At 43.6% G+C, this 135,312-nt stretch overlaps 2 protein-coding genes across 3 annotated transcripts in view; one reads left to right on the top strand and one right to left on the bottom strand.

The window, feature by feature from the left end:
- Positions 1-22,355: 22,355 nt before the first annotated feature.
- On the bottom strand, positions 22,356-104,009 carry LOC311140261 (uncharacterized protein). Of its 2 annotated transcripts, XR_014614130.1 has the most exons (13): positions 103,528-104,009; positions 102,826-103,010; positions 95,968-96,065; positions 92,964-93,053; positions 90,297-90,420; positions 86,222-86,349; positions 84,130-84,332; positions 83,600-83,709; positions 82,012-82,153; positions 81,310-81,744; positions 79,452-81,186; positions 50,521-50,676; positions 22,356-22,437 (listed from the first exon to the last, which is right to left on the bottom strand). XR_014614130.1 is itself a non-coding variant. In XM_084175232.1 (12 exons), exons 1-12 carry the CDS (start codon positions 103,575-103,577, stop codon positions 78,748-78,750), a joined length of 3,606 nt encoding a protein of 1,201 aa, XP_084031358.1. In that variant the 5' UTR covers positions 103,578-104,009; the 3' UTR covers positions 76,218-78,747. The 2 variants fall into 2 exon arrangements, 1 of the variants encoding a protein (XP_084031358.1); XM_084175232.1 differs by lacking the exons at positions 22,356-22,437; positions 50,521-50,676 and adding an exon at positions 76,218-79,053.
- An 8,119-nt stretch (positions 104,010-112,128) lies between these two features.
- The window catches only part of LOC311139132 (serine/threonine-protein phosphatase 6 regulatory ankyrin repeat subunit A-like), a 51,146-nt gene continuing 27,962 nt past the window's right edge, over positions 112,129-135,312 (top strand). The window contains exons 1-5 of the mRNA XM_084174021.1: positions 112,129-112,310; positions 127,860-127,943; positions 129,673-129,751; positions 130,381-130,451; positions 130,579-130,779. Coding sequence (XP_084030147.1) covers positions 112,284-112,310; positions 127,860-127,943; positions 129,673-129,751; positions 130,381-130,451; positions 130,579-130,779 — 462 coding nt within the window. The 5' untranslated portion in view covers positions 112,129-112,283. The remainder of the gene's footprint in view (positions 112,311-127,859; positions 127,944-129,672; positions 129,752-130,380; positions 130,452-130,578; positions 130,780-135,312) is intronic.

The raw sequence follows: 135,312 nt of genomic DNA, 5'->3' as shown, positions 1-135,312 counted from the left end.
TCCCCCTCTGTGTTCAAGTTCTACATTTAGCCTGGTCCACAGAGGAAATCAATAGCCCACTTCACACCATAGAGGAAAAGGCTAGTCCATCTCTCTGCCCCAGAGGAGAGGATGGTTAAACCCAGGTTACTGTATCACTGTATCTCTCTCCAACCTCTCATATGAGGTTATGGATAACAGCAAGCCTTTTCTTTTTAAAACAACCCATCTGTCATAATACCACAGATAGTAACTACTGTTCTCTGGTCACATGACATTTTGTTCACTGCTATTTTTTTGGAGAATATTCTAGTTCTATTCTTGTCACAGCATCACTCACATTGTGAGAAAAGTACAGACTGTACAGGCCTTATACATGTCTCTTCCATTTTTAGCCTGAAAGAAAATATTCAAACCTACTTAAAATGCCAAAGGCTGAGGAGAGATTTATCAGGTGCATTCACTGCCTTAATCTTCTCAATGGTCACATTTAGGAGAACAAATACAAGCAGTGTTTCAGGCAGCACCTGTTGTGAGAATCATGACAGCGTTCACTGTACCTGTTCACACTATGGGAACCGGTGGCCACTAGAAGTGTGAGTCCCAAATGGCACCCTATTCCCAATATAGTGCTCTGGTCAAAAGTAGTGCACTATACATAGAATAGGGTGCCATTTGGGACGCCTCCTAAGCTTTCCTCACTCGTGCGGCACATGTAAAACCCATAAAATGTCAAACCCAAGTCCCTTAAAATGCCTGGTCAGAGTTGAGCCCTACCAGAACAAGTCTCCATTAGCCCAGTTATCCATTAACAACATGCCTTCCCTGTTATAGTGTTCACTGATAATGTGAAACATATTGCCTTCCCTCCACTTGGTGGTGGCGGTGCAGCCAGTTTTTCATTGCCACCGTATATACACCATCCAACCAACCCATCTGTGTGGTGCGGAGGGCGGGCAGGCGGTGTCGTTCATGATTATAAATAGAAACATAAAAGCAAGTGCCGCAATCCTGGGCTCTGACAACCCCACACCCTCTCCACCACCACTACCACCCTCACTGGCTGCCATGGTAACGTTGGCAGGCGGGCGGCAGGCAGAACAGTATGTTGTCTCCTTGTCTCATCCTTCCTATCCTAGCTACAGTTGCTATGTGACACTGCGGCTGGGGTAGGCTACCATCATCCTATTTAGACTGTTACTGGTATGTAAGCCTAGAGTTGATACAAGGGGAGAAAAAAAAAACTTCAACACGTTCACACATCATGCCACAAACACCTATCTGGGGGAAAAAAAATAGAATTTATTGTATTGTAACCTGTATCTTGTCTTGAGAAAGGCTACATGGATGGAATCAAAGATACATTCACCATATTTCTTTACCCTGCCAGTTTCTGTTTTTTTTTTACTTGATACTAGGGGTTTTTCTCATTTCTTTGTCACATTCAGAGAGAAGAGAGCAAAGGGGACTCCCCCAAGGCTGTACTTCATCTCTCTCTCTCTCTCTCTCTCTCTCTCTCTCTCTCTCTCTCTCTCTCTCTCTCTCTCTCTCTCTCTCTCTTCTCTCTCTCTCTCTCCTCTCTCTCTCTCTCTCTCTCTCTCTCTCTCTCTCTCTCTCTCTCTCTCTCTCTCTCTCTCTCTCTCTCCCCCCTCCCCTCTCCCTCTCTCTCTCTCTCTCTCTCTCTCTCTCTCTCTCTCTCTCTCTCTCTTGTCTCTGTGTTCTAAAAACAGCTCATTTTAAATAACAGAGGAGCTCCTGTCGGAGACACAGCCTTCCTCTAGTGACAAGAACTATTCATCTTAGTTTGTAAGTACTTGACAAAAGTCTATTTTGTAGCTGCACCAGAGGCGCAGCGGTGAACCTGTGAACCAATGAAAGGGCTGCTTATGGCAGAGAGTAAGTCAGACAGACAGAGAGGGCCCTGGCGGTACGGCGCTGCTGCTTCTCTAATGGTATTAAATATAGCCTGAAAAACACCTGCTGGCTGGCTGAGGGAGAACCCAGCACTGTGATGTCTAATTCATTTAATATTTAATTCTCTACCCTCACTGTGACGGGCATTAAGACGCTCCACTTTGATCTGGAGGATCTAGCTGAGGCTCCATCAGAATCATACAGCACAGCTCTGTGACTCCATCAGAATCATACACACAGCGCTGTGACTCCATCAGAATCATACAGCACAGCTCTGTGACTCCATCAGAATCATACAGCACAGCGCTGTGACTCCACCAGAATCATACAGCACAGTGCTGTGACTCCACCAGAATCCTACAGTACAGCTCTGTGACTCCATCAAAATCATACAGCACAGCTCTGTCACTCCACCAGAATCATACAGCACAGCTCTGTGACTCCACCAGAATCATACAGCACAGCGCTGTGACTCCCAACCTAACGAGGCTCCATCAGAATCATAGAGCACAGCACAGCGATGTGACTCCCCTCCCTTACAGAAAAAAACATATGTTTTCACATTAACTTCACATAAGATCACATGTGATCACATGAAAACGTGTTTTTGGAACACTTCACATATGTTCACATGTGAAATTCATGTTGTTGTTTTTCTCAGAAGGGTCCGAGCTCTAAGAGGTGAGGAATAAGGACACCTTTGACAGCACCAGAGGAGTTGAAATGACCCCATTATTCCCTTTGTAGTGCACTACTTTTGACCAGAGTCATATGGACCCTGTTCAAAAGTAGTGCACTATATTCTGTATATAGATAATATGGTACCGTTTGGGACGGAGACACTCAGAAGAGCCTCCTGTTGGGCCTGTTTGTCTGTTCTCCATTTGGGACGGAGACACTCAGAAGAGCCTCCTGTTGGGCCTGTTTGTCTGTTCTCCATTTGGGACGGAGACACTCAGAAGAGCCTCCTGTTGGGCCTGTTTGTCTGTTCTCCATTTGGGACGGAGACACTCAGAAGAGCCTCCTGTTGGGCCTGTTTGTCTGTTCTCCATTTGGGACGGAGACACTCAGAAGAGCCTCCCGTTGGGCCTGTTTGTCTGTTCTCCATTTGGGACGGAGACACTCAGAAGAGTCTCCTGTTGGGCCTGTTTGTCTGTTCTCCATTTGGCTACGGTCTTATGACTCTGCGTGACAGAGAGCGCATGTATGGTTATGAAATATAATGTCACATCGCTCTGTCTGAAGGATGAGGATACAAGGTTTACTCTCCACTGCAGATTCTTCACTGTACAAAATTGTAGTTGTTTCAAATTGAAAAGGTAAGTAACCCCAGCCACCTTCAAAATGTAAGTAACGTCCATTTAGAAAGTTAACATGACCAAAGTTACAGTTATAGTTATATTATAAGACGCAACTTAACATTTTAAGTCTTTTATAAGTTGAAACACTCAAGGTTTTTTCAATCTAGGCCTTCAAACGTGGAAGTATGATTTATACTTCTTGTCAACATAAAGCCGTCTGTTGTTTAGGTCAAGTGCAGACACTGCACAGAGACACAGCACCCTGATAAACAGAACAGATAGCAAAGACGGCAGATCTTATCACCATGTCTGGTTTTAATTAACCAGCGTCATACACCCACATTAAAATAGACCAATGTCTATCTGATTATATCTGTGGCTACCCTTCTTATATCTGTGGCTACCTACGACTAAGTTTAGGATCCAGAAATGACTATGTCAAATGTTATACGTGCAACTGAAACTGAAATCTGCTGTTATTGCACTGCAAATACCAGTCAAGGCAAAGGAGGAGAACACGGAAGCAGCAGTAACTATGGCTAAATATAACATATTTTCTGAGCTGCCTGGGTCTTAATATAGACAATGTGTGAAAGACTGTCACGCTTGTCAGGCTGTCTGCTTAATTTAACACAGAGTTGTTTTTTTAAGCTAATCGCCCTGAAGGAGCACAGAATCAACCTCTTTGGCTTTTTGAAGAAGATACAATAAGCTGTTGCTGCTAGACATTCATTCACCTGCAGCTTCCTTGAGCGAAAGAAGCGATGGGGCCCTCCTCATTGGTGGAGAGGTGTCACTAGGCGCCGACGGCAGGGCGGGCGGGTAAACAAGAGATTTATGAATGACAGGACCCATTTGTTTTTAGCACCAGGGAGAGACAAGCAGCACCCTGCCTCATGCCCAAATTCTTCCCCTCCGAGGGCCCTGCCAACGGGGGATAGGGTGACTCATAACCAGTGGCTACACTCCCACTGCACCGGCCTCCTCTCTGACACCACAGGCCAACATCACCACCACACAGCTCTGTGACCGACTGTCCTCAACGTGTTTATTTCTATAACAGATCTGTCTCTCATTAGCCCCCATGGTGGTTAGAGTGACGATCACAGTCTTAATTTGAGACGTTGGGATGGCGATGGCAGGTGGCTGCTTCCCAAATGGCACCCCATTTCCTATATAGTGCACTACTTTTGACCAGAGTCCATAGGGAATAGAGTGCCATGTGGGACGCAGCCATGTGTCTGTTTTTACCTTGAGGAGTCACATTAGCAGGCTTCACCCACCACACAGCAGAGAGACTGGTGGAAGTGTTCCATGTTGTGACGTCTGTGATGTGAGATATGTTTTCTTGGATCTCTTCCCATCATCTATCTGTCTAATAATAATAATAATAGTCTGGAAGATGGTGCCCATGTTAGATCCTACAGCTACATACCATAGGAGGTGTCTTGCATAATTTGCAGTCAATGGATAGGCTATAAGGTCAGTTTCCCAGACACAGATGAAGCCTAGTCCTGGACTAAAAAACATTCTCAATGGAGACTCTTCATTGACATACACTACATGACCAAAAGTATGTGGACACGTGCTCCTCGAACATCTCATTCCAAAATCATGGGCATTAATATGGAGTTGGTCCCCCCTTTGCTGCTATAACAGCCTCCACTCTTCTGGGAAGTCTTTCCACTAGATGTTGGAACATTGCTGCGGGGACTCGCTTCCATTCAGCCACAAGAGTATTAGTGAAGTCGGGCACTGATGTTGGGCGATTAGGCCTAGCTCGCAGTCGGCCTTCCAATTCATCCCAAAGGCGTTAGATGGGGTTGAAGTCAGGGCTCTGTGCAGGCCAGTCAAGTTCTTCCACACCGATCTCGACAAACCATTTCTGTATGGACCTCACTTTGTGCACAGGGGCTGGTAGCGTTCTCCTGGCATCCGTCAAACCCAGATTCGTCCACCGGACTGCCAGATGGTGAAGCGTGATTCATCACTCCAGAGAACACGTTTCCACTGCTCCAGAGCCCAATGGCTGCAAGCTTTACACCACTCCAGCTGATGCTTGGCATTGCGCATGTTGATGAGCTTCATGAAAACCCATTTCATGAAGCTCCCGACGAACAGTTATTGTGCTGACGTTGCTTCCAGAGGCAGTTTGGAACTCGGTAATGAGTGTTGCAACCGGGGACAGATGATTTTTACGCGCTACGCGCTTCAGCACTCAGCGGACCCGTTCTGTGAGCTTGTGTGGCCTACCACTTCGCGGCTGAGCCGTTGTTGCTCCTAGACCTTTCCACTTCACAATAACAGCACTTACAGTTGACCAGGGCAGCTCTAGCAGGGCAGAAATTTGACAAACTGACTTGTTGGAAAGGTGGCATCCTATGACGGTGCCACGTTGAAAGTCACTGAGCTCTTTAGTAAGTCCATTCTACTGCCAATGTTTGTCTATGGAGATTGCATGGCTGTGTGCTCGATTTTATACACCTGTCAGCAACGGGTGTGGCTGAAATAGCCAAATCCACTAATTTGAAGGGGTATCCACATACTTTTGTATATATAGTGTAGTCTTAATTAGTCAGTGTCCGAGAAACTGGCCCATACTCTTTAATGTATCATTTTGAATGGAGATGAGACTGTGGCCAACACTATGACACTATCCCCACTAGGTTAATTAACAAGTATTGGGTTATTCATCTTTCCGATGGCACTTTGCTTGACTGCTTACTCATAGCAGCCCTTTGTGAAGACCATAATAATATTATAGAGCTCTGTGAAGACCATAATAATATTATAGAGCTCTGTGAAGACCATAATAATATTATAGAGCTCCGTGAAGACCATAATAATATTATAGAGCTCTGTGAAGACCATAATAATATTATAGAGCTCTGTGAAGACCATAATAATATTATAGAGCTCTGTGAAGACCATAATAATATTATAGAGCTCCTGTCCAAATAAATCCATGCCAGGAAAGGGTTAGTAAGTACTAAACTCTGTTCTCAGTCTAAATGATAATAAGCCAATGATTGCTTTTACAGCATTTTCCATTATCCTGTTGCCAGTCAAGGGAACCATATAAACTATGATATCACTTAAAATGATTAACTACAGATGTAGGATCTTAATTTGACCAGTATTGTCATAGTAAAATAATCCTGCAGCAACAGGATTTTAACGTTTTGTTGCTTGATCGGTGGTTAGGCTATTAGCTGGACAAAAGTAGGCTACATACAAAGTGCAATACTGTTAATATAACAGTGTGTTAGTGAGGGTTTTCAGTGAAATTATGTAAATGCTCATCTGCATTTCCTGCGGCGCAGGAAAATTCTCAGCAACAAAATAGTGATCAAATTAAAGATTCTACATCTGTTCTGACTCTGACAGACACATACGTTAAAAGACAGCAACAAACAACAGACCAATAATAATAATAATAATAATAATATAACACTTACAGTCAGTGAATCCAACAATCCAAAATTATCTGAATATAAGTGAAAAGACAGCAACAAACTAGAAATTAGATCACGACAACTGACACTTAACCATAAATACAGTGCAATATAGTCAATCTAACAATCCCAAATTATTTCAACAATACTTTTGCCTGCTTTCCAAAAACATTCTGACATTCAACCAAGCTTTTAGAGCCCTTTCAAACTGCATTTTGGCCTTGTATTATTAGAAACTGGGAGATGCAGAAGATGTTTCAGGGCAGAAATAGCCTGATGCTTGGGTCTGCTATGTGGTGCTGGATCTCTCATTAAGTGCCTTGTTATTTTGAGCAGCTGGCATGTCTAAAGCAGGAAACAGACCTTTATTTTTAAGTCTCAGGCAGTCAGGCTCGTCCTTGCAGCTCAACCAGAGCTGTGGCTTGCAGGCTATCTTCTATAGCTAACAAAGAGAGCCGAGCCGCTGCCATGCAGTGCCACAATCTGCACCACTCAAACCCCCGGCCATTCACCACAGAGTTTAATGTGTCTATGTCCTTAAAGGGATACTTCGGGATTTTGGCAATGAGGCCCTTTTTCTACTTCCCCGGAGTCATATGAACTCGGGATACCATTTTTATGTCTCTGTGTCCAGTATGAAGGAAGTTAGCGGTAGTCTCGCAAGCCAATGCTAACTAGCATTTGTACAATGACTGGAAGTCTATGGGTGTCTGCTAGCATACTAGTTAGCAATTGCGCTAGCGCTAGTTAGCAACTCCCTTCAAACCGCACGCAGAGACATAAAAATGGTATCCATGAGTTCATATGACTCTGGGGAAGTAGATAAAGGGCCTCATTGCCAAAATCCCGAAGTATCCCTTTAATGTACTGAAACTATCCAACCATGGGGCACTGCTTAATATGGTCTATAGGGCACTGCACCCTCCCAAAATCATTACCATTCTGTAATGTACAGTAACATGGCAACACAACAAAGATAATGAACATAACGGTGGCAGACAGAGAGATAACTGTACTTTTCACTTTACTACAGCCCCAGAATGCCATGCAAAGTCTGTCTTTTCCTTGTACAGGCCCAACCATCAACAGAGCTTCACATGCCTCCCGAGTGGCGCAGCGGTCTAAGTCCGTACGGGAGTTGCAGTGATGGGGGACAAGACTGTAACTACAAATTGGGGGAGAAAAACGGGTAAAAAGTACACAAACAAAAATAAAAATAAAAACAAAATAAAACAGAGCTTCACATGATTCAGAACCTCTGATAACCCATTGTGTATTAGAAATTACGCAACATCAAAAACACCTGTTCCTCTAATATTATGTTCCTCTAAATTTCATTAAATTTGTATCAAATTATTATTGTTATTAGGGTGAAGAAATAGCTGGCATATTGTACACAGTAATTGTTTGATACCAAGACTATCACTATTTCTAAAACAAGCCATATAAAGTTGGTTGCAATTTCAATTTAATCCTCCAGAAACGACAGAACAAATAATGCAACAAATATTGTGGTTAAACTCAAATATACTAATTGATAAAAAAAACATTATTTTTTTGAAAAAATGTTTAAAAAAGGTATAATCTTTGTAAATGATATCATAGGTAGGACTGGTGGAGTTATGTCGCACATGCAGCTAACAAAAACATTTGGAAATGTCTGCTCTACCCAAAATTACAACCAAATAATTGCAGCATTACCGCAAAAATGGAAGAGGAAAGTGGAAGGGGGAAAAAGTAAGGAACTTGTCTGTCGGCCCTGCATTAAATAACATAATTGGTTAAAGAAAATTGTGATAAATAAAAAAGTATATCAGTTTAATTTAAGGACCAAAGGATTGACAGCCGTCCCATATAGATTGCAAAATAGTTGGGAAGAGATTTTTGACGTACCGATTCCATGGCATAGTGTTTATGAACTGATACGCAAAACGGCGCCGGATTCAAAACTTAGAATTTTTCAATTTAGATTATTATACACAATTCTTGCTACCAGTAGAATGTTATTTATATGGGGGATACAATCTTCCCAGCTCTGCAGATTTTGCTGCGAAGAGACAGAATCATTAGATCATATGTTTTGGTACTGTCCATTTGTAGCTTGTTTTTGGTCACAGGTCGAGGAATGGCTGAAGGATTGCAATATTTACCTGGAGCTAACCCTGCAAATAGCACTACTGGGTGATCTGAAAAGTCATAGTCAATCTATCAATAATATAATAATACTTTTAGCAAAAATGTTTATTTTCAATTTACAATCTGTAGAAACAATGAGAATAGAAGGGTTCATAACTTTTGTAAAACATCACAGCACAGTTGAAAAATATATGGCAAATAGAAATCCAATATGGATGGTGTTAAGAGATAGATGGGTGGTGTTGAATGGAGTTGAAGGATGGGACTAATAACAACTAACACCAACTAATAACAACAAGATAACTAATGTAAAGCATACTGTGTCCATAATAAGTATATAGGTTATAGGTTGAGAGCTTTTGTGAAAGAGCAAAGTTAGAAAGATATGGCATATAGAAGCAAACTGGATAGACATCATGAAAATGATTGGAGAGGTTGAGGGTAGAGGAAGTTCAGGAGTAAAAACAAACAAAATATAATTATTGTAAAATTGACTGTGTCCATAACATGTACAGTTGAAGTCGGACGTTTACATACACTTAGGTTGGAGTCAATAAAACTCGTTTTTCAACCACTCCACAAATGTCTTGTTAACAAACTATAGTTTTGGCAAGTCAGTTAGGACATCTATTTTGTGCATGACACAAGTAATTATTCCAACAATTGTTTACAGACAGATTATTTCACTTATAATTCACTGTATCACAATTCCAGTGGGTCAGAAGTTTACATACACTAAGTTGACTGTGTCTTTAAACAATTTGGAAAATTCCAGAAAATGATGTCATGGCTTTAGAAGCTACTGATAGGCTAATTGACATCATTTGAGTCAATTGGAGGTGTACCTGTGGATGTATTTCAAGGCCTACCTTCAACCTCAGTGCCTCTTTGCTTGGCATCATGGGAAAATCTAAAGAAATCAGCCAAGACCTCAGAAAAATAATTGTAGACCTCCACAAGTCTGGTTCATTCTTGGGAGCAATTTCCAAATGCCTGAAGGTACCACGTTCATCGTACAAACAATAGTACGCGAGTATAAACACCATGGGACCACGCAGCCGTCATACCGCTCAGGAAGGAGACGTGTTCTGTCTCCTAGAGATGAACGTACTTTGGTGCGTATGAAAAATGTATGCACTCACTAACTGTAAGTCGCTCTGGATAAGAGTGTCTACTAAATGACTAAAATGTAAATGTAAAAATGAGTGAAAAGTGCAAATCAATCCCAGAACAGCAGCAAAGGACCTTGAGAAGATGCTGGGGGAAACAGGTACAAAAGTATCTATATCCACAGTAAAACGAGTCCTATATTGACATAACCTGAAAGGCCGCTAAGCAAGGAAGAAGCCACTGCTCCAAAACCGCCATAAAAAAGCCAGAATACGGTGTGCAACTGCACATGGGGACAAAGATTGTACTTTTCTGAGAAATGTCCTCTGGTCTGATGAAACAAAAATAGAACTGTTTGGCCATAATGACCATCGTTATGTTTGGAGGAAAAAGGGGGACCTTGCAAGCCGAAGAACACCATCCCAACCGTGAAGCACGGGGGTGGCAGCATCATGCTGTGGGGGTGCTTTGCTGCTGGAGGGACTGGTGCACTTCACAAAATAGATGGCATCATGAGGAAGGAAAATTATGTGGATATATTGAAGCAACATCTCAAAACATCAGTCAGGAAGTTAAAGCTTGGTCGCAAATGGGTCTTCCAAATGGACAATGACCCCAAGCATACTTCCAAAGCTGTGGCAAAATGGCTTAAGGACAACAAAGTCAAGGTATTGGAGTGGCCATCACAAAGCCCTGACCTCAATCCTATGGAAAATATGTGGGCAGAACTGAATAAGCGTGTGCGAGCAATGAGGCCTACAAACCTGACTCAGTTACACCAGCTCTGTCAGGAGGAGTGGGCCAAAATTCACCCAACTTATTGTGGGAAGCTTGTGGAAGGCTACCCAAAACGTTTGACCCAAGTTAAACAATTTAAAGGCAATGCTACCAAATACTAATTGAGTGTATGTAAACTTCTGACACACTGGGAATGTGATGAAAGAAATAAAAGCTGAAATAAATCATTCTCTCTACAATTATTCTGACATTTCACATTCTTAAAATAAAGTGGTGATCCTAACTGACCTAAAACAGGGAATTTTTACTAGGATTAAATGTCAGGAATTGTGAAAAACTGAGTTTAAATGTATTCGGCTAACGTGTATGTAAACTTCCGACTTCAACTGTACATTCATTTGCTTAGCCTGAGAGTACACATGGTAGACATAACATCTGAAACCATCTAAAATGGTGTGTTATGAGTGGGTTAATAATCACAGTCAATGGTGATGAAGCTGTCCTTGCCACTATCTGGAGGACCTACATTCATAAAGGTTTCTGTCCAACAGAGCTCTTCATAAATTCACACTTAACTTAATAACTCTCTCATCTCTCCGGCTTTCATGTTGAAGAAGCTCAATTAATACTGAGGGAGGAAGACAACATCTCTTTGTGATTTTAATGAGATGACGCAGGTAGCAGTGACATCAAAGCATTCTAAAGTGACCAAAACAAAGTGCTCAGACACAAAGGCTCTTTGAAAAAGAGAAAATGACTAATTAGTTAACACAACGTAATGTCAGGAAGTGGGATTGTTGAGAATAACAAAAGACAAACAGTGTTTTTATACAGTCCTCCTGTGACCATGGCCTCCGGTTTGTCTGCTACTCTCTCTACCGTTATATTCATTTGAATCACACAGTGCTCAACAAAGATGTTTAGATGTTTATATTGCATTACAGTTACTTTGTATCTCTTCTGCATTACAAATACTGTATGTAACAGTGTGTTTCTCTTCAACTGTTAATCAATAGTTAAACGTTCCAAATATGCGGTTTGAAAGTAAATCATCTATAAGCGTAGTCTTTTTTTTTTTTTTAGGGGGTAGATCAGCTTTAATTAAATTTACATTTGAGTCATTTAGCAGACGCTCTTATCCAGAGCGACTTACAGTTAGTGAATACATCTTTTTTTTTTTATACTGGCCCCCCGTGGGAATCGAACCCACAACCCTGGCGTTGCAAACGCCATGCTCTATCAACTGAGCTACATCCCTGCCGGCCATTCCCTCCCCTACCCTGGACGACGCTGGGCCAATTGTGCGCCGCCCATGAGTCTCCCGGTCGCGGCCGGCTGCGACAGAGCCTGGATTCGAAACAGGATCTCTAGTGGCACAGTTAGCACTGCGATGCAGTGCCTTAGACCACTGCGCCACTCAGGAGCACAATTTAATATTGCAGATAGATTGTAACTTCCATCAATGTAATCTCTGCATCACTTCCAATCCCCCATATGTTTTTTTTCTTGCAAATATATATATACAGTTGAAGTCGGAAGTTTCAATACACCTTAACCAAATACATTTAAACTCAGTTTTTCACAATTCCTGACATTTAATCCTAGTAAAAATTCCCTGTTTTAGGTCAGTTAGGATCACCACTTTATTTTAAGAATGTGAAATGTCAGAATAATTGTAGAGAGAATGATTTATTTCAGCTTTTATTTCTTTCATCACATTCCCAGTGTGTCAGAAGTTTACATACACTCAATTAGTATTTGGTAGCATTGCCTTTAAATTGTTTAACTTGGGTCAAACGTTTTGGGTAGCCTTCCACAAGCTTCCCACAATAAGTTGGGTGAATTTTGGCCCACTCCTCCTGACAGAGCTGGTGTAACTGAGTCAGGTTTGTAGGCCTCATTGCTCGCACACGCTTATTCAGTTCTGCCCACATATTTTCCATAGGATTGAGGTCAGGGCTTTGTGATGGCCACTCCAATACCTTGACTTTGTTGTCCTTAAGCCATTTTGCCACAACTTTGGAAGTATGCTTGGGGTCATTGTCCATTTGGAAGACCCATTTGCGACCAAGCTTTAACTTCCTGACTGATGTCTTGAGATGTTGCTTCAATATATCCACATAATTTTCCTTCCTCATGATGCCATCTATTTTGTGAAGTGCACCAGTCCCTCCTGCAGCAAAGCACCCCCACAGCATGATGCTGCCACCCCCGTGCTTCACGGTTTGGATGGTGTTCTTCGGCTTGCAAGCCTTCCCCTTTTTCCTCCAAACATAACGATGGTCATTATGGCCAAACAGTTCTATTTTTGCTTCATCAGACCAGAGGACATTTCTCAGAAAAGTACGATCTTTGTCCCCATGTGCAGTTGCACACCGTAGTCTGGCTTTTCTATGGCGGTTTTGGAGCAGTGGCTTCTTCCTTGCTGAGCGGCCTTTCAGGTTATGTCGATATAGGACTCGTTTTACTGTGGATATAGATACTTTTGTAGCTGTTTCCTCCAGCATCTTCACAAGGTCCTTTGCTGTTGTTCTGGGATTGATTTGCACTTTCCGCACCAAAGTACGTTCATCTCTAGGAGACAGAACGTGTCTCCTTCCTGAGCGGTATGATGGCTGCGTGGTCCCATGGTGTTTATACTTGCATACTATTGTTTGTACAGATGAACATGGTACCTTCAGGTGTTTGGAAATTGCTCCCAAGGATGAACCAGACTTGTGGAGGTCTACAATTGTTTTTCTGAGGTCTTGGCTGATTTTCCCATGATGTCAAGCAAAGAGGCACTGCATTTGAAGGTAGGCCTTGAAATACATCCACAGGTACACCTCCAATTGACTAAAATGATGTCAATTAGCCTATCAGAAGCTTCTAATGCCATGACATCATTTTCTGGAATTTTCCAAGCTGTTTAAAGGCACAGTCAACTTAGTGTTTGTAAACTTCTGACCCACTGGAATTGTGATACAGTGAATTATAAGTGAAATAATCTGTCTGTAAACAATTGTTGGAAAAATTACTTGTGTCATGCACAAAGTAGATGTCCTAACCAACCTGCCAAAACTATAGTTTGTTAACAAGAAATTTGTGGAGTGGTTGAAAAACAAGTTTTAATGACTCCAACCTAAGTGTATGTAAACTTCCGACTTCAACTGTATGTGTATGTGTATGTGTATCTTCCTGCTTTTAATGAGCTTCACTAGGTCAAATTCCTAACAACTTCGGTTGGTACAGTATGGCAATAAAGTATTAAATCTTAAATGCTAAACTGTTTACCCTGTCTCCATGGTCTTAGTCCAACAGAACAGACCTGTGTGCTGTGCAGCAGTCACCATGGTGCCTCCCGCCTCCCATGCAGCCCTCATAAAAGGCATGTGACAAGGGTATTTTTAGAACCCAAAATAGAATCGTCAACAAGTGATACCAGAATAAGAGACAGACACAAACACACACACTAAATAGGTAAATTACAGAATCTTCTAAATATATCTCTCCTTCCAAAGCAGTGTTATATCAGGGGCGTGCTGCTGGCTGCTGAGATGGACTGATAACGACGGCAAGGTGCCTAGTCTTAGCTGGCTAATGCCATAAGCCCAAAATAACACACCTAAGAATAGCTGACCCACAGAATAAGAAGCAAGAAGCCTGAATTTCAGGCACTTAAAATATCTTGTTGTTTGGCAGATAATGTTCTGGGAGAAGAAGAAGAAGAAGAAGAAGAAGAAGAAGAAGAAGAAGAAGAAGAAGAAGAAGAAGAAGAAGAAGAAGAAGAAGAAGAAGAAGAAGAAGAAGAAGAAGAAGAAGAAGTGAAATGCATGGCTTGAAGGAAAGAGAAAAGCTGTTGTTCGGATTGACCTGGTGGTCTATTGACAGAGCAGAGGAGCTAGAATGTGTCATGCTACAGCCTTATTCACACTTCTCCTCTTGTTCTGCTGACTACCATGGATCATGTACTACACTACCTTTCAGCTTGTCTACAGGACAGAATAGAACAGAATAGAACAGAATAGAACAGAATAGAATAGAACAGAATAGAACAGAACAGAACAGAACAGAACAGAATAGAATAGAATAGAACAGAATAGAACAGAACAGAACAGAATAGAATAGAATAGAACAGAATAGAACAGAATAGAACAGAATAGAACAGAATAGAATAGAACAGAATAGAATAGAATAGAACAGAATAGAACAGAATAGAACAGAACAGAATAGAACAGAATAGAATAGAACAGAACAGAACAGAATAGAATAGAATAGAACAGAATAGAACAGAATAGAACAGAATAGAACAGAATATAACAGAATAGAATAGAACAGAATAGAACAGAATAGAATAGAATAGAATAGAATAGAATAGAACAGAATAGAATAGAACAGAATAGAACAGAATAGAACAGAATAGAATAGAATAGAACACAGCAGAATAGAACAGAACAGAATAGAACAGAATAGAACAGAATAGAACAGAACAGAATATAATAGAATAGAATAGAACACAGCAGAATAGAACAGAATAGAATAGAACAGAATAGAATAGAACAGAATAGAACAGAATAGAACGGAATAGAATAGAATAGAATAGAATAGAACAGAACACAGCAGAATATAACAGAATAGAACAGAGCAGAATAGAACAGAATAGAACAGAACAGAATGAATAGAACATAATATAATAGAGTAGAATAACAATTCAGTTGTGGCAAATGTGCTTAATGAGTAGAGATGTGTTTGTCCTGTAGTTAATGAGTAGAGATGTGTTTGTCCTGTAGTTAATGAAGTAGAGATGTGTTTGTTCTGTGGTTAATGAAGTAGAGATGTGTTTGTTCTGTGGTTAATGAAGTAGAGATGTGTTTGTCCTGTAGTTAATGAAGTAGAGATGTGTTTGTTCTGTGATTAATGAGTAGAGATGTGTTTGTTCTGTGGTTAATGAAGTAGAGATGTGTTTGTTCTGTGGTTAATGAAGTATATTTGTTTGTTCTGTGGTTAATGAAGTAGAGATGTGTTTGTTCTGTGGTTAATGAAGTAGAGATTTGTTTGTTCTCTGGTTAATTAAGTAGAGATGTGTTTGTTCTGTGGTTAATGAAGTAGAGATGTGTTTGTTCTGTGGATAATGAAGTAAAGATGTTTGTTCTGTGGTTAATGAAGTCGAGATGTTTGTTCTTTAGTTAATGAAGTATAGATGTGTTTGTTCTGTAGTTAATGAAGTAGAGATGTGTTTGTCCTGTGGTTAATGAAGTAGAGATGTTTGTTATGTAGTTAATGAAGTAGAGATGTGTTTGTCCTGTAGTTAATGAAGTAGAGATGTGTTTGTTCTGTGGTTAATGAAGTAGAGATGTTTGTTCTGTGGTTAATGAAGTAGAGATGTGTTTGTTCTGTGGTTAATGAAGTAGAGATGTGTTTGTTCTGTGGTTAATGAAGTAGAGATGTGTTTGTTCTGTGGTTAATGAAGTAGAGATGTGTTTGTCTTGTAGTTAATGAAGTAGATATGTGTTTGTTCTGTGGTTAATGAAGTAGAGATGTGTTTGTTCTGTGGTTAATGAAGTAGATATGTGTTTGTTCTGTAGTTAATGAAGTAGAGATGTGTTTGTCCTGTAGTTAATGAAGTAGAGATGTGTTTGTCCTGTAGTTAATGAAGTAGAGATGTGTTTGTTCTGTGGTTAATGAAGTAGAGATGTGTTTGTTCTGTGGTTAATGAAGTAGAGATGTGTTTGTTCTGTAGTTAATTAAGTAGATATGTTTGTTCTGTAGTTAATTAAGTAGATATGTTTGTTCTGTGGTTAATGAAGTAGAGATGTGTTTGTTCTGTAGTTAATGAAGTAGAGATGTGTTTGTTCTGTGGTTAATGAAGTAGAGATGTGTTTGTTCTGTGGTTAATGAGTAGATATGTGTTTGTTCTGTGGTTAATGAGTAGAGATGTGTTTGTTCTGTGGTTAATGAAGTAGAGATGTGTTTGTTCTGTGGTTAATGAAGTAAATATGTTTGTTCTGTGGTTAATGAAGTAGATATGTGTTTGTCCTGTAGTTAATGAAGTAGAGATGTGTTTGTTCTGTAGTTAATGAAGTATAGATGTGTTTGTTCTGTAGTTAATGAAGTAGAGATGTGTTTGTCCTGTGGTTAATGAAGTAGAGATGTTTGTTCTGTAGTTAATGAAGTAGAGATGTGTTTGTCCTGTAGTTAATGAAGTAGAGATGTGTTTGTTCTGTGGTTAATGAAGTATATATGTTTGTTCTGTAGTTAATGAAGTAGAGATATGTTTATCCTGTAGTTAATGAAGTAGAGATGTGTTTGTTCTGTGGTTAATGAAGTAGAGATGTGTTTGTTCTGTGGTTAATGAAGTAGAGATGTGTTTGTTCTGTGGTTAATGAAGTCCAGGCTCTGTCGTAGCCGGCCGCGACCGGGAGCCCCATGGGGCGGCACACAATTGGCCCAGCGTCGTCCAGGGTAGGGGAGGGAATGGCCGGCAGGGATGTAGCTCAGTTGGTTGTGGGTTTGATTCCCACGGGGGGCCAGAATGAAAAATAAAAATAAAATAATGTATGCACTCACTAACTGTAAGTCGCTCTGGATAAGAGCGTCTGCTAAATTACTCAAATGTAAATGTAAATGTAAGTAGAGATGTTTGTTCTGTAGTTAATGAAGTAGAGATGTGTTTGTCCTGTAGTTAATGAAGTAGAGATGTGTTTGTTCTCTGGTTAATGAAGTAGATATGTGTTTGTTCTGTGGTTAATGAGGTAGAGATGTTTGTTCTGTAGTTAATGAAGTAGAGATATGTTTGTCCTGTGGTTAATGAGGTAGAGATGTTTGTTCTGTAGTTAATGAAGTAGAGATGTGTTTGTTCTGTGGTTAATTAAGTAGATATATGTTTGTTCTGTGGTTAATGAAGTAGAGATGTGTTTGTTCTGTGGTTAATGAAGTAGAGATGTGTTTTTTTACATTTTACATTTTTACATTTTAGTCATTTAGCAGACGCTCTTATCCAGAGCGACTTACAGTTAGTGAGTGCATAATTTTTTTTAATTGGCCCCCCGTGGGAATCGAACCCACAACCCTGGCGTTGCAAACGCCATGCTCTGCCAACTGAGCTACATCCCTGCCGGCCATTCCCTCCACTACCCTGGACGACGCTGGGCCAATTGTGCGCCGCCCCATGGGTCTCCCGGTCGAGGCCGGCTACGACAGAGCATGGATTCTAACCAGGATCTCTAGTGGCACAGCTAGCACTGCGATGCAGTGCCTTAGACCGCTGCGTCACTCGGTTAATGAAGTAGAGATGTGTTTTTTTCTGTGGTTAATGTAATATACTGGTGGTTGAATATAGTTATGCACCAGTATAATGGTATGAGGAGAAAAACACTGAGTTTACAGAAACAAACTATAAGAGTCAATGCATGTCCACAGAGCATGTGGTATCCTTGGTGATCAATGTGAGGATGTGTGAAATTAATCATTCAAGCATTTATCTCTGATATTCACAAGTTATTGAGAAATCAATAGCCATAATAATAATTTCCTGTATACCACTCTCTGCCTACAATACGCAGTACATGACTCAATCTGTGTATTGTCATAACAATGCTGCCCACCAAAACTCCTGACATTTACTGTATGTGTGTGTGCTTTCCCATAATACAATGCTGGTCCAACAGCCCTAGATCCATTAGATGACAAGAGCCAAGTGAATTTTCTGAACTACCACAAGTCCAAAAGGCAGAGAATAGCAGAGTGACTCACACTGAGTGAATACCATAAACCGACATTACTCAGAATGATGTCAGATTCGTTTGAACCCTGAGATTCATTTCTCAGGTCAGAAATAGAATGTAATTGTGTTTGGTAAACATCCACAGAGATAACCTTTTGATGTTCATTCCCCTTTGCCTTGTACTGTTTGTATTTTTACCATGGTATTTCCTGTTACTGTTATACCTCAAAAGTGAAGACTGACGTGGAAGCCTCCCTATCCAAACACAACATCCCTTTCATGTTGTTATGCCATTTCATTGTGGTGACAATGACTTTAAAAAGCACAGTGCTATTAATATGCACCAGAGCACAGTTAAAAATCCAAACAGTTCATTCAGTCCATATCCACACAATGATAAAACTATGAGTATTTACAAACACTCACTATACAGACAGTTTTATACATGTTTCTTTTACTCCACTCAGACACAAGCAAACTGAGAAACAATGACAGTAAACGAATACAAGGAGGAACTGCCCATCCATAAGCACTGCACATTGTAAAACCATGCAGTATAATATCACACATGTAAATACCTGGATACAGAAAGCAGTGCCTGATCATAACGCGTTGCTGTGCTGGGAAGTTTGGAGCCCTCCTTTCACAGAGGCAGATAGATAGAGACCGACTGGGAGAGACCAGAGAGTTGAGAGAATGAAACAGAGGGAGAGGGAGGTAGGAGAGAGAGAGAGAGAGAGAGAGAGAGAGAGAGAGAGAGAGAGAGAGAGAGAGAGAGAGAGAGAGGGGAAAAGAGTGCAAAAGAAATCTAGAGGAAACTGAGAAAGACAGGCTATCCCTTTAGGAGCAGAGAGAGAGCATGGTGGGTCTGGTCACCTGAGTTGACGTTGTGCATCTTGTGCTGGTCCAAGAGTCGCTGGTGGCCAACGAGCCTGTCTGTTGTGGTGGAGAAATTTGACTCGCTCTCGTAAATCGTCTGCAGCATACTCCACTCAGCGCTCAGGTCACATCGCTAGCCCTGCTCTTCCTGTCCCCAAAGAGCCAACCCTCTCGCAGCCGCGCACTCAGGGGAACGACCACGACAGCGTACAGCAACAGAAACAGCTCTCCTCCTTTTCCTCTGAGGAAACTCTCTCTCTCGCTGTGCTGAAACGCAATATAATAACCACACCACACACTCCCTCTGTGAGGCTTTCCCCACTATACTGTGACTACACAGCACAATAAAACACAGAGCTTCAGTCAAGAAGTCCCTGTTCAGACAGAGAGAAGATGACTGCCAGTCTGATTATCTTCTCTTGCTGTAACACTGAGCTACTACCCTGCTCTTATTTCCTCTGATCTCTCTCTCTCTCTCCCTCTCCCTCTCCCTCTCCCTCTCCCTCTCTCTCTCTCTCTCTCTCTCGTTTCTCTCTCTCGTCTGTCTTTCTCCTGCTCTCTGTACCTCTCTTAGTAATGTCTGAGCGGTGAGAGTGAACCTGAATGTGGGATTCAACCTTCCAGTTGGGGAGTGTACTAGTCAGAGCTGAGCTAAGCCGTGTGCTGTTTACCTGTCAACCTCTCACAGAAAAGTAATGCTTAAGCCGGAGAGGGTGCAAGCTTAAATTGCTTGTGAATTAACAACAGCGTGGCCCATAGGTGACAGAAATAGAACAATGGCCGGCCCTGGCTATATATAGGAGGGCCGAGGAGAGGGGATTGGAGCAGCATTGATGCGTTTAAAAATACCTCCACCAAACACAGCTGTCTCTTCTACAGCTCTACAGCTAGATTCCTGCCAGAAGGCATGTCTCCTGACTGACTCCCTCCCTCCCTCTCTCCCAGAGCAGAGCCCAGCCGAGCTGCAGATGGAGGCTCACTCTGCTTGATTCCTCTCTCTTCCCCCTCTCTCTCTCACTTGCTCTTTTCTCTCACTATCTCTCACTCTTTCTCTCATTTCAACTCTATTTCTCACTCTCTCACTCTCTCCTTTCTCTCTCCCTCTATTTATCTCTCTCTCTCTCTCTCTCTCTCTCTCTCTCTCTATCTCTCCACCCTCTCTCAACTGGGATTCATTCTTTCTCTCTTACAAGATTCATCCTTATATCCCTTTCTCCACAATATACTGTCCAAATCAAATATATTTCCTCATCCGTACAAGGTCTTGTATCTGTTGTTTTTCTTTTATGGTAGTTTATGGTGCCTGTGATATTCTATCTTGTGAGAACATAATTTATATTCTTATTGGCAGCCCGTTGGTTATTAGATCACGCTCAAGATGATTTGGTAGTCATTGAGAGTAACAAAACAGCACCATTTTCTGAATGTTAAACAAACACATGTATTATATAACTAACTGTGTCAACCCTCCCAGACCACCCTGACCCAACCACCTGACCAAGTGGAATAGTAACTATTATCTCAGAGTGTAGGAGAGAGAGAGAGCAGGGTTCAGCGTGCATCCAGGACACTACAGATGTAGGATCTTCATTTGAGGCAGTTTGCTACAGCGGGAAAATAATCCTGCAGCAACAAGAAATGTGAATTATTATGTGGATTGTAATGAATGGAAATTTTTTGTAGGTGTTGATACATTTTTCATTAAGGCAAATCAAATCTTACATTTTGAAGTGGAAATTACAAACTTTAGAAGCCTTTTTAAACCTTGAATACACTACAAGTTTGCATTTCCTGCTGTGCAGGAAAAATCTCAGTAAGAAAATAGTAATCAAATTAAGATCCTACGTCTGTACTGCTCTTGAGGAAGCATGTCCTAAGCCAGCCAATTGTGTGAAGAAGCATGCCCTGAGCCAGCCAATCGTGTGAGGAAGCATGCCCTGAGCCAGCCAATCATGTGAGGTAGCATGCCCTGAACCAGCCAATCGTGTGAGGAAGAATGCCCTGAGCCAGCCAATCGTGAGGAAGCATGCCCTGAGCCAGCCAATCGTGTTTAAGATGCATTAACAGCTTGGAAATCTCAACTTACCTATTTGCTTCCGTTTGTCCTTGTCAAAAACACTGTTCATGTCCCTTTCATAGTCTTTCATGTGACACAACCGGTTTTTAAAAAGCACAAACTACTGCATCAGAACTAGGTCACTAGAGAGTGCTGTGCATTGATAGCATTACAGAGCACAGGAGGTTGGTGGCACCTTAATTGGGGAGGACGGGCTCGTGGTAATGGCTGGAGCGGAATAAGTGGAATGGTATCAAATACATCAAACACATCGTTCCCATGTGTTTGATGCCATTTCATTCGCTCTGTTCCAGCCATTATTATGAGCCGTCCTCCCCTCAGCAGCCTCCACTGGTGCAGAGGAAAAAAAGAGTGCATTGTTTGATAATACATCCACATGATCTGTTGAGCGGGAAGGGAAGGAGGCTCTAAAAACAGAACAGCGTATTATTCCATCAGAGCACCAGTAGAGACCCCATAACATGATAATTAGACTCATAACATACACAGGCCTGAGTTATTCGCTAAGCAGGCCTGAGTTACTAGCTAAGTAGGCCTGAGTTCCTGGCTTAGCAGGCCTGAGTTACTGACTAAGCAGTCCTGAGTTACTGGCTAAGCAGGCCTGAGTTACTGACTAAGCAGGCCTGAGTTACTGGCTAAGCAGGCCTGAGTTACTGGCTAAGCAGGCCTGAGTTACTGGCTAAGCAGGCCTGAGTTACTGACTAAGCAGGCCTGAGTTACTGGCTAAGCAGGCCTGAGTTACTGGCTTAGCAGGCCTGAGTTACTGGCTTAGCAGGCCTGAGTTACTGGCTAAATTAGCGGGCCTGAGTTACTGGCTAAACTAGATAGGCCTGAGTTACTGGCTTAGCAGGCCTGAGTTACTGGCTAAATTAGCGGGCCTGAGTTACTGGCTAAACTAGATAGGCCTGAGTTACTGGCTAAACTAGCAGGCCTGTGTTACTGGCTAAACTAGCAGGCCTGTGTTACTGGCTAAACTAGCGGGCCTGAGTTACTGGCTAAACTAGCAGGACTGTGTTACTGGCTAAAGCGGGCTGTGCCTTTAAAATTGTCATCTTCTTTTCCTTCATAATTTGACCTGTCCTCCAGCCAGGGGCATGAAGCCAGCACAGTGCTATTTATAGAGTCCTGCTCAGCGCTTTTATGACTCTACAGGCAGGGGAGAGAGAGAGGGAGAGAGAGAGAGAGAGAGAGAGAGAGAGAGAGAGAGAGAGAGAGAGAGAGAGAGAGAGAGAGAGAGAGAGAGAGAGAGAGAGAGAGAGAGAGAGAGAGAGAGAGAGAGAGAGAGAGAGAGAGAGAGAGAAAGAGAGAGAGAGAGAGAGAGAGAGAGAGAGAGAGAGAGAGAGAGAGAGAGAGAGAGAGAGAGAGAGAGACAGAGAGAAAGGAGGTGGACTGTGTTATTTCAGCTGGCCAAACAGTTAAACCCTCAATCCTTTTATTACAGCACAACAAGAGAAACATACAGAAGAGGAAATGCATAGCTCACAGGCTAGGCTACACCAAGTGGTAATAAAACCAACGTGATGTTGGTTTTTGTTATATTAAACAGCTTGATACTGTTTTTCTTAATAAAGATCATTAATAAATAAATGAGCATTTGGACAGCCTTATGATTTACCGGCTACCTAATAGATTTAGATTAATTCTAAGAGTTTACTACGTTGGGTTTGCAGAGACATCATGCATACTGTACGTCATTCTATCTATTCTAGTGAGAGTTAAATATATCTATTCTAGTAAGACTTGATCTGCCCGGCTAACCTAAAGTGCGTACATCATGGAAAACACGGTCTACAATTAGTGATTGTTTTTATCTCCACAGGCGTCATAATCCCCAGTAAATGAGGGTAATTAGTTAGGAAACTCCTGATCCATCCATCTCTATGTAGTCTATCTAAAGGGGGATTTGGCTGCCGTGCCGGGAGGGATGGGGGGGGGGGGGGGGGATTAAAGATCTGTCAGTCTTGCAATGTAAATCGTGAAGTTCTATGTCTTCAATATCTTTTTGTTGTGTTTTTTTTAAGAACAGCCCCATCTGTCACAGTGACAGACCAGCTCTGATCCTAAAGCCTAGAGACCTGGAGCTGTCACAGGTCACAGGGTCACAGGTGAGGTCAGGGTAAACAGAGGAAGTGAAGGGATTGGGATTGGGATTATGACAATGCACTTTCTATTCTGAAAAATGTCAACTCTATTGGGTAACTGTACACATGGAAAGTCCTGACCACAGAAAGCTAGTTAACCAGGCTAGGAAAGTCCTGACCACAGAAAGCTAGTTAACCAGGCTAAGAAAGTCCTGAACGACTAGTCTTATAATGATACCATTACCATTTCACAATGAGTTCCAGGAATACTGTGTTACAATATTGTAAATTAATATTGAACACTGTGCTGAAATTCAAAAAATAATTATCTTTTTCAACTCTGACCTAAAAGATCTAATAAGAACTAAACATATTTGCACTGCATATAAACAACAGTATATTATACAATGCATGTCTTGGAATGTTGCACTAACCAATCAGTCATATCTAACAAAATCACCCCACTTTCTCCACAGATAAGCTTTCATTGGAAGCTAACAGAGACAATTCATTGGAGGCCGTTAGCAGGGATTAACCTAGACTTTGTATTTATACCCGGCTCTCCTCTTCCTGAGTCTGATGAGGTGTGGGTGTGGCCAGTAGATGGTTAACGTCATGGCCTGTGGCCCGTTATAACTCACTATGCTGCGTCACCAGAGCCCAGTGTCTGATTTAGTCAGATTAAAGCATTTAAGTGTGAACGTCAGCGCGGCGGCTGGAGAGTCACTCCACTCCGGTCCCGGAGAGACTAAGTGCAAGTGTAGGGGGACTGGGCTTCTATCACCTCCCTCACATCAACCTCCCCACACCGTGTGTGTATGTGCGTTCGTGCGTGCGTGCGGGAAGCTGTGGTCTCTCTCTCTCTCTGTGTGTGTGTGTGTGTGTGTGTGTGTGTGTGTGTGTGTGTGTGTGTGTGTGTGTGTGTGTGTGTGTGTGTGTGTGTGTGTGTGTGTGTGTGTGAGTGTGTGTGTGTGTGTGTGTGTGTGTGTGGAGGGGTGGGGGCATGACAACGGATGGAGGAACAAGTGGGCCAGAGTGTATTCCAATAAAGGCCCTTATATCTCTACTCAGAGAGAACAGGGTGTCAACAGAGAAAGGACACTACACACAAACACACACACACTCACTCACACTTACACTCTCTCACACACACACAAGCACACACACAAGCACACACACACATACACACACATACAAAACACACACACTCACACATACACAACACACACACTCACACACACACAAAAACACTCTCACACACACACACACACACAAAAGGACACACACTAGAACAGGTTTTCTGCCACATAAAACATCCAGTTGTTTTCTAGGATGTCCTGTGCTGTTTCCCTCTACATGGTGATGTCCTGTGCTGTTCTACATGGTGATGTCCTGTGCTGTTCCCCTCTACATGGTGATGTCCTCTGCTGTTCTACATGGTGATGTCCTGTGCTGTTCCCCTCTACATGGTGATGTCATGTGCTGTTTCCCTGTACATGGTGATGTCCTGTGCTGTTCTACATGGTGATGTCATGTGCTGTTCCCCTGTACATCACCAACATCACCATCACCAACGAACCTACCAGGTACAACCCTAAATCCGTAAACATGGGTACCCTCATAGATATCATCCTGACTAACATACCCTCTAAATACACCTCCGCTGTCTTCAACCAGGATCTCAGAGATCACTGCCTTATTGCCTGCGTCCGTAACGGGTCCGCGGTCAAACGACCACCCCTCATCACTGTCAAACGCTCCCAAAAACACTTCAGCGAGCAGGCCTTCCTAATCGACCTGGCCCAGGTATCCTGGATGGATATAGATCTCATTCCGTCAGTAGAGGATGCCTGGTTGTTCTTTAAAAGTAATTTCCTCTCAATCTTAAATAGACATGCCCCATTCAAAAAATATAGAACTAAGAACAGATATAGCCCCTGGTTCTCCTCAGACTTGACTGCCCTTGACCAGCACAAAAACATCCTGTGGCGTACTGCATTAGCATCAAATAGCCCCCGCGATATGCAACTTTTCAGGGAAGTTAGGAACCAATATACACAAGCAGTTAGGAAAGCAAAGGCTAACTTTTTCAAACAGAAATTTGCATCCTGTAGCACTAACTCCAAAAAGTTTTGGGACACTGTAAAGTCCATGGAAAATAAGAGCACTTCCTCCCAGCTGCCCACTGCACTGAGGCTAGGAAACACTATCACCACCGATAAATCTACAATAATCGAGAATTTCAACAAGCATTTTGCTACGGCTGGCCATGCTTTCCACCTGGCTACCACTACCCCGGCCACCAGCTCTGCACCCTCCGCTGCAACTTGCCCATGCCCCCCCGCTTCTCCTTCACACAAATCCAGACAGCTGATGTTCTAAAAGAGCTGCAAAATCTGGACCCCTACAAATCATCTGGGCTAGACAATCTGGACCCTTTCTTTCTAAAACTAGCCGCCGAAATTGTCGCAACCCCTATTACTAGCCTGTTCAACCTCTCTTTCGTAATGTCTGAGATCCCCAGAGATTGGAAAGCTGCTGCGGTCATCCCCCTCTTCAAAGGGGGTGACACTCTAGATCCAAACTGTTACAGACCCATATCCATCCTGCCCTGCCTTTCAAAAGTTTTTGAAAGCCAAGTCAACAAACAGATCACCGACCATTTCGAATCCCACCGTACCTTCTCCGCTATGCAATCCGGTTTCCGAGCTGGTCATGGGTGCACTTCAGCCACGCTCAAGGTCCTAAACGATATTATAACCGCGATCGATAATAGACAGTACTGTGCAGCCGTTTTCATTGACCTGGCCAAGGCTTTCGACTCTGTCAACCACCGCATTCTTATTGGCAGACTAAATAGCCTTGGTTTCTCAAATGACTGCCTCGCCTGGTTCACCAACTACTTCTCAGATAGAGTTCCATGTGTCAAATCGGAGGGCCTGTTGTCTGGACCTATGGCAGTCTCTATGGGGGTGCCACAGGGTTCAATTCTTGGGCCGACTCTTTTCTCTGTGTATATCAATGACGTCGCTCTTGCTGCTGGTGACTCTCAGATCCACCTCTACGCAGACGACACCATTTTGTATACATCTGGCCCTTCATTGGACACTGTGTTAACAAACCTCCAAACGAGCTTCAATTCCATACAACACTCCTTCAGTAGCCTCCAACTGCTCTTAAACACTAGTAAAACTAAATGCATGCTTTCAACCGAACGCTGCTTGCACCCGCCCACCCGACTAGAATCACTACTCTCGACGGGTCTGACCTAGAGTATGTGGACAACTACAAATATCTAGGTGTCTGGTTAGACTGTAAACTCTCCTTCCAGACTCACATTAAGAATCTCCAATCCAAAGTTAAATCTAGAATCGGTTTCCTATTTCGCAACAAAGCCTCCTTCACTCATGCTGCCAAACATGCCCTCGTAAAACTGACTATCCTACCGATCCTTGACTTCGGCGATGTCATTTACAAAATAGCCTCCAACACTCTACTCAGCAAATTGGATGTAGTCTATCACAGTGCCATCCGTTTTGTCTCCAAAGCCCCATATAATACCCACCACTGTGACCTGTACGCTCTTGTTGGCTGGTCCTCACTACATATTCGTCGCCAAACCCACTGGCTCCAGGCCATCTATAAATCACTGCTAGGCAAATCCCCGCCTTATCTTAGCTCATTGGTCACCATAGCAACACCCACCCGTAGTCTGCGCTCCAGCGGGTATATCTCACTGGTCATCCCCAAAGCCAACACCTCCTTTGGCCGCAATTCCTTCCAGTTCTCTGCTGCCAATGACTGGAACAAATTGCAAAAATCTCTGAAGCTGGAGACACTTATCTCCCTCACTAACTTTAAGCATCAGTTGTCAGAGCACCTTACCGATCACTGCACCTGTACACAGCCTATCTGAAATTAGCCCGCCCAACTACCTCATCCCTATATTGTTATTTATTTTGCTCATTTGTACCCCAGTATCTCTATTTGCACATCATCTCTTGCACATCTATCATTCCAGTGTTAATACTAATTGTAATTATTTTGCACTATAGCCTATTTTATTGCCTTACCTCCATAACTTGCTAAATTTGCACACACTGTATATTATATGTATTTCTGTTGTATTTTTGACTTTGTTTTGTTTTACCCCATATGTAACTCTGTGTTGTTGTTTTTATCGCACTGCTTTGCTTTATCTTGGCCAGGTCGCAGTTGTAAATGAGAACTTGTTCTCAACTGGTTTACCTGGTTAAATAAAGGTGAAATAAATAAAAAATAAACATGGTGATGTCCTGTGCTGTTCCTCTCTACATGGTGATGTCCTGTGCTGTTCCCCTCTACATGGGGATGTCATGTGTTGTTCTACTTGGTGATGTCATGTGTTGTTCCACTCTACATTGTGATGCACTCTACTGGTCTAAATGGTGATGTCCTGTGCTGTTCCCCTCTACATGGTGATGTCCTGTGCTGTTCCTCTCTACATGGTGATGTCATGTGCTGTTCCCCTCTACATGGTGATGTCATGTTCTGTTTCCCTCTACATGGTGATGTCCTGTGCTGTTCCCCTCTACATGGTGATGTCATGTGCTGTTCCCCTCTACATGGTGATGCCCTGACCTGTTCTACATGGTGATGCCCTGTGCTGTTCCCCTCCACATGGTGATGTCCTGTGCTGTTCCTCTCTACATGGTGATGTCCTGTGCTGTTCCCCTCTACATGGGGATGTCATGTGTTGTTCTACTTGGTGATGTCATGTGTTGTTCCACTCTACATTGTGATGCACTCTACTGGTATAAATGGTGATGTCCTGTGCTGTTCCCCTCTACATGGTGATGTCCTGTGCTGTTCCCCTCTACATGGTGATGTCCTGTACTGTTCCACTCCACATGGTGATGTCCTGTGCTGTTCCACTCTACATGGTGATGTCCTGTACTGTTCCCCTCTACATGGTGATGTCCTGTGCTGTTCCCCTCTACATGGTGATGTCCTGTACTGTTCCACTCCACATGGTGATGTCCTGTACTGTTCCCCTCTACATGGTGATGTCCTGTGTTGTTCCCCTCCACATGGTGATGTCCTGTGCTGTTCCACTTCACATGGTGATGTCCTGTACTGTTCCACTCTACATGGTGATGTCCTGTGCTGTTCCCCTCCACATGGTGATGTCCTGTGCTGTTCCACTCCATATGGTGATGTCCTGTGCTGTTCCCCTCTACATGGTGATGCACTGTGCTGTTCCCCTCTACATGGTGATGCCCTGTACTGTTCCCCTCTACATTGTGATGTCCTCTGCTGTTCTACTTGGTGATGTCATCTGCTGTTTCCCTCTACATGGTGATGTCCTGTGCTGTTCCACTCTACATGGTGATGTCATGTTCTGTTTCCCTCTACATGGTGATGTCCTGTGCTGTTCCCCTCTACATGGTGATGTCATGTGCTGTTCCCCTCTACATGGTGATGCCCTGACCTGTTCTACATGGTGATGCCCTGTGCTGTTCCCCTCTACATGGTGATGTCCTGTGCTGTTCCCCTCCACATGGTTATGTCCTGTGCTGTTCCACTCTACATGGTGATGTCCTGTGCTGTTCCCCTCTACATGGTGATGTCCTGTGCTGTTCTACATGGTGATGTCCTGTGCTGTTCCCCTCTACATGGTGATGTCCTGTGCTGTTCCCCTCTACATGGTGATGTCCTGTGCTGTTCCCCTCTACATGGTGATGTCCTGTGCTGTTTCCCTCTACATGGTGATGTCCTGTGCTGTTCCACTCTACATTGTGATGTCCTGTGCTGTTCCCCACTACATGGTGTTGTCCTGTGCTGTTCCACTCTACGTGGTGATGTCCTGTGCTGTTCTACATGGTGATGTCCTGTGCTGTTCCACTCTACGTGGTGATGTCCTGTGCTGTTCTACATGGTGATGTCCTGTGCTGTTCCCCTCTACATGGTGATGTCCTGTGCTGTTCCCCTCTACATGGTGATGTCCTGTGCTGTTTCCCTCTACATGGTGATGTCCTGTGCTGTTCCACTCTACATTATGATGTCCTGTGCTGTTCCACTCTACGTGGTGATGTCATGTGCTGTTTCCCTCTACATGGTGATGTCTTGTGCTGTTCCCCTGTACATGGTGTTGTCCTGTGCTGTTCCCCTGTACATGGTGATGTCCTGTGCTGTTCTACTTGGTGATGTCCTGTGCTGTTCCCCTCTACATGGTGATGTCCTGTGCTGTTCCCCTCTACATGGTGATGTCCTGTGCTGTTCCACTCTACATGGTGATTTCCTGTGCTGTTCTACTTGGTGATGTCCTGTGCTGTTCCCCTCTACATGGTGATGTCCTGTGCTGTTTCCCTCCACCAAGATTTACATGCTAAAATCGCCACTGGGGATTACCAACACTGGACAATTGAGGAGTGGAAAAACATCGCCTGGTCCAACGAATCCCGGTTCCTGTTTCGTCCTGCTGATGGCAGTCAAGATTTGGAGTAAGCAGCATGAGTCCATGGCCCCACCCTGCCTGGTGTCAACGGTACAGGCTGGTGGCGGTGGTGTAATGGTGTGGGGAATGTTTTCCTGGCACACGTTAGGTCCCTTGATACCAATTGAGCAACATTTCCATGCCCCGAAGAATTCAGGCTGTTCTGGAGGAAAAGGGGGGGTATATCAGTGTACTTGTATTTGTGTCCATGCGTACGTGTGTGTCTCTCAAGACCTGTTTGATTAAGCATTTCCACATGTGAATGTATGTTTATCTACAGTGTGAACAGTTTCATCATGCTGCCCAGGGATGTTACAGTGTGAACAGTTTCATCATGCTACCCAGGGATGTTACAGTTTCATCATGCTGCCCAGGGATGTTACAGTTTCATCATGCTGCCCAGGGATGTTACAGTTTCATCATGCTGCCCAGGGATGTTACAGTGTGAACAGTTTCATCATGCTGCCCAGGGATGTTACAGTGTGAACAGTTTCATCATGCTGCCCAGGGATGTTACAGTGTGAACAGTTTCATCATGCTGCCCAGGGATGTTACAGTGTGAACAGTTTCATCATGCTGCCCAGGGATGTTACAGTTTGAACAGTTTCATCATGCTACCCAGGGATGTTACAGTTTCATCATGCTACCCAGGGATGTTACAGTTTCATCATGCTGCCCAGGGATGTTACAGTGTGAACAGTTTCATCATGCTGCCCAGGGATGTTACAGTTTGAACAGTTTCATCATGCTACCCAGGGATGTTACAGTTTCATCATGCTACCCAGGGATGTTACAGTTTCATCATGCTGCCCAGGGATGTTACAGTGTGAACAGTTTCATCATGCTGCCCAGGGATGTTACAGTTTGAACAGTTTCATCATGCTGCCCAGGGATGTTACAGTTTGAACAGTTTCATCATGCTACCCAGGGATGTTACAGTTTCATCATGCTGCCCAGGGATGTTACAGTTTGAACAGAGTTTCATCATGCTACCCAGGGATGTTACAGTTTGAACAGTTTCATCATGCTAGCCAGGGATGTTACAGTTTGAACAGTTTCATCATGCTGCCCAGGGATGTTACAGTTTGAACAGAGTTTCATCATGCTACCCAGGGATGTTACAGTTTGAACAGTTTCATCATGCTGCACAGGGATGTTACAGAGGATGTAAATATGACCAGGTGACAACCTCCCTAACCACTAGGGACCATCCCTAGGTGGAGGTGCCTGGTAACAGGGCTTTCTGACGTAACCGTCCCCCGTCCCTCCTGCTGGCCCTCCTCAGCCCTGAGAGGAGACACAGCCCCGCTGGGAAATTACCTCCACACACCAATTACCAGTGTAGCTGGGAGCCTCGGGAGCCTGCATCATTACATCAGCTCTCTGACGGTGACTCACCACGGCATGGAGAGACCAGGAAAAGCCCCCTAGCCTAGACTACCTGCTGAGGAGTATGGGTAAGAATGGATAAAATCACTTTAAAAAAGAAAGAAAGTCAATTTTGTCTGGCTGTAGCATACTTTTGCGTCCGGGCCTCATAAAAGCACAAGGGCATTAGAACTGTTGATTTGATGTCTATATCCAATTAGCTTACATCTGGACGCGTTATGGGGGTGAGTTTGCCCGGCTAATGATTGGGCACTCTCACTTTTATTAGGTTAGCCTGTCTGGAGTCCTGTGGTATTTCCTGTTGGACATTCTGGGTGATGCAGAGGGCACTTTACAGGTTGGATCAAATAACGCACAAAAAGCTTTTTAAAGGCAGTAATGTTTGGTTCCTCAATTTAAAACAATGTTTGGCGATGAAGCTGATTATAATGCAATAACGGAAGGGAACCCCTGGGAGTCTAGGACGCGCCTGTGGAAGTGAAATAACAGTTTGGGTTTTTGTGTGTGTTTAACTTTTTTAGCGTGTGTGTGTGTGTGTGTGTGTGTGTGTGAGTGTGTGTGTGTGTGTGTGCATGCATATATGCATGCACATAGATAGATCTACTGTATATATTACAAATGACAACACAGTAATGTACCCTTCTCCTGAGTGCTGCAGCTACTAGAAACATATTTTTGATCTAGCTATAAAACAGGCTATTCCCCTTATTTTTATCTTACTTTTAAATGACTACACTGAGTGTACAAAACATTAAGAACACCTGCTCTTTCCATGACATTGACTGACCAGGTGAATCCAGGTGAAAGCTATGATCCCTTATTGATGTCACCTGTTAATGAAGGGGAGGAGATAGGTTAAAGAATGATTTTTTAGCCTTGAGACAATTGAGACATGGATTGTGTATGTGTGCCATTCAGAGGGTGAATGGGCAAGACAAAGATTTAACTGCCTTTGAACGTGGTATGGTAGTAGGTGCCAGGCGCACCGATTTGTGTCAAGAACTGCAACTGCAATTTTCACACTCAACAGTTTCCTGTGTGTATCAAGAATGGTCCACCACCCAAAGGACATCCAGCCAACTTGACACAACTGTGGGAAGCATTGGAGTCAACATGGGCCAGCATCACTGTGGAATGCTATCGACACCTTGTAAAGTCCATGCCCCGACGAATTGAGGCTGTGCTGAGGGTAAAATGCAACTCAATATTAGTAATGTGTTCTTAATGTTTTGTACACTCAGTGTATACTCTCCAGTGTTGAATGTGAAACCACATTTTAAAAGCATCCTACCTGCATTGTATCCTGACCTACAGGTCAGCGTTCTATCTTTAGCCTGGTCCCTGATGCTGTGTGTTCAGCGGCTTTCTAAATATAGCAGCCAGAGGCAGAACACAAAGGACCACTGGAAACTGAGGATGCCGCTCCGCCTCTCAGGAATCATCTAACTGATCAATGTGTTCATCTCTGTAGGAATCCATTGATCCACTGTTTCTATCAGATTGACAGATCATGCTCTCTTTTATCATTTTTACAAAATGTTTGCTAGGTAGCGTCAGCTAGCGCTAGTCGGCTACCTGCGGCAAAAATCTGGTATTTTTCATCCTATTGGTTGTTCTCCATCTTCTTTTTAAATAGTGAACATGTTTTCAGCACTTTTCGTATCAAAACTCATTTTCTCATGATCTCTCTTGTCTCTCTGCAGCAGACATATGGTGAGTGATATGTTTGAAACATCAAATCGCAATAAAATCAAAGTATCGAATCACAAATCATATAGAACCGTGAGAATCGCAATAGGTACATATCGTATCGGTACCTACGTATCGTGATAATATTGTATCGTGAGGTCCCTGGCAATTCCCAGCCCTACTAATGACCACCCATGACCAGAATAAGAACCACAACAACAAGTTTGTGTTTACAGTCAATCAATCACATTTATTTATAAAGCCCTTTTTACATCAGCAGATGTCACAAAGGGCTATACAGAAACCCTGCCTAAAACCCCAAACAGCAAGCAATGCAGATGTAAAAGCACGGTGGCTAGGAAAAACTCCCTAGAAAGGCAGAAACCTAGGAAGAAACCTAGAGAGGAACCAGGCTCTGAGGGGTGGCCAGTCCCCCTCTGGCTGTGCCGGGTGGAGATTATAACAGTTCATGGCCATTAAGGCCAGATTTTTCTCCAAGATGTTCAAACGTTCATAGATAGCCTACAGAACATACCCTGGAAGTAACAGTAGTTAAGTTGACTTGACATTTCCCAATGACCTTTAAAGCAGCAAGAATTCCATTCATAGACTTTCAAAGGTCAACAGAAAAAGATTACCAGGAAATCAGATTGCCTATAGGAAGGGAAGGCTGTCGCTCATTGTCCCAGCCACTTCCACCTGCGCCACAGTTTCTTTTCTTGACCCCGGTGAGTGTGTCCTCTCCTGATGTGTTGTCTCAGAGGTCCCAGACACAACAATGCTGCTGAAAATAAACCTCTTCCTCTGACTATTAACTAAAACAGTGCAGTATTAGCTAGGGAATAGTCTACACAGACTTGGCTGCCACCACTGTTAAAATAGTTAATGTCTGCGTTCCAATTTCCAAATAGCACCCTATTCCCTATCTAGGGCTCTGGTCAAAAGTAGTGCACTAAATAGGGAATAGGGTGCCATTTGGGACTCATGTCTATATTAACATGTAAAAACCTGGAGGGCTAAAGATTGAGGGCCTTGCTTGCTACAGGTGACCTTATTGAGGTCCGGGATGTTATTGCAGTATCATATACTGTATACCATACTTACAAACTCACACAACCCTCATATTTTGGTTGAGCTACGGGCATTTACAAACCACTTGTGAATTGCTGTGCCCGGGATAATTTTTATTTTTTTGTAAAATAATCACTCATGAGAGAGCGTCTGACCTTGTATTTAAATTGCACCTAGAACTCCCAGCTTCCTGTGTTCCTCTCTTGAGAGGGATGAGGCAAGAGGTCAGGGGTCATCCCACTTGTTTGGTAGAAAAGCAATGGCAGACCTCTTACAGAACGTTCACTTCCACCACTGATGAGTCCCTGGTGTTCTTTCAGCCTCCATCCCTCCATCCCCACTGCCCATTTACTCGCTCTCATTCCCCCTCTCTCTCTCTCTCTCTCTTTCCATCTCTCTCTCACACTCTCCCAGTCTCCAGTCCCTGTCTCCATCAACCACCACCACCACCAGCATCTCCTCACAGCATAGACTTTCTCAAGCTGAATTGATATATTTTTCTATGACCAGTAGAGTAATTCAGTAGAGCTTGTCTATGGACTTCAGCCAAAACATTTCACTACACTAACCGTTTCCATCCACAGTTTTTATGCGAAGTCCATAGACATGATAAAATACTGTATAAAAACAAATCACGACAGCTGTGATGGAAACAGGAAGTTTCGGTACAATTTTATAAATGCAGACAGATCATTTGTTCGTTCGACATGGTGGGATCTTTTTGTGTCGGTAAAGTTAATTATGTGAGAAATGGTGGTGGAAACGCCTTTATGTGCAAATATTGATATAATAAACATCATATGGAAGTAAACTTGGAGTCACGCGATGATATGGTGTGTGGTCCTCCCACTGCGACTTGGGAAACCATGCAGTTTATTAGGCTACAGATTAAATAAGTTATGATTAACTTTCACAGGGTGGTGAAAGTGCACTGTGATCTTGATGCTCATTTCAAATAAATATGGAGGTTCTTATTCTGGTGACATGATGATCGATGCTTGACTGTCGTTTGACAAATATTCTCGCTTTTATCCATAATAATTAAATCATGTAGAGTCTAGACTATCCCCACACAGACTACCCTCACTGTATCTGCCAGCTGTTGGCTAGAGCGCACATGCCAAGACCAGAGTGGGCACATTTGCTATTTAACGCAACAGTTTTTGTGACAAAACTATCGGTACAGTTGAAAATGCGATGGAAAAATTACATTTACATTTTAGTCATTTAGCAGACGCTCTTATCCAGAGCGACTTACAGTTAGTGAGTGCATACATTTTTCAAACATATTTAACTTTAGATTTTAATTCTGTACATGAAAACTTAAGCGAAAAAGTACATTTTGTGTGCACTATGTCATCATGCACAGATTTTTATCCTCAAAAGGACAATTTGGTGGAAACACCACTGGTGGGAAAATTCACATATTTTCTTTATTTAGAGTATTCGCATGAAAATCTGTCCCCAATCGGATGGAAAACTAGCTACTGATTCTAAAAGATCCATTTTTGTGTGTTTGTCCCTTGTGGTGGACCAGAGTACAGTGAACTGAGACAGCAGGACTAAGTGTAACAAACGGTATGTAGGACTGTAGGTCCATTTGGGATAGAAACCGAAGGAGCCCTCTGCAACAGTGCCCCCTGGAGGTACACTGTGAACTGCAAACACAACACAGCAATGTATTACTAACCTGCAAAAAATGGCCCACCCTGCAGTAAAGACAACACACACATATGCACGCACGCACACACACACACACACACACACACACACACACACACACACACACACACACACACACACACACACACACACACACACACACACACACACACACACACACACACACACACACACACACACACACACACACACACACACACACACACACACACACACACACACACACACACACACACACACACACACACACACACACACACACACAATGCTGTGTTTGGGAGCGGCTGCAACGTTGCTGACCTCTCCTTTCATCTCAGATCCAGTAACAACCATGTTGACTTTTCAACCCAGCCCCAGCAATAACACTGGGACTAACAAGCTTTAGACTGATATCCCTAACATCCACAGACTGGGAACAACAAAAACCATTACATTAATCTCAGAGCTATGGGATCTGTTGAAGCTGAATGGGAGACTTTTCAGTTTTATGCCTCTACTGCCTAAAACATTTACATTTTAGTCATTTAGCAGATGCTCTTATCCAGAGCAACTTACAGTTAGTGAGTGCATACATTCTTTTTTTATAATTTTTTTCATACTGGCCCCCCGTGGTAATCGAACCCACAACCCTGGCGTTGCAAACGCCATGCTCTACCAACAGAGCTACATCCCTGCTGGCCATTCCCTACCCTACCCTGGACGATGCTGGGCCAATTGTGCGCCGCCCCATGGGTCTCCCGGTCGCGGCCAGCTACAACAGAGCCTGAATTCGAACCAGGATCTCTAGTGGCACAGCCTTAGACCACTACGCCACTCGGGCGCATGCAACATGTGACAAATCTGTTGAGCCACAGAACAACATTTCATCCAACCCTTGAACCCTGTTCCCTGTACTAAACAAGGCATGGCAGAATAAGCCAGTGTACCTTTAACATTCTTAAAATTGAAAAGAGAAATCAGAAACTGAGGAAACATGCTAAAGATCAAAAGAGCCTTTCATCTTATCGTGTTTCTGCTCTGCCTGCTGATGATGCTAACTGATGTTGAAACGCACCGCGTTCTTCCTGTTTATAGAACACCTTTCTTATTCTTTCCAATACCTTCAGAAGCCTATAAACACATTTCTCCCCTCTCTCGCCAACATACATGATTGATTGACATTTTCCTCTGCCTTTAATGTGAACACGATGGATCTTCCCCGTTGGGTTCTCCACCCCTTCTGGGAAAATTGTCGATTCTGTCAACGTCCTGGTGGAGAATATCAGACCGTCCGAACACACCCAGTTAAAGGAGAGAAAGCAGAGGATGATCCCAGGTTGTCACCTCAAAGGGAGGAGGATTTTGTTGAGGAAACAGATGGGCTGGTAACCTCTTTCACACCTATCTGGACAGAGGGTCTTTACGAGGGGTTGTGGGGGGACTCCTATGTTCTTGGATCTCTAGGGCCAGTCAGTGTGTCCAATCCCTGTGTAATTTCCCAGGCCCGTTTGTTCTGCACATTTCACGCCAGGTGGGGGGGGGACACATAACTCCCAGGCCCCATAACTCACAGGATGGTGGCAGATACCCCTGTCAGATGAAAGAAGACAACAGAGAGAGCCCCTTTGGACACGGAGCATGGCGGCCCAGGGGAAGGAGGGCACCCCAGTGGCTGATGGGACGAAATGGGACGGAGTGACACCTCATGACTCCGTGAAGTCTGTTGAGGGTCTGTTTCTGCCATCAGGATCAGTAGACGTCTCAGTGACAGCATCACATCAGTCTGAAGATACAAGTCATCATCAACCTGGGCTCGATGTTTTTACGATGGAGGACAGACAGGAGTGGCTGACTAACTGGGAGAAGAGGATATGGGGCAAGGGCATTCTGAATCTGTACAGGCCCTTGTTATGATATGGGGGGAAGGTTAGTGTTATAGACAAACACACTACCATGATACACTTCCACACTCCATCCCCAGGTGGCAGCACCAACAGGGTCTAGCTGCTGAGCCAAGCCTTTATTTGATTAAGATGATTTTCAGTCCGGGAGAGAGAGGAGGCCAGAAGCCTCTCAGAGGCATTTCTTTGTGTTAGTCAACCTCTTTAGTTGGGCACGCTTTTTTGTAGTTCATTTTTTGTACATATTTATATTGTCATCATGAATAATCTGCTTTGACTGGCCGACCATGGGAGTCATGACGGAGCTGGCCCTGGACCTAAGGTAAGGTGGCTGTCTCCTGGGCACATGTACATTCAACACCTGGTCGCATATACTTACTCCTCACATTTATGCACACATTCAATCTGAGCACTGCTGCGCTAGGAGAGAGGTTTGTGCTCTATTGCTGCAGCTGCGGAGGGGCCGGTGTTTGTTAGATGGAAGTGAGTAGATGGAGGGAGAGAGAGAGAGAGAGACGTTGTAGCCAAGGCAACTCGGCAACAGACAAGATTAGCTAACTTGTAGCAGCCACAATGTTATTTGAATCCTAACGTCCGTTGGAGTAACTGTGCACATGCCTAATCCAACCATCAACAAAACATGACCCAAGCTAAGAATACCCTATATGAAACTACAGTGACATAACACACATTGTTTATCAAATAAAGTTAAAGTCAATTTATAGTTTAAAGTTAAACGAACAAAACAAACACTTTCCTTTACCTTTGTTTTTATATTACAGAACAAGACAAAAAAAGACAAAAAACACACAACATTAATCTAACTTAAACACTTGCGACAGCCTCTTAAATGTATTCCATTTCCCATGCATACAGGATGAGACATGAATGATTCATGGTCCAGCATGCACTGGGACAGGAAATGGAAACAAATGGAGGGAGGCTCAGGCTGCGTCCCAAATGGCACCCAATTCCCTATATAGCACACTACTTTTGACCAGGCCCAGGGAATAGGGTGCCATTTGGGACCCAGGCTAAAACCCCAACCAGCCAGGTCCCCCAGCCCCAGTCCCCCAAGCACACCTCTCAGTTGCAGCCTGTCTGAGTGACTGAGAGAGCCCCTCTGTGGCACGAGGCTACTCCCCCGATAAGTGCAATGGGGAGTATCAACATTCCTCCAACTAGGCTATACAGCAGTACAACACTGCCCACTCATTTATAAAAGAGAAGCTGTTGTAGGAGAAATGTCGTGGTCGGTTTGTAAGGACTGCTCTGACCCCCTCTCCCCTCAGTGTGGCTCCAGCTGCAGGTGATGTTGAGTGGGGAACATTGGAGTAGAGGAGTGAGGAACAGGACTGGAAATGAGGGATGACTGACCCTACATACACGACTGTGTAGAATGTTCTCCACTAACATAACTGCAGTGTCAGAAATAGGTGTTTTCTAAGGTTGCATCCCACATCAGTAGTGCACTATATAGGGAATAGGGTGCCATTTGGGACACACCTAGATAATGTACGTATGTATGGCATATACCTAATGTATTTATAAACAGTGGGGGAAAAAAGTATTTAGTCAGCCACCAATTGCGCAAGTTCTCCCACTTAAAAAGATGAGAGAGGCCTGTAATTTTCATAATAGGTACACGTCAACTATGACAGACAAATTGAGAAGAAAAAAATCCAGAAAATCACATTGTAGGATTTTTTATGAATTTATTTGCAAATTATGGTGGAAAATAAGTATTTGGTCACCTACAAACAAGCAAGATTTCTGGCTCTCACAGACCTGTAACTTCTTCTTTAAGAGGCTCCTCTGTCCTCCACTCGTTACCTGTATTAATGACACCTGTTTGAACTTGTTATCAGTATAAAAGACACCTGTCCACAACCTCAAACAGTCACACTCCAAACTCCACTATGGCCAAGACCAAAGAGCTGTCAAAGGACACCAGAAACAAAATTGTAGACCTGCACCAGGCTGGGAAGACTGAATCTGCAATAGGTAAGCAGCTTGGTTTGAAGAAATCAACTGTGGGAGCAATTATTAGGAAATGGAAGACATACAAGACCACTGATAATCTCCCTCGATCTGGGGCTCCACGCAAGATCTCACCCCGTGGGGTCAAAATGATCACAAGAACGGTGAGCAAAAATCCCAGAACCACACGGGGGGACCTAGTGAATGACCTGCAGAGAGCTGGGACCAAAGTAACAAAGCCTACCATCAGTAACACACTACGCCGCCAGGGACTCAAATCCTGCAGTGCCAGACGTGTCCCCCTGCTTAAGCCAGTACATGTCCAGGCCCGTCTGAAGTTTGCTAGAGTTCATTTGGATGATCCAGAAGAGGATTGGGAGAATGTCATATGGTCAGATGAAAGCAAAATATAACTTTTTGGTAAAAACTCAACTCGTCGTGTTTGGAGGACAAAGAATGCTGAGTTGCATCCAAAGAACACCATACCTACTGTGAAGCATGGGGGTGGAAACATCATGCTTTGGGGCTGTTTTTCTGCAAAGGGACCAGGACGACTGATCCGTGTAAAGGAAAGAATGAATGGGGCCATGTATCGTGAGATTTTGAGTGAAACCTCCTTCCATCAGCAAGGGCATTGAAGATGAAATGTGGCTGGGTCTTTCAGCATGACAATGATCCCAAACACACCGCCCAGGCAACGAAGGAGTGGCTTCGTAAGAAGCATTTCAAGGTCCTGGAGTGGCCTAGCCAGTCTCCAGATCTCAACCCCATAGAAAATCTTTGGAGGGAGTTGAAAGTCCGTGTTGCCCAGCGACAGCCCCAAAACATCACTGCTCTAGAGGAGATCTGCATGGAGGAATGGGCCAAAATACCAGCAACAGTGTGTGAAAACCTTGTGAAGACTTACAGAAAACGTTTGACCTGTGTCATTGCCAACAAAGGGTATATAACAAAGTATTGGGAAACTTTTGTTATTGACCAAATACTTATTTTCCACCATAATTTGCAAATAAATTCATTAAAAATCCTACAATGTGATTTTCTGGATTTTTTTTCCTCATTTTGTCTGTCATAGTTGACATGTACATATGATGAAAATTACAGGCCTCTCTCATCTTTTTAAGTGGGAGAACTTGCACAATTGGTGGCTGACTAAATACTTTTCTCCCCCACTGTATATATATATTTTTAAGAATAAGAATGATTGGATAGAGACAGTGACAGAACGACAGGACAGTTAGGAGAGACTTTACATTAGAAAGGGTAGTGGGCCGGATTCAAATCCACTCCAACACAGTACTGTAGATGTGCTGTAGGTAGCAGCACTCTAACTGCTAGATCACATGACCCCAGGCTCTGTCTGAACAGTGAGGAGAGAGACAGTTCCTTTATAATGGAGCCAGCGGTCTCGCCGCTAGAAAACACTGAGTTGCAGTGGGAGTGAAGAAAGGCTTGTGTAAGTAACACAATGGTTTAGTGGCACCATGGTTTAGGTAGAGATTGACTGCGTCACAAATGGCACCCTGTTCCCCACATAGTACACTACTTTTGACTAAGCCCTGGTCAAAAGTAGTGCACTATATAAATCCCTTGTCAAAAGTAGTGCACTATATAGGGAATAGGGTGCCATTTGGGATGCACCCAGAGATTGTCTGTACAGTGTCTGCAGCTCTCTCCCTTCCAGATCGCCAGCCAAGAACAGCAGAATAAATAAAGGTGTGAACATGCCTCTGGTGTTCCTCTTCATGACAACACACTGAGATAGACTCCAGCGCTGCACGCAGCATGCTTCTGTTTAACCTCACACACACACATAATGCATACTCAAACACACACATACATGAATATACACAGGACCCTTCGCCCCCCTGAACCAGCTGCATTTTTCATGATGTGAAAACCACAGCCATTCATTCGTCTATTATCCCTTGCAAACATTATACTGTAGCAAGACAGGGGGGATGCTGACATCCCTCAGACAGTCTTCAGAGCACATCAGTGCATGAAAGCCAAATATAGACCGCCCCAGGAGGCAACATCCCAAATGGCACCCTGTTCCCGATATACTGCACTACTGTTGACCAGAACCGATTTCGGTAATGGTCAAGAATAGTACACTAAATAGGGTACAGTGTGCAATTTTGAATGCAGCCCCAAAGCTCTGAGGCCATGCACTATAAACCTGTCTCTCACCTCTCAGCCTCCCTCCTTTCTCTAAACCTCTGTCTGTCTTCACCTCTTCCCAATCTGGCACTACAGTACACATTTACAGTCCCAATCTAGCCCTGCCAAGCACTACATATCAACAGTCCCAATCTAGCCCTGCCAAGCACTACATATCAACAGTCCCAATCTAGCCCTGCCAAGCACTACATATCAACAGTCCGAATCCAGCCCTGGCAAGCACTACATATCAACAGTCCCAATCTGGCCCTGCCAAGCACTACATATCAACAGTCCCAATCTAGCCCTGGCAAGCACTACATATCAACAGTCCCAATCTAGCCCTGGCAAGCACTACATATCAACAGTCCCAATCTGGCCCTGCCAAGCATTACATATCAACAGTCCCAATCTAGCCCTGGCAAGCACTACATATCAACAGTCCCAATCTAGCCCTGGCAAGCACTACATATCAACAGTCCCAATCTGGCCCTGCCAAGCACTACATATCAACAGTCCCAATCTAGCCCTGGCAAGCACTACATATCAACAGTCCCAATCTGGCCCTGCCAAGCATTACATATCAACAGTCCGAATCCAGCCCTGGCAAGCACTACATATCAACAGTCCCAATCTAGCCCTGGCAAGCACTACATATCAACAGTCCCAATCTAGCCCTGGCAAGCACTACATATCAACAGTCCCAATCTAGCCCTGGCAAGCACTACATATCAACAGTCCCAATCTAGCCCTGGCAAGCACTACATATCAACAGTCCCAATCTGGCCCTGCCAAGCACTACATATCAACAGTCCCAATCTAGCCCTGGCAAGCACTACATATCAACAGTCCGAATCCAGCCCTGCCAAGCACTACATATCAACAGTCCCAATCTGGCCCTGCCAAGCACTACATATCAACAGTCCCAATCTAGCCCTGGCAAGCACTACATATCAACAGTCCGAATCCAGCCCTGCCAAGCACTACATATCAACAGTCCGAATCCAGCCCTGCCAAGCACTACATATCAACAGTCCCAATCTGGCCCTGCCAAGCACTACATATCAACAGTCCCAATCTAGCCCTGCCAAGCACTACATGTCAACAGTCTAAATCTGGCCCTGGCAAGCACTACATGTCAACAGTCCCAAATCCCTCCAAACACCATATATACCATAATGTATACATAGCTTACTCAATATAGGAAAGCTACCACTATCATGTATGGCATTGTTTTGCAGGTAAAGTAGGACAATTCTGAGCAACAAAGGAGCAATCCAAATAAGATCCTACATCTGGAATATGTACATGTAGATAGGTGAAAGAGTGTCTGTGTGTGTGTGTGTGTGTGTGTGTGGTGTGTGTGTGGTGTGTGTGTGTGTGTGTGTGTGTGTGTGTGTGTGTGTGTGTGTGTGTGTGTGTGTGTGTGTGTGTGTGTGTGTGTGTGTGTGTGTGTGTGTGTGTGTGTGTGTGTGTGTGTGTGTGTGTGTGTGTAACTATACTTGTGGGGACCATAAGTGCCCACAAGAATAGTAAACCAAGAAAAATTGACCAACTGGGGACATTTTGTTGGTACCCACAAGGTCAAATGCTATTTCTAGGGGGTTTAGGGTTTAGGTTAGAATTCGTGTTAGGGTTAAAATTAGGTTTAGGGTTAGGGTTAGGGTTAAGGTTAGGTTTTTGGGTTAAGGTTAGAGTTAGGGTAAAGGTTAGGGTTAGGGTAAGGGTACGAGTTAGGGTTAAGTTTGGGGTTAGGGAAAATAAGATTTTGAATGGGACTGAATTGTATGTCCCTACAAGATTGTCTGCGCAAGACTGTGTGTGTGTGTGTGTGTGTGTGTGTGTGTGTGTGTGTGTGTGTGTGTTGAAGTGTCAGTGTAGTATGTGTGAGTGTGTGGGTAGAGTCCTGTGAGCGTGCATAGAGCCGGTGTAAAAAAGGGGTCAATGAAAATAGTCTGGGTAGCCATTTGATTAACTGTTCAGCAGTCTTATTGCTTAGGGGTAGAAGCTGTTCAGGAGCCTTCTGGTCCCAGACTTGGCTCTCCGTTACTGCTTGCCGTGCGGTAGCAGAGAGAACAGTCTTTCACAATTTTTAGGGCCTTCTTCTGACAACACCTGGTATAGAGGTCCTGGATGGCAAGGAGTTCGGCCCCAGTGATGTACTGGGCCATACGCACTACCCTCTGTAGCGCCGTACGGTCGGATGCCGAGCAGTTGCCATACCAAGCGGTGATGCAGCAAGTCAAGATGCTGTCAATGGTGCAGCTGTAGAACTTTTTGAGGATCTAAGGGCCCATGCCAAATCTTTTCAGCCTCTTGCGGTGGAACAGGTGTTGTCGTGTCCTCTTCATGACTGTGTTGGTGTGTTTGGACCATGATAGGTCCTTAGTGATGTGGACACCGAGGAACTTGAAGCTCTCGACCCGCTCCACTACAGTCCCGTTGATGTGAATGTGGGCGTGCTCAGCCCTCTGTTTCCTGTAGTCCACGATCAGCTCCTTTGTCTTGCTGACGTTGAGGGAGAGGTTGTTGTCCTGGCACCACACTGCCAGGTCTCTGACCTCCTCCCTAGAGGCTGTCTCATCGTCGTCAGTGATCAGGCCTACCACCAGTGTTGTCGGCAAATGTAATGATGGTGTTGGAGTCGTGTGAGGCCACGCAGTTGTGGGTGAACAGTGAGTACAGGAGGGGACAAAGCACTCACCCCTGAGGGGCCCCCGTGTTGAGAGTCAGCGTGGTGGATGTGTTGTTGCCTATCCTCACCACCTGGGGGGCGTCCGTCAGGAAGTCCAGGATCCAGTTTCAGAGGGAGGTGTTCAGTCCCAGGGTCCTTAGCTTAGTGATGAGCTTGGAGGGCACTATGGTGTTGAATGCTGAGCTGTAGTCAATTAACAGCATTCTCACGTAGGTGTTCCTTTTGTCCAGGTGGGAAAGGGCAGTGTGGAGTGCAATAGAGATTGCGTCACCTGTGGATCTGTTGGGGCGGTATGCAAATTGGAGTGGGTCCAGGGTGTCTGGGATGATGGTGTTGATGTGAGTCATGATCAGCCTTTCAAAGCATTTCATGGTTATAGATGTGAGTGCTACGGGGTGATAGTCATTTAGACAGGTTACCTTGGCGTTCTTGGGCACAGGGACTATGGTGGTCTGCTTGAAACATGTAGGTATTACAGACTGGGTCAGGGATAGGTTGAAAATGTCAGTGAAGACACTTGCCAGCTGGTCAGACCATACTCTGAGTATGCGTCCTGTATCCTGTATCAAATTGTACTGCAAAGTAGGTGAAATGTGAAATGTGCAGTATAAAAGATGCATGTATGGAAAGTTATGGAGATATGTTTTCAGCCTCAATCATTTCTGAGGAGATACTGTATAAAGTACATAGCGTGGACGGAAAACTAAATTAAATGTTATCATAAGAGCATGACACAATTTATCAAGTGATGTAACTTGTTGTAATATAGCTAATATTCTTGTTTATTGCCAGATAGGCCTGTAACCATTTACTATCTGCCCTCATAACTAAATGCAAGGTAGGTAAATAAATCAATACAAGAAGCACTTGACAGAAGAGCACACTGTTGCCTGGTAACCTAATGGCATATTGAGGATTCATCTTGATAGTAAATGTAACAACAACCACAGCCTACAAGCCTCGGTTTATCCCCTATTCCCATATAACAACAATGTACTACAATATACAGTGTAATGTACACACATATAGCCTCCCTACTGTCTGAGGTATAGTAACTGTCTGAGGAATAGCAACTGTATGATGTATAGTAACTGTATGATGTATAGTAACTGTCTGAGGAATAGCAACTGTCTGAGGTATAGTAACTGTATGATGTATAGTAACTGTACTGTATGAGGTATAGTAACTGTATGATGTATAGTAACTGTCTGAGGAATAGCAACTGTCTGAGGTATAGTAACTGTCTGAGGTATAGTAACTGTCTGAGGTATAGTAACTGTCTGAGGAATAGCAACTGTATGATGTATAGTAACTGTATGATGTATAGTAACTGTCTGAGGAATAGCAACTGTCTGAGGTATAGTAACTGTATGATGTATAGTAACTGTACTGTATGAGGTATAGTAACTGTATGATGTATAGTAACTGTCTGAGGTATAGTAACTGTATGATGTATAGTAACTGTATGATGTATAGTAACTGTCTGAGGTATAGTAACTGTATGATGTATAGTAACTGTCTGAGGTATAGTAACTGTATTGTGTATAGTAACTGTCTGAGGTATAGTAACTGTATGATGTATAGTAACTGTCTGAGGTATAGTAACTGTATTGTGTATAGTAACTGTATGATGTATAGTAACTGTCTGAGGTATAGTAACTGTATTGTGTATAGTAACTGTCTGAGGTATAGTAACTGTATGATGTATAGTAACTGTATGAGATATAGTAACTGTATGATGTATAGTAACTGTATGCGTCCTGTATCCTGTATCAAATTGTACTGCAAAGTAGGTGAAATGTGAAATGTGCAGTATAAAAGATGCATGTATGGAAAGTTATGGAGATATGTTTTCAGCCTCATTGATGTAACTGTCTGAGGAATAGCAACTGTCTGAGGTATAGTAACTGTCTGAGGTATAGTAACTGTCTGAGGTATAGTAACTGTCTGAGGAATAGCAACTGTATGATGTATAGTAACTGTATGATGTATAGTAACTGTCTGAGGTATAGTAACTGTATGATGTATAGTAACTGTATGAGGTATAGTAACTGTATGATGTATAGTAACTGTATGATGTATAGTAACTGTACTGTCTGAGGTATAGTAACTGTATGATGTATAGTAACTGTATGATGTATAGTAACTGTATGATGTATAGTAACTGTATGATGTATAGTAACTGTATGATGTATAGTAACTGTATGAGGTATAGTAACTGTATGAGGTATAGTAACTGTATGATGTATAGTAACTGTATGATGTATAGTAACTGTCTGAGGTATAGTAACTGTATGATGTATAGTAACTGTATGATGTATAGTAACTGTATGATGTATAGTAACTGTCTGAGGTATAGTAACTGTCTGAGGTATAGTAACTGTATGATGTATAGTAACTGTATGATGTATAGTAACTGTATGATGTATAGTAACTGTCTGAGGTATAGTAACTGTATGATGTATAGTAACTGTATGATGTATAGTAACTGTCTGAGGTATAGTAACTGTATGATGTATAGTAACTGTATGATGTATAGTAACTGTCTGAGGTATAGTAACTGTATGATGTATAGTAACTGTCTGAGGTATAGTAACTGTATTGTGTATAGTAACTGTCTGAGGTATAGTAACTGTATGATGTATAGTAACTGTCTGAGGTATAGTAACTGTATTGTGTATAGTAACTGTATGATGTATAGTAACTGTCTGAGGTATAGTAACTGTATTGTGTATAGTAACTGTCTGAGGTATAGTAACTGTATGATGTATAGTAACTGTATGAGATATAGTAACTGTATGATGTATAGTAACTGTATGATGTATAGTAACTGTATGATGTATAGTAACTGTATGATGTATAGTAACTGTACTGTATGATGTATAGTAACTGTATGATGTATAGTAACTGTCTGAGGTATAGTAACTCTATGATGTATAGTAACTGTCTGAGGTATAGTAACTGTCTGATGTATAGTAACTGTATGATGTATAGTAACTGTATGATGTATAGTAACTGTACTGTATGATGTATAGTAATTGTGTGAGGTATAGTAACTGTATGATGTATAGTAACTGTCTGAGGTATAGTAACTGTATTGTGTATAGTAACTGTATGATGTATAGTAACTGTCTGAGGTATAGTAACTGTATTGTGTATAGTAACTGTCTGAGGTATAGTAACTGTATGATGTATAGTAACTGTATGAGATATAGTAACTGTATGATGTATAGTAACTGTATGATGTATAGTAACTGTATGATGTATAGTAACTGTATGATGTATAGTAACTGTACTGTATGATGTATAGTAACTGTATGATGTATAGTAACTGTCTGAGGTATAGTAACTGTATGATGTATAGTAACTGTCTGAGGTATAGTAAATGTCTGATGTATAGTAACTGTATGATGTATAGTAACTGTATGATGTATAGTAACTGTACTGTATGATGTATAGTAACTGTCTGAGGTATAGTAACTGTATGATGTATAGTAACTGTATGATGTATAGTAACTGTATGATGTATAGTAACTGTACTGTATGATGTATAGTAACTGTATGATGTATAGTAACTGTATGATGTATAGTAACTGTCTGAGGTATAGTAACTGTCTGATGTATAGTAACTGTATGATGTATAGTAACTGTACTGTATGATGTATAGTAACTGTATGATGTATAGTAACTGTATGATGTATAGTAACTGTATGATGTATAGTAACTGTATGATGTATAGTAACTGTATGATGTATAGTAACTGTCTGATGTATAGTAACTGTATGATGTATAGTAACTGTATGATGTATAGTAACTGTATGATGTATAGTAACTGTACTGTATGATGTATAGTAACTGTCTGAGGTATAGTAACTGTATGATGTATAGTAACTGTATGATGTATGATGTATAGTAACTGTATGATGTATAGTAACTGTATGATGTATTGTGGGATATTGATTGACCATAAACACATACTATTAGTCAATAATTGCCTTATTTTGATATTGTTACAGCCTATATATCTACTGTACTTATGAAACTTACAGTAATAAGGTTAACTGCTTTATGTTGTTGCAACTGGTGCTAAAATGCATTCATATTAGTCAAGTGTAAACTGATTAATGCTGGCTAAAATGCTGGTTAAATTGACAGAACACATTTTCAGTGTGTGAAGAATGACTAACGTCAGAGATTCTTATTTCGGTTCACATATGGGCAATAATTACATAGCAAAATATGATGTGTTTTTTTCCCCAAATGTTCACATTTTACCATTAGTAATGTAATTTTTTTACACAGTCATGTTATGCACATGACTGTTGGCTACTGTGCTGTATATCCTTCCTCTGACCAGTGTCCTCACACCTACTTCCTCTTCTTCCATCAAACTGGGCTATGTCACAAATGGCACCCTATTCCCTATATAGTGCACTACATTTAACCAGGGCCCTATAGGGAATAGGGTGCTATTTGGGACGCATCACTGGTGTGAAACTTAGTACTCCCAAACCCTCCACTCTCACATCACTTCAACTGTCGTTAATCTGGTGAAAAGGCAAATGGGGAGGCTCCCAAAGCCATTTCATATCAATAGGATTTCTGGGGAGAATAATACAATTAACAACATTTTCAGCATTTCCTCTTTCAGTTCCATTACATTTCCCTCTCTACATTACAGAAAAACATAGCCAGACATACTGTATAACAAGGCATCAAATCAATTCTGCTATGGAGACATCGACTATATCAAAGGAGTGTTTTTGGAACAGAAACCACGATGACCAAGTCATTCAACAACGGGCCTTTAGTTTCAATTCCCTCTAAATTACAAGGCAATGCACACTTCTATTTACAGTAATAAGTCCCATTTTAAATAATATCTATGTCCCAAATGGCACCCTATTCACTAGATAGTGCACTACTTTTGACCAGTGCCCATGCTCAACAAGTGCTGTTCTAACTGGTTGAATGAACACATTCAAAGGCATTATTCTTCTTAACAATATGTCAAAACAGTAAACAATTAACATCAAACTCAGTAAACACATTACATTCACTTTGCATTCATAGTGTTATCACAGAATTGGACCAACAAGTAAAATATCCAACTAGACATGAATGTCTTGTTAGTGTGTGTTGACTAGCAGCTGCTGCTGTGCCTCGTTGGATATGACTTGCTAATATGCTCAGTAATATAGTCACACCTCTACAGATCAACATTACCATAATCTAGAAGTGACTAACAATACCTGTCAAATCAATCTGTTTCTTCCCTCTGTATTTAATCAAATGTATTTTTTAAATCTAATTAACATTTTGTTACCATGAAACTGAGGCTGTATCCCAAATAGCAACCTATTCCTTATATAGTGACCAACTCTGTCAAATGCAGTGCACTATATAGGGAAAAGGGTGCCATTTAGGATGCACTGTGTCAAACCAACTGTGAGTACATGGAGCTGTTAAAATGACTCGGCCACTCCATGACACTGCTCAGATGGTACCTGCCCCCTCAAGCCATCTGAATAGCACAGAGTGGACATCTGTGAGCCCTCACACTGCCAAGAACAAGTCTGATGTAAAAATATAATCAGTATCCTGAGGTGGGGAAAAGACTGAAGGGTCATTTGCACGTGGTCTGAGAAGGGCTTTCATGTCAAAACACATGAGCATTTTTTCTTGTCACAGTTGAAATACTGGCAACCCCCCGCTTCCTGTGTTTTCTCATTACCATGCCGAAATAAGAGTTGGATTTTGTCAACATCTGACACCTCGAGACAGAACATTGGCAGAGACAAAAGCTTCATAAAACCTGAAATTTCCTCAAAAATCTAATAAAAGCAATCAAGCAGCATGTCTGTAATAGATTACCATAGAAAACAAGGCAACTCAAACACTGGGGTCAACAAGACAGTCAAATATGCCCTTTCACCAACATCACCACCATCTCAACACCCCTACGGCCAATGCTGATTGATCATTGATTGAGCTGGCCACTCTTGGATTTAGAGTGTAACCTGAAAAATTATATTAAAATGGCAAGGAATCAATGTTGACAACCTGTTTTTGTATCTTAAGATACCTTTTATTGTGTAGGGGGAATGGGGGGATATCACTTACCACGAGCTGGATCTGTTGGTCGTACCGTTGTCTGTGAGACGTAACGCTCGTAGACGATGAGCCAGGATGAGTGTTTTGGGTTTATAACTGTGATGTTTGTTTTTTCTGTGCTGTTGTCCTCTCTTTTCTCTTTGGCTGTTTGACTGGAGAAGCTGACTGTGGAACAAGAGATACACATATATTATGATGCTGATGAGAATGGATCATCCCTGTAAACAACAGGTGAAAAATCTAGATAAGGGTTAATACAGATATACTGATAGTGTGTATTGTAAAACCACATACACACATACACACACACACACACACACACACACACACACACACACACACACACACACACACACACATACACACACATACACACACACACACACACACATACATACACCACAGGAGGTGGGTGGCACCTTCATTGGGGAGAACGGGCTTGTGGTAATGACTGGAGCAGAATCAGTGGAATGGTATCAAATACATCAAACACATGGTTTCCAGGTGTTTAATGCCATTCCATTCGGTCTGTTCCAGCATGAAAATGCATTTAAACACTCACTTTTTAAGTCAGCTGCTTAACACCATGTCTATCTATCTGTGGAGATAATAGCAGAGATGATACTCTAGCAGGCAGCTTACTCATTGTTACTTCAGTCACGTCTGGTGGTGAGATCATACATGTGGGCATTGGTCTATTTATAGCCTGGCTGTGGTACTGCTTGGAGACAGAATCAATGCGCATGGCATTTTATCTGTCTACCAGCGTAAAGCAATAAGGAGGACAATATCGGGTTGTTTATGGCCATGCAGATCCATGTGACGTATGTGCAATATGAATACAGTTCTGTTATTATGAAGTACATTTTTTGTTGTTGTAATAAACAGCCTCTTACATAAAAAGGCAAGTGGCAGGATACAGGTGGGCTATGAATGAAAACATGGAATTCACTTTTGTGATAAAATACAATTAAGTTCAGACCAAGCTAGAGTTGACAGTAATAGGCTAAATAACAGTAATACATTCCGATTCAAATTAGTAAATTCACTACTAAAAACATGATAATGTTTGCTACTGTACCAACCTGATGCACTATTGTATCTCATTGCAAAGATTTGACACTATCTATCTTACCTTCTGTACAACAAAACCACGTTGAGTTGAGAAGAAACTCGGATCAATTTGGCAACGGTAAAGTGAATTTGGTACCCTGCTCGAAGGCAGATAGAGGGCTTCGGGTCAGGCGAGCGCTGTTTTAACGTTGAAGCGAATAGGAATGCTCAGTGTCTAAAAGCGGTATGACGAATGGGCTAAACATAGCTACGATGAAAGAGCAGGAGCAGTACAATCAAAATTGTAGCCTATGCGGTATAGAGGGATGGTAGACATAGCAACAGTGTTTATAAATATGTGTGGATATATGGTGATGTTCTATTTCAATCTCTACATGATTGCACTTGATAAAGAAGAACAAGTCTTAAAAATCATGCAGTGTTGCTGGTGCCGGTAAATAAGCCTCCTTGATATAACAGATGAGCCTACATACATCTAAATAGTACTAGACTACCTTATCATTGTGTTTTTACTTTGTCCCGCTCTTACTATAGATTGCATATCACAAAGGAATGTTATTAACGAGTGATAGGGTTTATATTGAAAAGTCATGTTTGTCTTTGTGAGAAAGTGCAGTGAGTTAGCTGCAGGTGAGCAGGCTGACTGCAGTAGGTCTACAGCCAGGCAGCAGCTATGCTCTGTTGGTTTGGGCTGTCTGAGGTGTCTGGGGTCCACTGTGGTGGGCGGGAATCTGTGGTCTCTCTCTCTCTCACTCTGTGTGTGTGTTTGTGTGTGTGTGTGTGTGTGTGTCCTCAGGGCCACTGAAAAAAACTTTCTCGGCATGGTGTCTTGTGGCAACCTGGTCTCAGAGCATTTCGTATTATTCTGTACGTAAATCAGGGACACCCATTTAGTATGATATGTTACGTTTCGTATGGTATGAATTAATTTGTGGATGTCAATCACCCATTTCGTATGATATGTTACAAATTACAATTAGTATTATATGTAACAAATTTGCAAAACGTACATGTTACGGATTTCTAAATGTATGATATGTTACGAATTCTAGCTAGGTGGCTAGGTGGCTAACGTTAGCTAGCTAGCGGTTGGGGTTATTGATTAGGGTTAAGGTTAGGGTTAAGTTTAGGAGTTAGGTTAAAGGGTTAATGTTAGGGTTAGGGGAACGGTTAGCTAAAAGGTTTAAGGTTAGGGTTAGGGTTAGGGTTAGGGGAAGGGTTAGCTAACGTGCTCCACAAGCACTTCGTATTATTCTGTAAGTAAATCGGAGACACTCCATTTAGTATGATATGTTACGTTTGGTATGGTTACATAAGACAGATGGCTACATAACACACGAAATGGGGTGTCTCGAATTTACATAAAGAATAATACGAAGTGCTCTGAGACCAGGTTTCTTGTGGAGGGTTTACTGCTGTGTTCCCCCTGTTAGAGGAGGGGAGCCACAATGAGGGATGAACTCTGATTTACTGAGGGATTTCAATGATTTATGGCTGGAGTGTATTTGTCAGAATCAATCGTCGTGGGAGTGTCATGACAAAAACTTACCTGAGGAGTTCAGTAATACTGCCTGTCTCCTAAATGGCACCCTATAGAGCTCTTGTCAAAAGTAGTGCACTATGTAGGGAATGGGGTGTCATTTGGGACACACCCAATGTGTTGAGGTATTTGTCAGAATCGTCATGGGAGTGTAATGTCAAAAGTGGATTTCAGTAATACTCTGTTTGCCTAATTTTGACCATAAAAATATACAACCTATATATTTTATACATGCCTATAAAATAAAGAAAATGATTTATCCACATGACCTAGAGGACATAGGCCCTATATCTAGGTAAAGTATGTCATCCAACACAAACATTCAGAATACACCTCAGAGAGTTGTGGGAGGAAGGAAGGGTTATACAGAGAAGCACTTGGACAAATAAACACTGTTGTTGTCCAGCAGCTGGGTGCAGCAGGAAGGAACAGATAAAACACTGGCGTTCACTCTTCATCTTCTAGGAAACAGCTTCCCCTGCTGCCTACATCTGAAGTTGCATGGAGGTCATACAACTGTCTTACAACAAGTCTGTACCACTTCCAACAGATGTTGCTATCTACCAACCAGGAATCTATCACCACCACTTAAGCCTATGCTGTAGCCCATTCTGCACTAGGGATACCCCTACCTATTTATGAGTCTGTGCTGTAGCCCATTCTGCACTAGGGATACCCCTACATATTTATGAGTGTGCTGTAGCCCATTCTGCACTAGGGATACCCCTACATATTTATGTGTCTGTGCTGTTTCCCATTCTGCACTAGGGATACCCCTACGTATTTATGAGTGTGCTGTAGCCCATTCTGCACTAGGGATACCCCTACATATTTATGATTCTGTGCTGTTTCCCATTCTGCACTAGGGATACCCCTACATATTTATGAGTCTGTGCTGTAGCCCATTCTGCACTAGGGATACCCCTACATATTTATATAGTCCAGTAAACATCATGAAGTCATGCAATAGCATATGTGGATGTGTTTTCCCTTCCCTAGTGTGTTTAGCGCCAGGTATCAGTGGTGAGGGGCTGAATCCCAAATGGCACCCTATTCCCTATGTAGTCCACTACTTTTGACCAGAGCCCTATTGGGGTGAAATTTGTGTATGTGGGCCCTGGTCAAAAGTAGTGCCCTATATAGGGAATAGGGTGTCATTTGGTACACAACCAGTGTCTTCTCTTGTTCCCCATGGGGGTATGGGGTAGGGTGGGTTGGGGTGGGGTGTGTCACGGTGTGTCATGGCAGCCGGTAGCACACTTCAAAGCCAGTCAGGGGAACCAGAAGCTGTGGGCCCTCGGACCCGACACTTTCCCACTCCTCTGGGTGACATCACCAGTCATCGCTGGGAATGTAGTGAGAAGAGAGATGCTTTTATCTTAACCAGGAGCAAAGGCATGCACGATTAGGGCAGATTATATGCAGATTTGTCATCGTCATAAATCCACAGCTGTCCAGGGCCTCACATGTTTATTTGTCACTTCAAAGGCATTCTTCATTGTCTCTCTTTGGTTTATTGTTTTGGGCACGGACCGCCAGTGGACAAAAGCATTTTCAGTCAGTCATTGTGAAAGTTGTTTTTCAACAATGTATATTGAAACAATGTTGTTGTGACATAAAAGTGGTGTTCTGGCCAATGATTCGGATGTCCAGGGTGGGTGGTGACTACAGAGCTGTCCATTAAATTCCCTCTGCTGAGTGACTGGCTGATGACCTGAAACTAAAGAGGAGAATGTAAGACGTTTCAAGACCACACTAACATGTCTCCAGAGACAACCTGAAACACCAGTGGCAGCCATGGCAAGACATTATCAGTCTTGATCATGCAGAAAGGTCTTGTGGCACATAACCATTAGACACCTGCAGCGATGGGAAAGGACTGGTGAGCTGATGCAACTCCTGTTCTTCTTCTTCCTCCTCATCCTCCTAATCTTCCTCCTGCTCCTCTGTCTCTCCTCCTCCTCCTCACCATGCAGCAGCAGCAGTAACAGCTGAATGACCTGGTGGGTGACACCTCTTTCATCCGAGGTTCTCCTCTCTCCACTGGCCAGCTGTTTGCTATTCCTCATTCTGACGGCCTGAGAGACAGAGGACCAATGCTTCCATGCAGAATCTCTCTCACACTCACAGTCACACTCACACACACACACACACACACACACACAAATAGCGCTGCGCGGGTCAGCAGTTTTTTCACCTGCAACCGCCTGCAATTGCTAATAACTATTAGCAACCTCCCGACTATAATGTGATAAAGTGAAAATCTGAGGCCAGCACCCGACCTATCCCGCTAATAAAGAAAATGCGCTGTAGGCTACAGTCAGAGACGGCAGAACTGTTTTTTGACAGGAGGTGCAGGATTTTTTTTTGGCCTGATCTACTTATCATTTTCGACATTTTGGTAGGCTATTTGTTAGTCAACTTGTCTATAATTAGATACATGCAGCTTCTCTTCTGTCATTATATGTTGCCCTAGAAGACTAATCTTGCTCACCAGAACAATGACATTCATCGATAGAATGAATGCTTCAATCTAGTTGACATTGGTAAAGTTTTCTCTGTGATCTCTGCTTCTTTCATGTAGAAAATATGTTTAGGGACCGGGGAGAAAGTCCAATAACAAACATTTCTGGCCAAAATGTCCAAATGAAATCAGTTTGACCGGTTGTAAAGAAATATAAAGCTGTGAAAGTGACCCAACATGTTTCTGATAAGATTTCAGTTCGGCTTGGATGCATATTTTATGTGGTTGAAATACTATCAGCTTTTATGATGCTGATAAAGATAGATACTGTTTGTAGAGGCGCCCGCTGCACATTCACATTCGCTCAAGATCAACATTTCTCTACTCCTGTTCCCGAGTAGAAATGTAGCCTATATTTGGTGTAGGCCTATCATTTTACTGCAAGAAATGCTTAATTGTGCAGGAGTTAATATTAAGGCTATGTGAGAGGTTATAGACCTACAGTGTCACGCTCTGGTTCCGGGACTTGGTATTTTAGCCAGAGTGTGTTAAGTATTGTTGTGTTTGGGTTGGTTGGGTGGTTATTGGTTGTTTCTGTGTTTGGTTGAGTGACTCCCAATCAGTGGTAACGAGTGTCAGCTGTCGGCTCGTTATCTCTGATTGGGAGCCATATTTAAACTGTCATTGTTCACCTTGGGGTGCGATGTTTCTATGTTCTATGTTCAGTCGGTGTACTGAGGACGTTACGGATCGTGTTTTGTTTTGTTGTGTTTCAACATTAAAATTCATCATGTTCACTCCCAACGCTGCGCTTTGGTCGTATTTCATTGGCGCCCTTGACAGAAAAACCCACCACAACGAGACCAAGCAGCGTTTCCAGGAGTTGGATGACGAGTGGTGGAGACAGAAGAGCGAAGGTTGGGAGAGGACTATAGGGGCCTGGTCCACCGAGAGGAGAGACCCCCAGAAAATTTTTAGGGGGGGGCTCACGACGTCGGGGCAGAAGGTGTACGGCCCGGAGGAGTGCAAGAGGTTGGCAGATATGGCCGCCAGTTTAAGGGGGCCACTGGTTACGAAGGGGATGGAAAGTGTGGAGGCACGGCGAGAGGTACTGGGGGGTGTTTCCAGTCCGGTCCGGCCCGTTCCTGATCCCCGTGTAGGGCCAGGGGTGTGTGTCCCCAGTGCGGTTCTGTCTGTTCCTGTTCCTCGCATTGAACCTACGGTGCGCGTCGCCAGCCCGACTCGGCCCGTTCCTGCTCCCCGCACCAAGTCTGTGGTGCGTTTCGCCAGCCCAGCCCGGCCTGTCCCTGCTCAACGCACCAAGCCAACGGGGTGCGTCGCCAGCCCAGCTCGGCCTGTTCCTGCGCCCCGCACCAAGCCTACGGGGTGCGTCGCCAGCCCAGCCCGGCCTGTCTCTGCTCTACGCACCAAGACTACGGTGTGCGTCGTCGGCCCAACTCGGACTGTTCCTGCCACTCGCACCAGGCTAAGGGGGCGAGTCGTCAACCTGGTTCAGCCTATTCCTGCTACTCGCACCAAGCCAGGGAGGCGAGTCGTCAACCTGAGGAGGTCCGTTCCGGCTCCACGTACCAAGCCGAGGGTGCGTATCGTCGGCCAGGTCCGGTCTATCCCTGTCTCACGCGCCAAGCTAGGGGTGCGCGTCATCAGTTTGGATCCAGCCAGCTGGGTTGGATTGGACCGGGGCCATTACGGGGGGAGTTATGTAGGGTGGTGGTCAAGCCCGGAGCCGGAGCCGCCTCCGAGGAGCAACACCCACCCAGCCCTCCCCTATTTGGGGTTTTGAGGCGCGGTCGCAGTCCGCGCCTTTAGGGGGGGGTACTGTCACGCTCTGGTTCCGGGACTTGGTATTTTAGCCAGAGTGTGTTAAGTATTGTTGTGTTTGGGTTGGTTGGGTGGTTATTGGTTGTTTCTGTGTTTGGTTGAGTGACTCCCAATCAGTGGTAACGAGTGTCAGCTGTCGGCTCGTTATCTCTGATTGGGAGCCATATTTAAACTGTCATTGTTCACCTTGGGGTGCGATGTTTCTATGTTCTATGTTCAGTCGGTGTACTGAGGACGTTACGGATCGTGTTTTGTTTTGTTGTGTTTCAACATTAAAATTCATCATGTTCACTCCCAACGCTGCGCTTTGGTCGTATTTCATTGGCGCCCTTGACATACAGTCAGTGTCGAGATTTCAGTTTCTATTGAACCCATCTGAACAGTAGGATACAGTTCCCTTGACGTGCCATAGGCCTGCCTATTTAAGTCACTGTCTTGTGACTGTGGAATTTGTATAGCACCTCACAATCATCACACATAACATAGTCGGCACTGCGATCATCCTCTTTTACCACTTCACCAAATCTTTCCTAAACGTTACTTTTCTGACCATCCCTTCTCTTTATTTTCAACTCTCCATTTCGCAGATTTTCTCTTATTGAATAAAAAACCGACACTGTCCTTTTTGCCTCCGTGGATCGACCCCTTTCCCAAAAAGGGCCACGGAGATTAGGTTTATGCACTAATACCCCTGATAAAATAATTAAAGAAAAACCTAAATGTAGCCTATAGATATAAATTGCATTTACAGGTATTGTTTTCTCTTTATTCAACCCGCCCGCCACCTAGCCGCCTTTCATCCACACAATATTTTATGATGACCCTAAACCCGCCGCCCTGCGAATATATCCACGGGAACTGCAGGTTATTAGTCAACCCGCGCATCACTAACACACCCAAACACACACAGACACACACAAGTCACTGTGGCCCACTGCAAAACAGGATACAACCACACCTGGACTGAATAGATCAGCCATCAGTTCAACGGCAATAATAAAAGCTGACGTATCAGATCCTAGTGCCACAGATCCCTGCATTAGCAGAATAAACAAGCCAGCCCGGGCTTCCTCAGTAGTCAGGGGATAGAGGGTAGAGCACAGGTGCTACAGGTCAGTGTACACACATTACAGAGTCCAGGGATGGGGGTGGAAGGGGATTAGGCTGCTGTTCAGGAGTAAGGAGGTGGGGCGGGGTGAGGGTAAGATCAGGGTGAGGCATGTGAGAGCCAAGGGCATCTGTTTTCTCCATCTCCCTGTGTGTGTTTACACCCCTTCTCCCTCTCACCCTCCTTTCTGCTCCTCTCTTAATTCAATTTGTGGGAACCCCCATCCCTTCGCTCTCCCCTCCTTCCCATCCAGCTGTCCCCAGTGAGAGTGCATTCCAGCTGGGGTTACTGGGGCCTTAGGGGGGCTTAGGGACAGATCCTGGAAGATTACCTCTGGCTAAAAGGGACCAACCCACCCAAAACCATCAGCACAGTGGTGAACTGCACACCATGGCTGCCATACACACCACCTTTCCTCGCTCTCATTTTCTTGAAATGTGAGACCGCCAGGCAAAGCTGGTGAGCATAACCCACATTCTTTCACAGGAGGGAGGCAGAGTAGTGGACTACAACACTACACCCTCCTTCCCTCCCTCCACCACTACCACTACCACTACCATCACCACCACCACCACCACTACCACTACCACTACCACTACCACTACCACCACCACCACCACTACCACCACTACCACCACCACCACTACTACCACCACCACCACCACCACCACTACCACTACTACTACTACTAGAACAGTAGGACATTCACCAGAGAGTGATAATGACTGTGTTCATTCTTCAGTCTTCCCAGACAGATGAGGGTTGACACCACATCCTGACCTGGCTGCTCATAGCTCAACTGTTAGTGGAAGGAAGAGGCTAGACTTGATCTGTAATGTAATGACCACCCAGTGGGACAACTATCTGTCTAAGGTAAGTTGACTGAGAACACATTCTCATTTACAGCAATGACCTGGGGAATAGTTACATGTGAGAGGGAGGGGGGATGAATGAGCTAATTGGAAGCTGGAGATTAGGTGGCCATGATGGTATGAGGGCCAGATTGGGAATTTAGCCAGGACACCGGGGTTAACACCCTTACTTTTACTATAAGTGCCATTGGATCTTTAGTGACGACAGAGTCAGGACACCCTTTTAATGTCCCATCAAAAAGATGACACTCTACACAGGGCAATGTCCCCAATCACTGCCTCTGTAGCTCAGCTGGTAGAGCACGGCGCTTGTAATGCCAAGGTAGTGGGTTCGATCCCCGGGACCACCCATACACAAAAATGTATGCACGCACGACTGTAAGTCGCTTTGGATATAAGCGTCTGCTAAATGGCATATTATTTTATTATTACTGCCCTGGGGCATTGGGATATTTTTTATGACCAGAGGAAAGAGTGCCTCCTACTGGCCCTCCAATACCACTTTTTTGTTAGGGCTGGTTTATACTTTGTGAATTAAAGTTGAGTGTGGTAGGTGAATTATAATACCATTAGTTATTTCAACTATTCTAATATTGCTTTTCAATGTCAAGGAATATGGGACATTTTTGTATCAAGCGATTTTTCATTCAAGGATTCATTACCACTCTTGAGAAAGCGAAAACGTGATATTTAAGTCAACAACATATCATCATGAGCACAGAGGAGTGTGAAACTCTCCTAACCTGGAATGTTAGCCACAGCAGCTGATGATGCAGGACAATAATCTCCTCTGGATGGACAGTGGAAATACCTCAGACAGGACTGGAGGGGAATGGAATGGAATGCCAGCGTGGCTTAGAGACAGACAGGACTGGCGGGGCATTGGCGGGGCATCAGCGTGGCACAGCGCCAGAGGTTTGGACACAAGACTGGCAGTGTGTGGAGTACAATAGACCAGTTCCCACAAACCAAATACATCCAGATTCCAATGGTTCCAATGGTCATGGCACATTCCTTGCATGGCCAAAATCCCTGTCATTGATAGCTTGGCATATTTGAATTTTGGGGGGAAAGAAATCTGCAGTTGTTCCCCTGTCTGGAAGGAGCTGCCTCCCTCTGTCAACCTGTTGTGTAATTTAGACCGATATATCACACATTCTCTCATGGCTCTGCTGCTGTAGCAGTCTTGGAGAGAGAAGACAGCAGGGGGCAGTGTTATACCACAGTTCAGAGAGATCAGCCCAAGAAATTACAAAACAATACTAAAACTTATTAAATCTGTCTAAAATGAGGCTGCTCTAAAATAACAAAAAATATATACAATATTGTTTATTGTCTACAAAAACAAATACTTTTCTATATCTTCAGATTTTCACAGAAAAACCTGTGAGAACAGAATGCCACCAAACTAGACTATTCACATTCCTCAATGATCAACCGAATTAGACATATCAGTTTAGCCACAAATAAAATACGTCACATTTTAATCTCCCATAAACAACAGGCCTCAGGGTATGTGTGTTTCAACATGACATAACACATAACCAATGGGATTAACAGGTTGTTATTACCCGGCAATAGAAACGTCTGGAACGGCTATCCTTTCTGTCTACCTACTTCACATATCGTGTTAGTGTAAAAACGCCCTCAGAACTGGGACATCTCTGGTCGACGTATTTTAAGTATCAACAAGAGATTCCAGGAGCCAAGTTGTAAACATTCCGTGAGGAATCATATTGGTGAGCTATATAGGTTAGTTACCATCATAGTGGTGAGCTATATAGGTTAGTTACCATCATAGTGGTGATCTATGTAGGTTAGTTACCATCATAGTGGTGATCTATGTAGGTTAGTTACCATCATAGTGGTGATCTATGTAGGTTAGTTACCATCATAGTGGTGATCTATGTAGGTTAGTTACCATCATAGTGGTGATCTATATAGGTTAGTTACCATCATAGTGGTGATCTATATAGGTTAGTTACCATCATAGTGGTGATCTATATAGGTTAGTTACCATCATAGTGGTGATCTATGTAGGTTAGTTACCATCATAGTGGTGATCTATATAGGTTAGTTACCATCATAGTGGTGATCTATATAGGTTAGTTACCATCATAGTGGTGATCTATGTAGGTTAGTTACCATCATAGTGGTGATCTATATAGGTTAGTTACCATCATAGTGGTGATCTATATAGGTTAGTTACCATCATAGTGGTGATCTATATAGGTTAGTTACCATCATAGTGGTGATCTATATAGGTTAGTTACCATCATAGTGGTGATCTATGTAGGTTAGTTACCATCATAGTGGTGATCTATGTAGGTTAGTTACCATCATAGTGGTGATCTATGTAGGTTAGTTACCATCATAGTGGTGATCTATATAGGTTAGTTACCATCATAGTGGTGATCTATATAGGTTAGTTACCATCATAGTGGTGATCTATATAGGTTAGTTACCATCATAGTGGTGATCTATATAGGTTAGTTACCATCAGTCTAATACTGACTATTTATTTTTATTTAACCTTTATTTAAGTCAGTTAAGAACAAATTCTTATTTACAATGAGGTCTACCCCGGCCAAACCCAGACAACACTGGGCCAATTGTGCACCGCCCTATGGAACTCCCAATCACGGCCGGTTGTGAGACAGCCTGGAATCAAACCAGGGTCTGTAGTGACGCCTCTAGCACTGAGATGCAGTGCCTTAGACCGCTGCGCCACTCTGGAGCCCAAACACCACATGCCATGTTGCTGGCCTCATCGCTCAGTCTAATACTGACTACATGTCATGTTGCTGGCCTCATCCCTCAGTCTAATACTGACTACATGCCATGTCGCTGGCCTCATCCATCAGTCTAATACTGACTACATGTCATGTTGCTGGCCTCATCCCACAGTCTAATACTGACTACATGCCATGTTGCTGACCTCATCCCTCAGTCTAATACTGACTACATGTCATGTTGCTGGCCTCATCCCTCAGTCTAATACTGACAACATGCCATGTTGCTGGCCTCATCGCTCAGTCTAATACTGACCACATGCCATGTTGCTGGCCTCATCCATCAGTCTAATACTGACTACATGTCATGTTGCTGGCCTCATCCCACAGTCTAATACTGACTACATGCCATGTTGCTGACCTCATCCCTCAGTCTAATACTGTCTACATGCCATGTTGCTGGCCTCATCCCTCACAGTCTAATACTGACTACATGCCATGTTGCTGACCTCATCCCTCAGTCTAATACTGACTACATGCCATGTTGCTGGCCTCATCCCTCACAGTCTAATACTGACTACATGCCATGTTGCTGACCTCATCCCTCAGTCTAATACTGACTACATGTCATGTTGCTGACCTCATCCCTCAGTTTAATACTGACTACATGCCATGTTGCTGGCCTCATCGCTCAGTCTAATACTGACTACATGACATGTTGCTGGCCTCATCCATCAGTCTAATACTGACTACATGACATGTTGCTGGCCTCATCCATCAGTCTAATACTGACTACATGCCATGTTGCTGACCTCATCCCTCAGTCTAATACTGACTACATGTCATGTTGCTGGCCTCATCGCTCAGTCTAATACTGACTACATGTCATGTTGCTGGCCTCATCGCTCAGTCTAATACTGACCACATGCCATGTTGCTGGCCTCATCCCTCAGTCTAATACTGACAACATGCCATGATGCTGGCCTCATCGCTCAGTCTAATACTGACCACATGCCATGTTGCTGGCCTCATCCCTCAGTCTAATACTGACTACATGTCATGTTGCTGGCCTCATCCCACAGTCTAATACTGACTACATGCCATGTTGCTGACCTCATCCCTCAGTCTAATACTGACTACATGTCGCTCAGTCTAATACTGACTACATGTCATGTTGCTGGCCTCATCCCTCAGTCTAATACTGACTACATGCCATGTTGCTGGCCTCATCCCACAGTCTAATACTGACTACATGCCATGTTGCTGACCTCATCCCTCAGTCTAATACTGACTACATGTCATGTTGCTGGCCTCATCCCTCAGTCTAATACTGACAACATGCCATGTTGCTGGCCTCATCGCTCAGTCTAATACTGACCACATGCCATGTTGCTGGCCTCATCCATCAGTCTAATACTGACTACATGTCATGTTGCTGGCCTCATCCCACAGTCTAATACTGACTACATGCCATGTTGCTGACCTCATCCCTCAGTCTAATACTGTCTACATGCCATGTTGCTGGCCTCATCCCTCACAGTCTAATACTGACTACATGCCATGTTGCTGACCTCATCCCACAGTCGAATACTGACTACATGCCATGTTGCTGACCTCATCCCTCAGTCTAATACTGTCTACATGCCATGTTGCTGGCCTCATCCCTCACAGTCTAATACTGACTACATGCCATGTTGCTGACCTCATCCCTCAGTCTAATACTGACTACATGTCATGTTGCTGGCCTCATCCCTCAGTCTAATACTGACTACATGCCATGTCGCTGGCCTCATCCATCAGTCTAATACTGACTACATGTCATGTTGCTGGCCTCATCCCACAGTCTAATACTGACTACATGCCATGTTGCTGACCTCATCCCTCAGTCTAATACTGACTACATGTCATGTTGCTGGCCTCATCCCTCAGTCTAATACTGACAACATGCCATGTTGCTGGCCTCATCGCTCGGTCTAATACTGACCACATGCCATGTTGCTGGCCTCATCCATCAGTCTAATACTGACTACATGTCATGTTGCTGGCCTCATCCCACAGTCTAATACTGACTACATGCCATGTTGCTGACCTCATCCCTCAGTCTAATACTGTCTACATGCCATGTTGCTGGCCTCATCCCTCACAGTCTAATACTGACTACATGCCATGTTGCTGACCTCATCCCTCAGTCTAATACTGACTACATGCCATGTTGCTGGCCTCATCCCTCACAGTCTAATACTGATTACATGCCATGTTGCTGACCTCATCCGTCAGTCTAATACTGACTACATGTCATGTTGCTGACCTCATCCCTCAGTCTAATACTGACTACATGCCATGTTGCTGGCCTCATCGCTCAGTCTAATACTGACTACATGACATGTTGCTGGCCTCATCCATCAGTCTAATACTGACTACATGACATGTTGCTGGCCTCATCCATCAGTCTAATACTGACTACATGCCATGTTGCTGACCTCATCCCTCAGTCTAATACTGACTACATGTCATGTTGCTGGCCTCATCGCTCAGTCTAATACTGACTACATGTCATGTTGCTGGCCTCATCGCTCAGTCTAATACTGACCACATGCCATGTTGCTGGCCTCATCCCTCAGTCTAATACTGACAACATGCCATGATGCTGGCCTCATCGCTCAGTCTAATACTGACCACATGCCATGTTGCTGGCCTCATCCATCAGTCTAATACTGACTACATGACATGTTGCTGGCCTCATCCATCAGTCTAATACTGACTACATGACATGTTGCTGGCCTCATCCATCAGTCTAATACTGACTACATGCCATGTTGCTGACCTCATCCCTCAGTCTAATACTGACTACATGTCATGTTGCTGGCCTCATCGCTCAGTCTAATACTGACTACATGTCATGTTGCTGGCCTCATCGCTCAGTCTAATACTGACCACATGCCATGTTGCTGGCCTCATCCCTCAGTCTAATACTGACAACATGCCATGATGCTGGCCTCATCGCTCAGTCTAATACTGACCACATGCCATGTTGCTGGCCTCATCCCTCAGTCTAATACTGACTACATGTCATGTTGCTGGCCTCATCCCACAGTCTAATACTGACTACATGCCATGTTGCTGACCTCATCCCTCAGTCGAATACTGACTACATGTCGCTCAGTCTAATACTGACTACATGTCATGTTGCTGGCCTCATCCCTCAGTCTAATACTGACTACATGCCATGTTGCTGGCCTCATCCCACAGTCTAATACTGACTACATGCCATGTTGCTGACCTCATCCCTCAGTCTAATACTGACTACATGTCATGTTGCTGGCCTCATCCCTCAGTCTAATACTGACAACATGCCATGTTGCTGGCCTCATCGCTCAGTCTAATACTGACCACATGCCATGTTGCTGGCCTCATCCATCAGTCTAATACTGACTACATGTCATGTTGCTGGCCTCATCCCACAGTCTAATACTGACTACATGCCATGTTGCTGACCTCATCCCTCAGTCTAATACTGTCTACATGCCATGTTGCTGGCCTCATCCCTCACAGTCTAATACTGACTACATGCCATGTTGCTGACCTCATCCCACAGTCGAATACTGACTACATGCCATGTTGCTGACCTCATCCCTCAGTCTAATACTGTCTACATGCCATGTTGCTGGCCTCATCCCTCACAGTCTAATACTGACTACATGCCATGTTGCTGACCTCATCCCTCAGTCTAATACTGACTACATGTCATGTTGCTGGCCTCATCCCTCAGTCTAATACTGACTACATGCCATGTCGCTGGCCTCATCCATCAGTCTAATACTGACTACATGTCATGTTGCTGGCCTCATCCCACAGTCTAATACTGACTACATGCCATGTTGCTGACCTCATCCCTCAGTCTAATACTGACTACATGTCATGTTGCTGGCCTCATCCCTCAGTCTAATACTGACAACATGCCATGTTGCTGGCCTCATCGCTCAGTCTAATACTGACCACATGCCATGTTGCTGGCCTCATCCATCAGTCTAATACTGACTACATGTCATGTTGCTGGCCTCATCCCACAGTCTAATACTGACTACATGCCATGTTGCTGACCTCATCCCTCAGTCTAATACTGTCTACATGCCATGTTGCTGGCCTCATCCCTCACAGTCTAATACTGACTACATGCCATGTTGCTGACCTCATCCCTCAGTCTAATACTGACTACATGCCATGTTGCTGGCCTCATCCCTCACAGTCTAATACTGACTACATGCCATGTTGCTGACCTCATCCGTCAGTCTAATACTGACTACATGTCATGTTGCTGACCTCATCCCTCAGTCTAATACTGACTACATGCCATGTTGCTGGCCTCATCGCTCAGTCTAATACTGACTACATGACATGTTGCTGGCCTCATCCATCAGTCTAATACTGACTACATGACATGTTGCTGGCCTCATCCATCAGTCTAATACTGACTACATGCCATGTTGCTGACCTCATCCCTCAGTCTAATACTGACTACATGTCATGTTGCTGGCCTCATCGCTCAGTCTAATACTGACTACATGTCATGTTGCTGGCCTCATCGCTCAGTCTAATACTGACCACATGCCATGTTGCTGGCCTCATCCCTCAGTCTAATACTGACAACATGCCATGATGCTGGCCTCATCGCTCAGTCTAATACTGACCACATGCCATGTTGCTGGCCTCATCCATCAGTCTAATACTGACTACATGTCATGTTGCTGGCCTCATCCCACAGTCTAATACTGACTACATGCCATGTTGCTGACCTCATCCCTCAGTCTAATACTGACTACATGTCGCTCAGTCTAATACTGACTACATGTCATGTTGCTGGCCTCATCCCTCAGTCTAATACTGACTACATGCCATGTTGCTGGCCTCATCCCTCAGTCTAATACTGTCTACATGCCATGTTGCTGGCCTCATCCCTCACAGTCTAATACTGACTACATGCCATGTTGCTGACCTCATCCCTCAGTCTAATACTGACTACATGCCATGTTGCTGGCCTCATCCCTCACAGTCTAATACTGACTACATGCCATGTTGCTGACCTCATCCCTCAGTCTAATACTGACTACATGTCATGTTGCTGACCTCATCCCTCAGTCTAATACTGACTACATGCCATGTTGCTGGCCTCATCGCTCAGTCTAATACTGACTACATGACATGTTGCTGGCCTCATCCATCAGTCTAATACTGACTACATGACATGTTGCTGGCCTCATCCATCAGTCTAATACTGACTACATGCCATGTTGCTGACCTCATCCCTCAGTCTAATACTGACTACATGTCATGTTGCTGGCCTCATCGCTCAGTCTAATACTGACTACATGTCATGTTGCTGGCCTCATCGCTCAGTCTAATACTGACCACATGCCATGTTGCTGGCCTCATCCCTCAGTCTAATACTGACAACATGCCATGATGCTGGCCTCATCGCTCAGTCTAATACTGACCACATGCCATGTTGCTGGCCTCATCCATCAGTCTAATACTGACTACATGTCATGTTGCTGGCCTCATCCCACAGTCTAATACTGACTACATGCCATGTTGCTGACCTCATCCCTCAGTCTAATACTGACTACATGTCGCTCAGTCTAATACTGACTACATGTCATGTTGCTGGCCTCATCCCTCAGTCTAATACTGACTACATGCCATGTTGCTGGCCTCATCCCTCACAGTCTAATACTGACTACATGCCATGTTGCTGACCTCATCCCTCAGTCTAATACTGACTACATGTCATGTTGCTGGCCTCATCCCTCAGTCTAATACTGACAACATGCCATGTTGCTGGCCTCATCGCTCAGTCTAATACTGACCACATGCCATGTTGCTGGCCTCATCCATCAGTCTAATACTGACTACATGTCATGTTGCTGGCCTCATCCCACAGTCTAATACTGACTACATGCCATGTTGCTGACCTCATCCCTCAGTCTAATACTGTCTACATGCCATGTTGCTGGTCTCATCCCTCACAGTCTAATACTGACTACATGCCATGTTGCTGACCTCATCCCTCAGTCTAATACTGACTACATGTCATGTTGCTGGCCTCATCCCTCAGTCTAATACTGACTACATGCCATGTCGCTGGCCTCATCCATCAGTCTAATACTGACTACATGTCATGTTGCTGGCCTCATCCCACAGTCTAATACTGACTACATGCCATGTTGCTGACCTCATCCCTCAGTCTAATACTGACTACATGTCATGTTGCTGGCCTCATCCCTCAGTCTAATACTGACAACATGCCATGTTGCTGGCCTCATCGCTCAGTCTAATACTGACCACATGCCATGTTGCTGGCCTCATCCATCAGTCTAATACTGACTACATGTCATGTTGCTGGCCTCATCCCACAGTCTAATACTGACTACATGCCATGTTGCTGACCTCATCCCTCAGTCTAATACTGTCTACATGCCATGTTGCTGGCCTCATCCCTCACAGTCTAATACTGACTACATGCCATGTTGCTGACCTCATCCCTCAGTCTAATACTGACTACATGCCATGTTGCTGGCCTCATCCCTCACAGTCTAATACTGACTACATGCCATGTTGCTGACCTCATCCGTCAGTCTAATACTGACTACATGTCATGTTGCTGACCTCATCCCTCAGTCTAATACTGACTACATGCCATGTTGCTGGCCTCATCGCTCAGTCTAATACTGACTACATGACATGTTGCTGGCCTCATCCATCAGTCTAATACTGACTACATGACATGTTGCTGGCCTCATCCATCAGTCTAATACTGACTACATGCCATGTTGCTGACCTCATCCCTCAGTCTAATACTGACTACATGTCATGTTGCTGGCCTCATCGCTCAGTCTAATACTGACTACATGTCATGTTGCTGGCCTCATCGCTCAGTCTAATACTGACCACATGCCATGTTGCTGGCCTCATCCCTCAGTCTAATACTGACAACATGCCATGATGCTGGCCTCATCGCTCAGTCTAATACTGACCACATGCCATGTTGCTGGCCTCATCCATCAGTCTAATACTGACTACATGACATGTTGCTGGCCTCATCCATCAGTCTAATACTGACTACATGACATGTTGCTGGCCTCATCCATCAGTCTAATACTGACTACATGCCATGTTGCTGACCTCATCCCTCAGTCTAATACTGACTACATGTCATGTTGCTGGCCTCATCGCTCAGTCTAATACTGACTACATGTCATGTTGCTGGCCTCATCGCTCAGTCTAATACTGACCACATGCCATGTTGCTGGCCTCATCCCTCAGTCTAATACTGACAACATGCCATGATGCTGGCCTCATCGCTCAGTCTAATACTGACCACATGCCATGTTGCTGGCCTCATCCCTCAGTCTAATACTGACTACATGTCATGTTGCTGGCCTCATCCCACAGTCTAATACTGACTACATGCCATGTTGCTGACCTCATCCCTCAGTCTAATACTGACTACATGTCGCTCAGTCTAATACTGACTACATGCCATGTTGCTGGCCTCATCCCTCAGTCTAATACTGACTACATGCCATGTTGCTGGCCTCATCCCACAGTCTAATACTGACTACATGCCATGTTGCTGACCTCATCCCTCAGTCTAATACTGACTACATGTCATGTTGCTGGCCTCATCCCTCAGTCTAATACTGACAACATGCCATGTTGCTGGCCTCATCGCTCAGTCTAATACTGACCACATGCCATGTTGCTGGCCTCATCCATCAGTCTAATACTGACTACATGTCATGTTGCTGGCCTCATCCCACAGTCTAATACTGACTACATGCCATGTTGCTGACCTCATCCCTCAGTCTAATACTGTCTACATGCCATGTTGCTGGCCTCATCCCTCACAGTCTAATACTGACTACATGCCATGTTGCTGACCTCATCCCACAGTCGAATACTGACTACATGCCATGTTGCTGACCTCATCCCTCAGTCTAATACTGTCTACAAGCCATGTTGCTGGCCTCATCCCTCACAGTCTAATACTGACTACATGCCATGTTGCTGACCTCATCCCTCAGTCTAATACTGACTACATGTCATGTTGCTGGCCTCATCCCTCAGTCTAATACTGACTACATGCCATGTCGCTGGCCTCATCCATCAGTCTAATACTGACTACATGTCATGTTGCTGGCCTCATCCCACAGTCTAATACTGACTACATGCCATGTTGCTGACCTCATCCCTCAGTCTAATACTGACTACATGTCATGTTGCTGGCCTCATCCCTCAGTCTAATACTGACAACATGCCATGTTGCTGGCCTCATCGCTCAGTCTAATACTGACCACATGCCATGTTGCTGGCCTCATCCATCAGTCTAATACTGACTACATGTCATGTTGCTGGCCTCATCCCACAGTCTAATACTGACTACATGCCATGTTGCTGACCTCATCCCTCAGTCTAATACTGTCTACATGCCATGTTGCTGGCCTCATCCCTCACAGTCTAATACTGACTACATGCCATGTTGCTGACCTCATCCCTCAGTCTAATACTGACTACATGCCATGTTGCTGGCCTCATCCCTCACAGTCTAATACTGACTACATGCCATGTTGCTGACCTCATCCGTCAGTCTAATACTGACTACATGTCATGTTGCTGACCTCATCCCTCAGTCTAATACTGACTACATGCCATGTTGCTGGCCTCATCGCTCAGTCTAATACTGACTACATGACATGTTGCTGGCCTCATCCATCAGTCTAATACTGACTACATGACATGTTGCTGGCCTCATCCATCAGTCTAATACTGACTACATGCCATGTTGCTGACCTCATCCCTCAGTCTAATACTGACTACATGTCATGTTGCTGGCCTCATCGCTCAGTCTAATACTGACTACATGTCATGTTGCTGGCCTCATCGCTCAGTCTAATACTGACCACATGCCATGTTGCTGGCCTCATCCCTCAGTCTAATACTGACAACATGCCATGATGCTGGCCTCATCCATCAGTCTAATACTGACTACATGTCATGTTGCTGGCCTCATCCATCAGTCTAATACTGACCACATGCCATGTTGCTGGCCTCATCCATCAGTCTAATACTGACTACATGTCATGTTGCTGGCCTCATCCCACAGTCTAATACTGACTACATGCCATGTTGCTGACCTCATCCCTCAGTCTAATACTGACTACATGTCGCTCAGTCTAATACTGACTACATGTCATGTTGCTGGCCTCATCCCTCAGTCTAATACTGACTACATGCCATGTTGCTGGCCTCATCCCTCAGTCTAATACTGTCTACATGCCATGTTGCTGGCCTCATCCCTCACAGTCTAATACTGACTACATGCCATGTTGCTGACCTCATCCCTCAGTCTAATACTGACTACATGCCATGTTGCTGGCCTCATCCCTCACAGTCTAATACTGACTACATGCCATGTTGCTGACCTCATCCCTCAGTCTAATACTGACTACATGTCATGTTGCTGACCTCATCCCTCAGTCTAATACTGACTACATGCCATGTTGCTGGCCTCATCGCTCAGTCTAATACTGACTACATGACATGTTGCTGGCCTCATCCATCAGTCTAATACTGACTACATGACATGTTGCTGGCCTCATCCATCAGTCTAATACTGACTACATGCCATGTTGCTGACCTCATCCCTCAGTCTAATACTGACTACATGTCATGTTGCTGGCCTCATCGCTCAGTCTAATACTGACTACATGTCATGTTGCTGGCCTCATCGCTCAGTCTAATACTGACCACATGCCATGTTGCTGGCCTCATCCCTCAGTCTAATACTGACAACATGCCATGATGCTGGCCTCATCGCTCAGTCTAATACTGACCACATGCCATGTTGCTGGCCTCATCCATCAGTCTAATACTGACTACATGCCATGTTGCTGGCCTCATCCCTCAGTCTAATACTGACTACATGTCGCTCAGTCTAATACTGACTACATGTCATGTTGCTGGCCTCATCCCTCAGTCTAATACTGACTACATGCCATGTTGCTGGCCTCATCCCTCACAGTCTAATACTGACTACATGTCATGTTGCTGACCTCATCCCTCAGTCTAATACTGACCACATGCCATGTTGCTGGCCTCATCCCTCAGTCTAATACTGACAACATGCCATGTTGCTGGCCTCATCCATCAGTCTAATACTGACTACATGTCATGTTGCTGGCCTCATCCCACAGTATAATACTGACTACATGCCATGTTGTTGACCTCATCCCTCAGTCTAATACTGACTACATGTCATGTTGCTGGCCTCATCCCTCAGTCTAATACTGACTACATGCCATGTTGCTGGCCTCATCCCTCACAGTCTAATACTGACTACATGTCATGTTGCTGACCTCATCCCTCAGTCTAATACTGACCACATGCCATGTTGCTGGCCTCATCCCTCAGTCTAAACTGACAACATGCCATGTTGCTGGCCTCATCGCTCAGTCTAATACTGACCACATGCCATGTTGCTGGCCTCATCCCTCACAGTCTAATACTGACTACATGCCATGTTGCTGGCCTCATCCCTCAGTCTAATACTGACTACATGTCATGTTGCTGGCCTCATCCCTCACAGTCTAATATTGACTACATGTCATGTTGCTGACCTCATCCCTCAGTCTAATACTGACTACATGTCATGTTGCTGGCCTCATCCCTCAGTCTAATACAGACTACATGCCATGTTGCTGGCCTCATCGCTCAGTCTAATACTGACCACATGCCATGTTGCTGGCCTCATCCATCAGTCTAATACTGACTACATGTCATGTTGCTGGCCTCATCCCACAGTCTAATACTGACTACAAGCCATGTTGCTGACCTCATCCCTCAGTCTAATACTGACTACATGTCGCTCAGTCTAATACTGACTACATGTCATGTTGCTGGCCTCATCCCTCAGTCTAATACTGACTACATGCCATGTTGCTGGCCTCATCCCTCACAGTCTAATACTGACTACATGTCATGTTGCTGACCTCATCCCTCAGTCTAATACTGACCACATGCCATGTTGCTGGCCTCATCCCTCAGTCTAATACTGACAACATGCCATGTTGCTGGCCTCATCCATCAGTCTAATACTGACTACATGTCATGTTGCTGGCCTCATCCCACAGTATAATACTGACTACATGCCATGTTGTTGACCTCATCCCTCAGTCTAATACTGACTACATGTCATGTTGCTGGCCTCATCCCTCAGTCTAATACTGACTACATGCCATGTTGCTGGCCTCATCCCTCACAGTCTAATACTGACTACATGTCATGTTGCTGACCTCATCCCTCAGTCTAATACTGACCACATGCCATGTTGCTGGCCTCATCCCTCAGTCTAAACTGACAACATGCCATGTTGCTGGCCTCATCCCTCACAGTCTAATATTGACTACATGTCATGTTGCTGACCTCATCCCTCAGTCTAATACTGACTACATGTCATGTTGCTGGCCTCATCCCTCAGTCTAATACTGACTACATGCCATGTTGCTGGCCTCATCCCTCAGTCTAATACTGACCACATGCCATGTTGCTGGCCTCATCCCTCACAGTCTAATACTGACTACATGCCATGTTGCTGGCCTCATCCCTCAGTCTAATACTGACTACATGTCATGTTGCTGGCCTCATCCCTCACAGTCTAATATTGACTACATGTCATGTTGCTGACCTCATCCCTCAGTCTAATACTGACTACATGTCATGTTGCTGGCCTCATCCCTCAGTCTAATACAGACTACATGCCATGTTGCTGGCCTCATCCCTCAGTCTAATACTGACTACATGCCATGTTGCTGGCCTCATCCCTCAGTCTAATACTGACTACATGTCATGTTGCTGGCCTCATCCCTCACAGTCTAATACTGACTACATGCCATGTTGCTGGCCTCATCCCTCAGTCTAATACTGACTACATGTCATGTTGCTGGCCTCATCCCTCACAGTCTAATACTGACTACATGTCATGTTGCTGACCTCATCCCTCACAGTCTAATATTGACTACATGTCATGTTGCTGACCTCATCCCTCACAGTCTAATACTGACTACATGTCATGTTACTGACCTCATCCCTCACAGTCTAATACCGAATGGCACCCAATTCCCTTCATTGTGCACTACCTTTGACCAGAGCCATAGGCACTATAAAGGAAATTGGGTGCCATTTAAGACACACAGCCAGAGACAGCAGTAAGGAGGAAATGGAGACCTGACAGGGCCAATGAAGAGAAGAGCCCTGGAGAATACATGTATAAAGCTGAGGATGAGTGGGCTTGAAGGAGGTTGCCTGCGAGGAGAGGACTCAACATGCTCTGCAGTGCAGTCTATGGGTACTGCTCTGACTGTCAAAGATACAGTACAAAGGAAGAAATGCCTTGGCTTGCAGTCCAATCAAGGTTCATTCATTGAGGATTTGGAGCAAGCTGGATGTGTGAGATAGTCACTCTAGGACAGTGGAAGTTGAATCAAAAATGTTTATTTCTTATTGAATTCTGCATTTCATCCTTCTTCAGGGTGTTATAAAGCTGCATCAACTCTACTGTGTATCTGTCTATCCAGAGTGTTGGGGTTTTAGGGGTACTCTAAAATGTTTTTTTAAATGTAATTTAAAAAAAGAACTCTTAACAATACCTGAGAGAGGTTAATTAAGAGAGTCACAACACCTGACCAACCAGCACCTGTTGGTCTACAGGGCTCTGCCCAGGATCAGTGAAAATCAAGGCCTGGAGGTTGTGATTTACTGGTCATTGATTCAGGCATCTCTAGCTGGCTGCCAGCAGTCTCATATGGTGGCTACCCTCTCATGGGCAAAGACCACCTGAAACCTGCGTGGACAACATCTGCCGAGACACTGGTCTCAGAACAGAGGACCTACCAGCTATCATGAACAACAGAGAGTCATTTACATTTTAGTCATTTAGCAGACGCTCTTATCCAGAGCGACTTACATGAGCAATTAGGGTTAAGTGCCTTGCTCAAGGGCACAGACAGATTTTTCACCTAGTCGGCTCGGGGATTAGAACCAGCGACCTTTCGGTTACTGGCACAACGGCCATCGTCCGGCACATTGCGCCACCATAAGCAAGTAACGATAAGCAACAATACCTGTCACTAGGGTTGCAAAGGAAGGGTATATTACTGGAAACTTTCAACGTTTACCAGTAAACTACCAGAATTGTTTTAACTTTTAAGAATTGTATGTAATTTATCACAAGACATCTAGTGGTATTTTGGGTACTTCAGATTATTACAGGTGTCTAATCATCTCTGGCCCACTGTGTGGCCTCATCACATGTAAAATATATGAAATAATTAAATAAGGTGACAAAGCTGTAAAACATTATCTTAAATATCAACCATAAAACATAGTAAATACCATTGGTGTTTAATTTGAGGGTTTCAGCTTAAAATATCCTTTATATATATTTTGCTACTATGTCAATATGTATTTGTTATCAATGTTTTGGAGTCAAACTGGTGGCAGTTGTGAAAAAAGTCAATAGTTGAAAGTGTTGCAGAGTTCATTGAAAATAATGTCATTGTTGATTAGATTATGTTTTCATTAGTTAGGCTATTTTCTCTTGAACCATATGGTCTATTCACTAGAAACTCATGGACAATACAGACACAGATTTTAAAATATATATATATATACTATATGAATACATTTTTTAAAAAGTATTCAAGTATAAATGACAAAAGTTAGCATAGATTGCCATAAATTCTGTTAATTACCAAAATTACAGAAGATTCCAGTAACTTTGGTAAATTACTGGTAGCTTTACAAGCCTACCTGTGACATCTTCTAACCAAGTAACTTTTTTATGAGACTGATACATACTTTAAATTGTGCAACAGAAAACCTACCCTGTACAGCAGTGTAAATAAAACCCTTCAACTGTATTTGCTCAAGCACTAGGTGTAAATAAAACTCTTCAACTGTTCTTGCTCAAGAGCTGTAACATTTATCAGCGTATGAAAGAACAGAATAACAGTAAACTTCCTCTTCCTGCAGTGTCATGATTTTTTATTATTTCATGTTAACTAAAACTTCTCATTACATAAATTGTACACAATTCATAAACAAATGCTAAACTGAACATTTTCAACAATTGAATTTGAACATATTCAAAAGTTTGATTTGTCTTTTGACAAAATAAATTAAATAAACCCTTACTTTCACTGGATTATTTTACATTTACATTTTAGTCATTTAGCAGACGCTCTTATCCAGAGCGACTTACAGTTAGTGAGTACATACATAATTTTTTTTATACTGGCCCCCCATGGGAATCGAACCCTGGCATTGCAAACGCCATGCTCTACCAATTGAGCTACATCCCTGCCGGTCATTCCCTCCCCTACCCTGGACGACGCTGAGCCAATTGTGCGCCGCCCCATGGGTCTCCCGGTCGCGGCCGGCTACGACAGAGCCTGGATTCGAACCAGGATCTCTAGTGGCACAGCTAGCACTGCGATGCAGTGCCTTAGACCACTGCGCCACTCGGGAGACACAATGATTATGTCAATGAAGTGAGAGATCTCCAAACAACAAGGGGTCTAACAGTCCACTGCACAATTCTGCATAGCAACATGAACATGATTGGCTCAGTTAAACAAGGTGCATTTAAAAAAAAGTGATATACAACAGATTGTCTTCTAATTTCACTAAGAGTGCAAAAGGTTATTTTGCCATAAATAAGTGCATACATTTTCTTCAAGTTCGATATGTAGATCAAACACAGTGATCTGCCACTTGAACTCAATGGTTATGACCCAGATGGCAGCCTATTCCCTATAGACTGCACCCTATTCCCTATAGACTGCACCCTATTCCCTATATAGTTCACTACTTTTGACAAGAGCCCTATGGGTCCTGGTCAAAAGCAGTGCACTACATAGGGCATAGAGTGCTATTTGAGACGCAAAATATGTCCATTGGTTCTTGGAGTACTAAGTAATCTATAAATGATGATTATTTTCCTGTCTTGCAATGCAAGCGAGTGGGCTGAAGAAAAGCTAGCCAGGATCCATAAAGCTGGTTGAAGTCCACTAAAGTGATCAATCGAATCGCTCATAAAATTACTAAATGATTTAGTAGGATTGTCAATGCATTTTGTACAAAAATATCAAGCACAGTGAAGACAGATACTCCATCTCATCTATCAAATAGGCTTATGGTTTGTTTCATTCAACTGCACCTTTAAATGCAAGTGATGAACAAGTGATTATTTATAAGCAAATAATAAATGCTGTCACAGTAAATGCTACAGTATGGGGACTTTAAAAGCCAGAATGCTACAGTATGGGGAATAAAAAGCCAGAATGCTACAGTATGGGGAATAAAAAGCCAGAATGCTACAGTATGGGGAATAAAAAGCCAGAATGCTACAGTATGGGGAATAAAAAGCCAGAATTCTACAGTATGGGGAATAAAAAGCCAGAATGCTACAGTATGGGGAATAAAAAGCCAGAATGCTACAGTATGGGGAATAAAAAGCCAGAATGCCACAGTATGGGGAATAAAAAGCCAGAATGCCACAGTATGGGGACTTTAAAAGCTAGAATGCTACAGTATGGGGACTTTAAAAGCTAGAATGCCACAGTATGGGGACTTTAAAAGCTAGAATGCTACAGTATGGGGACTTTAAAAGCTAGAATGCCACAGTATGGGGACTTTAAAAGCTAGAATGCTACAGTATGGGGACTTTAAAAGCTAGAATGCTACAGTATGGGGACTTTAAAAGCTAGAATGCTACAGTATGGGGACTTTAAAAGCAAGGGCCCGTATTCATAAAGTGTCTCAGAGTAGGAGTGCTGATCTAGGATCAGGTCCACCCCCCCCCACTCTCCATATAATCATATTCATTATGATCTGAAAGGAAACACTGATCCTATATCAGCACTCCCACTCAGAGATACTTTATGAATACGGCCCAGAGGTTTGGTAACATTTGACTGCATCATCTCATCTTACTTATTGACCAATGGAAGAACTGGTCGTTCAGTATTACATCAGGTTCATGACAGTGCATGCTGACACACTGACCAGTAAACCACGACTGCACCAATGGGTTGTTTTTCTGGACAAACAAAATGGCTGACAATAGTTTTCTTTTTTAAGCAAACCAAAATTCTAAAAAGGTCGTTAGTCCATTACATTTCTATGCATATCATACACTTCCTCTGGTCTTCCTCCGTCTGCCTGTCTGTCTCTCACTGTCCCACTGCCTGCTGTCTGACATTCAGACAGTCTCTCTGGATGTTACTCTTATTTTTACATTTACATTTTAGCCATTTAGCAGACGCTCTTATCCAGAGCGACTTACAGCAGTACATTTTCATACTGGTCCCCCGTGTGAATCGAACCCACAACCCTGGCGTTGCAAGTGTCATGCTCTACGAAGTGAGGCACACCTCTCCAGTCCAAGTCCTCCATACTCCCAGACATTCCCTGGCTCCTGTTTAAGATTGAATCCCAAATTGTACCCTATCCTCTATATAGTGCACTAGTAGGGAGGAGGGCCTTCAGTCTCACATGAATCCCCTCAGAGGGAGGTCAGGGTAGGGCCTGCTCTCAGCGGAGGGAGGGGGAGGCTGGTGCGTTGTCTGCCCCGCTGCTGCTGAATGTCCACGGTCTGCCCCCCTAGAGGACCCAGGGTTGGGTACAGGGCCAGGGTCTGCCCCCCTAGAGGACCCAGGGTTGGGTACAGGGCCAGGGTCTGCCCCCCTAGAGGACCCAGGGTTGGGTACAGGGCCAGGGTCTGCCCCCCTAGAGGACCCAGGGTTGGGTACAGGGCCAGGGTCTGGGCCAGCCTCCTTCAGGCTCCCGTTCTGGAACTGGAACAGAGGAAATGTCCGACTTAGCTAAGCCTCCTTTTTCTGGTCTAAACTGCCCTGATGTGTAAATACCCACTAGCTTTCAACGGTCAAATGATAATGACCTTCTGTTTCTAAAGTATCATTCTTGGTAAATCTGATGCGCGAGTATGTATGTGCTGTTGGTATTCAACGATCATATGATGAGCCTATAGCTAGAGGAAGTAAAGCATATAGGCCTAACATTTTACATAATTAGTTCAGGGGCCTGTTCAGTGGGGCACAATGTAGCCAATTATAATTGTTTATTATTAGCATTCTTACTAGACAAGTTCAGGTAGGACCCGCTTTATGTTTCACAACATTTTACCTGTTTGCTGCCTAATGAACACTACCCAGGTTAGTGTCACCTTTCTTACCTGTGCGGTGAATGGCCGCTCTGCTCTGTTGACCCGGCTGAACCCCACAGCCAGGGGATAGGCGTGCTGAGCCCAGTCCGTGCTGGTGGCCTGAGACTGGGCTTGGCCGTCAGGGAGGTGCCCCTGCTGCTGAAACACACCCAGGGCCTCCACCACACTCCACTGGTGCGCTCCCCTACCATCTTCTATCCCCCGGGGACCAGTGGACTCCAGGCTGCCCAGCAACTCCTCCAAATCCTGGGGCGGGAGCTCTCCGTCCACCCTCTGGCTCTGGAGGCCCATGGTGGGTACATAGGAGGAGAGCTCCAGGGAGCGGCTAACAGACACAATGTTCAGCTGGTTCCTGTAGGGGAGGCCCAGGGAAGCTTCCCCCAGGCAGAGGTGCCCATGTTGGGGGTGGCTGCGGTGAGTCTGGAGCCCCCCTGGCTGCTCCATGTTGAACAACGGAGGAATCTTCTGCTGCTGCTTGGTGATGTCTTTTTGTCTTTCTGTCATTGAACCCGTCCCAGTCCCATCCACCTGCATGTGCTCCAGTCTGTTACACAGCTGTTGCTGTCGCTGCTGTGGATGGAAGGGCTGTGACTGTGAATATAGCTGGTTGTTTTGCCGCTGTTGCTTTGGCAATACCTGTCCATTTAGATGGTTCTGTTGCTGCCGCTGTGGACGTTGGGACAGCCGGTGCTGCTGCTGTGTTGCCTGCAATGCTTCCTGTGGGCGGGGCTGTGTGTGTAAACACTGCTGTGGTATTGGCTGTTGTGGGTAGTGGGGTGGAGGCTGATAGTGGTGAACTGATAGAGGATGGACTACAGGCAGCTGGGGTGGCCACTGAGGAACTGTAGTAGAATGTGGAGTCAGTGGCTGTTCCATAGATGGTTGGTGTAACAGAACTGTAGTAGAATGTGGATGTGGGGTCAGTGGTTGTTCCACAGATGGTTGGTGTAACAGAACTGTAGTAGAATGTGGATGTGGGGTCAGTGGTTGTTCCACAGATGGTTGGTGTAACATAACTGTAGTAGAATGTGGATGTGGGGTCAGTGGTTGTTCCACAGATGGTTGGTGTAACATAACTGTAGTAGAATGTGGATGTGGGGTCAGTGGCTGTTCCATAGATGGTTGGTGTAACAGAACTGTAGTAGAATGTGGATGTGGGGTCAGTGGTTGTTCCACAGATGGTTGGTGTAACAGAACTGTAGTAGAATGTGGATGTGGGGTCAGTGGCTGTTCCATAGATGGTTGATGTAACAGAACTGTAGTAGAATGTGGATGTGGGGTCAGTGGTTGTTCCACAGATGGTTGGTGTAACAGAACTGTAGTAGAATGTGGATGTGGGGTCAGTGGCTGTTCCATAGATGGTTGGTGTAACAGAACTGTAGTAGAATGTGGATGTGGGGTCAGTGGTTGTTCCACAGATGGTTGGTGTAACAGAACTGTAGTAGAATGTGGATGCGTGGCTAGTGGTTGTTCCATAGATGGTTGATGTAACAGCGTGGTAGGGCAGCTATAGTCCTGATCCCCTAACTTAGCCCCCCTGCAGGAGAATACAGTCTGATCCCAGTCTGACCTCTTCCTCAGAGACTCCTGTACGTAGGAGAGAATCTCGTCTGTCAGGTCAGGGAGGAGGCCGTCTCGGCCAGCGTCCAGATCCACATCGAGGAACAACTCATCCTGCTGGAACAGCTCCAGGTCCTCCCTACTGTTGCCCAGGTTCCTCATGAAGCTCCACAAATCCCTGTCTCTGTCAATCAATAAAATCAATACCTTTATAGTCACAATTGGGAAATGTGTAGTGCAGTCATGGTTACATTATTAAAAACAACCACACACATACACCTAAGGTAAATAGTAAGACATCAGTTACCTGTCCTCTGATGAGAAGCCATCGATCCCCCCGCCACCCCCCACCCCCAAGGGCTCCTGCTTGAAGAGGACAGTCTCCGACAGAGAGAGGATGCTGCCCTCCTGCCCGCTGCTGGAGAAGATGCCCCCACACTCCCCCTGTGGAAGCCCTGCCACCTCCTCCTGGAGTTGGTGCTGGTTCCGAGTCTGAGGGGAGCAGTAGTAGATGGACTTCTCCTGTTTCAGCAGAGAGCCCAGCAGTGAGTCAGGGTCCAGGGTTCCGTCCTGGTTGTTGTTGGTGGTATTTTCTGTAGGGCAGGTGGTGTCGCCTGCTAAGGAGTCCCCTGTTACCAGGGTCTTGGGGAAGCTGGTGTCGTAGAGAAGGGCCTCCCCAGTGGTGTAACTGAAAGGCAACTGGAGGCTCCGCTTCCTTAGGGTGTCCTCTCCCTCTTCATCCCTAAAAACAATTACATTTTAGTCATTTAGCAGACGCTCTTATCCAGAGTGACTTACAGGAGCAATTAGGGTTTAGTGCCTTGCTCAAGGGCACGTCTACAGATTTTTCACCTAGTCGGCTCGGGATTCGAACCAGTGACTTTCGGTTACTGGCCCAACGCTCTTAAATGTTAGGCTACCTGCCGCCACAATGAGGCCTCATTAAACAATGAGGTAGTGTATGAAAGAGTGTGTGTGTGTGTGTGTGTGTGTGTGTACCGAGACATACGTGAGGACTCTTTGGGATGCGATGATACACTCAGGCCGTCCGTTCTTGTAGACCAGTCTGGCATTAGCCTGCACCCACACCCAGCCTGTCAGCTTGGTCAGCAGCCTGAACACTGTCATCCCACTCTCTCCGGTCTTTATCACTGGCCAGGGAAACACACAGACACACACATTAACGACGTTAGACATCATAAATGTGTATAGGACACATTGATGCAGTTTCTAATAAACTAAAAACATCACCAAAAGTTACGAGGGATGTGGCATATGGTTAATAAAACAACAACATTTAAACAAGTTCTTTGCGGTTTCTGTAAAAATATAAGAAAAATTCATAACGTTTCACGTGAATTCACAATGCAGCTGCGCTGCTGCCAGCTACGGTTTGGGTCTCACGGTGCGTCCTTTTAAGAGGGTTAAGCGTACTACCATTACTGTACCTTAATTTCACCTCGCAAAGTTTGCATTTCCTTCTCATTTAACGAGACTTCGCTGCTGTCCCTTGCCTTTATCTGCCATTTTTCCAAAGTTAACGACAATGACGTAGTGGTGGAGAGTCGACTCCAAAATAATTGATTCCTAGACTCCTTGCATGTCGACTCCTGTTTCTGAGTGTTAAGAATCGACCCCTAAGATTCAGTATTTTTGGAACGGAAGAGAATTATTAGTTGCCATACTTCCGAGAACAAACACTCGCATTTTTAATAGAGAGCTAGCGAGGGCCTGAGAGAACAAACACTCGCATCTTTAATAAAGAGCTAGCGAGGGCCGGAGAGAGAGGAGGGTCACAGTATAGACAGATCGGCAACCAGGCAGACAGAGTCAGAACCGTGCACTAGGCAATCAAAAGCTGTATCTCGCAATGGAATACTGTATCTTGCAATTTCTTGGCTTGCAATGTTTCGTAATCATCAATGAATAGGCTAGGATATTCTACACGCAACAGACCGAAGACTGAACACACACTCGCATCATTAGCAACGAGAAAGAGCATGCGAGCCAGCGCGAGGGGGAGAGGGGCAGGCAGAAAGAAAGTATTGCCTCGTCTTGCATGCCTCGCAAATTAAGTAAAGTAAAGTTATTTAAATTACACAACTTTCCCCAGGCCTTTATAGCCTACCGCCTAGTTAATCTATAACACGAAAAATAATGTTTTAACTGCACTGTGAATTTAGCAAAAAAAAACATTGTTTTTCGGTTAGTGAGCCCAACTTTGTATAAAAGTTATGTTTAAACGTTCACACCTCTGCTTGTCACTTAAAGTCACTAATTCAAATTTCAATCAAAATTGCCTTTAGGGATTAATAAAGTACTATCTTATTTTATCATCTTATCTTAAAACACCATTCATTTTTTAGAACTTGTAGGAATGAATCTGTTCAGACAGTCCCCTCAGGACACTGGCTGTAGAATGAACCACTATGTGCAACTCGAAATACAGTACAGTATGCGTTTGCAATGTGACACTCACATTTTTGATCCCATCTGTCAGTCACTATGGACAACACTACATGATAGGACTGTGTGCAACAGGAGATCAGTCTTACTCCTACATGATAGGACTGTGTGCAACAGGAGATCAGTCTTACTCCTCATGTGGTTCTCAGCGCAGTGCAGCATGTCAGCAGCATGGATGAACTGGTATCCTGAGCCACGGTTGCAGAGCTCAGCCTCAGTGTAGCCCAGCACCATCTTCCCTCTGTATGGGAGGACAGGACAAAAACAGGAAGCACAATGAAAACCTGATCAAAACATGTCTCTTCCCTACTTCTGAATAGATCACACTTGTGATCTAACCGCATAATCTCAAATCTATCACTGGCGCTGATAGTTCCTCAATGTATAAATTATTTGATTTATTAGGTTTATTTGACAGGGACCACGTACAATTAAAACATACATCTCACAAGAAATGTGATGCATTGTACTAGATTTAGCTAAATAGCTCGTTCACAACTCCAGTCCCCGGGCAGGTGAACAATACAATTATTCATCATTCAGACAGCAAGCTTTGAATTCAATGTAAAATATTGTAGTGAAGTGGTTATGTTCCCTATGTATTGAAGGGGCTTAGTAGCAGTAAGGCCCACTGGACAGTGTTAGTGTTATTGTCACCCACTTGGCATCGCAGGCAGTGGGGGTGAAATCCAGCTTGTGCTTGGTCTTGAAGATGAAGTTCTTGGTGCGGATCTCCAGGATGGTGGGGGTCTGTAGGGGCGAGGCCAGAGCGAACAGGGCCAGCTGAGGGGGGATGGCCTTGCCCTCCTTGGTTCTCTCGCTCTGGCCATGGAGGAACTTTAGACGCCCCTGGATGTTCAGGGACTGGAGAACGCAGAAAAGCCCTTAAACATAGTCAGGACTGCATCCCAAATGGCACCCTATTCCACCGTGATGCCGGTAGATTAAGACCGAAACATTAGTTAAATAAGATCCCAATAAATTGTTGGAAGAAGCATCAAGATTATCAATGAGCTGGAGTTCTTTTTATTGAGTAAACTTTTTTTCTCCATGCACCTGAGAGCACCTTAGAAAGGGAAATATCACAAGTGTTCAACTTCATATTCATCATCTCCAGCACCACCCCAAAATCAACATGTGAAAATTACGCGTTTCTATGTTTTGTAGTGAAAAAGATTGAGGGAGATAAGTGTTTCCAATGACATCGGTGTGTATTGTGTGATTTTAACCAATGGTAAGGAGGCATTACCTACTAATTGCCTCCAAATTGGTTGATGAGGTCATTGGAAACACATCTTCCACAATCTTTTTTACTACAGAACATAGAAATTTGCCATTTTCACATATGTTGATGTTGGGGTGGTGCTGGAGATGATAAATATGATGTAGAATATATTTTTTAACGTTCCTTTAAAAAAGGTATGTATGTGCAAGTTTACTTTCTAAAATTTACATTGACATTTTAGTCATTTAGCAGACGCTCTTATCCAGAGCGACTTACAGTTAGTGAGTGCATACATTTTCATACTGGTCCCCCGTGGGAATCGAACCCACAACCCTGGCGTTGCAAGCACCATTCTCTACCAACTGAGCTACACGGGACTTTGTAAATCAAAGTAACACATTACCAATGAAACGCTCCATGATAAGACTGAAATAAGAACTCAGTGGGTCATTCTGATTAGGCCCCATAAAAATAAATACTAAAAACTCAGTTTCCCTGCCTGAACGGAATTTGACACTGATTTGATTTGTCCTCAGGTCATCCAACACGGGTGTTGAAGAGTTCAGGGGGAGAATGAAGGCTAGCCAGAGGACCAAGGCAGAGTTCTCCACTTCATTTCCCATATTAGATTTGAGAAATCAGTCAGCATGACTTGTAACAGAGGAATTATTCAGCTCCATAACAATCAGCCCACTCAGAAAAACTTAAACACTATCTATATTCTAAGAAAATCTAGAAAATGTCCATGAAATCGAACTAGATTTTCAAATAGATTTCTAGGAAAATGTCCATAAAATGTAGTACATTTTTTAAAATCTAGCCTAGTTAAAAACGCCAAATGGTCATTGGTCAAATGGGCAAAGACAATTTAATTTTAACTACAATATTGAGTATTCATGTAATAAGAAAACACCATTTCCAATTCCAGCTAAATCTAATCATTCAGTGATTATAACTTGACATTCACAAAACTAGAGAAAAGCAAAAACATTACAAAAAGTAGACAATATTTTTGTGTTCTCAAAGTTTGACTGCAAACGCTATCTGTAGGATAATTTCCTAGTCTGGATAAGTAGTCTGTGGCCCTGCCCTTCCCTGAACTCAAAAGGGAAGTAGAGAAGCTTACACTGATTCCCCTACTTGAGACCAACACATATTTAACCCCTTCTTGACACTCCACTCATCCCCAAAGAAAGTGGCTTCAGTGGCTGTCATAATACAATTACAATCTCAAGAGTATCAGCGGGAGTTGAGAGTCGATTTCCATTGCACTCTAGTACAATGTTTACAAGGATTCTTCGAAAATAATTATTTTGATATAATTAGGGTTGAAAAAATTGTGACTTTCCCCAATTAAAATTACCAGATTTTCCAAAAATCCCGGTGGGATGTTTCTAGGAATCGGAGGGGAATAAGCAGAAAATCTGTGAATTATTCAACCGAGATTTCTAGAAAACCTGGGAATTTTGGGAAAGTTACAAGAATTTTACAATCCTAAATATGAACTTTGTGTCCTCCATGAACTTACTAGGAAGCCAGTGGAGTTATCCAGGAGACATCTTAACCTGCAGACAAAGTTGCGTTCCAGGAAGGTGGAATTCTCTGGTGGGAGTGCCTCTGGGTTGTAGACTGTGACAGTCTGTGGCGAGGCTGAATCTTCAAAGGCCAGAGAGGTGGGGGGGGGGGTCATAAAATTACACATACAGCACACTATAGCTATAATAGTGAATTTCAGGATGTCTAGAGAAAATAGTATCTTTGGTCAGTGTCTCTTCATATAGTAGGCTAACTCTTAACTGCAAACCTCACCCCTAACTGCAAACCTCAGCTGCAGCCCTCACCCCTAGCTACAAACCTTATGTTAACAGTCTAGTCTGCACACATTACAAACCAGAATGTTATGCCACACGTCATTAGCCATTTTCAACTGAGGAAGGCCAAAATGCTAGGTAATACTCCCAAACGTAGCGTTTATCTTATCAGGGGCCTAGACCAGGCTCACCACAGCCAGGTGCCACTTCTGGCCCAAGGTGCTAAAACGCCCCCTGCTCACAGGGTACGCTGTCTCGCAGGATGCGAGGTGAAACACTGCTCCACACCCAGATATGGAGAGTGAATACAGTGACTGTCTGGATAATATTGAAGGTAGAGGACTGGTAGAGAGCTGGCGGTTTACTATGATCGGTGTAACAGAGTTACTGTTACACGAGTAGGGCAAAGGACCCGTCCAAAAAAGATGGTTCTACCCATGGAAACAACAAGCCTATAGGATGCTTATAGGCAGCATATCTTGGTGCAACAGCCAAGATCACTTTCTGAGTGAAAACTCATGCCGAGATCTACCGCTCAGATTGCTTTTTAAACATGACTTAAAAAACGTAAGCCTATGCAACATTAACCTATTAAAAACAGTTATGTAGCTATGAGCATTGTGCAGTAGGCTATAGGCTCAATACATTTTCACTGCATATTGGCTATTCTTGAAGTCGAACTTCATTATATTCTGACACATGCATCAATTCATGTCGTTACTCATATGACCAGAGAACGTGAAATACTCCTCGATATTAGAAAGACACAAGCCGAGTGGATAGGGAGAGGGCGTTTTATGGCTTATAAAAGTGTTGGGGAAAAAGTGTTGACAGTGCTGAATAAAATCTTAAACATGAACTCATTCATAAAAACAGCAGCTCTTTGCTGTATTCTTTGACAGTCTCTCGCTGGTTATGGTTTTGAAAGTTTTGAAATCTCACACAGTAGTCGACTATCAACTTCGCTGTGGGCTCGTAGAAGCTGCAGACACAGTGATCTGATTGGCCAGCGGTAGGCCTATAGGTGCACTTGATTTGCTCTCCGGACCTGCCAGGTAGGCGGAGTTTGTACCTTCAGACACATGAAATGGTTAAAAATGGGAACACTTCAACTACCCGGTGCGCAGGACAGCTGAATCAAGTGCACCTACCGCAAACAGCGCAAAAGTTATACATAAATAAGAACGCAAGGTTTTTTACAGAAATGTTTGTCGATCTACTAGGAAAGCCTTGGAGATGGACCGGTTGGTGACCACTGGACTAGAACATCTAGGCCTACATTCCTGGCTGACGCAGCCAAGATACATGTACATTCAAGGAGCTTTACTTTTCACAAGTTTGTTATTTCCTTCTGTGGCTCTCTTCATTTCCTAGTGCGTACCATATTTCCCTGTTAATTATTTATGCATAGTCACTTTAACTCTACCCACATGTACATATTACCTCAACTAGCCGGTGCCCCCGCACATTGACTCTGCACCGGTACCCCCCTGTATATAGCCTCCCTACTGTTATTTTATTTTACTTCTGCTCTTTTTTTTCTCAACACTTTTTTTGTTGTTGTTTTATTTTTACTTTTGTGTTAAAAATAAATGCACTGTTGGTTAAGGGCTGTAAGTAAGCATTTCACTGTAATGTCTGCACCTGTTGTATTTCGGCGCATGTGGCCAATCAAAATTGATTTGATTTGATTTGATTCGGCAGCGTACATGGAGCTGCTGGGCTTAATGTTCCTCCTAGTACATTATGTAGCAGACACCCTGACCTGTTGTCTCCTTGTCATTATGTGGAACCTGCCAAAGCAGGGGGAGCTCAATTAATATGAGATAATAAGATCTGGGGCAATCACTGAATTATTGGAGAAGTCCATGAGCTCATTTTAACCCAATGTCTATTAATATTAAGAGATAGGTTAGATAGACCGTCACTCTCCACTCCACTATAAGAAATAGCCGTGCTGGTACAAATTGCGTGTCGGCTGTCTGTGTGGTGAAAAACTGAGGTACCGTCCTGTTCCAGCGCAGGTGAAAAATTCAGCTTTACCTGAGACCAGCTGTCCAGTACAAGGGGTGAAAGTGGGGTTGGAGGTTACCTGAGACCAGCTGTCCAGTGTCAGGGGTAAGGTTGGAGTTTACCTGAGACCAGCTGTCCAGTTCCAGTGTAGGGATGAGGGTGGGGTTGGAGTTTACCTGAGACCAGCTGTCCAGTGTCAGGGCTGAGGGTGAGGTTGGAGGTTACCTGAGACCAGCTGTCCAGTGTGAGGGGTGGGGTTGGAGGTTACCTGAGACCAGCTGTCCAGTGTCAGGGCTGAGGGTGAGGTTGGAGGTTACCTGAGACCAGCTGTCCAGTGTCAGGGGTGAGGGTGGGGTTGGAGGTTACCTGAGACCAGCTGTCCAGTGTCAGGGCTGAGGGTGGGGTTGGAGGTTACCTGAGACCAGCTGTCCAGTGTCAGGGCTGAGGGTGAGGTTGGAGGTTACCTGAGACCAGCTGTCCAGTTCCAGTGTAGGGATGAGGGTGGGGTTGGAGTTTACCTGAGACCAGCTGTCCAGTGTCAGGGCTGAGGGTGGGGTTGGAGGTTACCTGAGACCAGCTGTCCAGTGTCAGGGCTGAGGGTGGGGTTGGAGGTTACCTGAGACCAGCTGTCCAGTGTCAGGGCTGAGGGTGGGGTTGGAGGTTACCTGAGACCAGCTGTCCAGTGTCAGGGCTGAGGGTGGGGTTGGAGGTTACCTGAGACCAGCTGTCCAGTGTCAGGGCTGAGGGTGGGGTTGGAGGTTACCTGAGACCAGCTGTCCAGTGTCAGGGCTGAGGGTGGGGTTGGAGGTTGCCTGAGACCAGCTGTCCAGTGTGAGGGGTGAGGGTGGGGTTGGACATTGCCTGAGACCAGCTGTCCAGTGTCAGGGGTGAGGTTGGAGGTTGCCTGAGACCAGCTGTCCAGTGTGAGGGGTGAGGTTGGAGGTTGCCTGAGACCAGCTGTCCAGTGTGAGGGGTGAGGTTGGAGGGTACCTGAAACCAGCTGTCCAGTGGCAGGGGTGAGGGTGGGGTTAGAGGTTGCCTGAGACCAGCTGTCCAGTGTGAGGGGTGAGGGTGGGGTTGGACATTGCCTGAGACCAGCTGTCCAGTGTGAGGTTGGAGGTTGCCTGAGCCCAGCTGTCCAGTGTGAGGATGGGGTTGGAGGTTGCCTGAGACCAGCTGTCCAGTGTGAGGGGTGAGGTTGGAGGGCACCTGAAACCAGCTGTCCAGTGGCAGGGCTGAGGGTGGGGTTGGAGGTTACCTAAGACCAGCTGTCCAATGTGAGGGGTGGGGTTGGAGGTTAACTGAGACCAGCTGTCCAGTGTGAGGGGGTGAGGGTGGGGTTAGAGGTTACCTGAGACCAGCTGTCCAGTGTCAGGGGTGAAGGTGAGGTTGGAGGTTACCTGTAACCAGCTGTCCAGTTCCAGTGTCGGGGTGAGGGTGGGGTTGGAGGTTACCTGAGACCAGCTGTCCAGTGTGAGGGGTGAGGTTGGAGGTTGCCTGAGACCAGCTGTCCAGTGTGAGGGGTGAGGGTGGGGTTGGAGGTTGCCTGAGACCAGCTGTCCAGTGTGAGGGGTGAGGGTGGGGTTGGACATTGCCTGAGACCAGCTGTCCAGTGTGAGGGGTGAGGTTGGAGGTTGCCTGAGACCAGCTGTCCAGTGTGAGGGGTGAGGTTGGAGGTTGCCTGAGACCAGCTGTCCAGTGTCAGGGCTGAGGGTGGGGTTGGAGGTTACCTGAGACCAGCTGTCCAGTGTCAGGGCTGAGGGTGGGGTTGGAGGTTACCTGAGACCAGCTGTCCAGTGTCAGGGGTGAGGGTGGGGTTGAGGGCCCAGTGGAGCTGTCTCTGTAACTCTGCTCGGTCCTCCGTATGGATGACGTCATAAACACTCTGATGGACGACATCCGACTGAGGAGCAAACACATCCACCATCATCAAAATAGAAGTCTAGTAAACTACAAGAAAACAATGCAAACATGGACACTACTGTTGCTAGACAACATATCCTTCCTCTTCCCATCACTTATCTCATGCATCCAAGTCCTGACATGGACTCTGCAAACATGCTCTGTACTGGGCCTTAGGTTCAACCTGTGTTAAGTTCCAATACCCAAACAGACTTATTAGACTTGGCATCTGTTTAGGGCCTGGTTTCTGTTCATGTTGAGGAAATACCAGCACAATCAACTTATTAACTTCACATGCAAACCGTTAGGTAACAGAAATAATGATATGGACACTAGTAAATAAGCATTGCTTACGCAATATTTAAATTATATTTCACTCAGAAATAAAGCAATATTTAAAAAATCTGACATTTAACTCATAAATCAACATTAGTCAGATGTTTTAACCCAAAATCCATTGACTAATGCTTCAAGTTTTAATGTCACATGCAAAGTACAACAAACACCAACAATGCAGTAATCAATACCAATGTAATACTAAAAATAACAAGGTTGAACAAAGACACACGAGATATAATGAGAATAAGAAATAAGAAGAAGACGATAAAGTAAGTAAGCATACTACATACAGGGTCAGTTCCAGGACCATATTTACAATGTGCAGGGATAATGTCAAGATGAAGCCACTTCCCATGTCATCAGTTGTGTAGATCCAGTTTTATGCCATTGACTCAATCCCAACTGAATGGAAAAGATGAGCACCACCTAGCCTAATTTCCTGGTTTTATTCAGTGCTCATCTTTCCCATTAATTTGGGGTAGCTTTAAACTCAAGGTGCGTTTATAGTAGCCTGGCTGATGCGGGACCCACGTGACTACGCAGCGAGCTGTGACCATAGATATAGAGGCTCTTTCTACCTCTATAACTGGGCTTTCACCAGGTAAAGGCTCTTATATCCGTTTCATAAAGTGACTGACTACTTTAAAATGGCGGAAGCATGGTGGAAATGGGGGCATAGTGTTTCTTCAAAGTGAAACACTACATAAAGCAAAAAGTTATAGGTCTTTTAATGAGGTGTTCATGACAATGTCCATGCCAAAATGTTATATCCACGACGAGTCTCTCTCTCTCTATGGCTGTGACTCACTGGTCTGGTAACTCGGGCTTGTAAAAGGGGAGGTTAGCTGAAATTAACCTATCAACATAGTGATGACATATACTGTGTTAATAACGTTTTAATTACAGGTGTATACTAGACGACGCACCCTGCATAAAGCAAGCTCAGCCCTATTTGATCTATTGTCCAATTGCAGTTGGCCTCTGTGTAGGTTGACTTGATGAAAGATGATTCATTTATCTCTTTTGGTTTGTTGGTCATACTGGCTGTAGTCTGATCTTGTTTTTGTAGTCTATTAATGTTTAGGGTAGTTAATGTTCATGCAAAATTAGGGGGCAGGGAGGAAACTTGCCAGAAGTGAACATGGGTAGCTAGCTAGCTAGCTAGAATGCATGAGTGATTAACGTCATTGCCCTACTATTTTAACCGAGGACATCCAAATTAATAACTTTAGTGGGGTAAGGAAATGTTCAGCCTATAATTAGCAAACTAGTTAATTTATAACTAAAACATACATTTGATTAGCTAGCCGATTTCGAGTTGATAGCAAGCTAAAGTTATTAGCCGTCTGGCTTTCTATTGGCTGAACAATGCTAGCTAACATTAGCTTTGCTAGCTAATGTTAGTTGCTGCTTGCTAGCCACAAGATCGTAACGCTTAACAGGTTGCAGTCCTCCAATATGTCACTAGTATTAGTGTAGAAGGGTTTTTATAACGTTTTGAAAATGTGTGTGATGATCTATGCGCCCTATTCATCCTCTGCAGCTCAATTGGTAGAGCATGGCGCTTGTAACGCCAGGGTAGTGGGTTCGATCCCCGGGACCACCCATACGTAAAAATGTATGCGCACATGACTGTAAGTCGCTTTGGATAAAAGTGTCTGCTAAATGGCATATTATTATTATTATTATTATTATTATTATTATTATTATTATTATTATTATTATTATACAATGTCCGAACTCCGAAGGTTTGTGCTAGCTAGCTAGAGCGTGTGTTTGCTTATCCCGGAAGGGCTGGCTGGAAGCGGAAGGGTGGTCCTATGTAAAACAATAGTGGTCCTATGTAAAACATGATTAGTTGAATTCTAAACGGGGATATCCAACCAGCGTACGCTGCCACCTTGAAGTCTGAGGGCAGAGCCCCTTCATTATTGATGCTTCGTGCCGACACATCAAAGCAGACGTTCCAGACTCTCAAGTCAGGAAGACTTTGAGAGCTGGTGTCAGCCAGACTACGTTTATAGAGGTAAAAGGAGACACTTTACCTGGTGAAAGACCAGTTATAGAGGTAGAAAGAGCCTTTACCTGGTGAAAGACCAGTTATAGAGGTAGAAAGAGCCTTTACCTGGTGAAAGACCAGTTATAGAGCTAGAAAGAGCCTTTACCTGGTGAAAGACCAGTTATAGAGGTAGAAAGAGCCTTTACCTGGTGAAAGCCCAGGTAGTCCTGGATGGTGGAGGATGCATAGAAGATTGTGCCACCAGCCGTGACGACCAGAGCAAAGCCATTCAACACCTGAGAGTAGAGTGGAATAGAACTGATTAGTATATCTTTATACACTGAACAAAAATATAAACGCAACATGTTTCAAAAACTCATTCTGATTAGCTGAGCCTGGCTCCCCAGTGGGTGGGCCTGGCTCCCAAGTGAGTGGGCCTATGCCCTCCCAGGCCCACCCATGGCTGCACCCCTGCCCAGTCATGTGAAATCCATAGATTAGGGCCTATTGAATTTATTTCAATTGACAGATTTCCTTATATGAACTGTAACTCAGTAAAACCTTTGAAATTGTTGCGTTTATATTTTTGTTCAGTGTTCACACACACATCTAGACTACATGTGAACCGTCATATGAAGTAGGCCTACAGCTGTAAAGAGCAAAGAGCAAAATGTCAAAGGAACTGAAAGGCCTATAGAGTTTTATCTGTGTCCCAAACGTCACTCTATTCCCTTTGTAGTGCAATACTATTGGTCAAAAAGTATGACTCAATAATCCATGCTTTCTGGGAATTTTCTAAAGTCCAAAAGGTATGAGCGGAGTTAGAATGTTGGCTGTCAGAAGAATTACAATGTAAATGTACTTTTAATCTGTCTGTCTGCATATTTCAAGACATGGCATATGAGGGTGCAGTGAGATAACCGATGGGTTGGACGATACTTTTCTCGTCAATCATCTTGGGGAAAAAAACATACTTAAAAGCTGGAAATCAACCAGTCCTCGGTCGTTAACACAATGGAAAGGTCAAATGCTTTATTCTCTAAATGTTGAAGGTGTGTGGACGACAGAGAGAAACAAAATGGTGCCGTTTGAGGCCATGTGGCAGAGAGTGATGCGGGCGCTGGAGATGGGGGTGAGAGCAGGTGGGTCTGGGCAGTGGTGATGTTGTCATTTGTATGTTTTGTATTGTAAAATAATACATAAATAAATATTACAAACAAAACACAGGAATAGGGTGATTCTGGTCAAAAGTAGTGCACTATACAGGGAATAGGGTGATTCTGGTCAAAAGTCGTGCACTATACAGGGAATAGGGTGATTCTGGTCAAAAGTAGTGCACTATACAGGGAATAGGGTGCCATTTGGGAAGCATGCATTGAGTTTGTACCCTATTCCATGTAGAGTCAGTTCAAGGTCAGACACTTCTGTCTCACGCAAAAGTATATGATTAACTCTGTGATTATTTGGACACGAAAAGCTAACATGCCACATAACCCTGCATGGTGTGGTTCAACTGCAGTTAATCTCAACTTAAACCAAGAACTTTCCAATGTAAAAGAAAGGGGGCTAGTTAATGGCCCGTATTCACAAAGCGTCTCAGAGTGCTGATCTAGGATCAGGTCCGCCCTGTTCATGTTATCTTATTCATTAAGATCTAAAAAGGTCAAACTGATCCTACTCTGAGACGCTAACAATATGTGCTGCTTTTAATATCTGTTTGTCCTTTGTTGTGTTTTATAGGGTTTTATTGTTGTATGTATTGGCTGGTGCAATCACATGTGTACCCTTTGTGGGATTAATGAAGTACTTATTTTATCATGAATACAGGCCCTAGTGCTATGGTGAACAACCTTATTGAAATGGGAAAACTATAGTAGAACAAAGCATTTCATACAGATCTTCTTTAAAAAACGACAGCCATGATGGTTGCAGACAGGGTGGTTACTGAATAGACCCCACTAACCTGTAGTAACAGACAGGGTGGTTACTGAATAGACCCCACTAACCTGTAGTAACAGACAGGGTGGTTACTGAATAGACCCCACTAACCTGTAGTAACAGACAGGGTGGTTACTGAATAGACCCCACTAACCTGTAGTAACAGACAGGGTGGTTACTGAATAGACCCCACTAACCTGTAGTAACAGACAGGGTGGTTACTGAATAGACCCCACTAACCTGTAGTAACAGACAGGGTGGTTACTGAATAGACCCCACTAACCTGTAGTAACAGACAGGGTGGTTACTGAATAGACCCCACTAACCTGTAGTAACAGACAGGGTGGTTACTGAATAGACCCCACTAACCTGTAGTAACAGACAGGGTGGTTACTGAATAGACCCCACTAACCTGTAGTAACAGACAGGGTGGTTACTGAATAGACCCCACTAACCTGTAGTAACAGACAGGGTGGCTACTGAATAGACCCCACTAACCTGTAGTAACAGACAGGGTGGTTACTGAATAGACCCCACTAACCTGTAGTAACAGACAGGGTGGTTACTGAATAGACCCCACTAACCTGTAGTAACAGACAGGGTGGTTACTGAATAGACCCCACTAACCTGTAGTAACAGACAGGGTGGTTACTGAATAGACCCCACTAACCTGTAGTAACAGACAGGGTGGTTACTGAATAGACCCCACTAACCTGTAGTAACAGACAGGGTGGTTACTGAATAGACCCCACTAACCTGTAGTAACAGACAGGGTGGTTACTGAATAGACCCCACTAACCTGTAGTAACAGACAGGGTGGTTACTGAATAGACCCCACTAACCTGTAGTAACAGACAGGGTGGTTACTGAATAGACCCCACTAACCTGTAGTAACAGACAGGGTGGTTACTGAATAGACCCCACTAACCTGTAGTAACAGACAGGGTGGTTACTGAATAGACCCCACTAACCTGTAGTAACAGACAGGGTGGTTACTGAATAGACCCCACTAACCTGTAGTAACAGACAGGGTGGTTACTGAATAGACCCCACTAACCTGTAGTAACAGACAGGGTGGCTACTGAATAGACCCCACTAACCTGTAGTAACAGACAGGGTGGTTACTGAATAGACCCCACTAACCTGTAGTAACAGACAGGGTGGCTACTGAATAGACCCCACTAACCTGTAGTAACAGACAGGGTGGTTACTGAATAGACCCCACTAACCTGTAGTAACAGACAGGGTGGTTACTGAATAGACCCCACTAACCTGTAGTAACAGCTCTCCCTCTGGAACTTGAAGTTCAGAGCCTTGCTTCTTCAGAACATTACTCTCTGGGCGCTGGGAGGCTGTGGATTTTAGGGTCACTGCAACACAATACAAAACAATCTAGATCAAGGTTACTGTACCATAGAGGATTTCCACCACACAGTGAAGGAATGCAGAGGAACCAGTTACAGTGCATCACTACAGACAGAGACACATTCACAATAATGTGAGATAGGCCTAATGAGTACACCGCAAATGTACTATTATTTCCTGTGGAAGAGAATTTGATGGGCATTTTGATCAACCAAAAATGATGTTATTCTATTTGTGTTTACTGTGGTAGCCATATAGTCTAGGCAATGGCAAATCATCTTCAGATAGATTGTTTAGTGTGATGCCTTATGATTCAGTGTGATTAAGAGAACAGACCCTAACAGTGCTGGTCGGGCCCTATAGCCTAGTTACAGTAGGAGATTTGTGCCAGTACAGACCCTAACAGTGCTAGTGGTCCCATCCCTGCAGTATAATAAGATCATATATAAGGCAGTCCCATCCCTACAGTATAGATCGTATCTCAGACAGTCCCATCCCTGCAGTATAGATCGTATCTCAGACAGTCCCATCCCAGGAGTATAGATCGTATCTCAGACAGTCCCATCCCAGGAGTATAGATCGTATCTCAGACAGTCCCATCCCAGGAGTATAGATCGTATCTCAGACAGTCCCATCCCTACAGTATAGATCGTATCTCAGACAGTCCCATCCCTGCAGTATAGATCGTATCTCAGACAGTCCCATCCCAGGAGTATAGATCGTATCTCAGACAGTCCCATCCCTACAGTATAGATCGTATCTCAGACAGTCCCATTCCTACAGTATAGATCGTATCTCAGACAGTCCCATCCCTGCAGTATAGATCGTATCTCAGACAGTCCCATCCCAGGAGTATAGATCGTATCTCAGACAGTCCCATCCCTACAGTATAGATCGTATCTCAGACAGTCCCATCCCTACAGTATAGATCGTATCTCAGACAGTCCCATCCCTGCAGTATAGATCGTATCTCAGACAGTCCCATCCCTGCAGTATAGATCGTATCTCAGACAGTCCCATCCCTACAGTATAGATCGTATCTCAGACAGTCCCATCCCTGCAGTATAGATCGTATCTCAGACAGTCCCATCCCTACAGTATAGATCGTATCTCAGACAGTCCCATCCCTACAGTATAGATCATATCTCAGACAGTCCCATCCCTACAGTATAGATCGTATCTCAGACAGTCCCATCCCTACAGTATAGATCGTATCTCAGACAGTCCCATCCCTACAGTATAGATCGTATCTCAGACAGTCCCATCCCTGCAGTATAGATCGTATCTCAGACAGTCCCATCCCAGGAGTATAGATCGTATCTCAGACAGTCCCATCCCTACAGTATAGATCGTATCTCAGACAGTCCCATCCCTACAGTATAGATCGTATCTCAGACAGTCCCATCCCTACAGTATAGATCGTATCTCAGACAGTCCCATCCCTACAGTATAGATCGTATCTCAGACAGTCCCATCCCTGCAGTATAGATCGTATCTCAGACAGTCCCATCCCTACAGTATAGATCATATCTCAGACAGTCCCATCCCTACAGTATAGATCATATCTCAGACAGTCCCATCCCTACAGTATAGATCGTATCTCAGACAGTCCCATCCCTACAGTATAGATCATATCTCAGACAGTCCCATCCCTACAGTATAGATCGTATCTCAGACAGTCCCATGCCTACAGTATAGATCGTATCTCAGACAGTCCCATCCCAGGAGTATAGATCGTATCTCAGACAGTCCCATCCCAGGAGTATAGATCGTATCTCAGACAGTCCCATCCCTACAGTATAGATCATATCTCAGACAGTCCCATCCCTACAGTATAGATCATATCTCAGACAGTCCCATCCCTGCAGTATAGATCGTATCTCAGACAGTCCCATCCCTGCAGTATAGATCGTATCTCAGACAGTCCCATCCCTACAGTATAGATCGTATCTCAGACAGTCCCATCCCTACAGTATAGATCATATCTCAGACAGTCTGCAGCCGCACTTCTTATTTTCACCTTTGTTTATACAGGTAAGTCAATTAAGCACTAATTCTTATTTACAATGATGACCTGTCCACAATCTTGATTGTATTCTCATGTGATGGCCAAGATAATCCCCCCTCCACCTCTGGTTCACATCAACCTACCCCATACACTTGACAGAGCCGAGTCTAAACTAGACTATCAAACTCTATGCATCCCAAATGGAATCCTATTCCCTATATAGTGCACTATTTTTGACCAGAGCCCATGCCCTTGGCAAACGTAGTGCACTAAACAGGGAATAGGGTGCCATTTGGGACGCAGGACACCACTGTTTTATAACCCTCCTCAGGAGTCTGTGGAGTCAAGAGTTCAACAAGTCTGTTCTAATCTAGATTACTCAAGCAAACACCCCCCCCCCCCCTCCCCTTGGGAGTCTAGGAACTCTGCCGATTACACAAAGCACCACAGCAGCAACAAGCAGCAACACTCAACACAACAAAGGCCTGGAATCCTGGCTGCTAGCAGGTCTCTGAGGAAACTATAAAACGAGTAGAACATTTTATTCTGTTGGCTTTTTCCTCATGCAAGTCGATTTAATTGTTGAGTCACTCAAAATATAAAGGGCTCCCCAAGGGAAGATCTTGCAAAAAATTAAGGCTAAATGTTTACGTCTCAGACTGCTAGCCTACAAAATCAGTCGACATTTTTCAGCTTCCTTGCTTAATTTTGTGGTTCTGCAAATGTTTGATTGAATGCACAATTTAAAACACTTGCCCCACAATCCCCCCCTTCCCTGATACATGTCTAAATATTGGACTATAAACTGTGCCTTCTTGTATTATACTTATACTCAAAACTGTATTGTATTCTACTGAGCCATTTACTTTATGTTCGTTTTCTTACCCTTTATTATTTATTCTTGTTGTTGCATTGTCGAGAAGAAACCTGCAAGTAAGCATTTTAGGGTTGGGCAGTATCCAGAGTGTCATATCGTCATACAGTCCTTCTCGCATATCGGGATCTATGGTATTACAGGCTTAGTACACAAGGTGGCGGCAAAAATATATATATACAAAAAACTGCCCATTTGGCATCCATTACCAGAACGCTAACAAAATTAGCAAAATAATTTCAATGGAGACTGCTAGCTAAATATGCTAACGAGCGCAAACGAAAATAAACAAATTGCAAAGACAGGCAATCCAGCTCATAAAGTTATACATATATTTACATTTACATTTTAGTCATTTAGCAGACGCTCTTATCCAGAGCGACTTACAGAAGCAATTAGGGTTAAGTGCCTTGCTCAAGGGCACATCGACAGATTTTTCACCTAGTCGGCTCGGGGATTAGAACCAGCGACCTTTCGGTTACTGGCACAACGTATATAGGATGGAGCTACCGAATGTCATTTTTGGTGAGTTTGGACATTTACAAGAGAATGTGAACGAGAAACATTGTGCAAATGAACACAGTTTTGACGCATGCTTGTCTGTAGGAAGAACAGTACTGGCTCTGGAGCAGCATGTGTAGGCTAGGTCTGTGTGGAGTCTGGAGTCACTAGGGCAACGGGCCTGCCTGCTCTGCTCAGAGAAGAGGGGAGAGGGGCTGAGAACAGGCCTGCCTGCTCTGCTCAGAGAAGAGGGGAGAGGGGCTGAGAACGGGCCTGCCTGCTCTGCTCAGAGAAGAGGGGAGACGGGCTGAGAACGGAGAGGAGAAAAATGCAAGGAAATCAAGATAGTCATAGATGTATAAATCACTTATCCAAAGGGCTTTGACTTCTCAAACACGGCAGAAAGCTAACACAATATGATGCCCCGTCACCTTATTAATTCAGCCACTTAGTTAAGTAGCAAGTTAAACTCAGGGGTTGCGTTTATGCAGAATTCTGAGTTATTCAAGCAGGAAAAAATTTAATTCATAAGAAATATCTTGCTGCATCTTGTAAACGCAGATTAAAAATGCTTCTAATTGTAATTTCTGCTCAGCATCAAACTAATATCGTGCTTCAGTTGCACTTCTCCACTGGGATGAGAATTCACCAACGGGCATTCTATAAGCAGACAGCGCTCTGACTGATGTCTAGCTACGTTTCTCAGGTACTTTTCTTAGTGTAGCCAGACCACATTTCTCCAGTAAAATGCAAGATTAACTTTAAGCAAAACATTAGGACATTTATCTGGCTCCATTCTTTCTATGATAAAGATTAGAAATATGATGGCCATGCATCATTTTTGTAAAAACAACGTGCTTTTTCATTGTAAGCTCATTTACTTGTGTGGCTGCCAGCCAAATAGCATTGCACTTCTGTTGTCATCTGATGAGAATGAAGCTATTTTCTGCCGAATGTGTTGCACTAATGTATTTTCTGTGAAGGGAAACTATAGTTGCACGTCCCTGATCACTCTAGTGAAGCAAAATAACACTGTTGACTTCCAATATAAAACACGACCCCTGTCAATACACAGCTGGACTCACCTGCTCCCGCTTTCCCCCATTGTACTATTTACAAACAAACACGTGACTGGCTCAACTGTTCTGGGGAACTACGCTAAGCTTCATAATGTAAAATAATGTGACAGGTGAAATGAAGAAAGTGATCTGCTTCCTCTCCTAAGGTATTGCACAAGTTGACTACAGGTATTTAATTAAAAAGTAGCTACAAATATTAAAATGTATTGAAACACTTCAAATAAATAGTTAACAGTATTGAAAAACCATCCCGTGGCTATTTCCAAATACCCCGGAATACGGTATATACCGTATACCGCCCAAGCCTAAAGCATTTTGTTGGACGTGTATCCCATGTGTATCCTGTACATTCGATTAATAAAACGTGAAACTTGTAATGGGTCTGACACAGTAAGGACACTTCCATTACATAGACAACAGGAACAGAACCAGACCACAGTCTACTCTACTAAGGCTCTTCTGATGATTAAAATCTGCAAACTGCAACATTTTCAAAAAGAAAGTTTCAGCAAGCAGCCGCCTTGGGATAGCAGTATTGAATTCAGGGATGCATCTTAGTAAACTCGGGCAGCAGTCAGTCAGTCTGCATCTGCAGTCTGCATGCCATTGTAAGTGAATTAACGGGTAGCCTAATCTGTGGTTGATCTAATGCAATTTCAAGCATATATCCTCTTGGTGAATTTAGAGTAGCCTGTTAAAGTAATGAACGGTAGTTTGTGAATCATCTTCAAGTGAATTAAGAATAGCCCAAGGCCTGTCATTTTAGGGGGTCTGCCGACTCTGGCTCTTTCACCAGTTCCAAATGACAGCTGTAGGCCTAATTGAGACAGTTTAGTCAGGCCTGTGAAAGCATTATGAATCGAATCCACTTCTCTGCAACACCTTCCAGCCTGCCTCTCACAATACCAGAGACTAGAACACACAACATATCAACAGAACATTTCTTTGGGACATGAGATGAGCAAACATGAACAGCGTTGTTCTCCCTCCGGGTGCTGGAGCCACAGAGTCCTATACAGAAGTATTGTTATAACACAGTTGCAGAACTGCAATTCTGATCCTTTGCAAATTCTGTCGTCTCGAGACAACCATCTAGGCAAAGATAGACGCCATTTTCAGGGAGCTTGTTATAGCAATGCATTTTACATTTCTGTTATTTAAGTGGGTTAATTTTAAGTTGTTCAAGGAGGACCCACGCAGTCCCAAAATGTGAGAATGCATGCTAGTAGTAGTGCCCCTTGTTAAACTGATGGGAGATTAGGAGCAAAAGGAATTTGGACTTCAGGCTGTTTTCTGCAAGTCACTCAATGCAGATATTAAGAGAAAGCAGCATGTCATTTTCAGTCTTTTTTGGAGTTCAAAAAGCCTAGTCTGGGTCCAAAAAGCCTAGTCTGGGTCCCGAGGATAGATACTAGGACCGGGACGATACCAGTATCACAATCCTCGTTAGTATCATGGCAAGGAAACAAAACACGAAGCGGATTTAACTTCTTTAGGAAAACAGCCCTAATGTTGGAAATAAACATCATTATGTTGTCATCCAGAGTCACATTTATGTATTTTCCAAGCTATAGCACACAATATTTGACATACAGCAGGTTTTTAAAGGACCAAAGAGTAACGTCTGCTTCCTGTTTTCATTTTTGCCATGGAACAAATATTGCGATACTGGTATCGTCACAGCCCTACTTTTTTGGAGTCCAAACACCCTAGTCTGCATCTCAAACAGCACCCTTTACCCTATATAGTTCACTACTTTTGACCAGAATAGGGTGCCATTTGAGATGCAAATATAATGTCTTGCAAGGGGGAGGATGTTGTCACGGGTTTCCCTTGGTCAGATCCCTCAGAACGTATGTGGTTAATGCTAGAAAACGATCTATTGTTGCGGCACTGCTAAGGCTTCCGCTAAGACAGATCACAAGATTACACATTCATATTTTACTTTGCACAGGATTTCACACACCCTGATGGCATCCTGTTATTTCAGAGAGCCCTCCACTTCTTGCTACACAGAGCGAGAGAGAGAGAGAGAATTGTCTAGCCACTGCCTTCCAGACACCTCAGTAGTTGGTAGTCTAGCCACTGCCTTCCAGACACCTCAGTAGTTGGTAGTCTAGCCACTGCCTTCCAGACACCTCAGTAGTTGGTAGTGACAGATATAGTTGATTATAATGTCAGACTGTAGTCAGATCCATAGTGATAATATCTTAACTTAACCCAACCCTAAACATGGACAATAGAGTAGTCTAATAGAGTGGAGTAGGCATGTGTCTATAGGGCGTGTTATGATCATGCCTTACCATTGAAAAAGCTCTTGGCACGCAGGTAGCTGACACAAAGCCTTAGGATGGTCAGTTTGTCCAGCTTGGAGATGACATCCTGGGGGTAAGGAAGCAGACTGGCCAGCCTGTCCAACTCCCCATTCAGGCGTTCCCGGTGCCTCTTGGAAGGGTTTGATTTGGCTCCTTCTGGAGGTGGCTTCACACTACAAGGAGGAGGAGGAGAATGTCTGCCATGAATGTCTCACATGATGATACTCTTCTGTCTTGTTATGTAGTCTACATGGTAGATACTGTATGTTTACAAAAGTGTGAATGAATGCAACTTATTGAGTCCACAGACAGAGGAACCATACAGGTCAAGCAAGATGCCTGAACTAAAATACACATGCATTGACATGCCTAGATAGTGGATAAAGAAGTGTCATTGTCCAAGGTTGAAACATGCTTCTTTCTGTACCTCATTCAGCCCTCATACAAATCAGATTAGGGAGTCTGTCAGCCAACCCCATTCCAATCATCGAATAACAGTACTACAATTTAACTGTCACTCGTTTCACTCACAACTCATCCTAATTCTGTACAGTGATGTAGCATACTAAACATGCACTAAACTAGTAGTGACATAGGTAGTAGTAGAGCTAGTGACATAACTTTGTCTATAACCCCTAACTAGCTGGCTATGCTGTTGTAGCGGCGAGCAGTTATCTAACGTTACTGTACCTTCTCTGGGGCTTTTTCCTCTTGCGACTTGCATACATGTTGGTGCTCATTATTCCCAATGTGTTCTATGGAACGCCAAGCGCACTAGAAAGACAGCTAGCAAGCTGACGGGACAGGGTAAGCAGTCAAATCCCTGCTTCTGCTAGGCTAGCTCGATAAATAACACGTATCATGTTAGCTAGCTAACAATCAAACCAAAACATGGTGGATTACTCAGCAAGATGCATTTTCAAGCATGCTACAAAACGATCTAGCTACTTAAATGCATACCTGCATTATTACGCGAAAAGCTAGAAATGTTTGCTACATAGATTAACAACCTAGCTAGAGAAAGTGGAAAAGTTCGAAGGAGAGGCAGGTGATTGATTGCCAACACCGAGCCGTCACTGAATCGTGCCGTTCGAGCTTCCTTGACAAATGCGGATGGACCATAAATCCAATCGGAATATATCCACCGAACATTAGCCACGCGCGCATTTCATTGCTACAACAAACGTCTGGCAACCTGCAGAAATGTGATATCTGTGGTCATTTCTTCCTCACTCCCCTCAGCTCCGCCCCCTGGGGACGCACACGCTTATCCCAGCCAATCGCAAAGCGACTCCCATTGCGTTGTTTACACCCTTCAAAGGTCTGGGTCTAGACGAGATCGATGGGACGTCTTAAAAACCCTTTGAAAAAATAAACGTTTCTACTTCTGTAGTTCATTACCGTAGCTACTGCAATTGTAGAACACATGAGAGAGGCAGGGTTAAATAATTCAAGCAGGTTTTATATAAGTAGCCCACTAGGCCCTAATCATGTATAAGGTACCTTGTGGATCAGTTGGTAGAGCGTAGCGTTTGCAACGCCAGTGTTGTGGGTTCGATTCCCACTGGGGACTAGTACGAAATGTATGCACTCACTGCTGTAACTCGCTTTGGATAGGAGCGTCTGCTAAATTACGTAAATGTATTTAGCCTTATATAAACTCATGGATTTTCAAAACAGCCTTCTGTATTTTTTGGTCAGCAAAGCAAAATAGGTCATAGTTTGTGAATGTACTGCAGACTGACACCTCACCAGTTAAATGAAGAGAGCTATTAGGAAGAAGTGTGTGGTGTGTGTATACAGAAGCAGTCTTGATGGAAGGTGGTGATCTCTAATTCAGGGTAAATCACTTGGGAATTACTGTATTCAAGTTACTTGTTATTTCAGGCTCTGATAGCAAAGCTCTTTATCTCCTAATCTGCCACATAACTTGGAAGCCGTTTTACATTTTCCATTTGCTTTGAATAAAAGGGATTAGGGATTTTTCCATCTCAGATTCAGCAAAAAGGGATGTTTGCCTCCCAAAATGTCAACATTTGGAATGATCTACGCCTGACAGAACGGACAGCCATGAACACTTTTTCTGACATGGAGAAATCTATGTTGGACTCCACAAAGTGCTTAAATGTCATATTTGACAGGATTAGATCAGACAACAGATTTGAGAATCAACAGAATATTGTATGTGTGCACCAAAATCCCATGACTTTGACCCAACTACATTATATCTTTACCCAACTACCTAACACAATTGTGAAGTCATTTTTTTAGGAATTGACCTAACCCCCAAGTCAATTTGTATTCAGTATTCCACGTCAATGTACAGTATGTGGAAAATCCATTAGATATTGGGAAAGCATGGTAAAGACAGTACACCACATTTAGATCCAAGGTATATCCCAGTCAAAGCTTGGGAGGATAATCCGTAAAACACTGCTTATTTCAGGCTTTTAGGCTGCTTTGGGGGAATTTCATAATCTGACAGTTGACATACTGAATGTGTTTGTCAGAGCGAATAAACATCAAAACATTTAGATATGTAATAGGTTTATTACCAAGCAAATCTCCATTTGTTTGAAAACATAGGGTTTTATTGTGTCAGCAATGCATTCATTATATTATCTACTCATATGGCAATGATACTGTACTGTACCCATCCTTGGCTTGTCTGTCCCTATAGTAATGTTTTTTGAATAGGCTATTCTTTCAGCATTTGAAAATAACTACTTATGGTGAACTAATGTTTTTGAATGAATACATTTATAACCAAAAAATATTATGTTTGTGTATTACATTGATCAACATGCAAAAAATCTTTCATCAAGTGACATTCATTTCAAGTGGAGAAATTAAATTAATCAAGACTATACAGCAGATCATTCAGTGAATATATTGTATTCATTGAGTGAGAGGGTTTCATGGGGATTTTGAGGGGATTTTAGGGGGCTACACTCACTACCGCTAAAACCTAAATCCCCTTGTGTTTACAATAGGATTTGGAAAGCTAAAAGCAAGTGGGTCAAGCCACATTAAAAAGAAACACATGGGGCAATATCTTTGACTATACGAATAGGTGTGGACATGCTTTAAATTGACTTTGACATCACTTTTGATGTCATGACCTGTCTCTGAAGTAAGTCAACTTCCTTCTTGACCCCAAGCTAAGCATTACAGTACTACTATATGTTTACGGTTGTGTATGTAGGACCGTTGTTGGGTATGGCACTTACATACAAAACGATATTGTCTTGGATATTCCATCTACAACAGAGCTTATTATGTTAGATGGTAGACAGACCCTCTGGTTATTTATTTTAAAGTACTGTAGGTCTACACTTGCTCTGTTACTCAGTGAGGAGGGAACTTCTCTATAAGCTTGTTATGCTGCCCTGCTGTGCAGCATGTTTTTTACCCTGGGATCAGGGCAGGGTTGGAGCAGACAGCCAATTGTTCACTTAGATGTGACAGTGAGCGAGCGGTTGTATTACTGAAGGGTGATGGGGCGTGTTTAAACAGATCTAATGTTCCCCCCTGAGTCTAGTGTGGGACATGAACAAGAAATTACAGAAAATGTACTATTGATCAAAACAAGGAAATATAGCATAATGTATGAGAGAAAGCTCTCTCTCTCTCGCTCTCTCTCTCTCTGTCTCTGTCTCTCTCTGTCTCTCTCTCTCTCTCTCTCTCTCTCTCTCTCTCTCTCTCTCTCTCTCTCTCTCTCTCTCTCTCTCTCTCTCTCTCTCTCTCTCTCTCTCTCTCTCTCTCTCTCTCTCTCTCTCTCTCTCTCTCTCTCTCTCTCTCTCTCTCTCTCTCTCTCTCTCTCTCTCTCTCTCTCTCTCTCTCTCTCTCTCTCTCTCTCTCTCTCTCTCTCTCTCTCTCTCTCTCTCTCTCTCTCTCTCTCTCTCTCTCTCTCTCTCTCTCTCTCTCTCTCTCTCTCTCTCTCTCTCTCTCTCTCTCTCTCTCTCTCTCTCTCTCTCTCTCTCTCTCTCTCTCTCTCTCTCTCTCTCTCTCTCTCTCTCTCTCTCTCTCTCTCTCTCTCTCTCTCTCTCTCCTCTCTCCCTCTCTTTCTCTGAATGAACGTGCCATTCAATGTCTTGAAGCCAGAGGTGCATGATGACTGATAGGATGTGTGCTCTCAGAGCAAACATTATCAAACACCATCACTGAGGACACTCTCATAGCAAACATTATCAAACATCATCACTGAGGACACTCTCAGAGCAAACATTATCAAACACCATCACTGAGGACACTCTCATAGCAAACATTATCAAACACCATCACTGAGGACACTCTCATAGCAAACATTATCAAACATCATCACTGAGGACACTCTCAGAGCAAACATTATCAAACATCATCACTGAGGACACTCTCAGAGCAAACATTATCAAACACCATCACTGAAGACACTCTCAGAGCAAACATTATCAAACACCATCACTGAGGACACTCTCAGAGCAAACATTATCAAACACCATCACTGAAGACACTCTCAGAGCAAACATTATCAAATACCATCACTGAGGACACTCTCAGAGCAAACATTATCAAACACCATCACTGAGGACACTCTCAGAGCCAACATTATCAAACACCATCACTGAAGACACTCTCAGAGCAAACATTATCAAACACCATCACTGAGGACACTCTCAGAGCAAACATTATCAAACACCATCACTGAGGACACTCTCAGAGCAAACATTATCAAACACCATCACTGAGGACACTCTCATAGCAAACATTAACAAACAACATCACAGAGGACACTCTCAGAGCAAACATTTTTAAACAACATCACTGAAGACACTTTCAGAGCAAACATGAACAAACACCATCACTGAAGACACTTTCAGAGCAAACATTATCAAACACCATCACTGAAGACACTCTCAGAGCAAACATTATCAAACACCATCACTGAGGACACTCTCAGAGCAAACATTATCAAACACCATCACTGAGGACACTCTCAGAGCAAACATTATCAAACACCATCACTGAGGACACTCTCATAGCAAACATTAACAAACAACATCACAGAGGACACTCTCAGAGCAAACATTTTTAAACAACATCACTGAAGACACTTTCAGAGCAAACATGAACAAACACCATCACTGAAGACACTTTCAGAGCCAACATTATCAAACACCATCACTGAGGACACTCTCAGAGCAAACATTATCAAACAACATCACTGAGAACACTCTCAGACATTGTCAAGGCCCTTTATCTACTTCCCCAGAATCAGATGAACTCGTGGATACCATTTTTTTTGTATCTGCATCCAGTATTAAGGAAGTTAGAGGTAGTTTTGCGAGCCAATGCTAACTAGCGCTAGTTAGCAACTTCCTTCAAACTGCACACAGAGGGATAAAAATGGTATCCACAAGTTCATCTGATTCTGGGGAAGTAAAGGGCCTCATTGCCAAAATCTTGAAATATCCCTTTAACATGATTTAACACCATCATTGAGGACACTTTCAGTGCAAACATTATCAAACACGACCACTGAGGACACGCTCAGAGCAAACATTATCACTGAGGACACTAAGAAATGTTGTCTCAAACATTATCAAACAACATTTCAGTGGCGTTTCTCTGCATCGCCTTAGTGGTTCTTACATAAAAATAGAATCAATGGATTCAATAGAATCAATGGATTCTAGTTCTATGCGGTCGTACTTTTAGACACATCCCTCTTACAGTCATTGACATTTTCAATATGCAAAAGGCAGAGAAAGTATACTGAACAAAAATATAAACGCAACATGCAAAGTGTTGGTCCCATGTTTCATGAGCTGAAGTAAAAGATCCCAGAAATGTTCCACACGCACAAAAAGCTTATATCTCTCAGATTCCGTGCCCAAATTTATTTTCATTGCTGTTAGTGAGCATTTCTCTTTTGCCAAGATAATCCATCCACTTGACAAATGTGGCATATCAAGAAGCTGATTAAAAAGCGTGATCATTGCACAGGTGCACCTTGTGGGCTGGGGACAATAAAAGGCCATTCTAAAACGTGTCTTTTTTTCGCACAACACAATGCCTGTCTCTAGTTTTGAGGAGGGGTGTAATTGGCATGCTGACTGCATGAATGTCCACCAAAGCTGTTGCCATAAAATTGAATGTTCATTTCTCTACCATAAGCTGCCTCCAACGTCGTTTTAGAGAATTTGGCAGTAAGACCAGCCAGCCTCACAACCGCAGACCACGTGTAACCACGCCAGACCAGGACCTCCACATCCGGCTTCTTGTCAGAAACCGTCTCAGGGAAGCCTATCTGCGTGCCCGTCATCCTCACCAGGGTCTTGACCTGACTGCAGTTCGGCGTCGTAACTGACTTCAGTGAGCAAATGCTCACCTTCGATGGCCACTGGCACGCTGGAGAAGTGTGCTCTTCACGGATGAATTCCGGTTTCAACTGTACCGGGCAGATGGCAGATAGCGTGTATGGCGTCGTGTGGGGTTTGCTGATGTCAACAATGTGAACAGAGTGCCCCATGGTGGCGGTGGGGTTATGGTATGGGCAGGCATAAGCTACGGACAACAAACACAATTGTATTTTATCGATGGCAATTTGAATGCAGAGATATACCGTGACAAGATCCTGAGGCCCATTGTCGTGCCATTCATCCGCCGCCATCACCTCATGTTTCAGCATGATAATGCATGGCCCCATGTCGCAAGGATCTGTAGACAAATCCTGAAAGCTGAAAATGTCCCAGTTCTTCCATGACCTGCATACTCACCAGACATTTCACCCATTGACCATGTTTGGGATGCTTTGATTGACATGTACGACAGCGTGTTCCAGTTCCCGCCAATATCCAGCAACTTCGCACAGCCATTGAAGAGGAGAGGGACAACATTCCACAGGCCACAATCAACAGCCTGATCAACTCTATGCGAAGGAGATGTGTCACGCTGCATGAGGTCAATGGTGGTCGCACCAGATACTGACTGGTTTTCTGATACATGCCCCTACTTTTTTTTTAAGGTATCTGTGACCAACAGATGCATACCTGTATTTCCAGTCAATTTATTTCAATTGACAGACTTCCTTATATGAACTGTAATTTCTACATGTATATCATTAAACACTGGATATGACACACTCACTGTTTATTACTTCTGCCTTTCAAAACAGTGACAACATGTCTTTCAGCTGATTAAAAAGCTACATTCAGGTGAAAGAAAGTTCTTACATATTCACTATGGCTTTCACCGACCTACTGTACCTTGCACTTTCAAACAAGTGGAGATGAATGGGAGGGGAGAAGGGGGAACCACTTTACAGTACTTTACACCAGGGGTTCTCAAACTTTTGGTGGCAGGGGACCCCTTTTGTGATAGCAAATTCATCAGGGACCCCCTCATAACTCGAGTGAGATGCACTGCTGTTTATTGTCTATCCTGTTGCCAAGTCACTTTATCCCTACCTATATGTACACATTTACCTAACCTTGTACCCCTGCACATGGACTCGGTACTGGTACCCCGTGCATATAGCCAAGTTATTGTTACTCATTGGGTATTTATTCCTTGTGTTATAATTTTCCTATTTGTAAATGTTTAATCTAATAAGTCTTTAATCTATTGTTGCTAGCAATATTCATTTTTTTAAAAGCTTATTCTATGGATCTCTTGTCCTAAATTCGTTTAATCTGTTGTTAGAAATATTCATAAAAAAATTACATGTAAAAAAATATACTTGCTTTACTTGGGGGCATACCAAATGTAAATGTAAATGCATACCTGACCTGCAGTACCTACGCAGACACCCACTTTGAGAACCCCTGCTTTACACTAATTACTGTTAGCGCCGAGGAGTAAGTCTTGATCCTTTAACTTTACCGCCATCTAGTGGCTATATGTCGTTTTGTTTTTCGATGAACGTCCAATTTCATTTCATTTTATTGATCAATTATCATGTCTCAAATGACACTCCAGCTCATGTAGTATACTGCTTTTGAGGTGACTGGTCAAAATAGTGCACAACATGGACGGATGGGATTTCATTTGAAATGTGCAGTACATTAATGAAAATAACACCAAAAGGCTAAAACAAGATTGGTGATAAAATACTGTCTTAATTTAAAACGGTCCTAGAAGCAGTAATAAAATACTGTCTGAATTTAAAACGGTCCTAGAAGCAGTAATAAAATACTGTCTGAATTTAAAACGGTCCTAGAAGCAGTAAGATAAGAGGTAATAGTATAATATTCACGGCTACCAAAAGCCTGCCACTTATACCCTTTAAAAAAAAGATTACAGTATAAGTGCAGTATGCTGCAAATACTGCGTCCAAAATAACACCGTTTTTTTTACTGCAGTAATATAGCAGTGACACTGAAGTTATTCTACAATTACTGCGTCCAACATATCACAGTCAACTGCAGTTACTGCACTTTTACTACTGCAGTTTCACTGCAGTTTCAAAACCGCAATCTTTTTTTGTACCCTCATTTGCTGACATGCCTACGCTAGTTGTCATAGTAACGACGGGTGTGTGTGCAGTGGTGTAGGATGACTGTTGGTGGTGCTTGTGCTCCCTATCACTCAGAAGTTATGTAGCAAGCTAAGGTGAGAACAGTGCCTGCCATGGACGTTTCCCAGTTGCTTTGAATGTTCAAAATCATAGGGTGAGAACACTTAAAGCCTTTCAAAACGAGTCATTTTTGGCTAGCCACAGCAGTCAACTAGCTAGCTGTTTAGCACATTCACTCATTTGTTTGTAAACAATTAACAAGCTAATGTTAGTTAGCTACCGCACATGTTCTTGTCAAACTGTCAACACAGAGTAGCTAGGAAGCAACAAGATATCCCAAATAAGTCTAAAACCACTTGAAGGCAAATATATCAGATTTCACTGTTCAGACACACACGTCACATGGCCAGGAATCAGATGTGTATCTGACTTCAAACCACTTATGAAGGTGGTTTGAAATATCCGATTCCATGTGCTTTTTGGCTGTTCAAACTGCAGGAAAAATAACAGATTCGAATCTGATATGCAAATAAATAGAATTTGAGTCACTTCAAACTGCCAATGTGAACACGGCTTTACTAATCCCTATCCAACTAATTTAATTCCACCTGCCATTTGCCGGTTACAGTTTATTCAAGGACTGGACTGTGCGCTGTATGATTTATCACTGGTCTGGTAGCGTTTAGGGACAACTGAGCATCGTGTGACCAACCACAAACCTTGTTACTCGATTCCAGTCGTTCTTTGGCCAATGAAATTGCTTCTTTTTGGGAGGTCACGCACGGTGGCGGTAACGTTATGGACTTTTTCCCTTCAAGTCTTATCAGGTTTAAAAACATAGGCCTCATAGTAACTGGCAACTAACAAGCTGGAGTGTTGGGCCAAACATTCAGAGAACGACCAACATCATTTTCTAGTTCTGCATGAGAACAAGTAAAACTATAGAAAGATGGTGGTTCTCAAAATCCGAGACCAGGTAAGTGATCCGTCTTGTCAAAACCAAGGTAGCTAACGTTAGCTAGCAAGGTAGTAAAATTGCTAGCTCGTTCTCAACAGCGGAATGTGCAGGCAGGGCCACGCTGATGTAAAGGTGGATAACTAGCTAGCTAAATTATGGGATTTGCGAGATGGAACGTTTAACTAAGGTCAATGTAAGTGCTTACTCAAGGTCATAAGTCTTGGTGTAAATCAGTAAACAAGGTTATCTAACGTTGGCTAACTAGCGTGTTGTTACCCATCTAGCTAGTTTAGCCATATGGTAGCTAGCTAGCTATGCCTATGGTATACGAACTGGAAACGCAATTTACTAGCTAGCTTGCTAAACTGGACCTGCGTGAAGCTAGCCACAATAGTGGGATTTGCTGTTAGCCTTCAAAATATATGTCCCCCATTGAAAGTGATACAAATAGTGGAATAATGCCATATTTGGACTAGATAATACTAAACTAAAAGTTTGGAATGTTATATAAATTCAACAAAAGACAATTAGTGAATTTGATGCAAAATGAAGTTACAATCTGTTGAAATCGCACTGTGGATGTATTAGATATTAATTGCATTTGGGGCGTACTTACTGTATATGCACTGTACAGCCTAACCTATGGATGTTACACCCATGAAATAGGTTATCAGCCTACTCGGTGACACTTCCAGAACACAACTGTGTACAGTTTACACAAGTGTTAGCGTCTTAGCCTGGTTGTTCTTTAAAAGTAATTTCCTCTCAATCTTAAATAGACATGCCCCATTCAAAAAATACAGAACTAAGAACAGATATAGCCCCTGGTTCTCCTCAGACTTGACTGCCCTTGACCAGCACAAAAACATCCTGTGGCGTACTGCATTAGCATCAAATAGCCCCCGCGATATGCAACTTTTCAGGGAAGTTAGGAACCAATATACACAAGCAGTTAGGAAAGCAAAGGCTAACTTTTTCAAACAGAAATTTGCATCCTGTAGCACTAACTCCAAAAAGTTTTGGGACACTGTAAAGTCCATGGAAAATAAGAGCACTTCCTCCCAGCTGCCCACTGCACTGAGGCTAGGAAACACTATCACCACCGATAAATCTACAATAATCGAGAATTTCAACAAGCATTTTGCTACGGCTGGCCATGCTTTCCACCTGGCTACCACTACCCCGGCCACCAGCTCTGCACCCTCCGCTGCAACTTGCCCATGCCCCCACCGCTTCTCCTTCACACAAATCCAGACAGCTGATGTTCTAAAAGAGCTGCAAAATCTGGACCCCTACAAATCATCTGGGCTAGACAATCTGGACCCTTTCTTTCTAAAACTAGCCGCCGAAATTGTCGCAACCCCTATTACTAGCCTGTTCAACCTCTCTTTCGTAACGTCTGAGATCCCCAGAGATTGGAAAGCTGCCGCGGTCATCCCCCTCTTCAAAGGGGGTGACACTCTAGATCCAAACTGTTACAGACCCATATCCATCCTGCCCTGCCTTTCAAAAGTTTTTGAAAGCCAAGTCAACAAACAGATCACCGACCATTTCGAATCCCACCGTACCTTCTCCGCTATGCAATCCGGTTTCCGAGCTGGTCATGGGTGCACTTCAGCCACGCTCAAGGTCCTAAACGATATTATAACCGCGATCGATAATAGACAGTACTGTGCAGCCGTTTTCATTGACCTGGCCAAGGCTTTCGACTCTGTCAACCACCGCATTCTTATTGGCAGACTAAATAGCCTTGGTTTCTCAAATGACTGCCTCGCCTGGTTCACCAACTACTTCTCAGATAGTTCAATGTGTCAAATCGGAGGGCCTGTTGTCTGGACCTATGGCAGTCTCTATGGGGGTGCCACAGGGTTCAATTCTTGGGCCGACTCTTTTCTCTGTGTATATCAATGACGTCGCTCTTGCTGCTGGTGACTCTCAGATCCACCTCTACGCAGACGACACCATTTTGTATACATCTGGCCCTTCATTGGACACTGTGTTAACAAACCTCCAAACGAGCTTCAATTCCATACAACACTCCTTCAGTAGCCTCCAACTGCTCTTAAACACTAGTAAAACTAAATGCATGCTCTTCAACCGAACGCTGCTTGCACCCGCCCACCCGACTAGAATCACTACTCTCGACGGGTCTGACCTAGAGTATGTGGACAACTACAAATACCTAGGTGTCTGGTTAGACTGTAAACTCTCCTTCCAGACTCACATTAAGAATCTCCAATCCAAAGTTAAATCTAGAATCGGTTTCCTATTTCGCAACAAAGCCTCCTTCACTCATGCTGCCAAACATGCCCTCGTAAAACTGACTATCCTACCGATCCTTGACTTCGGCGATGTCATTTACAAAATAGCCTCCAACACTCTACTCAGCAAATTGGATGTAGTCTATCACAGTGCCATCCGTTTTGTCTCCAAAGCCCCATATAATACCCACCACTGTGACCTGTACGCTCTTGTTGGCTGGTCCTCACTACATATTCGTCGCCAAACCCACTGGCTCCAGGCCATCTATAAATCACTGCTAGGCAAATCCCCGCCTTATCTTAGCTCATTGGTCACCATAGCAACACCCACCCGTAGTCTGCGCTCCAGCGGGTATATCTCACTGGTCATCCCCAAAGCCAACACCTCCTTTGGCCGCAATTCCTTCCAGTTCTCTGCTGCCAATGACTGGAACAAATTGCAAAAATCTCTGAAGCTGGAGACACTTATCTCCCTCACTAACTTTAAGCATCAGTTGTCAGAGCACCTTACCGATCACTGCACCTGTACACAGCCCATCTGAAATTAGCCCGCCCAACTACCTCATCCCTATATTGTTATCTATTTTGCTCATTTGTACCCCAGTATCTCTATTTGCACATCATCTCTTGCACATCTATCATTCCAGTGTTAATACTAATTGTAATTATTTTGCACTATAGCCTATTTTATTGCCTTAACTTAACTTGCTAAATTTGCACACTGTATATTATATGTATTTCTGTTGTATTTTTGACTTTGTTTTGTTTTACCCCATATGTAACTCTGTGTTTGTTTTTATCGCACTGCTATGCTTTATCTTGGCCAGGTCGCAGTTGTAAATGAGAACTTGTTCTCAACTGGTTTACCTGGTTAAATAAAGGTGAAATAAATAAATAAAAATTATTGTGAGATTTTAAGAAATGGCAAAATTAGCCACATTAAGCATTCAAGCCTATGTTACGTATTGAACATGCATATTGACTGTACAGCCTAAGCTAGAGATTGTGCTCCCATGAAATGGGGTATCAGCATACTCGGTGACACCCACAGAACACAACTGTGAAGAGTTTTCTAAAAAATTAACATCGTTGCACTTATTGCGGGACTTTAAACCTGGTGTGGAAGGAATCACATTTTAAGTATAATGTGTTAAGTATTCCTGTTTCAGACCAGGCCAGAAGAAGTTATGCAAAATACGGTCATACATCTTGTTGACCCCAAGATGGCCTGCCAAATCAAATCAAATCAAATTTAATTGGCCACATGCACCGAATACAACAGGTGCAGACATTACAGTGAAATGCTTACTTACAGCCCTTAACCAACAGTGCATTTATTTTTAATAAAAAAGTACAATAAAACAACAACAAAAAAGTGTTGAGAAAAAAAGAGCAGAAGTAAAATAAAATAACAGTAGGGAGGCTATATATACAGGGGGTACCGGTGCAGAGTCAATGTGCGGGGGCACCGGCTAGTTGAAGTATACTCAGAAATACTGTACCATACTACTATCGTGAGCCAACCTCAGTATCTCTTGTCGAAGCGTAACTGGAACGACAAATTTGCCCAGAAGTGGCGCAAGAACGCCGTTTCCTCATTAGAACACCATCACTGTCAAAATAACCCACACAAACTTCATCAAACTCCGCCTCTGGACGTATCTCAGCAAAAGAGGGGAGAGGGAAACATCTTTACTCTGTTCTGCAATCAGCTGTTTCCTAGACATCGAAGTGTCAACTGTAGGGACCCTCTCTTTCTTCAGCGGTCCTACAAACTCGCTCACCTTTGGGGTTTTCAAAGGACAATTCAGGAGGTTTACCGAAGTCAGGATCACCCATAAACGTCTTGGGCAGATCGACCATGGTGGGATCGCTGACATCCTCCTCAACACTAGACTTGAACATACAGTACCAGGCAATTTTGGACACACCTACTCATTCAAGGGTTTTTCTTTGTTTTTATTATTTTCTACATGTAGAGTAATAGTGAAGACATCAAAACTATGAAATAACACATGGAATCATGTAGTAACCAAAAAAGTGGTAAACAAATCAAAGTATATTTTATATTTGAGATTCTTCAAATAGCCAACCTTTGCCTTGATGACAGCTTTGTACACTCTTGGCATTCTCTCAACCAGCTTCACCTGGAATGCTTTTCCAACAGTCTTGAAGGACTTCCCACATATGCTGAGCACTTGTTGGCTGCTTTTCCTTTACTCTGCCGTCCGACTCATCCCAAACCATCTCAATTGGGTTGAGGTCGGGGGATTGTGGAGGCCAGGTCATCTGACGCAGTACTCCATCCTTCTCCTTCTTGGTAAAATAGCCCTTACACAGCCTGGAGGTGTGTTGGGTCGTTGTCCTGTTGAAAAACAGATGATAGTCCCACTAAGCCCAAACCAGATGGGATGGCGTATCGCTGCAGAATGCTGTGGTAGCCATGCTGGTTAAGTTTGCCTTGAATTCTAAATAAATCACAGACAGCGTCACCAGCAAGGCACCATAACACCACCACCTCCATGCTTTATGGTGGGAACTACACATGTGGAGATCATTCGTTCACCCACACGGCAGTTGGAACCAAACATCTCCAATTTGGACTCCAGACCAAAGGACAAATTTCCACCGGTCTATTGTCCATTGCTTGTGTTTCTTGTCCCAAACAGGTCTTTTCTTCTTATTGGTGTCCTTTAGTAGTGGTTTCTTTGCGGAAATTCGACCCTGAAGGCCTGATTCACACAGTCCCCTCTGAACAGTTGATGTTGAGATGTGTCTGTGAAGCATTTACTGGTTACTCTAATGAACTTATCCTCTGCAGCAGAGGTAAATCTGGGTCTTCCATTCCTGTGTCGGTCCTCATGAGAGCCCGTTTCATCATAGCGCTTGATGGTTTTTGCGACTGCACTTGAAGAAATGTTCAAAGTTCTTGAAATTTGCCGTATTGACTGACCTTAATGTCTTAAAGTAATGATGGACTGTCGTTTCTCTGCTTATTTGAGCTGTTCTTGCCATAATATGGACTTGGTCTTTTACCAAATGGGGCTATCTTCAGTATACCACCCTACCTTGTCACAACACAACTGATCGGCTCAAACGCATTAAGAAGGAAAGAAATTCCACAAATTAAATTTTAAGAAGGCACACCTGTTAATTGAAATGCATTCCAGGTGACTACCTCAAACCTTGGCCACGCAGTCATGGGTGAACAGGGAGTACAGGAGGGGGCTGAGCACGCACCCTTGTGGGGCCCCAGTGTTGATGATCAGCGAAGTGGAGATGTTGTTTCCTACCTTCACCACCTGGGGGCGGCCCGTCAGGAAGTCCAGGACCCAGTTGCACAGGGCGGGGTTCAGACCCAGGGCCTCGAGCTTAATGATGAGCTTGGAGGGTACTATGATGTTGAATGCTGAGCTATAGTCAATGAACAGCATTCTTACATAGGTATTACTCTTGTCCAGATGGGATAGGGCAGTGTGATGGCGATTGCATCGTCTGTGGATCTATGGGGCGGTAAGCAAATTGAAGTGGGTCTAGGGTGACAGGTAAGGTAGAGGTGATATGATCCTTGACTAGTCTCTCAAAGCACTTCATGATGACAGAGGTGAGTGTTACGGGGCGATAGTCATTTAGTTCAGTTACCTTTGCTTTCTTGGGTACAGGAACAATGGTGGCCATATTGAAGCATGTAGGGACAGCAGACTGGGAAAGGGAGAGATTGAATCTGTCCGTAAACACACCAGCCAGCTGGTCTGCGCATGCTCTGAGGACGCGGCTAGGGATGCCGTCTGGGCCGGCAGCCTTGCGGGGGTTAACATGCTTAAATGTCTTACTCACGACGGCCACGGAGAAGGAGAGGCCACAGTCCTTGGTAGTGGGCCTCGTCGGTGGCACTGTGTTATCCTCAAAGCGGGCAAAGAAGGTGTTTAGCTTGTCTGGAAGCGAGACGTCGGTGTCGGCGACGTGGCTGGTTTTCCTTTTGTAGTCCGTGATTGTCAGTAGACCCTGCCACATACATCTCGTGTCTGAGCCATTGAATTGCGACTCCACTTTGTCTCTCTGCTGATGTTTTGCCAGTTTAATTTCCTTGCAGAGTGAGTAGCTACACTGTTTGTATTCTGCCATATTCCCAGTCACCTTGCCATGGTTAAATGCGGTGGTTCGCGCTTTCAGTTTTGCGCGAATGCTGCCATCTATCCACGGTTTCTGGTTAGGGTAGGTTTTAATAGTCACAGTGGGCACAACATCACCTATACACTTCCTGATAAACTCAGTCACCGTTTCAGTGTATTCGTCTAAATTATTTTCGCAAGCTACCCTGAACCAGTCCGCGTGATCAAAACAATCTTGAAGCGTGGATTCCGATTGGTCAGACCAGCGTTGAATAGTCCTTAGCACGGGTACTTCCTGTTTGAGTTTCTGCCTATAGGAAGGGAGGAGCAATATGGTGTCGTGGTCAGATTTGCCGAAAGGAGGGCGGGGGAGGATCTTATAACCATCCCTGAAGTTTGAATAGCAATGGTCGCCGATTTTACCGCAAAGTTTCCTAAGAGCTAGTCGCGAGGCCGCCATCTTCGTCGGCGCCAGGAGAAATCTGCAGCTACATTTCTAATTGAAAGCTCTTGGAGATAAGGCTGAATGCTTAATGTGGCTCATTTTGTCCCACAATAAGAGCTAAGACGCTAATATTTGTGTAAACTCTACACAGTTGTGTTCTGTCATGGGTGCAACATCCAGAGGTTCGGCTGTACAGTGTGTGTGTGTGTGTGTAAGTAAGTATGCCCCTAATGCAATTCTAAAGTCTAATACATCCAGAGTGCGATTTCAACAGATGTTTTGTTTTTGTGTCAAATTAACAAATTGTCTTTTGTTGAATTTATGTAACAACATTCGGACCTTGTTCAGCATTATCTAGTCCAAATAGTGCATGATTCAACTATTTGTATCTGTTTGAATCACTTTCAATGGGAGACTTTTATTTTGAAGGCAAACTGCAAATTCCACTATTGTGGCTAATCCCTATTGTGGCTAGCTTCACACAGGTCTAAGCTGGTAGGTTAGCTACCTAGCTAAGCCACGAATAATAAAGCGTTACGGGTCATGCCGGAGTTCCAGTTTACTTAGCTAATATTAGCTATCCCAGGCAATGTGTTAGATAGTTATAGCTACCAGCTAACTAATATCTGATTGCCACTATTGTTGAAGGTCCCTCGCTAGCTCTAGCTCTCCCATCTATAAAGAGAGGAAATGGGAAGCTAACTACCTACAGTACTGCTGTGACGCCACACATCACCATCACTTTTCAACAACTATTGAACTAAAGCCAAGGAATGCAAGCATGTTGAGCTGGGTAGTCGAGCTGGTATTCAGTGTCACTGTGTATGGTTTATTGTTTCACCTACCTCAACATCACTACACAAATAGGCCTTTTTGGGACAATGTTTTCCTTACATTGTGTTACTTACTATGGTTCCTTATCAGGTAATGGCTGGCTATAGACCTTAGGGATTCTATAATGCCAGGCCCACTTTGAATTCCCTACTGCGCTTTCTCAGAAATGTGGTATTGTTACACTTACATAGCGCTATTTTGTATCCTGAATTCACAGCAGCATTTTGCCTTATAAATCAGACTGATACCAGCTTTCTGGTATACATTCTGAAATAAAGCACCGCAAAAACTTGGAAAGTTTCCTTACAAGCCAGAATGTTGAATAAAATTACATTTGAACCTACTCTACCTTTGTGGTTGGTCCTGAGACAAAATATCCACAGGAATGTATTATTTACCTGACCTTTTTAGAGCGCCGGTACTGCCATTGAGATTTATATCACCTGGCACATGCGCAAAACCATGTAGACACCTGCCATGTAGACAAATGTATTTTTTTCCATTTATGGGCTATTGAATTATTTATAAAGGGGTAATAGTGGAGGGGTGATCAAAGGGGGATGTTAAAGTGGACACTTATTTTTCTTAAATCTACATTGTTGGTTAAAGGCTTGTAAGTAAGCATTTCACTGTAAGGTCTACACCTGTTGTGTTCGGCGAATGTGACATACAATTTTATTTGATATGATTTATTGGCAGTTGGAGACTGAATAACCAAAGGCTCTACTGTGCCACACTTGTACATCATAGCCTGAATAGCTTGCTCTTATCATTACAGGGCCATATTTATCACACTGGCAGTATATGCTGCATGCATGCTAGTAGCTAGGCTTTGTGTTTGCATGTGGGTCCTGTGTGCTAGTCTTTGTGCTTTCAAGAGTGTGTGAGAGTGTCTGTTTGTCTCAGGTGTGTGCGCGTGCGCTATGCTTGCGACATATGTATGCGCATGTGTCCCTCATTTGTGTTTTGTGCATGAATGATCATGTGCCCAGACTCCAATGAGAGAGGCTCAGGAGTTGCCAAAGAGCTGTCTCCATGGTGATGGTATTAACTAGGCTGGATTGTAGGAGGAGGAGGTGCACTGCATGGTTGTGCTGCTGGAGAGGCTTAGAAAAGCTCTTCCACTGGAGCAGGGTTAGACCCCACATAACAAAATGTAGCTTTGTCCCGTTGCCTTTCTCTGCGAAGGGCGACTGACATCTTTTTAAATGAAACATTCTAGTAGCACAAGTGCTTACTTGTTACACTGTTTGTATCCAGTGGGTCTTCTAACCTCAATTGTAGCCTGCATTTTTAATAGCAGAATGAGAGGGAATGCCTGAAGTGAATTATATTCAACGCTTCTTTTCAATAGACAATAATCAGGAAAGGCCCTGCTATTACAGCCTGCTGTTTAGGGCTCTAAATGACAGTATTTTCTTCTAACTATATTTATCTGTAGCTCTCTAGCATCACGTTTGAAATGGTTGACATTGAATTAGTGTATTGTTTGAGAGGTCTTTACAATTCTCTCTACAGTGATACATTAACATGTTGATAAAGGCCCAAGCTGTAGGGCAACATAATCATGTACCAGAAATAGGACTAGGCTCTGTGATCTTGCTCATTCGGAAGCCTAGAAATTGCATCCCATTTTTTAAAATGATGATGGCTAGTCATATCGAGATTAGGCTGGATCTGCTAACCTGAAGCCTACATCTATCTGCTAAAGGATTGCCATAGGCAAACTAGATGCAACCTTGCTCAACCAGATTAGTGCTGCAGTGTCGTAGTTCATAGTAAACAACATGCATTTGACAACCCTGCCAGGAGTATTATGTCATTAGAAACAAGACTTATCCTATGGCCCAGTTTGTGGGCGTGCATCATCTCAAATTTCATAGAGCTCTAGGAATCGGCATGTGATGTGAAACACTATGTGACTAGTCACAATCCCATGGTTGCTTTGAAGCCGCGAGGCAGTTTTGCATAAGAAACTGAACAAGTTAATTAATAATGATCTAGTCCAGCCTTTCTTAAAGTATGGGACATGTTAATGGTGGGTCGTGAGATGTCAGTGCTATTTTTAAAATATATTTTTGGGGAACTCAGTCGGCGTCTCAACTTACTGTTTAGAGTTTGAGTAGTAGAATACCTAAGGTGCAATTTCCAAATTTGGTTGTGCATCAGCAGTTTTTCTCCAATGTCAGTCACTGACAGTCACTCAATTAGCCGTGTCAATTTTTTTTTAGATTGGTAAGTTAGGCTTGCCAGCAATCTAAACTTGTAGTAATCATGGCCGAATACCGACCGGGCACGCAGGGCACGTGCCCAGGGGCCCTGACCTCCAGTCCATCATAAGGGTGTAGGTATGCCTAGGGTTCCATCCCAAATGGCACCCTATTCCCTATACAGTGAACTACTTTTGACCAGAAGCCTATGGGCCCTGGTCAAAAGTAGTGCACTGAATAGGGTGCCGTTTGGGATGCCGCCTGTCCAGAAGGCTGTGCAGGGTAGAGGGCTGCTGTGCTGATGGAGGAGGAAGTGCATTAGCCAATTAGCTGGGCTTGTGTTGTTCACTGGAACACATCAGATGTCCTGGGGGGTTTACACATCATTTAGGCTCTGTCTCAGTCTCCTCCAATCAGGCTGCAGCCATTACAATGGTGCTTTAACTTTATGGTGTACTAATGAAGGGTACTTTATGGAATGCTAATGAAGGGTACATCAAATCAAATCAAATTGTATTTGCCACATGCGCCGAATACAACAGGTGTAGACATTACCGTGAAATGCTTACTTAAAGCCCTTAACCAACAATGCATTTATTTCTTAATAAAAAAGTTAAATAAAACAACAACAACAAAAAAGTTGAGAAAAAAAGAGCAGAAGTAAAATAAAATAACAGTAGGGAGGCTATATACAGGGGGGTACCGGTGCAGAGTCAATGTGTGGGGGCACCGGCTAGTTGAGGTAATATGTACATGTGAGTAGAGTTAAAGTGACTATGCATAAATAATTAACAAAGTAGCAGCAGCGTAAAAAGATGGGGTGGGGGTGCAAATAGTACGATTCAATCTTAGTCCTGTACTGACATCTCTGCCTGTTTGATGGTTCGTCGGAGGGCATAGCGGGATTTCTTATAAGCGTCCGGGTTAGAGTCCCGCTCCTTGAAAGCGGCAGCTCCACCCTTTAGCTCAGTGCGGATGTTGCCTGTAATCCATGGCTTCTGGTTGGGGTATGTACGTACGGTGACTGTGGGGACGACGTCATCGATGCACTTATGGAATGGTAATGAAGGGTACTTTATGGAATGCTAATGAAGGGTACTTTTATGGAATACTAATGAATAGAGGTAAAGGATGTGGATGTGAGGAATGGACCCCAGGAACAGGAAGTCATGGCTTCAGCTAATTGGGATCCAAATAAAGATGAAAATTGCTGAACGTACACATGCAGGCTGGAGCTGGAGCACAAAGCTAGCTGTCTGTCTACCTACTCAGAATACACTAGAAAATAATGGTGATCCTACTGGTCATATTCTTTCTATTAATAAAGAACAACGATATAATCGGTTACTGTCCAAGCCTTTGTCTTAGCAACCGTCCCCCAGAGAGGTGGGAAGTGCTTGTCAGTGTTATCCAAATGAAACTTAATGGAAAGTTAACAACAGTCTGTGAGTTGGCTAATTTCACCCAGTGACTTTACTTGTTGGCAGCGTGGATTAAGTCATTGAAGAGTTAAAGGGTTTGTGGCAGCCAGGGAATGTTCCATCTGGCTCTCTCATGGGCAATCAGGCCCTCAGAGCCTCCCAAATGGCACAGCTACAATGTAGTGAACTACTTTTGACCATAGCCCTATGCTCCCTGGTCAAAAGTTAGTGCACTTACACTACATAGTTTGGGATGCAGCAGTGGAAGGGCTCCCCTGCCCACAGAGAGCGTGCTCACTATCCTCCAGGCCATTCAGTCAGTACCCCCTCCCTCCAGGTTTACAATGGAAAAAACAAAACAGCCCCAATGATCACCAGCAGACACATGGCTCTCATACCCAGTGTTATGGATCAGAAACACTGTATTGCAGTTTGAGTGGTGCTGCTGCCTTGCATTCCGCCCTGGAGGCTGGAGGTCAGTGGGGTATTATATTATCAGAGGTGTTACCGTAATGGATGAGCTGTACAATATCTGGCTGCATGTTGATGCTTCAATCAATTCCCCCTCAACCTTGGGCCTTTGTGATTTGGAGAGGAGCCCAGACACAGATTTACATATAAAACATGTAGTAGATTTATAGGATTTCTGTGTGCCCAGCAGCATGTACAGTGGGGAGAACAAGTATTTGATACACTGCCGATTTTGCAGGTTTTCCTACTTACAAAGCATGTAGAGGTCTGTAATTTTTATCATAGGTACACTTCAACTGTGAGAGACGGAATCTAAAACAAAAATCCAGAAAATCACATTGTATGATTTTTAAGTAATTAATTTGCATTTTATTGCATGACATAAGTATTTGATACATCAGAAAAGCAGAACTTAATATTTGGTACAGAAACCTTTGTTTGCAATTACAGAGATCATACGTTTCCTGTAGGTCTTGACCAGGTTATACTTTCAGCTCCCTTTCAGCTCCCTCCAAAGATTTTCTATTGGGTTCAGGTCTGGAGACTGGCTAGGCCACTCCAGGACCTTGAAATGCTTCTTACGGAGCCACTCCTTAGTTGCCCTGGCTGTGTGTTTCGGGTCGTTGTCATGCTGGAAGACCCAGCCACGACCCATCTTCAATGCTCTTACTGAGGGAAGGAGGTTGTTGGCCAAAATCTCGCGATACATGGCCCCATCCATCCTGAAATGCTTGATATCAATAGAGAGGTATACTTTCTGGGTGATTTAAATATGGACTGGCTTTCATCAGGCTGCTCACTCAAGAGAGAGCTTCAAACTGTAACTTGTGCCTGCAACCTGGTTCAGGTTATCAATCAACCTACCAGGGTAGTTACAAACAGTACAGGAATGAAATCATCAACATGTATTGGTCATATCTTTATTAATGCTGCAGAAATTTGTTTGAAAGCAGTATCCAAATCCATCGGATGTAGTGATCACAATATAGTAGCCATATCTAGGAAAACCAAAGTTCCAAAGGCTGGACCTAATATTGTGTATGAGGTCATACAAGAAGTTCTGTAGTGATTCCTATGTTGTTGATGTGAATAATATTTGTTGGTCTGTGGTGTGTAATGACGAGCAACCAGACTCTGCACTTTACACATTTTATGAAATTGCTTATCCCAGTTACTAATAAGCATGCACCCATTTAAGAAAATGACTGTAAAAACTGTTAATTCCCCGTGGATTGATGAGGAATTGAAAAATTGTATGGTTGAGAGGGATGAGGCAAAAGAGATGGAAAATAGGTCTGGCTGTACAACCGATTGGCAAACGTACTGCAAATTGAGAAACGTGACTAAACTGAATAAAAAGAAGAAACTACACTATGAAACAAAGATGAATGATAGTAAAAAGCTTTGGACGACCTTAAATGAAATGTTGGGCAACAAGGCAAACTCCTCCATCATTCATTGAATCAGATGGCTCATTCATCACAAAACCCACATTAACTACTTTAATTATTTTTTGGCAAGATTAGCAAATTTACAGTGCCTTGCAAAAGTATTCATCCCACTTGGCGTTTTTCCAATTTTGTTGCATTACAAACTGTAATTGAAATGGATTTTTATTTGGATTTCATGTAACAAAATAGTCCAAATTGGTGAAGTGAAATGAAAAAAATAACTTGTTTAAAAATATAGGAAAAGTGGTTTGTGCGTATGTATTCACCCCCTTTGCTATGAAGCCCCTAAATAAGATCTGGTGCAACCAATTACCTTCAGAAGTCACATAATTAGTTAGATTGCACACAGGTGGACTTTATTTAAGTGTACATGATCTGTCACATGATCTCAGTGTATATATACACCTGTTCTGAAAGGCCCCAGAGTCTGCAACACCACTAAGCAAGGGGCACCACCAAGCAAGCGGTACCATGAAGACCAAGGAGCTCTCCAAACAGGTCAGGGACAAAGTTGTGGAGAAGTACAGATCAGGGTTGGGTTATATAACAAATATAAAAAACTTTGAACATCCCACGGAGCACCATTTTAGATCCATTATTAAAAAATTGAAAGAATATGGCACCACAACAAACCTGCCCAGAGAGGGCCGCCCACCAAAACTCACGGACCAGGCAATGAGGGCATTAATCAGAGAGGCAACAAAGAGACCAAAGATAACCCTGAAGGAGCTGCAAAGCTCCACAGCGTAGATTGGAGTATCTGTCCATAGGACCACTTTAAGCCGTACACTCCACAGAGCTGGGATTTACGGAAGAGTGGCCAGGGAAAAAAATAAGCAAACACGTTTGGTGTTCGCCAAAAGGCATGTGGGAGACTCCCCAAACATATGGAAGAAGGTACTCTGGTCAGATGAGACTAAAATGTAGCTTTTTGGCCATCAAGGAAAACGCTATGTCTGGCGCAAACCCAACACCTCTCATCACCCCGAGAACACCATCCCCACAGTGAAGCATGCTGTGGTGATGTTTTTCATCGGCAGGGACTGGGAAACTGGTCAGAATTGAAGGAATGATGGATGGCGCTAAATACAGGGAAATTCTTGAGGGGAAACCTGTTTCAGTCATCCAGAGATTTGAGACTGGGATGGAGGTTCACCTTCCAGCAGGACAATGACCCTAAGCATACTGTTAAAGCAACACTTGAGTGGTTTAAGGGGAAACATTTAAAATGTTTTGGAATGGCCTAGTCAAAGCCCAGACCTCAATCCAATTGAGAATCTGTGGTATGACTTAAAGATTGCTGTACACCAGCGGAACCCATCCAACTTGAAGGAGCTGGAGCAGTTTTGCCTTGAAGAATGGGCAAAAATCCCAGTGGCTAGATGTGCCAAGCTTATAGAGACTTGCAGCTGTAATTGCTGCAAAAGGTGGCTCTACAAAGTATTGACTTTGGGGGGTTGAATAGTTATGCACGCTCAAGTTCTTTTTTTTATTTTTTATTTCTTGTTTGTATCACAAGAACAAATATTTTGCATCTTCAAAGTGGTAGGCATGGTGTGTAAATCAAATGATACAAACCCCCCAAAAATCAATTTTAATTCCAGGTTGTAAGGCAACAAAATAGGAAAAATGCCAAGGGAGGTGAATACTTTTGCAAGCCACTGTAGGCACGACATGCCAGCAACAAACGCTGACACTACACATCCAAGTATATCTGACCAAATTAGGAAAGACAAGCATAGTAATTTTGAATTCCATAAAGTAAGTGTGGAAGAGGTGAAAAAAGTATTGTTGTCGATCAACAATGACAAGCCACAGGGGTCTGACAACTTGGATGTAAAATTACAGAGGATAATAGCAGACGATATTGCCACTCCTATTTGCCATATCTTCAATTTAAGCCTACTAGAAGGTGTGTGCCCCCAGGTAGTAGAGTAGAGGCCTGAGGGCACACACTTAATATGTTGTGAAATCTGTTATGAATGTATTGTAATGTTTTTAAAATGTATAACTGCCTTAATTTTGCTGGACCCAGGAAGAGTAGCTGCGGGATCCATAATAAATACAAATAGTACTGACTCAATGTCTCACTATAGAGTTGGGATTTTAACCTACTTAGTTTTTATTCTTGGATTGTTCCTTTGTGTTGGTTTTAGCAAAGCTGAGTGAATAGTAACAGGTCTTTGAGAGGCACTGACTGTTCAAATCAATGATTGACTCTCTCTCTCTCTCTCTCTCTCTGTCCCTCTCTCTGTCTCTTTGTCTCTCTGTCCCTCTCTCTGTCTCTCTGTCCCTCTCTCTGTCTCTCTGTCCCTCTCTCTGTCTCTCTCTGTCTCTCTCTCTCTCTCTCTCTCTCTTCCAGCCTGGCCTGCTGAAAGCCATCTTCAATGTGGACCCAGATGAAGTGCGCTCCCTCATATTTCAGAAAGAGGATGTGAATGTTCAGGTTATCATCCCAGCTGTTTCCTACCATTATTCCCACCCTCCTGTCTGTCCTCCGGATAGGAACACACTATTTTTTCACATTTATAACTTAAGTCATTTTGTTGCCAAAATCTAAGGTTGCACAATTCTGGTAACTTAAATGCCTAGATTTTTCAGGAATCCCAATATGAAGATTCCTGAATCAGAAGGGAATAAGCAGGAATTCCAGAATCCTCTGTCTAACCAGGATTTCTGGAACAACCTCTGATTTTGGGGAAAGTTACTGGAATTTTGCAACCCTACCGAAATCACATATTTTAGCCTGATCAGAACAGATGCCTCCTTCCATCAGCCGTATTCACCTTGTTCAGTATCTGTGACCTTACACAAACTATGTCAAGTGGTCCCCCCTGGGTGCAAATGTAGTTTTTTGTTGTAGCACTACACAGCTGATTCAAATAACCTAATCATCAAGCTTTGATTATTTGAATCAGCTGTGTAGTGCTAGGGCAGAAACCAAAACGTGCACCCAGTGGGGGCCCCAGGACCGAGTTTGGTAAACCCTGCGTTAGAGTATGTACTTCGTGCAATAGCATACTTGCTTTCATAAAGCCATACAGTATAGCCTAGTTACAGTATAGCCTAGTTACAGTATAGCCTAGTTAGTGTAAGCTAGTTACAGTATGTAGCCTAGTTGCAGTATGTAGCCTAGTTGCAGTATGTAGCCTAGTTGCAGTATGTAGCCTAGTTACAGTATGTAGCCTAGTTGCAGTATGTAGCCTAGTTGCAGTATGTAGCCTAGTTGCAGTATGTAGCCTAGTTACAGTATGTAGCCTAGTTGCAGTATGTAGCCTAGTTGCAGTATGTAGCCTAGTTACAGTATGTAGCCTAGTTGCAGTATGTAGCCTAGTTACAGTATGTAGCCTAGTTGCAGTATGTAGCCTAGTTGCAGTATGTAGCCTAGTTACAGTATGTAGCCTAGTTGCAGTATGTAGCCTAGTGCAGCCTAGTTGCAGTATGTAGCCTAGTTGCAGTATGTAGCCTAGTTGCAGTATGTAGCCTAGTTACAGTATGTAGCCTAGTTACAGTATGTAGCCTAGTTACAGTATGTAGCCTAGTTGCAGTATGTAGCCTAGTTGCAGTATGTAGCCTAGTTGCAGTATGTAGCCTAGTTGCAGTATGTAGCCTAGTTACAGTATGTAGCCTAGTTACAGTATGTAGCCTAGTTACAGTATGTAGCCTAGTTGCAGTATGTAGCCTAGTTGCAGTATGTAGCCTAGTTGCAGTATGTAGCCTAGTTACAGTATGTAGCCTAGTTGCAGTATGTAGCCTAGTTGCAGTATGTAGCCTAGTTGCAGTATGTAGCCTAGTTGCAGTATGTAGCCTAGTTGCAGGATGTAGCCTAGTTACAGTATGTAGCCTAGTTGCAGTATGTAGCCTAGTTACAGTATGTAGCCTAGTTACAGTATGTAGCCTAGTTACAGTATGTAGCCTAGTTACAGTATGTAGCCTAGTTGCAGTATGTAGCCTAGTTACAGTATGTAGCCTAGTTACAGTATGTAGCCTAGTTGCAGTATGTAGCCTAGTTGCAGTATAGGCTAGTTAGAGCCATAAATATCCAGCTGCCAGCTGAATTATCCAAGCCATAAGAATGTATTGCTAAACTAGTACGATTTAAAATCAAATGTATTCCTGTATCCATACTAGCTGAATATGAAATGGCTATAACACTTCTTTGCTCTTCCCTACAGGACAATGAGAAGCGGACACCGTTGCATGCAGCTGCCTATCTAGGAGATGCAGAAATTCTAGAGCTTCTCATACTATCAGGTAAGGTCATCATTGATGAGATGGATTACGCTACGACTCATGTCCGTCGGACTTTGACTTCTGTTTTGATGCTGGTTGTGTTTGAATGTGAATGTTTCCCTCATACTTATCCCCATTCAGATCTTATGTGCAGCTGATGTGTTTAAGAGGTAATTTTAATGAAGGCCGTTGACAGCTGAAACGTCCCTATTTTAACTTGATAAGTGAAGCATCCAGATTTTAACTGTGAGCGACAGTCAAACCTTTTCCTTCCGAATGCCCTCATGATTTTGTGTTGCACCTCGTCTCACGTTGGCTGGGCTCCTCCTACTCCTCTCCACTCAGTGACATTTTCTTTAGAGTGATGCTGTGTAATGAAAGTCCCCGTCCCGGAATAGCGCTCTACAAGAGGCTTTCTGCGCGTTGCAAATGGCACCCTATTCCCTATATAGTGCACTACTTTTGACCTGGGCCCTGGTCAGAAGTAGTGAGCTATAAAGGTAATAGGGTGTTGTTTTGGACACATCCTTTCTGTGCTCCAGCAATTTAAAGGATGTTGCCTCATCAACCCCAGTGGCCTAACTAACCCTATAGTCTCCGTCCCCTGTCGGTCTGTCCCCTGTCGGTCTGTTTTTCTGTCTGTGTCCCAGGAGCCAGAGTAAATGCCAAAGACAACAAGTGGCTCACTCCTCTGCACCGGGCCGTGGCTTCCTGCAGTGAGGTATGTGTACTGATACTGTCAGCCCTCACACACACTCCTGTGCATATGTGTTTGACTGTTAAGTGTGTTGTGATTTTTAAATGCACTTTAAACAAAGTTGAACATGATTTGAACTGTGTTCCTGTAGGAGGCTGTCCAGGTGTTATTGAAACACTCTGCTGATGTGAACGCCAGGGACAAGAACTGGCAAACGCCGCTCCACATCGCTGCGGCCAATAAGGCAGTCCGCTGTGCCGAGGCCCTGGTCCCTCTCCTCAGCAACGTGAACGTGTCAGACCGGGCCGGGCGCACGGCGCTGCACCATGCAGCCTTCAGTGGACACCAGGAGGTTAGCAATTAGCATGGACATGATTACACACTGTAGTCTACACTTTATACCTGTCCTATCCCCACGTTGAGCTTACTGTGCATCCGATTACTTACAATGGTTGTATATAGGGCTGTGACGGTAATTGGATAACCTTGACATTGACGGTTTTGGATGAAGAACGCCATGAAAATACAATAACCGTCAAAACCAAAAAGAAGTATGATTTTCTCTCCATGAAATGTTTTATCGCCTTTATTTTAATGTAGATATACTTTATCCATAGCGGGAGTGTTAACTATTGATTATATGGTATTGTTTTGCTGACTTAGTTGGAGGAGATATAGACAGTTTAATAGATGGACTATCTTTTGATGCACCGCAATCACCAAATCTGCTCTATGCGCGAATAGGAGAGAATCTTTGAAGGTCAATTCAGGTTAATTGAAGAGGGGGGGGTGAGGTGAAAAGTGGGGACCGGGGGTAACTATAGTACCTCTAGATCTATAGCCTACAGGCTGGGGGTGGGTGGGTAGCCTCTGACCTCTGACCTTCACCTCTGACCTTTTTCATTGTTACAGTAGATCAGAGGAGTGAGGTGAAAAAGATGGCTCTCATTGCAACAAAAAAAAAAACATAACAATCTACAGTGGGGAAAAAAAGTATTTAGTCAGCCACCAATTGTGCAAGTTCTCCCACTTAAAAAGATGAGAGAAGCCTGTAATTTTCATCATAGGTACACGTCAACTATGACAGACAAAATGAGGAAAAAAAATCCAGAAAATCACATTGTAGGATTTTTTATGAATTTATTAGCAAATTATGGTGGAAAATAAGTATTTGGTCAATAACAAAAGTTTCTCAATACTTTGTTATATACCCTTTGTTGGCAATGACACAGGTCAAACGTTTTCTGTAAGTCTTCACAAGGTTTTCACACACTGTTGCTGGTATTTTGGCCCATTCCCCCATGCAGATCTCCTCTAGAGCAGTGATGTTTTGGGGCAGTGATGTTTTGGGGCTGTCGCTGGGCAACACGGACTTTCAACTCCCTCCAAAGATTTTCTATGGGGTTGAGATCTGGAGACTGGCTAGGCCACTCCAGGACCTTGAAATGTTTCTTACGAAGCCACTCCTTCGTTGCCCGGGCGGTGTGTTTGGGATCATTGTCATGCTGAAAGACCAAGCCACGTTTCATGTTCAATGCCCTTGCTGATGGAAGGAGGTTTTCACTCAAAATCTCATGATACATGGCCCCATTCATTCTTTCCTTTACACGGATCAGTCGTCCTGGTCCCTTTGCAGAAAAACAGCCCCAAAGCATGATGTTTCCACCCCCATGCTTCACAGTAGGTATGGTGTTCTTTGGATGCAACTCAGCATTCTTTGTCCTCCAAACACGACGAGTTGAGTTTTTACCAAAAAGTCATATTTTGGTTTTATCTGACCATATGACATTCTCCCAATCCTCTTCTGGATCATCCAAATGCACTCTAGCAAACTTCAGACGGGCCTGGACATGTACTGGCTTAAGCAGGGGGACACGTCTGGCACTGCAGGATTTGAGTCCCTTGCGGCGTAGTGTGTTACTGATGGTAGGCTTTGTTACTTTGGTCCCAGCTCTCTGCAGGTCATTCACTAGGTCCCCCCGTGTGGTTCTGGGATTTTTGCTCACCGTTCTTGTGATCATTTTGACCCCACGGGGTGAGATCTTGCGTGGAGCCCCAGATCGAGGGAGATTATCAGTGGTCTTGTATGTCTTCCATTTCCTAATAATTGCTCCCACAGTTGATTTCTTCAAACCAAGCTGCTTACCTATTGCAGATTCAGTCTTCCCAGCCTGGTGCAGGTCTACAATTTTGTTTCTGGTGTCCTTTGACAGCTCTTTGGTCTTGGCCATAGTGGAGTTTGGAGTGTGACTGTTTGAGGTTGTGGACAGGTGTCTTTTATACTGATAACAAGTTCAAACAGGTGCCATTAATACAGGTAACGAGTGGAGGACAGAGGAGCCTCTTAAAGAAGAAGTTACAGGTCTGTGAGAGCCAGACATCTTGCTTGTTTGTAGGTGACCAAATACTTATTTTCCACCATCATTTGCAAATAAATTCATTACAAATCCTACAATGCGATTTTCTGGATTTTTTTTCTCTCAATTTGTCTGTCATAGTTGACGTGTACCTATGATGAAAATTACAGGCCTCTATCATCTTTTTAAGTGGGAGAACTTGCACAATTGGTTGCTGACTAAATACTTTTTTTCCCCACTGTATTTGGGCACATGTCAGTTTCACACCTAACGACGATGAACCAGATGACTTGGACCAGCCTGTTTGCAGAATATGCGCAAAACCCATAGGCTACCTACTAAGAATTCCAGCACCACAAATGGGACACCGATAAGTGGCGAGCACTGCCAGACACTGGAACTCGTTATTTAGTCATAGGAATGGTGCCTTTACGAACGGTGGAGAAACCCGCCTTCAAATAAATGCTCTGGAAATTTGACAGACTATACGAGTTACCGGGGAGAAAGTATTTGTCTCAAACAGCGGTCCCTACCTTGTTCAACAAGGTGAAGGGGGAGGTTCAGACAGAGCTAAAGGACGTAGATTTGTTTATTTTTGCACTGAATACGGACATGTGGTCAAGTGTAAATATGACTCCTTACATGAACCTAACAGTGCACTATCTGACGAAAGACTGGACACTGAAATCCAACTGTTTGGAAACAACCTACATTCTGGAATACCACACAGCTGACAAACTCTCCGAAGCCCTGCGTTCGGGATTCCTTGACTGGGCCCTTGACGAAAATCTAATGTCCTGTATCGCCACAGACAACGGGGCCAACATTGTGGCTGAAGTGAGGCAACTGAACTGGCCTTGGCTAAATTGCTTTGGCCACAATCTCCATCTCGCTGTCACCATCAATGTGAAGCCAGAGCACAGGCCGTGTTCTAGGCCTATATAGAACTCTGGTGGGCACTTTTTAGCAGAGCTGGCGATTTAAAAGAGGGACCTAGTAAGGCCCAGACCGAGCTGAACCTCCCAATTCACAACCTCATTCTTGTGAGAAATTAAGTTTTAATAACTAAGCTGTAATAACCATTTATAGGCTATTCAATGTTAAAAGAATAAGCTATGCAAAATTATTGTTCATGTATAATTGTTATTCAGATGCCCGAGCAAATAAACAAACAAAATAGGCTAGTTTCCTTGAATCACTTAATGTTGCATTACCATAGGCCCATTGTTTTATTTAGCCAATCATACTCGAATTAAACCACTGATTATAATGAGTTAATAATGAGAATATAGAACATATTCTGGGAATCCTACATGTTACGTGTGTATACCATACCAGAAAGCATGATCATTAGCTTCTTCTGGATTGTTTTAAATCGCGTAGCCTGTCGGAAGGCAGCGGGTGCGGCGAATAGGCTTCCAAATAGATGACTGTTGAGTTGTGAATGTCAGTGAAAGAGAGGCTCAACCAGGCATATCGCAATTTTTCAAAATACAATGGAGGGAAACAGTTTGGAAAGCAATTGGCTTATTGCTTCAAAGAGAAGAAGATGAAAATACTAATGTCTTTTTAATGATCAAAATCCTCAACTTAATTGAGGGAACAGTATCATTGGCATCGGCTATATCCCTGGTGAGTGTGCATATTCACTGTCTTTATCACTGGGTCAGTGCCACTTGAAAGTCGTGTTGAAAAAGATTCTGCTAATCTCTCTAGTCATATAAAGTGTAGTAGAATTGCGTGATTTTAAAATAATAAAAGGCCACATTTTTCCAGTGAAAAGAAACCTACTCCACCACGCGCTGCATTGAACAGCCTTTTTTTGCGAACAGTGATTGAGTTATATTATTAGCCTAAATTATGACTATCCAATTTACTAATCACATTAGGAATAGTCAGCTATTTTACATACGTTTGCAAATGTGATGATGCATGGAATGCTTGATATTTTTTCATGGTGAAAATTAGCTTCCCCAAACTTGAGAGCAAGACTGGTCTAAACGCGAAAAAATGAAGTTACCATTCAAGGGTCAACCAACTCATTTTATTCCTCCTGGGACCCGATGATATCCTATTTTGAACAGCTCCAAACACTTCCTCCAGATTAGTACTCTTGGCCCCACCTTGAGATTACTGCTATATAGGCCTATAAAATCACTTAATCACCTGAAATTGTTAGGCTATTACATTTTTGCTTGAAGTAACGTTGTTGTATACTTCTGTTTTGTTTTCTGACATATAATTCAATTACTTTCCCTTTCTTTTTAAATGTGTTTGGAGGCATTCTGGGGGGAGGGGGAGGTCAAAGGGGGACTAAAAGGGGAGAAATGTACAATGTCTTTACATGTTATCTTTCATTCATTGTGAATACAAAATATATTTTTTAAAGGGGAGGCTTTGAAGCCTGATTTAGCGGATTTTGCTGTTTAGTTTTCCTCAACCTGTGTTTTGTTTCGCTCTCCTCTCCCTGTTAGATGGTGAGGCTGCTTCTCTCCAGAGGAGCCAACATTAATGCCTTTGACAAGAAG

The sequence above is a fragment of the Coregonus lavaretus genome (assembly GCF_964263955.1).
Source record: "Coregonus lavaretus genome assembly, chromosome: 13".
NCBI classification, from domain to species: domain Eukaryota; kingdom Metazoa; phylum Chordata; class Actinopteri; order Salmoniformes; family Salmonidae; genus Coregonus; species Coregonus lavaretus.
Note: the sequence above shows the minus strand (reverse complement) of the source record. Positions and strands in the feature narration are given on the sequence as shown.

Bases quoted from the DNA above. Each gene is read 5' to 3' on its own strand.
- LOC311140261 (XM_084175232.1), bottom strand. From the start codon at position 103,577: ATGAGCACCAACATGTATGCAAGTCGCAAGAGGAAAAAGCCCCAGAGA. The intron at 83,710-84,129 runs GTGGGTGACAAT...CCTCCCATACAG, and splicing joins CCCACTGCCTGCGATGCCAA to AGGGAAGATGGTGCTGGGCT. The intron at 81,187-81,309 runs GTAACTGATGTC...ATTGATTGACAG, and splicing joins GGCTTCTCATCAGAGGACAG to AGACAGGGATTTGTGGAGCT.